The 138,224-nt window shown below is 43.7% G+C and overlaps 1 protein-coding gene across 1 annotated transcript; it reads left to right on the forward strand.

Moving 5' to 3' along the window:
* The first annotated feature begins 23,938 nt into the window (after nt 1-23,938).
* PLEK (pleckstrin) lies at nt 23,939-85,294 on the forward strand. The gene is made up of 9 exons (XM_073628225.1): nt 23,939-24,142; nt 46,094-46,246; nt 47,798-47,979; nt 50,517-50,608; nt 54,186-54,370; nt 61,970-62,074; nt 70,107-70,190; nt 73,583-73,655; nt 82,008-85,294. The coding sequence occupies exons 1-9, from the start codon at nt 23,954-23,956 to the stop codon at nt 82,145-82,147; spliced, it is 1,203 nt and encodes a 400-aa protein (XP_073484326.1). The 5' UTR covers nt 23,939-23,953; the 3' UTR covers nt 82,148-85,294.
* Nucleotides 85,295-138,224: the final 52,930 nt, after the last annotated feature.

Raw genomic sequence — 138,224 nt, forward strand, 5'->3', positions numbered from 1 at the left:
TTTTCTGTAAAGGTGAACTTACCCTTTAATTTGGCTGTTCAGACTGAGGTTAATTTGCTGCTGTGGGTAGGTGTTACGTGCGTTATAATTATACAGATATAATATTGTGATCAGTATTTGAAGGCAACTTAATATAAAACTGTTAGTCATTGGTTTCCTTTAAAGTGTAAGTAAACCCCCCTATCGTTTTCAGCCAAGGAAGCTGCCATCTTTGCCTCTGTTTATTCTACAAATGCCATTAGGCTGCACATGTGATCAGTTATGACACCAGCCATTGGATGGGTTGACAGTTTGGTTGAGAGCACAACCAATGGGAGTGTTACATTTCCGGCATGTGCCGTAAATGAAACAGTTTTATGGATGGGTTTACTTTCACTTTAAATATGTAAATTTATGTTTTGTTACTGTAACAATGACATGTTTTTCAAAATGTGTGGGTGTTGTTCTTGTTCTAAAAAGGAAATGAAAAAAAGAAAAAAATACGAGGAAAGTGGAACTTAGGATAATGGTTAAACATATTTAACTGTCCATCTCAACATGTTCAGTTGCTGTTAAAACAAATATTTAGGAAAATTTATTGCATATTTTCAGTGAAATAAACATTTTAAGTTATTACTTCAACAATAACCTGCAAGTTACTTTTATGTGACAGAGGTATCTGTCTGTCTGCACGTATATCTGCAGACAGATATCTGTTTTCTTTCTTGTTCTGTGCAGACCTTTTAAGTCTAATCCACGTTTTGCAACGGCCTCTCTGTTCAGGGTCCATAATTCAGCATATAACAGTGTGGTGGGAACACACAGAAGTAAATTTACTAAGGCTGGGTTCACACTTTTGCAAATTGGATGTGGGTTTGCCTGCATCCAATTTGCATGTCAGGAGATTGTGACCTGATCTCATTGGAGACAGTTCACACATCTCTGGAGCGGCTGTGGTGCGAATTGCACAGGAGTCCTATGCTGTGCGTCTTCTGGTCCGTTTCAGGTCCGAATTCAGCCAACAATTCGGACTGAAATCGGACCTGAAACGGTGAACGGGGACACAGCAGACTCCTGCTGTGAGCCGCTCCGTGCTGCAGTGTGAACCCATCCTAAAGGAAAATAGACTCTTCACTTTGCAAGAGAAGCTTAGTTTCCCGAAGCTTAGTAAATGAGGTGAAGCTCTGCCAACTTCCCTCATCCAATCATGTGCAAAACATTTTTTTTTTAATTTTCTTTCACAGGGTTTGGTATTCCTGGCAAAATAAAAATTTTACCTCATTCAGTAAAACTTTCCTTGAAAGGTGAACAGCCTTTTTGGCTCAGGGTTCGTTATGTTCAGCGTCCATTATCAAGCATATAATGCCCTGTACACACGATCGGACATTGATCGGACATTCCGACAACAAAATCCATGCATATTTTCCGATGGATGTTGGCTCGAACTTGTTTTGCATACACACGGTCACACAAAGTTGTCGGAAAATCCGATCGTTCTGAACGTGGTGATGTAAAACACGTACATCGGGACTATAAACGGGGCAGTAGCCAATAGCTTTAGTTTCTTAATTTATTCTGAGCATGCGTGGCACTTTGTGCGTCGGATTTGTGTACACACGATCGGAATTTCCGACAACGGATTTTGTTGTTGGAAAATTTTATAGCAAGCTCTCAAACTTTGTGTGTCGGAAATTCCTATGGAAAATGTGTGATGAAGCCTACACACGGTCAGAATTTCCGACAACAAGGTCCTATCACACATTTTCCATCAGAAAATCCTATCATGTGTACAGGACATGAGAGTGTGGTGCAAGCACAAGTTTTCCATGAAAGCCATTGAACCTAAACAAGTAGTGACCCTTTTAACTTTATGTAAAATGTGCTCTTGTTCTGTATACCAAGGTTGCACCTAATAATAGACCTTTTTTATGCACATAATTCCTCTTAAATTTACTGATGCGTGGATCATGGACAGGGTCGCATTTGCCCTGCACTGGCCAGAGGATGCATCAATAAATTAAAAATTCGATTGCGCTTTCTTTTGTTGGCTGTCAATAGAAAAATGTGACTATTTGAAACTGTAACCATTCAGTGCATATCTAATGACTTTCCATAACTGCCTAAAATAATTCTTCACAGGTCCAGATTTTTTGCCGTTTTTATCACCTGTTTATATGGCAATAAGGCAGATGTTGGTGTACAGAATGACCCCAGAGATCTCATTTGGTCCCTTTTGCTGTTACCATTAAAGCCTAATCTCCAGGTGCAGATTGTGATATCATCCACCCACCTCTCCAACTCAGCCAAGCAGAGGAAGCCTTGTATTTATTCATAAAAATAAAAGGCTTCCTGAGAGTGGCTGTTCTGCCTTCAGCACAACTCAAGTTTGTTCCAGAAATGGGATGAGAAGTCCCTGTACCACTGTCAAGACACAGCGCTGTATAGTGTTTGTAGCTGATGCTATATACAGTTTATACAGCTCTGAAAGTTGCTGCACAGTCATAGTATTCCTGGAATTAGGCTTTAAGAAAGTTACATTTTGATTCTTCACCCCCTTCCCCCTGTAAACTCTGTCTCTTGGAGCTAGACTGGATTCTGACCAGCTGCAGCCTCACTGCCATTTCTGCTGAAGACAGAATATACCGGTATCTATGGCACGGGCACTAACTGGCTTTCCAATTTTTGACTTTAGGTTCACTCTAAAGCAGAATTTTTCAACCTGTTTTCAGTCAAGGCACCCTTTAGAATCTCACACAATCACAACACCAGTCTGAGGGCTCGTTCTCACCAGGAGGTGCAGTCGAGGCGAGCGCGCATGTTTTTTTTTTGCGTGTTCCGACACACTGCATTTTTTTAAACGAGCTGCTCTGTGTGTGAAACACGCAAAAGGGTGCCAACATAATTTTTTAAAATTGTGCAGCACCAAAACACATGGTACTATGATGCCATGTGTTTTAGCAGCTGCAAACATACATGCATTTGCTAGATGCGTGGAGATGTCATTAAAAATGAATGACACCCACGCGCATCTGCAAAAAGCAGTGATTTCACACCCCTTACCATACTGCTCCTGGTGTAAACAAGCCCTAAAATGTACCCTGTGAGGCAGAGTTCAGTGGTCTGTAGGTTGTGAACCTACCCCCCCAATTCCCTCCTCCTAGCACAAACAATTCCAAATCCTCCATCCTAGGAAAACACCCCCAAATACCCCTTCCTGGCACAACCCCCTCCCCAATCCCTACTTCTAGCACAACGCCCCAACAACATCACTCTCCCAACACAACCACCCCAGAATCCTCCCTAGCACACCCTGATCCCAAATCCCCCACCTAGCACACAACCCCCCTTGCTAGCAGTAATTCTGTCTTTACTCTCAGCACTCCAGGGTGCTGCAGAACCCCGGTTGATAAACACTGCTCTAAAGGATTGCTGTGGTCATTCACCTGTCTAGCTTTTTTTTTTTTTTTTTTTTTTTTAAATCCTCTCTTATCTCTGTAGCAGCAGGAACTGTGGAGCAATTCATCTATAAAGAAGCACCAAAATGTTTGCCTAAGCCTGCTCTGCTCCCCTTCTCACCAGTGACTCAACAGCTGTCTAGTCTCTAATCCTAAATATAAAGCATGTGCTCTGGGATTAAAGAATTAGAGAATGGCTTAAAGTTTTTAAGTACTTCTCCTGTAAAATTGGAGGACTAATTGCTCCAGAGTGTCTGCAGTTACAGGCAGGGGCGGACTGACCATTTGGGCACTGCCCGAGGGCCCCATGCCACTAAGGGGCCCCGTCAGGGTTGCCAGCCTCAATAAAACCAGGAACAGTATGTAAAAATCTGTGTTTTTTTTTTTTTTAAAAATCCCAAGATTATAGCTGCCCCGCCTCTCCAGTACCTTTTCAGTATGTGTATGTGTATTCTGTGCGTGTATACTGTGTGTGTATATTGTGTGTCTGTGTGTGTATACTGTATGTGTGTCTGTGTATACTGTGTGGCCCCATAATCTATTGCCTGGGGGCCCCATAATCTTCTCCTATTGCCCGGGGGCCCCATAATCTCCTATTGCCCGGGGGCTCCATGAGTTGTCAGTCCGCCCCTGGACACAGGGATAATGAGCTATTGTTTTAGAGCTTTTTTACTATTTGTGAGGAATATGTTAATGTTCATAGTTTGGCTACAGATGTTCAGTTTTTATACACAAACTGCACTAGATCCCCTTTGCCAGTAGAAAGTCATATTCATGACTATGACTATGGCTCTGTAAATGAGCTTCCTGCTTTGTGATATCATCACTTCCTGATGATTGATGAACTGCTTAGTGGTAAAGCCTAAAGTTTGCACCTTACATTGTTTCATGTGATAAAGTGAATCAGTTGAAATTTCTTGTTGCCGGAAATTATTTACCAGTCCCTCTGCAGCTATATTGGGAAACTTAATGTCTGTGGACAACTCTTGTCATCTCCTCTGTGGTCTTTTTTTCCATGAGTCATTTGCAGTGTAGATAATACAATGTAAATGTGTATTTTGCAATGCTTGGCCAGTTCTGTAGATCACACTATGTCCCTTCCTGGGTCTAAAAATAGGCTTGTTTTAGTTATTTTTATCATTACAGATTGTATATGATACTGTTACAAGAGCCAAAACTTTAATAAAGAAAATATAAAGAGATATTTTTTTGTATTCAAGCATGCCGCTAACATTAATGCAGAATTATATAGGCTTACCTATAACAAATGCAACCAGATTCCAGGTGACTTATTTTAGAACACTAATATCGCTCAATATCGCTGTATTTAATTTTCAAAGGTCCAGCAAATGTGAGGTAACAGATTGTGGGAATGCTGTTATGAATGAATGATTCTGCCCACAAACAGCAGATCTAACACTAACCCCTCAAACCCGTTTCCTATCCAATAAAGTGATCATTGTTCCACAACTAGCTGGAGTTTCCAAGCTTTCTCTTCAAGCGTGGCCCTCCTCACCCACCTCCACAATATCCTGGCCAGAAGTTAAGGAGAAATGTCACCAACAAGGACACATCACCATTATGGTTGCCCTCAAAGGGTCGGTTGTATCTGTAAGACTATCATACTACACATCTCCCTCCACAGCCCTCATCTTCCCCCCCAGTCCCACCAAAATCTTTCTCCCATCTCACCTACCCAGCCTGGCTCTAGTACCTCCTGCCTCTCTCTCTCTCTCACTTGCAGATATATTATTGGTCGGCATCTGTGCTCACGGGCACAGATGGGATCACAATGCAGCTTGTCGTATGATGCCCCATCCCATACTGCACCTGCATTTCCTTTGTTCCCGTCTTAAGTGCAGGGAAGGCAGTGATCTTTGAGAGCCTGGCAGGCCTTGTGTTTGCCACGTGAACTACATTACTATGCTCCTATTCACCATGATGCCTGCCTGTTATTTAAAAATGGGAGAACACTGTCTTCTAAAATCACATTACTTGTAGTATAATCACATTATTGGAGAAAGATGAGCGATCGACTCAACGTGTTTTGTTGAGTTGACCTTGAAAGTCTTGCAATATTTCTCTCTTATATATTGCATATACTTGGGATGTACCATTAAATGATCCTGGATCTATATGCACTCTTTATGGCCCAATAATTATATAATATTTATTTAGAAAAAGGGGAACTATGTAAAAAAATGAAGCCACATTCCAACAGTGCTAAAGGCAGCCAAACATCAGTCTTGTTCTCTATTGCAATCTTTACATGTCTCTGCTGGAAAATCTCGTTACATAATGGATAGCATGAGATGAGATGCTAACAACGTAAACCACACGAACAGGAGAAGTGATACTGAATAGGTGGTAAGTATAACCATAACAGGCAAAAAACATTTCCATAAAGGACATACAACACTTTCATATAAGATTTTAAAAGGGATGGCAATAAAGTGAACTTTGGGCACATTATGATTTAGCAAAGCCTCCAGCTTCCTGATATTATTAAAACGCACATTTCTTGGAAGAGTCATCTCTTTCCTCTTCTATGCATGGAGGCCTATATAATCCTAAAGCTTCTTTTACACAGGCGGCCAGGGGATGGTGAACACAAGCAGTTGATCTGTGTTTTTACCTTCCTTTAGCCACCCACCTACAAGCAGACATCGCTTGGGTGAGTAAACATTGCTGAGGTAATATGGCAATTTGATTCAAGGCAGCAATTTTAACTCGACAGGACAAATTTAACAGGTGATAGGAAAACTCTCCAATGAAAGTGAATGGGATGGTGTTGCAGCCACTAACCAAACACCTCACTCCTGGCTGCGTCATGGTCCCACAGTGCAAAGTCTCACTTCGGCAGTTAAAAAAAAGTGACAATTTCACTTCCTAAAGGCCTGCAAACCTCCTCTCCAACTCTGGATCGCTTTTCAGGAAGGTGGCGCTTTTGAGTGTGAATGGAGCCTAAATCTACTAAGAACACAGCACTTTCTGAATCGTACCATCTCATATACTTACTTGAAGTCTGACATTACAATTCTGGCCAAGATGCTAGCCAGGTCAATAAAAAATGTTATACTCAGACATCCTCATTTGTTTGCATGAAAGTCATCCTTTAAATCTCTTGACAGTACATGAACCCGTGCATGACTACATACAGTACCGGTGGTGGGTTAGACATGAACTCCACCCTTCCCTTTAGTCTTGCACAATTGTACAGGCTCCCTCCCAGTAATGAAAAAATGCTTAGTCTGAATTCACGACACACTGTGCACTTTTCATACGGTACATTAGAATCTGCTGCATTTCAGAAAAAAGTACACTTCTTTTCCTAGTTCAAGGATGTCCAGCATCATCTAGTCATTTCCTCCCAGGCTGACTGTCTCTATCCCGAAACCAAGTGTGCACTGTTTAACCTCTCATTAAATCCCACTAATGGAGCAGCAGTGTTCTGTAGAAATCCCTCTTCCTAGGAACAGATCATTGAGAAACAAACGCCAAACACAGCTTGTCTTCTGATACTTTTGTAGAAACAAATCCTGCACACAAGATGCAATTACTGACACATTTCTGCCTATAAGGCCTTAGTCATAGCTAGCTGTGGGACCCCGAAGCATAACCCCCACATGGCGTGGGAAAACAGAACATACATGACACAAAAAAACAAAACTAAAGTGCAACAGCAAAATAAAGAAATCTACTGGGGAAGTGGGTGGGGGGTGGGTGACAGTGGACTGTGTCAGCAGTTTCTTTACTTTTAATAATTAATTTTTTTACATTTTAATTTGTTTTTAATTTTTTCACAATGCTTTTTTTAATTTTTTTTTTTTACACTTTTTCATTTTTTAGAATTTTTTTTACAATATTTTATTTTTTATTTTTGGGGGGGCTATGGTGAGATGTCAGGGGTCTAAACAGACCCCTGACATCTCCCCTTTGAGACAGACAAAGTCACTGAGGACACATTCCCCAGTCCCTTTCTCAACACTAAAGATGAATGAACAGGAGACAGAGGCTCCTGTCCATTCATAAACTGAGCAGAGTAAACACAGTTTTCTCTGCTCAGTAATCACAGGACACAGGAGTGATCTCGCTCACTGTGTCCAATTACTAGACCCCCCCGCAGCCGTCGGGAGAGGAGAGGAAGGGAGCCAGTTGTGGGGGACGAAGGGGGGCGGAGAAGTACACGGAGGGGGGCGGGGGAGGATTACACAGCCGCCGCACCGATCATTCCCGGGAGATGGGGAGGCACTTGCGGGTGTGCGGGAGCCAGACTTAAGATGTTTGGATGTAGCAACTTTTATTTGAAAAATAGAGTAATATTGCACCCGTAATTGAGACCCCCGTGGAAACCTAGTTTGTAAGTTGTAAAAATCTGCACATTCTTCACTCCAACAGTCTCCTGTGAACATCTCCAGCCCCAGAGTATGACAAAATCCTTCCCACCCCATGGAATGAAAAAGATGACTTGTCACTGTTATGCATGTTCTGGAAATGGCAGGACGCATTGGACGAATGAGAAGCCTTGGGGTTCTGACCCCTGCAATAGTGCTCCCCAATTCTTGTGCGGAGGTGCCTGGTGGTACAACCCACATATTGTACATTACATGTAGAGCATGATATAATGCACACAATGTTTATAGTACCACAATTTATGAAATGATTCATTGGGAAAGTCTAAACCAGGGGCCTCCAAACTTTGTTAACCACCTCAGCCCTGGAAGATTTGGCTGCTGAATGACCAGGCCATTTTTTGCGATTCGGCACTGGGTCGCTTTAACTGACAATTACGCGGTCGTGCGGTGCTGCACCCAAACAAAATTGATGTCCCTTTTTCCCCACAATTAGAGCTTTCTTTTAGTGGTATTTGATCATCTCTGCGGTTTTTATTTTTTGCGCTATAAACCAAAAAAGAGCGTCAATTTTGAAAAGAACACAATATTTTGTACTTTTTGCTATAATAAATATCCCCATTTTTTTTTTTTTTAAAAAAGCTATTTTTTCTCAGTTTAGGCCTATATGTATTCTACATATTCTACATATTTTTGGTAATAAAAATCACAATAAGTGTATATTGATTGGTTTTCACAAAAGTTATAGCGTCTACAAAATAGGGGATAGATTTATAGCATTTTTATTATTATTATTTTTTTTTTTTTTACTAGTAATGGCGGTGATCTGTGATTTTTATCGGGACTTCGACATTAAGGCGGACACTTCGGACACTTTTGACACATTTTCGGGGAATTAGGAACTCACGATCTGTCTCTCCTCACAGAACAGAACAGGGATGTGTGGGTTTACATCCCTGTTCTGCCTCTCGTGCCCTCGATTGCTCGTGGTCGGCGGTTATCGCGACCGTCGGCCACGAGCATCGGCACCCCCGCAGTGCAGAGGGCGCACCCGCTATCCCGCTTAAAAGAGCCGACGTATAGCTACAACGGCTCACGGGATTGTGCCGACCTGCCACAGTATAATGACGGCGGCTGGTCGGCAAGCGGTTAAGAAAGGGCCAGTTTACTGTCCTTCAGATGTTAGGGGGGCCGGATGGTGCCCAGTGGGAGTAAGCAATGCCTGATCTTTTATATTAGGGGGAGAAATAGTTAGTATCAGTGGGAGGAATATTGCCCTATTTTTGTTGCCAGTGGAAGAAATTATGCCCCATAGTTGGTGTCAGTGGAAGGAATAGTGCCCCATTGTTGGTGTCAGTGGCAGGAATTATACCCCATTGTTGGTGTCAGGGGCAAGAATAATTGCCTCAAGGGCCGCATCTGGCCCCAGGGCCACAGTTTGGAGTGGCTCTATAGTGTGTACTTGAATTAAGAGCACTAATGCCACGTACACGCGGTCGGACTTTTTGGCTACAAAAGTCTGACAGCCCGTCCGACAGACTTTTGACGGACTTTTGGCGGACTTTTGGCGGACTTGCGGCAGACTTTCTAACGAACGGACTTGCCTACATACGATCACATAAAAGTCTGACGGATTCGTACGTGATAAAACACACAAGACTAAAATAAGGAAGTTGATAGCCAGTAGCCAATAGCTGCCCTAGCGTGGGTTTTTGTCCGTCAGACTACCATACAGAGGAGCGGATTTCTGGGTCCGGTGTAGTTACGATGTAAAGATTTGAAGCATGTTCCAAATCTAAAGTCCGTCAGATTTGCGGCTGAAAAAGTCCGCTGAAAGTCCGGGGAAGCCCACACACGATCGGATTGTCAGCCAGGTTTGGTCCGTCTGCGTCCGTCGGACTTTTGTAGACGAAAAGTCCGACCGTGTGTACGCGGCATAAGTGTCACTTTTGTTTGCTGCTTCATTCCTCTGCTATCAGCATGAGTCCCTTCTGACAAGTTTTCCTGACACCTTCAAGTAATCTGTTTATTATTATTCATAATTATGAAGTCTCCCATTAATAAATCATCATCATGTGAAATGAGGATAGTGCATATTAATGTATGAATCAGTCGACTCATGCTGAGGAAGACAGCGCAAGACTTCATGGGCTGGTAAGAACGTTTTTTATAGTCAGCAGCTACAGTACTTCCTCTTTTATACTGACTCACATGAGGTGTTTGAGTTTCTAACTGTGATTAATTCAAATAACTTTTGATTTTGACATGGAAAAGTATATTTCTGTCTATTGGTGAAAAACCCCCCAAAAAAGCAAAATGAAATATAGAAGTCTAGAGGGATGTAAGGTCCTATTATTTAAAGGTCCTACCTCAAGATTTCTTGGTGTTCTAAGGCTAAAACAAACCTATTATGATAAAGGCAATAAAGCCCATTCCCTTCTAGCGCGTAAACTGTCTGAGCGCTCCCATATGTCCACTCCCCACCAAATTAAAGATAAGAAGGGGGCTCTTTTAACACACCCTCAAGACATAACTCGGGTCTTTGGGGAATTTTACACAACCCTATACAACAACCCTGAGATCCCTCAAGATCCACTTTCTCCCGACTTACATGACCGAATGTGACATTATCTGGAGGAAAGTGGACTTCCCAAACTCCAGGATGCGGATCTTGTGTCACTTAATGCTCCAATCACAGAGGAAGAATTAACGGCCACTATAAAAACTTTGCCTACACACAAATCTCCCGGACCAGATGGTCTCCCCTACGAGTACTACAAGGCATTCCTCCCGATTCTCCTACCCTACATGTGTAAGATGTTTAACGCCTTTTTTCAGAAAACTACTATTCCCGCGGACATGCAGAGGTCATTCCTCACGTTGGTCCCCAAGCCTGACAAGGACCTCTCAGTATGTGCCAGTTACAGGCCAATCGCACTTCTAAACTCTGATTTAAAAATTTTCACTAAACTTCTCTCAATGCGATTGAATCTGATACTTCCTTCCTTAATACACAAGGATCAGGTGGGCTTTGTCCCCCTGCGTCAGGCGGGGGATAACACGAGACGAATTATTGACCTGATAGATGTGGCGAACAGGGAAGGACTAGAGGCGCTGGTTCTTGGTTTGGACGCAGAAAAGGCTTTTGATCGCCTTGGCTGGCCTTTCCTGTTCGCCACGTTGCGCTGCATGGGATTCCGGGGCCCCTTTCTGCAGGCTATTAGACATTTGTACACTAATCCCTCATCCCAGGTTAAGACTCCCTTTGCCTTATCGTCGGCTTTTCCGATTGCGAATGGAACTCGCCAGGGGTGCCCGCTATCACCGCTATTATTTGCGCTGTGTGTTGAGCCTCTGGCGGCGACCATTCGGAAAAACACGAACATACATGGGATTCCGGTGAGAGGTAGGGAATTTAAGTTGGCATTGTTTGCAGACGATGTTATACTTACCCTGACTCAGCCTAGGATCTCACTTCCCAACCTACATGCTGAGCTTGACCTGTACAGATCTCTGCCGGGCTACAAAATAAATGCAGCTAAATCTGAAGCTTTACCTATTAACATCCCGAGACAGAAGATCCAACATTTACAACAATGCTTCCCTTATCACTGGAAGACGTCATCCCTAAAATACTTGGGAGTCCAGATTACTCCCTCTTACCCCACCCTATATAGAGCCAACTACCCCCCCCTCTTTAAAACTATAAGAGACCTCCTACGAAAGTGGAAGGCTCATCATGTCTCCCTTTTGGGGAGGGTAGCTTCGGTTAAAATGGTTATTCTGCCAAAGCTGCTCTACCTATTCCAAACACTCCCCATTCCAGTTCCAATGGTGGAGCTGCGGAAACTACAGGCAGATATGATACGCTATGTCTGGAATTATAGGAGGCATAGAATATCACAATCGGTCCTGATGGCGTCACGAATGGACGGCGGGTTGTCCTTCCCTGACATATCTAAATATTATCAAGCTGCCCAACTGCGAGCCCTGGCTTCCTGGTTCACCCAGCGTTCTTATAATAAGTGGACAGAAATTGAAAAACTATGGATGGCACCAGTCCACACGAATAGTATGCTATGGAATGCGATAGTGAATGTAGACCCCGCTCAGCTCCTGGGCCCCATGCTCCATCTTAGCTCGCTCTGGCGTAGACTATCACGAGTTCATAAATTATGCTCAGAGAGATCACCCCTTACGTCTTTCCTTTACAACCCCAGATTGCCTGCAGGTCTTATACATCAGATGTCCTCCCCGTGGGCGACGAGAGATCTGTTCCATTTTGGTCATTTAGTTCACCCATGCACACGTAGGCTACTTTCCTTTGCAGAACTTCAAAAAAAAATTGACCTCCCACGGCAGGTATTCTATGGATATTTGCAGATTAGACACTATGCTCAATCCATTGCCCCGGATCTACAATTCTCAACTCCAACTACATTTGAGGGCTTGATATTGGAAGGCTCAGTTAGACGTGGGCTAATTTCGGATATATACCGAATACTAAACTCCTACAGCTTCACGGACCAGGGCAAGCACACATACATGCTCCGCTGGGAGAGGTTTTTAGGCGAAGAGATACCAGAAAACACATGGCAGGTGATCTGGTCCCAGGCAGCCAAGAGTTCACTTTGTACACTGTATAAGGAGAACGCTTATAAAATTCTCTTTTTCTGGTACATGATGCCTGATGTTCTCCGAGCCATCTACCCTTCCAGTTCGGACAGATGTTGGCGGTGCCACAAAGACAGAGGGACCCTATATCATATCTACTGGTCATGCCCTAAAATAGTTCCGTTCTGGACGGAGACTCAATTACTACTGAACCGCTTACTGGGGGTGCAGGTACCTAGGGCTCCGAAACTATTTCTTCTTGGGGTGTCTGGATTGCGTATACCCCGACACTCCAGGAAACTGCTAGGCCATGTACTTACGGCGGCGAGGTGCCTGGTCGCCCTGCACTGGAAAAAACAGGCCCCACCCACTCAAACGGATCTCTACACCAGAATAAAAGATATAGAGCTAATGGAAAAAATGGCAGCCCAACTGCAGGATAGATTGGAGACGCATAACAAGGTCTGGGAGGACTGGCACAGGCGAGAAGACCCACCCTAGGCTGGCGGCTGAGCCTCCCCTCCCCCTCCCCCTCTCTCCCATCTTACTCCTTCTTTTTTCTTTCTCTTTCTATTTACTATCCTTCTTATTATTATTAGATAATGTCCAGATTAAAATAAATATACGTTGGTTGACAAATTTAGATGATATGGAATTTGCTACATTACTATTGTACTTGGATGAATATATCCTGCTGTCTACTGATTACCAACTTTATTGTCCGCCAGATGTACTTTGTTTCTTGCGATTTAAAAAACTTTTGTATCTATATATATTTGTAACTAATAAAAACTGTTATTTGAAAAAAAAAAAAAAAAGATTTCTTGGTGACCTTTTCCTGCCACTCAATCAGGATATTTGAAGATATTTATAAGAAATGGTTGCCGGACATTTAAAGAGGAACTGCAGTCTGCTCACATAATTTGTAATACAAACATCTTTGCCATTCTGAAGCTTCCCTCCAACCACTTTGCATATTATTTCATATATACTGTGATTCTGTACTTGCCAAATATGCTGCAGAAATCTCCCTCCACTAAGTCTGGCTGCATCCATTTTAACCGTGGGCAGCTGAAGCTGCTGCCTGTTCACTTCCTGGATTTACAGACACACAGAGGCACACCTCCAGCTCTGCAGCTCTGATTGGCCCTCTTATGACTCATTCCCCCTCCCTTCCTGGCAAACTCATGAGAGTAATGCCCTGTACACATGACTGGACTTTCTGGCAGACTAGGTCCGACGGTCTTCCCGGCGGACTTCCGACGGACTTTCTGAATGGACAGACTTTCCTACACACGACCGGACTTTCCGGCAGACTAGGTCCGCCGGTCTTCCCGACGGACTTTCAACGGAGTTACAGCGGACTTCCAAATGAACGGACTTGCCCACACATGGACAAGTCCCATCATGCCCTGGGACTGTGACGTCATAAGGGGCGGGGTCACCGGATGACATCAACGGTGACCACGCCCCATGCCTATATAAGTCATTGCGCACCGCGCACACAGCATTACAGCAGGAGAGAGCGTTGTGTCAACATCGGAAGAAGAGAAGAGGGAACAAGAAGACGGAGAAGACCGGGCCAACACTAGCAAGAGAGCAGCAAAAGAGCAGAATATAGCGGAGGAGCCCGGCAGAAGAACTGGAGAGCGGGAGAAGAACCGGACACCGGGAGAAGAGGCCGGAGAGAGCGGAGAAGAACCGGACACCGGGAGAAGAGGCCAGAGAGACCCCCGAAGTCAGAAGAAGACCCCCGAAGTCGGAAGAAGACCCCCGGAGCTGCCTAATAAATTACCTTTAAAACCTGTCTAGTGTGTTTTTTTATTGACACTTTTTTCCCCAGGTGAATGGGTAGGGGTACGATGTACCAAATACTCATTCACATAGGGCGGGGGGCCAGGATCTGGGGGCCCACTTATTGAAGGGGGCTCCTGGATTCCGATAACCCCCCGCCAACCAATGGCCAGGGTTGTCGGGAAGAGGCCCTTGTCCTCATCAACATGGGGACAAGGTGCTTTGGGGTGGGGGGGCCGCAGGGCGCCCCCCTTCCCCAAAGCACCCCCCCATGTTGAGGGCATACGGCCTGGTATGGTTCAGGAGAGGGGGGCGCTCGCTCGTCCCCACCTCCTTTCCTGACCGGCCGGGCTGCGTGCTCGGATAAGGGCCTGGTATGGATTTTGGTGGGGACCTCCATGCGTTTTTTTCGGCGTAGGGGTTCCCCTTAAAATCCATACCAGACCTAAGGGAGTGTGCTCTCTCCGGCTCTCTCCGGCTGGACTGCTCTCTGAGTGCTCCGTTGTGACTTATATAGGCGGAGACCCCGCCCCCTTATGATGCCACAGTCCCTGGGCATGCTGGGACTGCGACGTTTTAGGGGGCATGGTCAACATCACCTGATGACCACGCCCCCTAAAATGTCACAGTCCAGGCATGCTCAGAGAGCAGTCCAGCCGGAGAGAGCATTGTATCAACATCTGGAGAAGAGAAGAGGGAAGAAGCCCTGAAGTCCAGAAGTCCGGACCCCCGCTGGCAAAAGAGCGGCCTGAAGACAGCGGAGGAGCCGGCCGAAGGACTGGAACACCGGGAGAAGAGGCCGGAGAGAGCGGAGAAGAACCAAGGAACTGGAGGGACCCCCGAAGCCGGAAGAAGACCCCCGAAGCCGGAAGAAGACCCCCGAAGCCGGAAGAAGACCCCCGAGCTGTTTAATAAATTATTTTAAAAACCTGTGTAGTGTGTTTTATTATTGACGCTTTTTCCCTAGGTGAATGGGTAGGGGTACCATGTACCCCATACATATTCACATAGGGTGGGGGGCCGGGATCTGGGGGCCCTCTTATTATAGGGGGCTCCCGGATTCCGATAAGCCCCCCGCCCGCAGACCCCGACAACCAACGGCCAGGGTTGTCGGGAAGAGGCCCTTGTCCTCATCAACATGGGGACAAGGTGCTTTGGGGTGGGGGGGCCCGGCAGGGTGCCCCCTCCCCCAAAGCACCCACCCCCCATGTTGAGGGCATGCGGCCTGGTACGGTTCAGGAGGGAGGGTGACCGGCCGGGCTGCGTGCTCGGATTGGGGGTCTGGTATGGATTTTAGGAGGGACCCCACGCCGTTTTTTCGGCGTAGGGGTTTCCCTTTATAATCCATACCAGACCTAAGGGCCTGGTATGCCCCGCGCTCGCCGCAATAGGAAAATTTGTTTTTCATATTGCAGCCAGCGCGAAATGCAATACCCTGCCCTTGCGTCGTATCTGGTCCGTTGGACCAGCATACAGACGAGCGGGCTTTCCGTCGGACCAGCACACAGACGAGCGGACTTTCCGCCAGGAACTGAGTCCGACGGAAAGATTTAAAACATGTTTCAAATCTAGGTCCGGCGGGCTTTTGGGAAAAAGTCAGCCGGAAAAGTCCGCCAGAGCCTACACACGGTCGGATTGTCCAGTGGACTCTGGTCCGCCGGACCAAGTATGCCGGAAAGTCGGCTCGTGTGTACGTGGCATAAGGGGCACCATGCAGAAGATTACAGGGACACCACAGCAGGGCTGTCACATGATAGTATTCATTTGAAAGGGTTAATTGCTCCTAGAGGTGCCCCTGTTTGCTTTCCATTACACAATACTATAATTAAAGCAGATCTTCACTGCATCTGAGCACCACAAACCAAAACTACTCTTAAATTAATTTTTCATATCTAAAGCAAACTCCCCCAATCTATCCATGTCTCCATGTTTTATTTGGTTGAGAATTCACTTTGAAAAACACCTCCCTAGAATTTAAGGGCAAATGCTTCATGTAGCATTCACTTCCTGGAATTCATCTCCCCTTAGTTCAGGCATGCATGCAGGAGAGTGTGCTTAGCTGAGAAAACCCTTCCTCCTCTCCTGAAGACTCCTGGGACGTAAGACATTATTTGCCTAGACAAGGAACCAGGAAGTAAGTGAAGAAATGTAAAAGAAAAGTTTAAAACAATTATGATATAATGATATACTTTCTTATCTACTTACCAATGCTAGCAGCCGGAGGATTACAAATAATCAATGTTGATTAGGAGGGTGAAGTTCCACTTTAAATGGACTTACAATGGACTGAATAATTTTTATGGAAACAGTAGTTTGTCCCAACCCCATCATAGTGACTTTGCCTTACAGCTGGTCTTTTTATACAGTATAATGAATACTATCATTACATGCATTAACCACATATGGTTATCACAATGTAATTTTTTTACCCATATTGGTTCTTTAAATATCAAACCTGAGTCAAGAAAAATAAATTTGCTCCTCCAGCGGTGGATAAAAATAAAATGGCAGCTCCCCCAGCAGTGATGGCTGGTTGGTTTTTCTTTTGGTAAACAAGCACAAACCCTCTGCGCCCCGAGCCCACCCTTTGAGAGCCTCTGGCTCTAATCAGATGCTTCAAAACACTCCCCCTCATTGGAATCCATAGTCCGGCGCCCTGATATGTAGATCGGGGACCTGATGCACAGATGGGCGGGGCGGCGCCTGTGCCGCCACTATCCCCCAGTGTCATTCAACTCAACAAGAGCAAGAATTCCGATATGCTTTTTATCTTCGTATTTATAATGGATACATGTAGAAATTCTGTTGATTCTATACAAGAAACACCCACGCCCACGTGTTTGACGCCAGAGGAGGATGCTACCATAGGGGTATACTGTATAAGGATGGGAGGTGATGGCAGGCAAATGCATTGCCATCCAGCCACTGATAGGATGCTGTGCCATATTTAAAGTATTACTAAACCCACAACAGTAAAATCAGTCCGTATAAGTAGTAAAGCATGCTTGTTATACTCACCGTGGAACCTAAGGTGTTAATCCTGCACATTGTTTAAAAAGGCTGTTTGATCCTGTCTTCTCTGATCCCCCCCCTTCTTCCACTGTCCCCAAACCATCTCCTGATAGAACAGAGCCTTGGGGGCAAGCTTCACATACTCAGTTTAGTGTATATTGCTGGAGATTTTTTCTCTTGGGAGAGTGCATGTGATCAGCAAAGGGCCAATCAGCACTGCCCAGACAGAGGGCCAGCGGTCCTGCAGCCTCAAAACACAGTCACAGTAGAAAAAAAACTGGTGGATGTTAGAGACTTTACACTCCTCCACCTTTCTTTTGAGGATGCCCCACAGATGCTGGCAGCACTCATACATCTATTTCCCAAAGACAACCTCTGGATATAACGATGAGCACGTGCACTCGACTTCTTTGGTCAACCATGGCGAGGCCTGTTCTGAGTGGAACCTGTCCTGTTAAACTGCTGTATGGTCTTGGCCACCGTGCTGCAGCTCAGTTTCAGGGTCTTGGCAATCTTCTTATAGCCTAGGCCATCTTTATGTAGAGCAACAATTATTTTTTTCAGATCTTCAGAGAGTTCTTTGCCATGAGGTGCCATGTTGAACTTCCAATGACCAATATGAGAGAGTGAGAGCGATAACACCAAATTAAACACACCTGCTCCCCATTCACACCTGAGACCTTGTAACACTAATGAGGCACATGACACCGGGAAGGGGAAAATGGCTAATTGGGCCCAATTTGGACATTTTCAATTAGTTGCCAGTGGTTTAGACATCGATGGCCGTGTGTTGAGTTAGTTTGAGGGGACAGCAAATTTACACTGTTATACAAGCTGTACACTCACTACTTTACATTGTAGCAAAGTGTAATTTCTTCAGTGTTGTCACATGGAAAGATATAATAAAATATTTACAAAAATGTGAGGGTGTACTCAGTTTTGTGAGATATATAGTTTGTGTCCCTTACTGGATTGCACTATGAAGGGATGAATATTTTTTGATTGTTAAATACACCCCCCCCCATTTGGGTACATGCTACATGTATTAGTACATGGGGTGCCCTCAGTACCCCTTCTACCATTAACTTAGTTGCCCTTTTGTATGTTTGTATTACCGCCATTTGGCACTTTTTTTGTATTTTGCATAGAACTTTTCTTTATGGTATTGTAGCATGGTCCCCTTGAAGATTGCTTGGATTTACTTGCTCATCTGCATCACCATGACCCTGTGAACCTTCCAACCCACCTGACACTCTGAGTTCAGACATCTTTCCAAAAACACCTTTAAATGACACGTCACGAGTCAATATGTTTATATAATTTCAGCTTTTACTGGAGTAAGCAAGGTAGTGCAGAAGGTGTACGAACGTGATGTCGAGCTGCTGAGTTGGTGCTGTGTGGATGTCTGACGAACAGCAAGCAGGTTTTAGGCCCTCCGAGGCCAGGCTGGAATCTCTTGAACACCGTGGGGTAGGCCGCAACCTCTCTCTCCCTGTCACAGAGAGTATGGATTACATAAGGCCCAGGAAGAAGAGAGTGTGAGGCGGATCTCCTGGCTCCTTTATAGTCTCTCCCAGAAGTTTCCTCGAATGGTAGCAAGGACCCCTGGGATGTATATGCAATGGAATCGCTGTTCAGAAAGACTACTAGTCCCACGATCCATTGGGTTGGGCTCACGGATATGATGACAGTCACTGGCACCCAGCATTAAAAGGATACAACTATAGATCAGGAAAGAGCACACAATATTACACTTACAGTCCACCATCGCTACAGTATTAATGTCTTATGTTCTCCCTTCTTTTCCTTTCTCTCCCGTTTTTGGGGATATTCAGCACAAACCTTTCATCAGGCACATTCCACATTTGGTTGGCACATTCTTTTGACCCCAGTGTATCTCCAGGTGGTCCAGGTTCTGTAGGACAGTGGTGATCCTACCTTAGACAAGGGTTTTAGCAACAACATGCTTTTATCATATTAAGGACTGTACAATTGGTGCTTCTACTCTTGTCTATGTGAGTGCTCACTTTGACAAAAAAGGTATATTGTATCTTGCTGTTCATATAATATACAGGTATTGATGTAATGTTTTTGTTGTAGACAGATGTACTGACATACCCCTAATTTCTTTTTACACCTGAAGAAGGAAATCAGATTTTCTGAAACGTGTTGGGTTTCTCTCCCACACCAACAAATCATCATCATGTATCTGTTGTTTGTGGGGTATTGTGCATTGTGGCAGGTCGGGCCCCTGCCAATGGTAAAAATTGCAGTCTGGGCCAGATTTTCTAGAAAACAGGCAGACTAGTGGCTTCAGGTGTGTGCTGGGTTTATGTTGGGGAATTAGAGGTGAGTGGCCCCACCACCCTGAGGGGGTCAGTCTGTGAAGGGAGCTGTGAGGAGCACCATACTGTCCAGGTTGGGACAGGCAAAGGCCAAGCCTGTGAGGATGTAGCAGCTGGGAGCTGCAGGAGAAACAGTCAGAGCTGACAAAGGTACAGAGTTTTGTGCACAAGCACTGGGACTGTGTGTTTGATGGTCTGGTGGACCAAGGCAGAAGGCCTGAGCAGTGAGTCCTGGTTCACACCAGTGCACTATGCAATATTGCATGTGATTTGCACTGCACATGCGATGTTTGTGCGATGCAATTTCAGCCATACAGATAGTATGGCTGAATTTGCATCGCATTCAGACCAAACTCGCACAGGACCCTTTTTTGGTCCACACCAGAATCGGATTGAATGGGTGTTCACACCTGTGCGATACGATTCATGTCCGAACTGACAGTTTGCACTGTGATATGCAAACTGATTTGGGGGTGTCATTAACTTTCTATTGACACTCCCAGCAGTTCGCATAGTGCAGTGTGAACTGCCTTGCAAATCAGGTGCGATGTGGGAACCTGCAGTGGATTCACAGGGTTCTCGCATCGCACTAGTGTGAACCGAGCCTCAAGCTGCAAAGAAAGTGCCACGTGGCTGAATATTATTTGTTTATCACATTGATGGTGAAAACCCCCTGTGTGGGAAAATATTCATGTGAACTTTTGTGTTTCTTTTCACTTTGTTTTAAATAAAAGTGGTCAGAAAAGCCCCAAACTTATTTCTGCTGTGAAGTAAACTCACTCTGTGGTGCTTCCAATGAGCTACAGATTCCCCAACTTGTCACAGCATGTATAATATTAACCATTTGCCACCAAATCATGTACCTGGTTGTACCGGGGCATCACCCCAGTACCATTTTTCCAAAGTCGACGGTCGGCTCTCTTGTGATAGCAACTGGAGCTGCATAACTAGTCACTTATTTGCTATTACAAGCAGCGGGAGGGGACGCCCCCCCTCCGACCACGGCTCTCTCGGGCTCTCCTGTCCCACTGGGAGACCTGAGCTTCTAGCCGGCTTATCCACTGGCTAGTTGGAGATCCATCCAAAGCTGGAATCGATTTTGATCGGGTCTTCCCTATGTTAAACCGGAAGCGATGATATGACATCTCTTCCAGTTTACTGAGATGTCAACGGCGACATTTTAAAAAAAAATGTAAGTATTAAAAAATGCTGATCTTCGCGTTTTTAATGCTTTCAAATGCAAAGGAGGTTTTTGGGGTCTTATTGACCCCAGCTTCCTCCAAAAAGGGTGCCTGTGACACGCCTATTGCTGTCACAGGGATGTTTACATTTCTTGTGACACCAATAAAAGCACTGAAAAAAAATTAAAGCAACAGTGTAAAAATAAGCGAAATTAATAATAATAAAGAAAAAATTCAAGTGCCCCCCCCCCCCCAACACGTGCGATGGTCGCAAACAGCGATCGTCTCGCACATGTGAGGTATTGCCGCAAACGTCTGATCATGGGCAGTAATTCTAGCACTGTAATGGGAAGGACACATATATGAGAGGTATGGGGCTGCACACCCTGACTATAATTTAAATGGGAAAGTTCCCCCAGGGTTTTTTTTTAGCAGCAGATTGTCATAGTCAATCGATGTATAAACAAGTTTTAAGAAAAACAATATTAGATCACATATCACACATTAAGAAAATTAGCTTTGGTCCTGAGGCAAAATACATATACCAGAATACAGTCATTCAAACATGTGGATACATAGCATTACATTACAATGATTGCCATGTCAAAAAAAAGGTGCGTTTCGACCTATTCAGTCACGGTCTTCTTCTGGGGGATAATTTGCTCTAAAAGACATACATTTATTATTTATTGACAAAACTCATCTTTTATCTTACATTGAATTACAGAGCTATATTTACCACTGAATACTGGAATCGATAGCCTCATGATCAATTTTCTAAAATCTGTGGGATGATCCGGCGGACCCCGTGGCCACCCCACCTCCCCTAGAAGAGGGAAATCAGCCCAAAGGGGCTTGAAAGAAGCTACGTGTCTACACAACTCCGAGGAGAAAGGAAAAGGACGGCACCAGCAAAAAGGATCTTCCAACTCTTAATAATGTATCAAGGGGGAATTCAATTAGTATGATTAACAAAAAAGATAAGACATAAAAAAACATATTAGACATGTATTATCTGTCCACAGAAGTGAACTGGTTTACTGTCGTACACCATAGAACTTGAAGTGATGCTCTATAATTCCGAACTATTAATAATATACCAGAATAAAAATATAAAGAAATAATAATATGGAAGAAAAATAAAGTGCATATATATTAAGGAATGTGAAGTTAATCTGTGTGAGTGAATATTCAGTGAGTAGATGAGAAGCTATAGATTACATCTACTGCCAATATTGCAAGGAAAACACAGGCTCAAAAAAGAAAAAACCCCCCAGAGCCAAAAAATCAAGTTAATTTTAAATTAGTATTTGATAAACTACTAACAGATATATCCTACACTCATTTTGTGGCTGATCGAACACATCAATTAAGAAATAAATATGGTGTACTACTTATATTGGACCATGTGTTTATCGTATCATTCTCCAGGTCTGTGCATGGGATCATGTATTTAACCCCTATGCAGTCTAGTGTGAATATATGGTGCCTCCTACTACTGCAGGAAGCCCAATTGGTTGATGCTGGCGCTGCCTCCCTCCCCCCCAGATGATGGCAATGTGGCTGATGATTAGCAGCCACCGCGTGGCTCCCTCAGTGTCCCAGAAGGCCAAAGCCCCGACCACCATCGTCACTTCCGCTGCATGACGTTGCGTCGTGCCGCGCGCAGGGTCGCCCGCACATGCGCGGCACTCGGTGGACATCCGAAAGTGATCACGGGATGCCACTGCCAAGGAAGTGCTCACTCTAGTGGCCAAAATGAAGTATAGCCACTATATGGAGGGTGTATGGGAAGCACAGGCAACCAACACTTCCCCTTTCTTGTCGGGAAGCCAAAATGGATAAGATATAATCCAAGGGAGGCCAAAGGTCACGCTGCAGGTCCGCCGGTATCTATAACAGATCAGAAAACACAATTAGTTACATTTGACATATATTTTTGATAAACATTCTGTTTGTTCAATTTCATTGTTAACGTCTTCATTTAACACTATGACTGTGCGTTTGTTCAAAAAATCCCCTTCTTTGGGATGGTGTTTTCGCAATTACATTTTGTAAATTGTGAAAAAGGAAGAAATTATATATACTATGCAATAAGGAATCTTATTGGGTCTTGCCAGATGCAAAACCCTGCAGAAAGGGTGCATAAGAGATGGATTTGTTTAGGCCAGGATAGACAGTAGCCTGTAACCTAAAAATTCATCTCTGCTCTGCAGAAGGATCTTGTTCCAATCACCTCCCCGATCGTGAATTTGGACTCGATCGAGGATGCTGAAAGAAACCTTGGGCATGTTATAATCATGTTTGATTACTGTATGTCCGCCGAGTGGTAGGTATCTATTTCCAATCTGCATACTGTATACATGTTTTGTGATGCAGCGCCAAAACTCTTGTTTTGTTTTTCCTATGTAGAATGAGCCGTATTCGCATGTCATTAGATAAACTATGCTGCGAGTTTGGCAACTGGCGAAATGGATGGGCCGAAAGGTTTCCCCGTTAGGAAGAGAAAAAGTTTTCTCTTTCTTTATATTTTTGAAGGAGGGAGGAGATTTGTGCTTCAATCCGGTCCCCCTGTTCAAAATCGGTCTCATATCCAGACATAAGATTAGCCCAATCTTCACCTCGAAAAATTCTCATTGTAAAAACAGTTATTTCCTAACACACAGATAAGATACTAAAAGAAATTATTTTTGAACAGAACTTTCTTGACTGTATTCTGGTATATGTATTTTGCCTCAGGACCAAAGCTAATTTTTTTAATGTGTGATATGTGATCTGTTTGGGGGTTCTAAGTAATTTTCTGGCAAAAAAAAAAGATTTTCACACGTAAACAAAAAGTTTCATAAAATGCTTGGTCTTCAAGTGGTTACGAATGCTGAGGTATCAAGCACTGTCAAACGTTTGCTCACAAAATACAGCCATACATTGTTTTATGGAATCAGGTTTTAGATTTTGTTTCAATAAAGATTTTCTATGATGACATTTTAACTCAGTTCCCCATTTTTATTAAAGTGTTTATAATTTGCTTGAAATTGGGTTGTACTGTGTATTTTAGTTGGTGCTCCTGACCCAGGGTGGGGATTTTGGGCACTAGTAATCCTCGGTACTATTCTATTAACATCAAATTCTGGTTTTTCTTCCACATTCTTTGTAATATTCTGACAAAGATCTTTTCTGAAAAAGTAAGCCAAGCAAAAAAAATTTGTTACATCGCTTCCTCTATGCAACCTCTAAATGAGGAAACTCCCGGCAAAGCCTCTGATTGGCTGCTTAACCTTTCTTGTGAAAGCTGCACAGAAAATAAACCATCGCTTTATCTGTCACAACCAAAAAACTGTCTTGAGAGAAGGAGGAAAATGGAAATGGAGAGGGAGCCACAGAAAATAAGAGAGGGCTATCTGGTGAAAAAGGTAAGACACGTCTGATTTCTGCTAACACAGAGTGTCGTGGAATTGTGAGCTATATGGGTTTGTTGAGTTTTTAATGGATGGAAAAAAAAAATGATCGAATGCGATCATATCACCCAATCAGCCCTTATCATTCATTGTTCTGACTGCATGCATAGATAAAGTTGAGTCTTTCATTTGATTCATTGTGATCTTTTCTTTGCTGACACATAAAGGTAGAATAGGGAAGGCAGGGGAGTATGGGGTTGTAGATCATTTAATTATTTCTCTTCTACCTGGTAAATTCATTCTTCCATTGATATTATTGTTATGCTGCGTACACACGAGTGGACTTTTCGACCGGACTGGTCCGACGGACCGAGTCCGGCGGACAATCCGGTCGTGTGTGGGCTTCATCGGACCTTCAGCTGACTTTTCCAGTTGAAAATCTGACAGACTTTAGATTTGAAACATGCTTCAAATCTTTCCGACGGATTTGAGTCCGGTCGAAAAATCTGCTCGTCTGTATGCTAGTCCGACGGACGAAAACCCACGCTAGGGCAGCTATTGGCTACTGGCTATCAACTTCCTTATTTTAGTCCGGTCGTACGTCATCACGTACGAATCCATCGGACTTTGGTGTGATTGTGTGTAGGCAAGTCCGTTAGTTCAAAAGTCAGTCGAAAGTCCGTCAAAAGTCCAACGAAATTCCGCCGGACTTTTGTTGCCGGAAAGTCCGCTCGTGTGTACGCGGCCTTAGTGTCTTTTATTTAAAGCCCAAATCTGCGGAGCTTTAAAACTATCCGTTGCATGGGACTGCACCTGCACTGTAAGGGGTAATTGCTCGTTTAGGTCTAGGGGACACCAAACAGAAGGTTTACTTACCTGATCCTCCATTCCTCTGCTCTGCTAGACTGGTTCCCAAAGCGCCCCCCCATGCTCCAGCGGTCTAAGGTCCTGACATCATCAATCAGCATAGGCTGATTTTGTTATGTTGTTTATTGGGATGCTCATTTTTATCTTGTTGTTTCTGAGTGGAGTTTTGCTTTAATTCTTCAATGTTTTTGGAGAAATCCGCGTAGATGTTGATGCTCTCTAGGTTCATGTCTGAACACTACAAGTAATCTTTCAGAGACAAGTAACTGTTTAGTTATAATAATCCTTCAAAATATCTGCACCGAGTGCATCTTAATTATACTTTTTCATTCAATACTTTTTTTTTGTTTTGTTAAATTTCCTGTATTTTGACATACTTTTCCTTGACATACAAAGCTTGTAACAAGAACCAATATGCATGTTTTCAAAATGCGAACAGAAAACGTTATCAATGTTTATACAAAACATTTGCTCCCTTGTGTAACGGGTCAGTTTTCCGGAGCGCCTGATAAGTCTTTTCCAGGAGGTGTACACTTCTGGCCTGATTTATGATTAAAAATGTTTTTGTTATGCTTTTCAATGAACCCCAACGTATAATCTCCTTAAACATGCTACTTCCTTATTAGTAAATATCATCACATCCAGGATTCTTTTCTTTGTAACAGTTTCTTTAAAATAAGATGCCAGACCTTTTTTCCCCATTTTGGATAGAATAGAGAAGGGGTCTCCAAACTACGGCCCGCGTGGCATTATGTGGCCCTTTGCTTGCCCTTATCCGGCCCTTGGGGCATTATTCCTTCCACTGATACCAGCAATGGGGCACAATTCCTCCTACTGACACCAATTATATCATTTTTTTGCTCCTACTGGCCACCAAGACTATGGCATTATTTACTCCCATATATACTGGGGTATTTTTTACCCCCACTGGCCACACTCCAGCCCCCCTAAATTTTGAAGGACAGTAAACTGGCCCTTTGTTTTGAAAGTTTGGAGACCCCTGGGATACAGGATGGGTATATATCCTCTACTGTGTAGCCATTAGAGAGATTTTTTTCATTTCCATTCGCCTCACTAGGACAGGAAGTGAGAGCAACCTCTCCAGTTAGGACATAGACAAGGACACACTTTTATGAGTAAGGTGGGAAGAATTCACAGTTCTGTAAGCCTTAAGAAAATTTGCATATTCCCAGTTTTATTTTCAGGACAGAAAGTGGTTTGCACTCCCCTCAATGGGGACACAGACAGCAATGTCCACCTAACAAAGGCTCTAAACCAGGGGTCTGCCACCTCCCCAGTACCAGGGACCAGCCCCAGTGACCAAAACACCTCCATGGGGGGGGGGGGGGTATTGACGGGAGATTGGGTTGGGTCAGGAGCTGGGGTGATGTTTGTGCTGCCTGTCACCTCCGGGAGGGGGAGGGGTTAGGGGGCTGCGGTGTTGTGTGTGTGCTGCCTACCACATCCAGGGTGGGGTGGCTAGGGTTGTGTGTGTGCAGCCTGTCACCTCGGGTGTGGGGGGTGCTTGTTGCAGCCTGTCACCTCCTGGTAGTGTGCAACTTGTCACCTTCGGGAAAGCATGGCTTCTTCAGTTGTAATAAAGAACTGAAGTGGCGTGGATGGGCTACAACCAGAGTCGGATTTTTAAGGGGGTAAAAGGGGCAACTGCCCTGGGCCCTCTCTCTATACACAAATAATATAATACAGACATTCACTAGGAAAATCAGTGTACTGCTGTTTCTCCACCCTGGCTCTCTATGTCCCTTATGCAGCTAAGAGCAGAGATTATGTGATCACTTATAAAAAAACGGGGGAAAAAAGCATATACTGTATATATATATGGTAAAGGTATTCCTCTGTGAACATGGGGCCATATTACACCACCCCAAGCAGATGAGAGCATGTGGAAGTGTTTGATTCTCAGCAATGTCATTGGCCATTATTAACCTTCATGCACACTCCTTTAAAGAAAACACATTAAAATACTTCATACAACTCTAATGCTTATAATGTGCATTGTACTTCTACGAGATAAGCAAAGGTCCTTCCCAATCACATGCAAGGAAAATAAAAAAAACAGCATTTTTGCTTGCACATGATTGGTTGATGAAAGTCAGCTGAGCCTCTGCTAATTTACTAAACTCTGGAGCAACTGCTCCTGCTGTGTGCAACTGCACTTTCCAAAGTGCACAGTCTTTTTGCCTTTAGTAAATCAACCCCTATGTGTCCATGCATGCTACTTTAGGCTATTAGCATTTTTTGAGCTTCAGCGTCTAGGAGCAGAAAAAGTTTCTTGAAGCGTTTTTTCCAGCAGAAAAAAATGCGGATTGCTCTAAATGCTCCTAGCTGCTTCTAAATGCTACTAAAATGCTCCTTTTTTTTTTTTTCATGTACTGCAAAAACGCTAATGCCCCTAAAAGTTTCTAAATCCTTCTGAAAGCTACTAAAATACTACTAGGAGCTGGCACAAAAATGCTATTATCAACATTTTTCATCCAGCATTTTTTTCCTAGCTTTTTTTGAGCTTATGAAAAACGATATGGAGCATTAAAGGTCAGTGTGTGCAGCAATGGAAATTTATGTAAGCTAAGTGGAATGTTGTTTACCTATTTCTTATCTATGACACAATCTGAATATAGCCACAAACAGACAGGCAGTCAATAGGGCTGATTTACTAAGGGACTAATCTCTCTATGAGGGGCTGATTGCTGCTGAGGCTGGATTGGGCTGAACAGTGCACCTAGTGCTATGAACGCTTAGGACAGAATGCACCTGGGCCAATGCCCGGAATGCAGGATGTCTGCATTCTGGGCCTTTGTACCTGGGCACATACTGGCCTAGAAGTTCATACTGGTAGGTGCCACAGCACCTATCAGCTTCTCATAAAGTTGACAGGCGTTGACAGCAGGGCTGGACAGTGCAACTGTGACCTTCCGTCTGCAACTAAATGCCAGAGCCCCATGCACCAGGGCTAAAGGTCTGGTGTGCATGGGGTTTTAAGTATGCAGGGTTTTTAACCCTTTGTCTTATAAAAAGAAGATCAGTCTCAGTCAAAATTGATTTCTAGTCTGTATGGTAATTTATTGAAGGGAAAACCCTCTACACTTTTCTAGGTCTAGGCACAATTCTGGATATGGGTAAGCAGGATTGGGATGAGGTCTATTCTTCCTATTTAAACAGTCATCTCTGCTAGAGACAAACTCACCCAAATACGTTTTTTTCACAGGGTCTACTTTACACTGGCCCAAACGTTCAAATAGGGAAAAGGGACAGTGTAAGTGTAAGGGAGCTGATAAGAATCTTATACATATGATCTAGATCTGTCTTAAGGTTAGACCAATTTGGTCTCTGATTACTTTAGAATTTATTTAACCGACCTTTGAAATCCTCAATATTTGTAACCCATAGTTGTGTCTATTAGGAGTAAAAATGGATCTTGGAAGTGCTTAAAAGACCTTTCTGACTTTTTATGCTAGGAAGACTGTAGTATTACACTGCATTTCCACCGCAGCCTTAGATATAAATGCATTGGAAAGACTGGTTAATACTGTCCTCCCTCTATATAGAAAAACACACGAGGCCAGAGGTTGTGTTGCTAAATTTAACAGGATTTTGAGGAACTGGATATCGTGTTTTTTATTCTTGTGAGCAACTTTCCACATCCTCTACAACTTAATTGTATTGACAACACTATTTCAACCATTGATTTCTCTTTTATATGGGTTCTGTTAGAACATTAAGGCATTCATTTACAAGGGAGAAAGCTGTTTCTCCCTTTACTGTATACTAAGAACACCTCCACAACCAAACGCTGTTTTTAAGGTTTTTTTTTTATTGTTTTGTTTAATGTTTACAGTTCTTAAAGTGGAAGAAAAGCTTAAGTCTAACTATTCCTAAAAATGTCCACCCCCCCCCCCCCCATCCTAACTATCCTGCCTAAAACTGTATAAAAAGATGTGTCTACCTATTTTTAATCCACTTTGGTCCCGTGATCCTGCAGCTTCAGCCCAGGGAGCGCTGGACAACAGTCAGGAATTCGGGAGCCATAATGTCACTCGTAGCCTCCCATGGCCCATTTGTTGTTGGTGCTCCTTCCTCTCTCCTGCAGCACCCGCTCACCGACACAGGGGAGCCAGAGCTTCAGGATCAAGTGGAAGAGAAAGAAGAACAGCTACCCATCCAAAGGTTCCAAAAGCCTTTATTGAAATCACCATGATGACACCAGGGACACCAGAAAACAGTCACGTAGATACACTTCACAAATACATCTTGTGCTTAATCATGTAATGATTAAGCACAAGATGTATGTGTGAGACCCGTCTACGTGACTGTTTTCTGGTGTCCCTGGTGTCATCACAGTGATTTCAATAAAGGCATTTGGAACCTTTGGATGTGTAGCCGTTCTTCTTTTTCTTCTAGTATCCCACAAAGGTGGGCCGGGGCTGGGACTCCTTATTTGGTTCCAACTGGGTTATCCTATACACCTGGAGCAGTGGGTCCTTCTTCCTTTGATCAAGATCAAGTGACTGGACCAGAGCAGGTTAAAAATAGGTAAGTCTACACATCTTTTTTTATACAGGTTAGGAAGGATAGGCAGGTGAAGGGTAGGGGGCAGATTTTTAAGAATAGATAGTATTAGGCTTATATTCAACTTTAATTTACCTAAACTTGTGAATCCTGCTCTCATGTGTCCCTTGCTACATACATATTTCTTTGATACTACTGTTCGGAATGAGGTGGATATTCCACCTCATGTGGAATGGTGTAATGGTGAACTTTGATTTATTAAGAAAGATTTACTATAACATATATGCAGGAATTGAGAAATGTGAAATCAGAGCCCAGGATTTATTCTACTGTCAATAATAGAAACTCAAATTGAGGAAATGGTGCACAGAATTCCTCTTTGCATGCAGCATTACACACTGATCCCACATGCATTCAAAAGTTGCATCAGATCTTTTTTGGTTTAGAAAGTGCAAGGTATTTATTGGCTGTGGGCAATTACAGCAGAATTTTTAAATAGAACATTTAAAGATGCTTTGACGTGTACTATTATCGAGTTAATGAAAGCAATGTGTTTTAGATACAGAATTCAAAATACGGTTGCATCAGACAATGACCCTCAGTTTGCTTCAATTAAATCTGAAAGGCTTACTAAAGCCTATGATTTTCACCATACAGTTTGCAGTCCTAACACAGTCACATGGACAGAGATAACTGTTCAAATTGTTCAGTATTTTCTCTCAAAGGAAAAGCAAATTGCCATGCTGAAATACAGGAATACACCTATTAATAATGTAGGGGCACCAGCTCAGCTATTTATTAGCTATTAAATGTGCTCCACTCTGCGGTATGGCATGCATTCAGTTGAAACCAAAGGCATTCTATCTGCCATGGCCATAGAAATACAGAAACAAAATCAACCAATGGGCGCTAAACACTAAAAAAGGACTGCAAAGCCATCAACTAATTAACAAGAGGGAGCTCAAGTTATGACACAAAGAAGAGGATGAAAATGGCTGCCAAGTTTTGTCATTTACAACTTGTATAAAATTACAACAAGGCACATCTTATCTGTTGCAAATAGAGAATGTTGCTGTATATGGAAGGACTAGCGAACCATAGCTTCCAGATGTTGGATTGACTGTCTCTCTTTTGAAAATGAATGCTTCTGTCCCATGTTTCTACCACTGTTGTCCTTTATCACGTACCTGGTGAAGACTGGAATATTGTGGAGGCCTCTCTTGCACCTCCCCGCCCAACACTCCTGAAGGTGGAGACAGAGAGTGTAGGGGAAAGGAGTAGCATGAGTGTAGTATCAGCTAGCTGGTGATGACCACTCTGTAGGTGGGTAGAGCTGGTAGTCTCAGTCCATGGAACAGAATGCAGGAGCAGCTTGGCACCAGAGCGAGGGTCAGAAGCAGAACCAGGAGATGAACAGAAGTCAGCGGCAACCAGGCAGTGAGGCACCGAATCAGCAGGCAAAGCAAGTCCAGGAGGCAGGCCAAGGTCATTAACAGCCAGGCAACGCGGTACAGATTCAGCAGACAAATCAGGTCCAGTAAACAAGCCAAGGTCAGAGTAGTTAGGTAACAGAGCTAGAGCAAGAGCAGAAGCAAAGTCCAAAGGCAAGCTGGGTCATACACCAGTAAGAAGGTACAGCAGATCAGATTGGGAACACAGGAACAAGCTGAAGACATTCAACAACTAGGTGCCAAGTGCTAATTGGTATGTGCACATGCTCACGCATGAATGCATGCTCATGTATGAATATGTGCGCGATGAGCTGGCACTGCATAAGTAACATTGGTCCTTCGCATTAAAATGAGCACGTGTGCAATATGCATGAGCATGAATCCGCGATGGCCTTTTGATGCTAGAAATACGGTTTACCTTACATCCTGTTTGTTGGTCTGATGTATAGAACTCTATAAATAAGGTACTATTTCATTACCAAAAGTATTGTACTGCAACTAAGCCTTTTACCCAACCTCTGTATAATTCACATTGTTCTGTATTTTCAAAGAAGGGAGATATAACATAATAGGGTGAGCACTAGGTGGTATCAGAATTCTTTATTGTGCATAAACTTATGTTTGGAGTAGTTAATAATATTTAATTAGACTTGTTTTGTAATGTTCAAGATTTTTCACAACTCGATCAAGTATAGAGTTGAGGAATTTGCTTTGATGAGTTGCAAAACATCTTCAACATTGGATAATAAGTTCAACTAATACTAGCTATACTATGACCAAGACAAATGAGAACCATTACAGAGATTATGTTGGGACTCTTTGTTATAGATTATACAGCCAGCCCGGTGGCTGGCTGCAGGTGTCAAGACTGTGATCTGAGTCGGGCAGACAGCGCAGCCCCCCTCTCACTTTCCAAACAAATGAAAGAGGAGGGAGGATGAATCTGCTCCAACCCACGCCCATATCCCTCTGTGTCCACCCACACTACAACCCACCGAGTGCAGCCAGTGCTTGTAAAGAGAACTGTGTGGGCGGGCTATTTGAAACCAATAACAGAAATTACATTGAGAATCTAGTGAGCAGCCTTGTGAATGAGAACTGTGGCTGGGTGTGGACTGTGGATGCCGCCGAGTTTGGGACCGCCTTCTGTCTAAATGCCTTGGTACAAAGGTGAGTCATTATCACAGTGCTGGAGGGGAGCCCATAAACAAAACTTTACACATCTGTATTTGCATTAGAAAAGGGGGTATTGTGTTGATAGGATAACAGTGCTGGGGGATATCTAGGGTGTATAGAGGGAAACAGTGGTGAGAGGGGATCTTGCATAGTCATATTGCTAAAGGTATCAGGGGCATAGAGGGGTCATAGTGAGGGGGGTATGGGTAGGGGGGAATATTGGGTCAATGGGTCACATTGTGGGAGGTATGAGTGGGGGGGGGGGGATATTGGGTCCAGGGGTCACATTGTGGGGGCATGGGTGGGGGGCAATATTGGGTGGAGGGGTCACATTGTGGGGGGTATGGGTGGGGGGAATATTGGGTGGAGGGGTCACATTGCTGGGGATATTTGTGAGGTAGAGAGGTGATAGCACAGGGGGTTATGAGGGGAGAATGGGATGAGGCATCACATTGCGTAGGATCTTTGGGGGTCGGGGATAATGGGTAGAAGGGGTCACAGTGCTAGGGATGTCTGAGGTAGAGCGGTGACAGTGCAGAGGGTATCTGGGGTGTAAGAATGTCACAATGCATGTGTATCTGGGGGGGGTGGGTAGACGGGTCACAGTGAGTTGGGATGGATAGAGGGGTCACAGTGTGGGGGGTGTCGGGGAGAGAATGGGTAGAGGGGTCATAGTGCAAGGGTATGGAGGGAGAGAATGCGTAGAGGGGTCACATTACAAGAGGGGGTGTCATTGGGGGAGATAATGGGTAGAGGGGTCAGTCCTTGCTACCTCTCGGTAAAGCAATCTGTGGTGGATCGCTTGTCAGAGATACTTCATGGGAGGTGATACATTGCCTCTTTGCAGCCTGTTTTAACTCTATAAATACCACACCACCATGCTGTAACCACGTGAATTTTGTGGAACAGTTTCGGTGTGGCTTTGAAGAGAGAGTGAGAGTTCAATAACAACAGCAGCCTCATACACTTAAATGGATCGCATTAAGAGGCGGTACTATGCTGTTTAATATGTGCTGTGCCATGTGTACAGCCATGAGCAGCTGCGTACCTTTCTTCAGGTGGGTGGTTGGGGGCCTAAACCATGGCTCATCTGATTTTACCACCCCCTGACGGCCTATGTGAATGAGTCTTAAAGCAAAGGGGAAGAGTAGAGACATTGTATAAATGTGATCCATGCATTGATGTAACCTTAGTTGTGTAGAATGTAATTTTTTGTTATGTTTGCGTGTGGGCAAGGAAATAGGGGGCCCCTCGATCTTCTGTTGCCCGAGGACCCCATGAGTTATCAGTCCACCCCTGCTCCTGTGTCTTGTCTCCAAATAAAAATATACCCCGTCTTTTCTAATTCGCTGACATCATCTAATTCTCCCTGTCAGATTCAAGATAATAATAGTGCCGACGCGGTACGGCCTAAACCAGTAAAACAAAATCAATCTTAGTGGAAGCCCATAATGCTCTGTTGTATTGTCACCGCAACCTATATAGATCTAGCAAAAGATTTATTTTTTACATTTATTGTCATTCATCTTCTAATGCCTTTTTATCCAGTTTATAATACTGGCGATGCTGTGGTGCTGCTGCCACCCTGAAACACATGATAAAATAATGAATAATGTTTGTGTAATTTCTAATTGTTGGTATCAGTAGCCTCAGGGCCTAGTCCAAGATCCTCATGTTTATGGTGCTGCTGTACTGTGGTGCTCTAGCACGACACAACAAAAAAATAAGGTAATGCCTTCTTATTGTCAAATCCTTTATGGTCACAAGCCATTTTATCTGTTTCAAAATGTGATGTGATGATTGCGGTGGCCACAAAAATAGTAATTTACCCAATATTCTTAGCAAAAGCACTTTTTCCATTTAACCTTTTTATCTTGAAAATTAAGGGTGTCTGTTCCAGTCAAATAGCGTAAAAGGTCTCTACTGGGATCCTTTTATTTTTTACACAAAAAAGAGAATTGTTTTAACCCTCTAAAAGCATGGATATTTACAGCACAGATGGGATTTGAGGGGGCAAATTGTGCAAATAACAGCAAATTTTAGGAAGTTTGCTCACCTCTACTTACTATCTTATGCCCCGTAAACACGAGCGGAATTTCCGTCGGAAAAATCTTCGATGATTTTTTTAGACAGAATTCCGCTCAAGCTAGGCTTGCATACACACGTTCACACAAAAGTTCTCCGAACTTTCGACCGTCAAGAACGTGGTGACGTACAACACTACGACGAGCCGAGAAAATTAAGTTCAATGCTTCCGAGCATGCGTCGAATTGTTTCCGAGCGTGCCTGATTTTTTGCGCGCCTGAATTGCATACAGCCGAACGCATTTTCGGATAGGAACTTTTTCCGACCGAAAAATAGAGAACCTGCTCTCAGTCTTTTACTGGCTGGAATTCTGCCAGCAAAAGTCCGATGGAGCGGGGCATAAGAGAATATGAGAGTAGCCTTATTTATATACCCACTGAACAGGAAGGAAATGAAGAGTAAAAAAAAACCCATGCAACGTGGCATATTCCTTATATTAAACTGATCATAGTTACGAGCACAGGCTGGAGTATGGGGCAATTTCCTAGTTGTGCACTAGATGTCTGAAAGTCTGAGTCCACTTTCAGCATAACTATGATTACGTGTTCTAATCCTAAAGCCTGTGCTACGCAAAGTCTAAAATCAGGAACTGAAGGCAATAGCTGTTAGCACATTGCTATATAGCAGACACTCCCTGTGACTGCCAGATGAAGCTGAAGTTTGTAGTAAGTGTGACAATATTACAAGGAATGATTAACATGAAAAGTTAAAAATAACGTTTAAATGAATCACCCGCCGTCATAAGAACAGGATAGATAGGGGAGCGCTTGTCTTCATCTGAACTACAACATGGACAGCAAACGAATCCTGCGTCCGGCTGATTACAAGCAGTGGTTTACTTTATACTGTCGACTCACAATGGGCTGTACTTACAAAGGGCCAATGTTATATATGACAAAAACTTTGCAGCCGTCATATTGTTATATGGCGGGCAGGAAGTGGTTAAGAGGGACACCTCAAAGGGCTTGTACAGCTGTATCAAATATTAGCTTCTTGTTGCAAGTTCACCGTTTCAGCATTCTGGTGCAGAGGAGGTACTCTCCCCCTTGCTTGATGTCCATATATAATAATTTTCTATGTAAGAAAACTGGAAAACCCAATGGGAAGTTGCTGCAGTAGGTGGATGGCACTGGGAAAAAAAAACATATCTAGCCAATGGACAGACAATAAATCAGTGGGTGATTGTGGTCACTTTACTATAATTTTTAAAAAATTCTTTATTTAGTAAAGAAGCATCCAACAAACTACATCCGAATCTAAACCACAAACAAAGTTTGCAAAATACAGAGAACCCCACAGGCATTATGTGGAATTTTCTAACATCAGGATACATGAAGGATACATGAAAAGACTACAAAAAAAAAAACATAGCCTGTGGACTAGCAGGGAAGTCGATGCCAAGAAAACTGGACCACATCAGGTCCAGAATTTAGCAGTGTAGAGAGCACCCCACCATTCAGAAGGTGACAACATAAACCTCGTAATCATAACACCATATAAGCCAGGAGCTTCTCCTCATTCCTACACAGCTCTCCTGAGTGCTTTAGTCCAGATCTAGATATATTTTGAGTGAGGTGAGGTCTTTGTGATCAACAGTCTCAGGAATTCCCCAGATCCTAATATTATTACGACGATTTCTGTTCTCAATGTCGTCTTGCTGGTATATGAGCTATTGAATCTGGATAGTTTGGGAGATGGATATGGGAGTTTAGGATCTCTTCATGTGATTGCAATGCAGTGCAAAGGTCAACTGTAGTGTTCTCAATATCCTCCATGTACACACCCAGATCTTTCTTGAGCTCACTAATCTCCTGCTTGTAAGTGTGTTCTATGCGTTTCACATAGCATTCAAAGTCAGATTTGGTAGGCAGGGATTTGATGCAGGAGGGGAGGGAGCGCATTTGAGTTTCCATGTCCCAGCTTTCAAAGGGAGGACTGGGAGAGGCTGTAGGACCATCTGGTAAGACGATCTGAGCCCCCAGGGGACAGGGAATGCCCATGGGAGCTCACCTGGATAGCCGCTGCTCTGTCAGACTGTGCTGGAGAAGGAGGTGCCCATGCCATTTTAGAAGCCTGGCTGCTCTGAGACGTGGCTGAAGAGCGGGTGAAGAACTGTCCTAGGTTGCCGCTGGAGGGTTCCCCTCCAGTCTTTTTATAGTCTTTGGGCTTTTGATTACCCATCAAAGCGGTTTTATGGAGGTGTGAGCCGTAAATATGTTCCACAGGAGTCACTGGGACCAGGAGCTTTGCCGAGGTATGTCTCACAGCTCCATGCGCCAAGCCACTAAGTCACAAGTTTTTAGGTGTTTCTATTGAAGTCTATGTAATCTGCCAAAAAAAGAAGCTCATGTACTTTTTTGAGGCATTCTGCTTCAGGCGAAAGAACGCTCATATGTGAACAGGGACCATTAAAATGAAATGGATTTGGATTGTTGAGTGTTTTAGAGCTACAAACTTCACACAGAAAATCACTCAGGTGTGAACAGGGCCTAAATCAAATCAATATTTGGTCAGTCTACCCTTTGGCTTCAAACCAGCATCAGTTACATAGTTATATAGTTACATAGTAGGTGTAATATGTATACCTACATATATCAATATGGTACCTATGTGTGTGATTATATGTCAGTATTACCTTGTATATCCCTGTATGTTGCAGTCGTTCGGGTGCTTATCTAATAGTTTTTTAAACTATAGATGCCCCCTGCTGAAACCACCCGTGGAAAAAAAAATCAAAGCTGGGGTTTCAAGATGTACTTGTCAAGCTCTTTTGAAGAAGCACAAAGAGAACAGACATTTTTGAGGACCGTAGACCCAGGGAATGGCTTTGGAAACTTAAAGCGGGGGTCCACCTATCTATCGTTTTTTTTTTTTTTTAGTTCATTCACAAACTTTTCTTCTCAGCATTACATATTCACATATTGTGTGTAATATGTCCGCCTGTGTTAGATTTCGTCGGAAAGAATAACTTATATTATTCACTGCAGGCGGTTTCCATCTTCATTGTGGGCATTTGAAGCCCACAAGCATTTATTTCCTGGATGTGGTGAATGCTGTCCTCCCAGCATTCACCGCTCGTTCCCGCACATGCTCAGTGGCATCCTGGGAAGCCTGAGACTAGCTCCCAGGAGTCTGGGAGAGGCTAGAAACACGCCTACTCCCACAGGAGGAGAACCAGGAAGTGCAAAGAAGAATAGAAAAATAAAAGGTAATTACGGCGATTTAAATTTTTTTAAACAGCATGTCAGCATCTAGGCAAGGAAGAGAATACATACAGATATTGTTCAAAATTTGGGTGGAACCCCGCTTTAATGCGGCAGATGAAATCTGTTTACTTCCCTTCAACATTGGAAGATGTCCAGCACTGCTATCAGCACAGAACAGGTGGAAAACAGTGGAACCCAGGCAGAATCGCATGCTTCTGCCCGCGATTCCAGTATACTCAAGTGCAAATGGAGCCTTATGCCCTGTACACACGATGTCAGACTTACCCGTATCAGACTGACGACCCCGATATAGCAGAGGATGGCCTCCCGTACGTATCTGGTTCCCGGCCCCTGATAGAGCACACAGAAGGCACGGGAGCACAGAATGGTATGAGAGCCTGGCGGGTGGTTAGCAGGGATGAGGCCCAAAGTCCTGATGCAAGCTGGCAGGAGATGATAGGTAGGCTGTAGGTCAGCTACAGGTGCAGAGCAGGAGCAGGCAGATCCGAACACAAGCAAGGTTGGCAACAGGCAGTCAGCACGGTACAAAAGGAGCAGGCAGATACAAAGTCCAGGTCACAAGCAGGTTTGGCAGCAGGCGGTTGGCACGGTACAGAGGGGTCAGGCAGGTTCAAAGTCGGAGGCAGGCCAGGGGTCAGATGCAGGTGGATAGCAGAGCAGAGTCCAGTAAACAAGCCGGTCACAGAGAGATCAAACAGTACACAGGAAACAGGAAGCACAGGAACAGGAAGCTGATGATCGGACAGCACCGAGCACAGCATCCCAGCAACCTAAATAGGGCAACCGGCGCCAAACAACGCGACCGTGTCGGCACGCCCAGGCGCGCGCCCACGCGCACCCGCACACGCCCGCACGGGAGCCAGCACGACGCGGCGCACTCCAGAGTGCCCAGCAAGTGTCCTGAACCGAGAACCTCTCTGACACACGATCGGACATTGATCGGACATTCCGACAACAAAATCCATGGATTTTTTCCGACGGACGTTGGTTCAAACTTGTCTTGCATACACACGGTCACACAAAGTTGTCAGAAAATCCGATCTTTCTGAACGTGGTGACGTAAAACACATACGTCGGGACTATAAACGGGGCAGTAGGCAATAACTTTCATCTCTTAATTTATTCTGAGCATGCGTGGCACTTTGTGCGTTGGATTTGTGTACACACGATTGGAATTTAACTGATCGGATTTTGTTGTCGGAAAATTTTATAGCCTGCTCTTAAACTTTGTGAAAAAGTCCGATGGAGCCCACACACGATCGGAATTTCCGACAACACAATCCGATCGCACTTTTTCCGTCGGAAAATCCGACCGTGTGTACAGGGCATTAGTGTCACTGGTGATGTCAGTGCCACTTAGTTCCCACTCAGTGTCAGTTAGTGTCCAATTGGCCTCCGCACTATAGCAGCCCTATTATAATCACCACCATTAATAGTATAAAAAAAAAAGAAAATAAAAATGACAGTATATATACTATAGTTTGTAGATGCTATAAGTTTCATGCAAACCAACCAATATACACTTATTGGGATTTTTTTTACCCAACAAAAAGTAGCAAAATATATTTTGCCCAAAATTTATGAAGAAATTAAATTTTTTTCATCTTTTTATTGCATATGTTTTATAGCAGAAAGTTAAATTATTGGGTTTTTTTCCGTCTTTTTTTCGTTTATATAATAAAAAATAAAAAACCCAGTGGTGATCAAATATCACCAAAAAAAAAGGAAATATTTGTGTGAAAAAAATTATATAAATTTTGTTTGGGTACAATGATGCATGACTGCGCAGTTACCAGTTAAAGTAGCACAGTGCAAAATAACAAAAAAGCATGGACATGAAAGGGTGACCCCGTGATTTGCACTCTCTGTACAATGCAGGATATTGCTGAAAATACTTCAATAAATTAATTTTTACTTTTAAAGTGCAGAACTGTGTGGAGCCTTTGATGTCCTGCAGTGTGTTCTCTAAATAGCAGTGGATAAAAGTTGTCACATGATCTGTTTTAAGCCACATGGCAGGTTTCCTCCTCCTGCCACACGTTTATTAGAATTAATAATGCTTTGCTGGCTTCTGAGTCCCCAGGCAAGTGTATTACAAAGCTCATTTATAATGCACACAGCAGTCCTTTTTAAATGTCATAGTATCTTCTAATAGAAGAGATGTTGTGTGGCAGCTGTTAACCATACCCAGAACCGGCTGGTCCATAAGTGGCGCAGGGGTGCCCCCCTCCTAGTTTGCATGCGGGGATGCATGCGGGGCACCAGACTCATACATTTGTTTGATTTTTATTTTTTTCAAGCCACATGATTAGAGCCGGAGTCTATAATTGGCTTGAAAAAGGTTGGACACAAACCCACCCACTTGTGACACTAGCGAATCAATATTCACTATTGTCTTCTGGCTTCTCCTCCCTGCCAATCAGGTAGTGTTTCCCCAACTTCCTGGACTCCCTGTATGTTTTTCAGCTCCTCCTCTGCTTTTCACTTTTAAATTTTTAAGAATTACACATCCCATGGTACTTTGCAGCCTGCATGCAGTGATTACTGTACTGACTCCGCCTCCTGAAACTCCTCCTCTCAGCACCTCTGTAGTTCAGAAGGCAGGCTCTGTGAACTGTGTGACACAGCAGTGCCTACTCACAGGGCAGAGTGATTACGTGTCACAAAATTCAAGTAAATGTGTGGGGATCTACACAAAGTATGTTTACAGACTTCAATATCATTCAGTTTCATAGGAGTAGGCTAGAAATAATTGAAATACAATGTGGAAATTAGTACAGTAAGTCCCCTACATACGAACCTTCAAGTTGCAAACCTTTAACCACTTCAGTACTGGGCATTTTCAACCCCTTCCTGCCCAGGCTAATTTTCAGTTTTCACCACTGTCGTATTTTGAATGACAATTGCGTGGTCATGCAGCACTGTACGCAAATGAAATTTTTATCATTTTTTCCCCACAAATAGAGCTTTCTTTTTGGTGGTATTTGATCACCTCTGCGGTCTTTTATTTTTTGCGCTATAAACAACAGAAGAGCGACAAGCGACAAAAAAAAAAAAAACACAATATTTTTTACTGCAGCATAGGGAAGATACATTTACAGAGAGATAAGGTTGCTGCACACCACAGGTAATATAATATGTGAAGGTTCCCCCAAAAGGGTTTTTTAGCAGCAAAGTGAGTGTGTATCAAAAGATTCAAAAAAGATATTGGATTTAATAAAAGTTTTTTATTAATTATTAGCATCGAGTAGAGCACAAAAGTTAAGATATGAGCTCGACACGGGGGTATACCCATGAGGTGCAAATATTAAAACATGAAAAATACATTTACATTACATAGCAAACATGTCAATTAAGACAAAAACTGACACGTTTCGACCCGATTTATTAGGGTCTTCTTCAGAGGATACATTTGCTGTAAAAGAGACCACATTTAGTATGACAAGTGTAAAAAACGCAAATAGCTGTTACATATATTTTTAACTATATACATACGGAGGGGACCTCCCAACCGAAATTCCCAAAAAGGACTAACAGACAGTTCTGCACGCTGGCAGATCAGGGGGCACCCAAAGGTAGGAATGAACCCCACTCCATGCGACTTACAAGGAGGTCACAGGCTTCTATTTCTTTCCCCCTATTTCCCTCCCCCTCCCCTTTCTGTTTTTCACTCACCCTTTTCTCCTCCCTTCTTTTCTTCTTTTTCATACATTTTTTCATGCTCCCTCTCTCGTTTACACTTTTGGTAACTCGTGTCATATGCACTTTTGCACTGATTCTTTCATTAAGTTCATATGTTCATAAATGTGTCTTATATGCTCACATTTCTTCATATATCTTTATTTTTATTAAAAGCTTCTACTACCTAATCTAATTAATTCATTAATTCTTCTTTGGCACTTCTGTCTGACTAAGCCATAAAAATTAGTATATATGTACAAATTAATTATATATTCAATTACTTAATCAATAATGCCACATAATATATTTTGTATACACACTACTTGTATTGACGCTCTGGAATTCTGCTGCAGGTGCCAGCCCCCTCCGCATGGTAATATGGGAACCTTCCCATATTACAATATTTTTTACTTTTTGCTATAATAAATATCCCAATTTAAAAAAAAAAACACACATTTTTTTCTCAGTTTAGGCCGATATGTATTCTTCTACATATTTTTGGTAAAAAAAATTGCAATAAGCATATATTGATTGGTTTGCTCAAAAGTTATAGTGTCTACAAAATAGGGATAGTTTTATGGCATTTTTATTATTTATTTATTTTTTTAACTAGTAATGGTGGCGATCTGCAATTTTTATCGTGACTGTGACATTGCGGCGGACATATCGGACACTTTTGACAACATTTTGGGACCATTCACATCTATACAGTGATCAGTGCTATAAAAATGCACTGATTACTGTATAAAGGTCACTGGCAGGGAAGAGGTTAACACTAGGGGGCGATCAGGGGGTTAAATGTGTTACCTAGGGAGTGATTCTAACTATAGGGGGAGGGGACTCACAAGGGGAGGAGACTGATCAGTGTTCCTCTATACTAGGAACACATGATCGGTCTCCTCTCACCTGACAGGATGTGGATCTGTGTGTTTACACACACAGATCCACGGTCCTGCTCTGTTATCGGGCAATCACGGGTGCCCGTTGGACATCGCGGCTGCCGGGCACGTGCATTGGCTCCAGAGTGATGCAGCGGGGGCGCGCGTGCGCCCCCCAGATAGCCGGGAAGCCCAGGACGTCATATGACGCTCACCTAGGATGGGAGATCCCTCCTGCAGACGTCATAGGATAATGGGCGGGATGTGAAGTGGTTAAAGATGCGAACATGTGTTTGCACAGCTTTTTTTTCGTTCAAGCCAGCTGGCTAAATAAAAAAAAAACTGACAGATTGCCATACCAACAGAAGCAATGATGGTGCAGAAATCTTCCCAGCCATAGGCATGTGCATAGGGTGTGCTGGATGTGCACACACTAATCACTCCATTAGCATTAGCATTATCGCTCTGTGTGCTGGCAAAAAGATGGGAAAGACCTCCCTCTTACCGGCTCTGCCATAAGAGAAGTGTTTACAAACTTCATAATCAAATGTAAGAAGAAGAATTAATAGTGGTGCGCTTATTAAGTAACGTGACATGAATTAATGAATGAACATGATAAGTATCCAAAACATACAAATAAGTAAATCTAACTAAAAGTCCAACTAAAGCCCAATGGTAGGAGTCAGTTTATATAAAGATAAAAATCTCACATGGGTAACTTGATAGAAGAAAAAACAGACAACACATCAATCCAAACATCGACTGTTATATTTATGAATTGGCCGTTCACCTCCAAAAATGACCCAAAGGTCAAACAAGGCTCATCAGATAGATAAGAAATCCTACTGATGGATCTGTAAGGACATCTAGGTCCCAAGCGAAGATGAAGAACTACGTCCAGATCTTAGTATCAAAACTTCTTGGGAAACTCCATATGTAGAGGAAACAGCTTGCTCAAAGCAATGGCACTTCTTGTATAAATGGCGCTCAAAGGAAACAATGAACAGCCATAGTGTAATATTGCCAAATAAAAAGAAGCTGCTCACATCAAGTAAGAATAAACATCGCAGTAAGAAACAATGGAAGTAGTGACACACTCGATTCCTCACCGCACTTCCATAAAACGCCACCGGAAATGACGTCACAAGACTCCACCCGACGCGTTGCATCACGTGACTTTCTCAGCACTCACTTTGCACTCAGCACTCTCACTTTGCCAGCAGGGAGATCAATGTGCCAGGGTCATTCACATATGTAGACACGCACACACACGTGTGTTTGAGCTTTAGGGTGCACACCCCAATGCAATAGGATGAGCACACCTATGTCCCCAGCTGTGCTATTGTGTTCTAAATAATAAAGGAGGGCACCCGATCAGTATATGTCAAACATAAACCACAATTTATTCTGAAAACACTTACATCTAAAAACGCTGTATGATGCACACATGGCTGGTAGAATGGAGCACCGGTCTTGATGGACTGGAGAATAGCCGCAATAGTACACGCCAGGACTTGCCACGGAAATGGCTGGTGGCGTCCTGGACCTCCGGAGCCTCTGGAGCTCTAACACATGCCACTGTCAGTGTGTCCACAGGCTGGTAGAACAGGTGGGGGGGGCGCAACATGTTTCTGAGGCCCCGCCTCCTTCATCAGGCCTCTTCTGTGGTAACAGGGTCTAAAGAGGAAAGTATTGAATGTTGTGGTAGACAAGACAAGGCATGTTAGGTGGCGGCGATATCTGGGCAGTGGAGATTTCATCACAAATTGCTTCAATTTTGTTTTTGAAACGATTGCCAATCTCCTGTGCAGTTAATCAGTTAGTGGGGGCAGTGGAGGATAAATTAGAGAGTGTAAGGGCTCATTTACACTTGCTTCGGCTTCAACAAACATTAAAGCGCCTACCGCATGCTTCTATGATGTATTTTTGATGCTTCGGTGGTGCTTCAGTGAAGCATCAGTGATGCCTCCATGCTGCTCTTTTGAAGCTTTGTTGAAGCTTGACAGATGCCGTGTGTGTGTGTGTGTATATATATATATATATATATATCTCATACCTGCAATTTCTCCAAAACAAAGTGAAGCTAAAGCTTATTAATTAACCACTTAAGGACCGGAAAATTTGCCCCTTTAATGACAGGCCATTTTTTGCAATACGGCACTGCAACGCTTTAACTGACAATTGCGTAGTCATGCAATGCTGTACCCAAACAAAATTGAGGTCTTTTTTTTCCCACATATAGAGCTTTCTTTTGGTGGTATTTGATCACCTCTGCAGTTTTTATTTTTTGCGCTTTAAACAAAAAAAGAGCGACAATTTTGAAAAAAAAAATATTTTTTACTTTTTGATATAATAAATATCAAAAAAAATGTTCTTCCTCAGTTTAGGCCAATATGTATTCTATCTATTCTGGATTGCGGGTGGCCAGTGGACATCGCGGCCACCGGCCACGTGCATCGGCTCCTACATCGTGCCGTAGGCATGCACCCACTATACCCCTTAAAGCGGCCGCCGTACAGCTATGGCGATTCGCGCAGGGGAGTCAATCTGCCGCCATATAATGACGGCGGCTGGTCGGCAAGTAGTTAAAGCCTCTCAAAAGCTGCAGGTGCTTCAAGCAAGCTTTGTCATAGAGTTCTGTGGAGCTTTGAAGACGCTTTGAAGCACGACTAAAGTGACATGGGGTACTAATATTTGAAGCAAAGCCAAAGCAAACGCAAGGTGTAAACAGGACTGTAAGCTAACCATTTTATTTAGTGAAAGGGGCTTTGACTGGCTTTCATAGAGCTTTAACAAAGCGTGATCGAAGCCATGTTTTGAAGCAAGTGTAAACTAGCCCTAAATGTCATTATTTTGGAACCAGTAACCAAAAACAGCCATATAAACATTTACAAGATTTTACCCATAAGAGCATATCAGGACTGTGTTGCAAAGCATGGGACACTTGGCAACTGTGGAGCCATGAGGGCTCATATAGGATCCTGGTGAATGTGAGCGATCAAAGGAGATTTGTATATCATGCAGGGTGACAGGACAAGAGGCATAACAATACAGGGGCACTCTTTGGATTTTAGAGTTTACATGGCTTTATGGTGATCATTATTGCCAGGACTGAAGTGAAAACCTTCTAATGGGGACATGCGTTCCTATGACAGCTGTCTAAGAGGGGAATTCTAAAAGAGTTCGTATCACCAAAAAAGTGACACTGTGGATACGATGTATAGATAATAAATGCCACGTCCCAATATATTTGGAGATTATTAGAGGGTGGTTTAGATTGATGGACTTTATAGGCATAACGCAGAAGATTAAAAAAGAATAAAAATATTTATTACAAAAGTTGTTCAAAAATGTACATTGACTTACATAGATTCACAAAGTTTTTATACCTAAGAGCAATTTACATACACTATCTACATAGTAAATATATCTTTAAACACAGTATTCAGTCATTTTACTTGTTTCAGTCATAACGGGTTTCAAAGGAGATGGTGTAAAAAATCGCTCAAGTTGCTCTACATGTTACGCGTTCAGTAACGCTTCCTCAGGAGCTTTGGCATATTATTTTCAATCAGGAAAAGACGAAAGAAAAATTGATAAAATAAATAGATTGGGTTGTGCTGTCCTCAACCTCAATAGACGTCCAAAAGGAGGGTCCCCAGATTTGGATGGTACGATCCAGCAAGTTCAAAAACAGCCAATTAAGGCAGAGAGTTGGCAATAAATTGGTGCCAGGGATAAAGGTATCATCAGATATATCCAGGTGAAAGCTGGATCAGTTTGGGGCATCCCAATTGCAGTGAAGTTACTGCTGGTGTATTCCCTGACAATTGCCTTGCATATATAAAGCTGAGGCACCTCCACCTCGTGTCAGCACAGACGCCGAATGACTACATCACTGGATTTCCAACACCCCATCCCAAAAAGTCTTATACAGCTAGTCTCAAATTTAGTGTTCTGAATATACAGTATATTGTATTCTTTTTTTAAGTTATGTGAGCTATAATGAGACCTGGGAAAACATAACTTGAACTGTGTTATTAATTCCACCATCATTAATTCCCCAAACCACAGGTAATGTTTAACAAATGGAAGCCCTTCTGGGTGATACTATTGGAAGATGGGATTGAATACTACAAGAAAAAAACTGATACCAGTCCCAAGGGAATGATTCCACTGAAAGGATCCGTCATTGTTAATCACTGCCAGGATTTCAACAAAAGACTGGTAACCTGTCTATTTATATAACGTTTTTAATATGAAAACTATATTTGCATAAAACTTACAAACACTGTTAATTTGTGTTAATTAGTTTTAGCACTGAAAGCTCGGCTCTTCTGCCAGAATGTTGGGAAATTCTTTCCTGTCTTACATTGTTGATGTCTCTTTTGGGGATATATCCCTTCACTGTGTCCAGCAACACCTTCAGGACAAGAAATTAGGGAAATGGGTGGGAGGGGGGGTCACAGGGACAGGTGGGCATAGACAGCAATAAAAACAGCCTGATCTTCTAACCTAATGGGTTTACACATGCAAAAACATGTGGTTGAACCACATTGGTTGAACCACATTGCCAGTGGCTGAGGCTCCTCCTGAGCAGTCAGTTTTTTTTCGTTCAGCCCGCTGGGTGGAACAAAAAAAATTTGTAGGATGTACCATGCTTTAGTGTTTCTGTCTGCATGGGAGAGATTTGACATCCCTTCTGAGCAGATTTTCCTTCACTTTATCTCTCAATGACAAGAATTGAGGGATTATCCTCCTGGCTCCTCCAGGAAGTAAGGAAAAACCTCATTATTGACAGGAAGATAGAAAATCTCTCCAGTAATGGGAGGGTGGAATCTCCACAGTAATAGAAATTGAGATGGAATCTCTCCAGCAATAGGGAGGGGAGAGATCCTCACAATAATAGGAAGTGAGGTGGAATTGAGGGAAAATCTCACTGGTGACAGGAAATGAGGAAGTCTCTCCAGTAATAGGTAGGGAGTCATGGGGTAGATCTTAAAGTAATAGGAAGTGAGAGGGAATCTCTCCAGTGTTACAAAGGGAGGGAGGGGAGATCCCTACAGTCATAGGAAGTGAGGGGGTGTCTCACTAATGACAGGAATTGAGGAAAAATCTCACTAGCGACAGGAAGTGAGAGAATCTCTCCAGTAATAGGAAGGGAGGGGGACAATCACATTGGTGAAAAGATGTGAGTGGAGATTTTCTTAGGAAAAGGAAAGGGGGTGGCAGATCCTCCAGGTAATAGGAAGTAAGGGAGGCGATCTACCTGGTGACAGGAAATGAGAAGAAATCTCCAAAACTTACACAGTAATAAAAAAAAACCTTACAGACAGGCTAATCTTTTTTTCTGCTGTTCTAGAAAGTTTTTTTTTTTCTTGTTTGTATCTTTGTTGTAGAGATGTCCTTCACTTAGGGAAGATTGTCCCACCTTGTTTATTATACCATGTGTCATAAGGATTGGATAAGGATTCAGTGGAGATTTGTATATATTAGTTGGTCAGATAAATCCCATTATGCATCAGGTTTCAAATCCAAAGGAGGCCTTTACAAGTTTTCTTTATGAGGAAATGAAGTGAATTAGTTCAAACGGCAGTTTGGGCAAGATTTGTGAATATCGGGGTAACTGTCAATCTGCCCAATGCAGGCAAAACTCTTCTCTAATGCTAGTGTTAACTTCACATTGTACGCTATTGATATTAAATGTTAAAACATGAAATAATAATGTACTGCTGTGAAAAGGTTTTATATTTAGCAATTTGCATTTTTTTTCATTAGCTTGTCTTCAAGCTGACCACTTCTAAACAGCAGGATCACTTTTTCCAAGCCTCCCACTCTGAAGAACGTGATGCTTGGGTGAAAGATCTGAAAAAGGCATCAAAATGTATTCAAGACGGGCAGAGGTTTGCTAGAAAATCCACAAGGCGTTCCATCAGATTACCAAGCACAATCAATTTAAGGTTAGTCAACAGTCTAAGATTCTAAAGCTCAACTCTAGATAGATATAAAAAAAACACACACAATGTAAGGTATATATAAAACCAATATCTATTTTTCATTATGTTTGGTATCATGTTTCATTGTATCCATCTTTATTAAGCAAATGGTCTTTTGTGAATCTATTACAATTTTTTTTTACATATATTAACACTAAAGCCCTGTACACATGAGCAGAATGTTGGGAAACATTTGACGGTTAAAAAAAAAAAAAAGAAAAGGCTGACATTCCGCCTGTGTGTTTGTCGGTCTGTCTGACAGCCTGCTTCTGTCGGACATGCATGCTGGAAAACTAGCAGCCGACCGACTCCCGATCAGCGCTCTCAGCCAATGGCAGAGAGTGCTGGTTGGAGTATTCTCGCGGGGGGAGGGGCCGCTCCCTGTCAAAACACAACAGCTTAGCAGGGGAGATCGCTGGACTAACCTTGCATTATTAGTACAGTGGCTTCGACCAGAGCTGTCAGTTTTTTTGTGTTGCACGAAACAGAAACTGTAGTGTGTACCCAGCTTAAGCCACGGCCTCACCACTGACAGCAGCGTTGTTGGTCTGTTGCATGCCTGTTGGGCTGTCCATCTTGTAGGCATTATAGGCAGCCTAATGGGCAACCGAAGGCGGGCTCACACCAGGCTGAAACTACTGCTACTAACTGTAAAGTAGTGGCTTAGCCCTGATGGGCTGCCCATTAGGTATATCAGATAGGCAGCCCAACAGGAGGGAACTGTGCCAGGGTTTTGTTATTGCTGTCTCTATAAACCTGTAGGAAATGTTCCCTTCACTTCCTGTCCTAGTGATCTCCTTTCATTGTTAAAGCCACCACATAATATGTGAAGCTGCTTTTTCAAGTCTTTCACACTTCCTTATAGGGCCCATTCACGTTTGTGCAGCAGTTTGTCAGTCTGTTGTGTGCCTACACAAAATGTGTGAAGTTGATTTTTTAAATTCTTTCACACTTCCTTCTAGGGCGCATTCACATGTGTGCACACCTGGGTGTGTTCACCTGTAGTGCAACACATTGCGTTGGATTTATGAAAAAACTGGAGAATGCAAAATCTGATGCAGCTCTCCACAGAAACCAATCAGCTTTCATTTTTTTGTCAAAACTTAAAGGAGTTGTAAAGGTGTGTGTAGTAGCCTCCCCAGCACCCCCCAATTACCTACCTGAGCTCCTTCTCTCTCCAGCAATGTCCACAATCCCCTCAGCCATCCAGTACACTCCTCCTGATTGGCTGACAGAGCACCCGGTGCCATTGGCTCCAAAGGCTGTCAATCAAAATTAGTCAGCCAATCAAAGGAGAGAGGGGGCGGGGTCAGGTCGGAGCTCCGTGTCTGAATGGATACACTCTAACTCGGCTTGGGTGCCTCCTGTAGCAAGCCGCTGGCTGAGGGGCACTCAAAGGAGGGAGGGGCAGTAAAGAAGGACCCGAGAAGAGGAGGATCTGGGCTGCTCTGTGCAAAACCAGCTGCACAGAGGAGGTAAGTATAACATGTTTGTTATTTAAAAAAAGAAATTAAGAAAGAGCCTTTACAATCACTTTAATTGAACAAGCTGACGTCAAAAGCTGATTGGCTACCATGCTCAGCTGCACCAGATTTTGCAGTCTCCAGTTCTAGTAAATCAACCCCACTGTGTTTTGCTTGTGATGTGCTGTCATTCATTTTCAATGGCCCCCTGCTATATGTGAAAACACCCCAGTGGCACTGGTAAATTTTAAGAAAGTTGTGCATTTTGGTCCATGCACATGCATTAAGGCCCCACTACAAATGAATAGGTAGTACAATTGGATGCTCACCAACACATGAAAATGTGTTTATACTTGTTAATGGGCCTTAATGTTGGGTCTCAAAATAAGAATCAGCTGCTGGTAAGGGGATCTATGTTTTCACCCCAACTATTTTTTTTCTATACAATCTGAAGAGTTAAAGCGTTTGTAAAGGTGTTTTTTTTTTTTTTTAAAAATAACAAACATGTTATACTTACCTTCACTGTGCAGCTCGTTCTGCACAGAGTGGCCCCGAACCTCGTCTTCTGGGGTCCCTCGGCGGCTGTTTCAGCTCCTCCCCGCAAGCATTCACCACCTTAATGCGAGCTCCCTCGCACGGTGGTGAGTGCTTGCGGGCGCGCTCCCGTGATACAGCCGGCGGCTATAGCCGCTCGCTGTATCACTCGGCCCCGCCCCCCGGCGCGCCGCGTCATCGGATGTGATTGACAGCAGCGCGAGCCAATGGCTGCGCTGCTTTCAATCCATCCACTGCAGCCAATCAGCGGCCAGGGTGAGCGGAGGAACAGATGTCGGGAACGCGAAGCTGACTTTCGAGGCGTCAGGTAAGTAAAACGGGGGGCCTGGGGGCGGCGGTTCTGTCAGAAGTTTTTTCACCTTAATGCATAGAATGCATTAAGGTGAAAAAATTTTTACCTTTACAACCCCTTTAAATAACTTTAGTAATTGTTTCATGTATGTTCTGGTAAACAAACTAATACTCTCAATAATTTATTTGAAGTGAATTATATGTGTCTATGAAAGATCCAGATCGAGGAATTAGAGAGATAAAGCTGGAGAAAGACAAGAAAGTCTTCAACCATTGCTTTACAGGTAAAATATGAAAAACACATGATCTGCCATTTACATTGCCTAGAAAAAAACAGTCCACAGCTGTTTGTCTCCCAGGTTCCAAGGATGCTATTAATTCTATCAAAGTTTTTCATTCTATTCTATTTCAGTTTTTCATGGTATCACTCACCTCAGATACTTTTCTTTGTTTTTTTATGTTTTTAGCCAATACTGTTGGATGTGTGGGGTGTTTGAGTCAGAAGAAATTCATACATCATGGCTGCTCTTAAATTTGGCTTCACCTGCTTGCTGGGATCCTGGGACACATCTACCAAAGATGTATAATTTTTATTGCAAGCATCTGATGAAATTGTTCCAGGGCTGTTATAAAAATGGTTGATTCTCTGGTGTGTAATCCCTCATTATGTTTTAAGAGAAATTAATGAGGTTTATACTGTATGTAATATTAAGTTTACATGGTTTGGGTGTGCATATTAGCCTTTTTTTACACTTTTGCATATAGCATTTATTGCTTTGCTTTTACTCCTACAGTGACTAATAGATAGTTTTACTTATTTTCTGTTGTGTGTTAAAGTGGTTGTAAACCCTTTTGTCTTACTTTTATCTATAGGTAAGGCTAGAATAAGGCTTACCTATAGATAGTGGAAATATCTCCTAAACGTGCTCTGTTTAGGAGATATTTTACTTGTAGTGCGCTGATGTCGTCATCGTCGCATGTGCTGTGAAGAAACGGACCACCTTGCAGTTCCTTCTCCCAGTGTGTGCCGTGACTGATGGCTCCCGCGCGCATGCACAGAGCCAGAGTCCGCGGCCCCGGAAGGGAAAGGGGTGAAGATGGACGCGGCCTGCACAGGGGACAGCGCAGGCTTCGTTTGCAGATAAGTGTCATATAATGGGCTAGTATGCGATGCATACTAGCCCATTATGCTTTTAATTCGCAAGCCTTGCGGGGAGCAAAAGAGGAAGTAAAACCCATCAGGGTTTACTTCCTTTTTAAAGCAAAACTTATATGTAGCACTAACCCTCAGAGGGGCTGCTGAGAATGTACCCAGGTCTTCCACAATAGTATAGAGGTTGCCAGTCACCTGTACAGTTCCATGCACACCGACAATACAGGCTCATTCTAGGGGATGTCTTTTTAGAATTTATTGCTGAATAACTTGAACAGGAAAGGCGTTTATGGTCATAGGATACTCCAAAACAATAATAGCAATCATTGTGAGGACAAACTTCTCACTAATCTCTACAGCAACCCGTTACAGAAGGTAACAGGGGATGGCCAGTATATCTAGGATTCTATAGGAGAAGTCCCCATCCACATAGCATCCTCTGGCACTTGGTTCCCCTTTAGCACTCGCACACCCAAAAAGTTCACATTAAGGTCTTTACTCACAGTGTCCCAGGAGCTGTCTGCCACCCAGCATCCACAGGTAGGTCCTCAATGAGAGAGATCCTTTCTCCAGACCAAGACTTCAGGATAGTGCTCTCCAACAAAAGTCGATTAGCAATCTTCTCCAGGTCCTCAGCCAAGCTGCTGCTGAGACCCAGACTGGAATTCCTTATCTCAGTAGCTTTCTTCCAGGGGCAGTAGCCCCAGGAGGACTGGAACCCTCTCTAGGGAAGAACACACACTCTACTCAGGTCATCCAAACATTTATCATCTCCCCAGCCACCTTCTGGATGCTTCCTTCCAGGGATTGGCTGGAGCTGGATAAATATTCATGATGGCTATTTGAATCTCCCTGACCTATATTCTGAAAGCTTCTACCTGAAGCAGATGAGAGTAATCAAACAGCCAGCTCAGGAAACCCTAAACCGACAAAACCAATAGATCACTGCAATAGATCTCTTCTCCACTCACTACAGTAAAGCCAAAAACTAGATTTAGCCTAGCAGCCTAACTAGTGGAGGACGCAACATATACAATACACAAAAGATGAAAACAACGCTTAAAGTGTAAATTCACCTTTACAGAAAATCTGCAAGGTGAACTTACACTGGACCCGCCCCCCCCCCCCCCCGGTTCCGCTAACCCAGAGTCCGGCGATCCCCTGCACTGACAGCTCATATAGCTGTACCGGTCTGGAAATTTGAAATCCCGCGACTTTCTCCCCTCTTCGCCTGCAGTGACAGGGCGAGGTATGTGGGTTCTGATTGGTCGGCACCGCCCATGTGACGGCGCCAACCAATTAGAATTCTCCTAAATGTACCTCCTGATGAGGTACGTTTTGGAGATTAAGCTGCAGGGGATTTCTAAACCCCGGACCGGTGAGGCGGCGAACCAATGTCTCTTATCGGATGATCGCCACGATCCAGCTCAGCGGGACTGGGTTGGGGGTGTGAAAAGGGCGTCCTGTGTAAGTTCACCTTACAGATTTTTCTGTAAAGGTGAACTTACCCTTTAAAACTAAAATACAAGCACAACATTTTCATTGAAATATATTCTTTAATAGACACAAAAGATATAAATTAATTTTGTGTGCACCAACTGCCTTTGCAAAGTGAGATATTACCTTGAAAGAATAGCACTGCCATCATCACTGTGCTGTACATAGCCTGTTCAGAAGGCAGAGCTATAAGAAGGACCTAGCAGGTTCCACTTGCTACAATCTGCCTGCAGAGAACTACAGGAGAGGGCAGAGACAAGACCAGTCAACCTTGCACAAGGAGAAAGAGCTGCAGTCACCGGTCATTCTTACAGGAAGCTCTGACACAGAGGCAGATCTGAAAGAAATATTCAAAGTACACTGACATTCATGGAAGAATACACATGCTTCTTGTATTTAGACAATATTTGCTTATCCCAGAGTCCAGCCTTAACCTGTGTTGCCCATAGGCTCAGGCCTGTGTCTAATGGTGAATCTTGCTCATAGGCATAACATTACTTTAAAAACATAGGTTGTCAGCCCAATATTAGTAAGAAGACAGTTTTAGACTGGGCTATGGACAGCCCACCAAACACCCAAGTAACTAATTAAGGATTACCATAGGGTTAAAAATATCAAAAAATGTCCATGTAGTATACTCTATGGTAATCAAACATCTCAAATATGTGGGGGCTAAATTAAAGATTGAACTTTTAGCCCCCTTTCACAGGAGGCGGACTCTGTTTCTACGGAGCCCGCCTCGGTCCGCCGGCTCAGCGGGAGATCAGTCCGTTGATCTCCGCTGAGCCGGCGGATGACAGGTCCCTCTCTGCTCACTGAGCGGGGAGGGGCTTGTCAGGCGCCGCTGCCGCCTATGGAGGGATCGGACGAAAACGGACAGCATGCCCGTTTTCATCAGATCTCACCCGATCCGATCCGCCAGAGACGGACCTGGACATAGGGCCATCCGTCTGCTTTTAGCGGATCGGACGGGGTCGGATGTCAGCGGACATGTCTCCGCTGACATCCAACGCTCCATAGGCTAACATGGAGCGCCTGTTCAGGTCCGCCATCAAAACTGACAGGTGGACCTGAACGGTCCGATCGTGTGAAAGGGGCCTAAATATTATAAACATACAGTATATAGTATTACAAAGTCACCAGCATACAGTAATGTTATAAATTCACATCCTGTGTTCATAGTCACATATCAATTTTCCTTATTAAACTAGGTACTTGCGTAATTGACTGGTTAGAATCAAGCAACTCGGTGAGAAACCGCCAAGAAGGTCTCCTCTTGGCTTCTTCCTTACTTAATGAAGGTCATCTTCAGCCGGCAGGAGATGTGTCCAAAAACGCTGCTGAAGGCTTGGCAGAAACAACTTTTCTGGATACTACAGAAGCATTATATTACTTTGTGAGTATATAACAATACAATTATTATAATCACAAAGGGTGTTGTTTAAGGAGGTACTCTTAAAACAAGCAGACATATACACTAACTGAATGAAATTTAGTAAGGCATTTTATTGTATTGTATTTGCATTGTAAACACCTGCTATATATATATATATATATATATATAATATATATATAATATATATATATATATATATATATATATATATATATATATATACACTTGTTTCCCATTTTCTCATCCTATGCTGCTCGTTCAGTTTGTATCCATCAGACACAGGCGGATCCGTGACAGCTCTATGAGTGACCGGATGTAAATGGACTCCGTTGTCCAATTACATCAGGCTATCACCGATCCATCATATTTGGGTCTGCAACAATGGAAAATGACGCAGTCCTTTTCAATTTTATCTTCAGACCTGGACAGACTCCAAGGTAGGTGGGTGTAAATAGACAACAGAGTCCGTTTATATCCGGCCACTCATAGATCTGTCACGGGTCCGTTTAAAGTCTGTTACATCCACCTGTCCATAGGACTGCATGGAGCTTCTGATCAGATCTGCTTGAAAACCTAACAAGCGGACCTGATTGGAATGCCTGTGAAAAGGTCCTACCTGAGAAAAATTTTCATTATAGTTATATGTCCCTAGATATGGTTCTTGGATGCATCATAAATTAAACAATCTTTTTTGGCCAGACTCTCACATTCTGACACTTAGTAAAATCAAAAATACAAGAGCATAAAAATGTTAAAGGCAAAAGAAAAGGCCATATTACTGAGAACTTTAGTGGAAGCTATCTTTAGGACTTCTACTGAAAAAACATTAGCACAGATAAAGTGCGAGATATTGTTATAAAGACAACTGAGACAGACTCTTCTGAGGCGTAGAGTCTAAATGACAGCTAGTCTTCAGCAGAGCTCCTGTTTGTGGAGATGAGCTAGAACCCTAGCTGTCCCAGTTTACTTTGCTGGACGCTGCCACTAGGTCACGGCCCTCTGGGGTGCCCCAGCAAAGGGGTAGTTTGAATAGAACAGCTACAGTGTGGAGACTGTGCACAAAATATTAGGCAAAAGAGTAGTCAGATCCAGGTAGAGGTCATGTGCAGGCAGCAGGAAAAAGAGAGGCCAGGTTTGAGGAGAGGTCTTGGGCAAGTGACAGACAAGAGAGTGGTCAGGTTAATCCAGGTCGGCAACGAAACAGGCAATCAGTGGTTTAGCTCTTTTGCACAAAGCAGGATATCTGACAAGAGGACACAGCACCTGTCCGTTCCAAGGCTGGAGCATAAATACACTTTTGATCAGAGGTCATGCCCAGGGTTGTTTCATGGAAGTCTGGAAGTTGTGGCAATTACTTTGTAAGAGCATTTAGAAGTCCTGGCAGGAATTCTACAAGAAACTTTGAAAGGCCTGGCAGAGATTCTGGAGGTCCTGGCAGGGATTCTGCGAGTACTGTACCAGATCTACAATCAGGACAATTTGAGGCTAGAGTTATTGTGTTCATCTGATGCAGCAAAAGTATAACACATTATAGTAAACAGATACCAGAAAGCTTTCTTCACAGGAATTTCAATTCGTATTCCTCTTTAAAGACCACCTCCCTGCCCTTGGAGGTTATTATTTGAGAAGCTGTTGGCAGAGCGAACTACAGATTTCCTTCCTTTTTTTATTGGCACTTGCATTGGTGAGAAGACCCTGGCAGAATTCCTACTTTCACTCTGACAACTAGTTTCACTCATGTACAACTATCAAAAAGTAAGATGAAGGTATCACATTTCCTGTCAGGTCTCAATGATGTAAAATAAATACAACATTTGGGAATGCTATAGTAAGAAATTAGAAGCTGTCATGAAAGACACACAAGAAAAGATGCAGAAAATGCCATATTGTCTCAGGCTACAAGCCATGTGAAGATTCAATCCACTAGTCATATATTCAAAGTTTTAAATATAATTTTCAGTCCACATTTGCTTTATACACTGCTCAAAAAAATTAAAGGAACACTTTGAAAACACATCAGATCTCAATGAGGAAAAATATCATGCTGGATATCTATACTGATATGGACTGGTTAATGTGTTAGGAATGAAAGGATGCCACATCGTTTGATGGATATGAAAATGATCAACCTACAGAGGGCTGAATTCAATGACACCCCGAAAATCAAAGTGAAAAAATGATGCAGCAGGCTAGTCCATTTTACTGAAATTTCATTGCAGCAACTCAAAATGGTACTTAGTAGTTTGTATGGCCCCATGTGATTGTATGCATGCCTGACAATGTCGGGGCATGCTCCTAATGAGACGACGGATAGTGTCCTGGGGTACTTCCTCCCAGATCTGTACCAGGGCATCACTGAGCTCCTGAACAGACTGAGGTGCAACCTGGAGACGTCGGATGGACCGAAACATAGTGTTCCAGAGGTGTTCTATCGGATTTAGGTCAGGCGAGCATGAGGGCCATTCAATGGTATCAATTGTTTCATCCTCCATTAACTGGCTGCATACTCTCGCCACATGAGGTCGGACATTGTCGTGCACCAGGAGGAACCCAGGACCCACTGCACCAGCGTAGGGTCTGACAATTGGTCAAAGGATTTCATCCCGATACCTATTGACAGTCAGGATGCCATCATCTAGCCTGTAGAGGTCTGTGCGTCTCCACCAAACCGGTCATGCTGAGTGATGTTACAGGCTGCATAACGTTCTGCACGGCTTTTCCAGATCCTTTCATGTCTGTCACATGTGCTCAGGGTGAACCTTCTCTCATCTGTGAAAAGTACAGGGCGCCAGTGGTGAACCTGCCAATTCTGGTGTTCAATGGCAGATGCAAATCGAGCTCCCAGGTGCCGGGCAGTGATCACAGGGCCCACTAGAGGACGTCGAGCCCTCAGGTCACCCTCATGAAGTCTGTTTCTGATTAGTCAGAGACATTCACACCAGTGGCCTGCTGGAGGTCATTTTTTAGGGCTCTTACAGTGCTCATCCTGATCCTCCTTGAACAAAGGAGCAGATATTGGTCCTGCTGATGTGTTAAGGACCTTCTATGGCCCTGTCCAGCTTTCCCAGAGTAACTGCCTGTCTCTTGGAATCTCCTCCATTTGGGAGACACAACAAACCTTCTGCCAATGGCACGTATTGTTGTGCCATACTGGAGGAGTTGGACTGCCTGTGCAACCTCTATAGGGTGCAGGTATCGCCTCATGCTACCAGTAGTGACACTGACCCTAGCCAAATGCAACACTAGTGAAAAACAGTCAGAAAAGATGAGTAGGTACAAAAAATGTCAGTGGCCTCCACCTGTAAAACCATTCCTGTTTGGAGGTCGTCTCATTGTTGCCCATCTAGTGCACCTGTTGGTAATTTCACTAAAACAAAAACAGCTGAAACTGATTAACAACCCCCTCTGCTACTTAACTGACCAGATCAATATCCCAGGATTTTAATTGACTTGATGCTATACTCTGATAAAAAGTGTTCCTTTAATTTTTTTGAGCAGTGATCTCTCTACCCTAATTAAAGAGAAGGATATTAAGTGTAAGTGTAAAAAAACAGAGTAGGACTAAGCGCTAAAGAGCGAAGCTGAACTCCAGCCCTACCTTCAGTCTTTAACAGTTGCACAGCTCCCTCCCCTGCACTAAAATAGCTTACTTTGATTTCATTGCACCCTGAGAGCTTCTCACAGTGTGCGTTAGGAGTTGCAGCAACCTAGTCAAATCCAAGCCTCATTTTCTGGTCAAAGGATGTCCTACGTCATCTAGCTTTCTCCTCCCCAGTCTGATTATCCTGGGCCTACTGCTTTCATTCATTGGATTTCAGTTCTTTCAACCATAGAGGCTCAGTATCACCTGTGGATGTTACCTAGGAACACTCAGTCCTCCAGACTGACATCCACTCATAAAGGCTTTTTGATATTTGCATAACTCCTCCCAAGAGCCAGCCAACTGCTTGCATTAGGGTTGTAGGCTCTTGAGCTGAGTACAGAAGCAGGAGTATGTGATGCTTTCAGGAAGCTATGTACAGCACCCTGCTGGCCCCTCCCAACATACCACCATGATCTGCCTGCATTGCATATAGAAGCACAGATAGCTAGTGTTAACATTACTGGGTCTATAGTTAGGCATGTAGTGAAAATGGAAAGATTTTATCCAGAATTTTAGTTAACAAGTTGATCAAGGGGGGGGGGGGGGGGGGAGTAGGAACCAGGCAAAAAATAAACAGAACAAATTTCAGCTTAAAAGTGTATATAAACTCTAGAAATTAACTTCTCTTATTTGCTTCACTTACCTGTTGATCTTGCCAGAAATCCATTGAGCTTATAACTTCCTGTGCTCCCTGTCTGCGCTACACTGTTATCATCTAACATCATTGTCAGTTGTCTCTGTAGTATACAGAACACCTCCTCACTGTTGTTATAAAGATGAGGAGTTGGAGGTGTTCTGAAGTTCGAATGAGGAACAAGCAGTGACAATGCTGCTTCTTCATAGATACTCACTCTGGTGAGTGTGTGTTTAGTTATACTGGGAAAGAAAGTGTGAAAATAAATGGGAAAAATAAAAAAATAAAGCCAATTCAGCCACCACTAAGTTATAATATCAAAAAGTTGTTCTTGAGTTCAGATACACTTTAACACCTCATTTTGTGCAGCTGTAATTGGCTGGGTAGGGGCTGAAGAGAAAAAATAACATCTGCAGCTGTACAGTTTTAACCATACGGAGAATATAAATAGTAATTTCCTTTCTCAGAAAAGGCTGCACATTGCACATGTAAAATCATTACAAATAGCTGTTGTTGACTATATTAATTTCAGTTCAGTGTCCCACACTGATGAGAAATTCCATATCTGTACATTATATAAAATAATAAAATTAGCATATAAAAAATCAATTTGATCATTGCATTATCCATTCTTCCCTTCCTGGGACAAAGAAAGTATAGGAAAATCTATGTAACATGGACACAAACAACAATCAATAAAAAAACTTTTAGCTTGGGAAAGGTTTAGAACATCGGTCATGTTTTTATTATCAAGACATAGAAATACAGAAAGGAGCACCAGACCAAAAGCAGATGAAAGGTCTGAGATCATTTCAATCGTTGGTAAAATAGTCATATAAACAGCCAATGTGTTTCAGGGGCAACACCAATTGCTCTTCATCAAGGCTCAATACGGGTTAAAACTTGGATGGACTCAAAGAGAGAAAAGTGTGACTTTACAGATCTACAGTATATTAGATCCAGTATTGATCTCTGCACATGGAGTAACAAGTTACCAGCAACTGTTTTTTTTATTACTGTCTTTGTTCCTACTGGAAAGATTACTCTCCACTTCCTATTCAATGTGTCATGGTGTGACAAAATGTCATTAGGAAATTGAGAGAGGGGATATCTCCCTAAATAGGGTCAACCAATAATAACCTGTAAGAGGTGTGATGTTTTATTGAGAATTTGGATAGGGATGCGAATGTGGAGGGATACTCCAGATTCAGCTAATTACAGGAAGGACAACTTCTTCAACTTGACTGTGAAATTCCTATTTGAAGCAACATGCACTCTTGAGCAAGCCCTCTATAAGAAAGAAGGACAGACTATTGCTCTTCAGGACACTAGCCAGTATCCCCTTTTTGCTGTACCCAGTAGCTGGCTTTCCTAGCACAGAGGGGTAGCCTAATGCCGCGTACACACGACGGAGTTCCGATGGAGTTCTGCTGAAACTGTCTTGCGTACACATGATCACACCAAAGTCCGACCGTCTAGAACGCGGTGACGTACAACACGTACGACGGGACCAGAAAAAGGAAGTTCAATAGCGAGTAGCCAATAGCTGCTGTCTCGTACTTGCTTCAGAGCATGCATCGTTTTTGGTGCATCGGAACAGCATACAGACGAGCGGTTTTCCCAACAGGAACTGATTCCGTCAGAAAGATTTGAAACATGTTCTATTTCTAGGTCCGTCAGAATTTTCGAAAAAAAAAGTCAGCTGAGGCCTACACACGATCGGAATGTCCGCTGAAAAGATTCCGTCACACTTTTCCTGCCGGAAAGTCCGACCGTGTGTACGCGGCATAAAAAGAACAAGAGACTAGACCTTTGGTCTGAACTCACATGGGTCGCATCCTAATTCTCTCAGGCAGGGACCCCTCAGTCAGCTCTTCAGAACACATGGGTCAGCTCTCCAGCTTCCAGGCCTCCAGCCTGAGGCCACATGGCAGCAGGTGCTGAGGAAAGCAATGCGCCCCCTCCTCAACTGGACTCTCCTCTCCAGGCAAAGACCACTTCCTGTGTCTCTTCACTGAATATAAATACCCCTTCCTAGCATGCATAGGGGCCCATATGCTTGTAATTGGCTGAGATGGTATCCATATTCATGCTACTGATCTGCATGGGTCACGTCTGTCCACCCAGCAATTTCCAAAACTGCCTGGATACAGATGAGTCAATGCAAATACAGAAACACTTGTTAAAGCGGAGTTAAAAAAAAAATGAAAGTCAGCAGCTACAAATACTGCAGCTGCTGACTTTTAATAAACGGACACTTACCTGTCCCAGGGTCCAGCAATGCGGGCGTACGAATCCCCGCTCGTCTCCCCCTCCTCTCTGCAGTGCCGGCATTTTAACTGTTGGCGCCCGGCTGTGGCTTCAGCCGGGCACCGACTGCGCATGCGCGAGCCACGCGCCATGACTGGCCGGGCAATCATCTGGGACACGTCACAGGTCAGAGGGAGGGGGGAGAGGTGGACTGACTTCTGGCTCCGCTGAGCCCAGGGAGGAAGTGGGAGCTGGAACCCTCATTTTTGAGGGTTTTTGCTACCCCCCCCAAAGAAATTACATGCCAAATGTGGTATGTCAGGGGTCACCTTCCTTAAAGCGGAAGTTCCATTTTTGGGTGGAACTCCGCTTTAAACACACAGGACTCCCTGGCTGCGCCAATTCAGTCTCCCTGTTAGGCAGGAAAACTACTATATTTTATCTTAGTTTCCTGTTAAGCAGGAGACCACTCTATTCTTACTATATACAACCTAGCAACCTACCTAGGAGGGTGTTACAGGTGTTACCCTTCCCTACACTATCCAAAATGGAAAAAAAAATAGCTGACTTTAAAGAATATTTCCGTGATAAATATAGATCCCCTATCTCACCAAATAGTGTCCCTACCAATCACTCTCCCCAAGACTACTGTCCCACTCTTGCCTACAAAACTCTCCAGAGTAATGGAGAATAACAATGTCTTCTGCACAGATACATATGTTTTGTTGTATTGCAATACCAGATTCAACTTCATCTGAAGTACCTGTATGTCATATCAGCTCTAATGCAGAAGATCTGCATTTTGGACCTTCGTCCCTGAACACACAGAGCCCTAAATGCCAGTACCACACAGTATAGCATTCAGCCCTGTCCAGCCACAGTCTGTCATAATATTTGATAAGCTTCCTGCTAAGGGCTGGATGTTAGATCTGTCCGTCTTGGGAGCACTAAAACGCCAGGAGGGACGCACTGCAGCTGGATGGCCCTGTGTGCAAGGGGCCTTATGTGTAAATTCCCTTTACCTAAAGAAAATGTTATGCCTAAATATCTACTGTATGATCTTACCCTGCAGCCAGACAGTGGATTTTTCTGTGAAGAAAATTCTAGTGATGACGATGCAATTCTCAAAGAAGAATTTCGAGGTCTAGTTGTCAAGCAAGGATGTTTACTGAAACAGGTCAGTATATTTTATAGAACACAGTATGAAATAGAACCATTACAACCAAATATTTTGTTATTGCAGCAAATATATGAAAAGGTAACAACTGGTATGTAAGGGCATACCTCAACCATGGCTTTTGGTAGATATGGCCAAATTGTGGCCAATTGCGCTGCAATAAATTATTTGCATAGCCAAATTACGCAAATAGTGGAAGGATCTTAAGCCCCATACACACAGGCTGAATATCAGGCGGTATCGGCCGGTTCACTAGAAACTAGCTAACATTCAGCCCCTGTGTACAGCAGCCGGTCCAAAAGAAGTTGACCGAACATCCGGCTTCTGACGAAAGGGCATGACTGAAAAAGGTCTGCTGATCGGCAGCGATCAGCACTCTCAGCCAATCCACTGGCTGGGTTTTTTATTTTTTACTAAAAAAGAAAAAAGACTGAAAATTTTGAAAAAAAAAATGTTTTTCTTAGTTTCTGTCAGTAAATTTTGTAAATAGGTAATTTTTCTCCTTCACTGTTGGGCACTGATGAGGCTGCACTGATGGGCACTGATAGGCGGCACTGATGGGCACTGATGAGGTGGCACTTATGGGCACTGATTAGGTGGCACTGATGAGGGGGGGCACTAATATGCCGCACTGATAGGTGGCACTGATAGGCGGCACTGATGATCACTGATAGGCGGCACTGATGGGCAGCACTGGTGGGCACTGATAGGTGGCACTTATGGGCACTGATGAGTCGGCACTTATGGGCACTGATGAGGGAGCACTAATATGCAGCACTGATGGGCACTGATAGGCGGCACTGATGATCACTGATAGGTGGCACTGGTGGGCACTGCTAGGCAGCACTGGTGGGCACTGATGGACGGCACTGATGGGCATGGATGGTCAGCACTGATAAGCAGGTACTGATGGGCACTAAAAGGCAGTGACTGGCATCACTAATGGTCACTGATTGGTGGCACTGATGGGAACTGATTGGTGTCACTGATGGGCACTGATTGGTGGCACTTGGAGGCTTTACTGTAATTAGGGCACTGATGATCAGTGCCCTGATTACATGTCTGGGTGTTCGCTGCAAGGAGATGCCGCTGATCGGCTCTCCTCGCCACACACACTGTCAGTGTAAGGCGAGGAGAGGCGATTTACGGCACTTCCACATTTACATGTGACCGGCTGTGACTGAACACAGCCAATCATATTGTTAAAGAGCCGTGTGATCGGCTCTTTACGGAGATGGGGGTGCACCGTGTCCTAGCAACATAGCGTGGTAGTGATCGCGACACTGCGTGCCCCCCCGCAGGGGTGGCCGTCCTGGGCGCCATCATATGACGTCAACCCAGAATGAGAGCAGCACTGTCCCTCCGTCATTTGACGGTGGGCTGGCCGCAAGCAGTTAAAATGGAACTTAGTGAGTTGTAAAGGCAGAAGGTTTTTTTATCTTAATGCATTCTATGCATTAAGATTAAAAAAAAAACCTGTGTGTAGCAGCCTCCCCAGCACCCCCAAATTACTTACCACTCTGCAGTGATATCTGTGAGTGTCTTAGCCGTCTGGGATTTTCCTCCTGATTGGCTGAGACACAGCAGCGGCGCCATTGGCTCCATTGATTGGCTGTCAATCAAAGCCAGTCAGAGTACACAGGAAACTGTGACTTGGCTCGGATGCCACCATAGCAAGCTGCTGGCTGTGGGGGCACTCGATAGGAGGGAGGGGCCAGGAGCAGCGAAGAGGGACCCGAGAAGAGGAGGATCCAGGCTGCTCTGTGCAAATCCACTGCTCAGAGGCGGTAAGTATAACATGTTTATCATTAAAAAAAAAAAAAAAAAGACTTTACAATCACTTTAAATGTATCTAAACACCACAAACAGAAAATGCTATCAAATTCATTTTTAATATTCAAAGCCAACTCCCCCATCTATATGTGTCTTTATGTTTTATTTTGTTGAGAGATCACTTTGAAAAACACCCCCTAGTATTTCTAGCTGCAGCCATCTTGAGTAAGGGAAGATGATTAATGTAACATTTACTTCCTGAAATCCATCTGCCCTTAGTTCAGGAATGTAGGCAGGAGGGTGCGCTTAGCAGAGAATGCCCCTCTTCCCCTAAAAAAAAAGTGAGTAAAGTGAGTACACCCCTCACATTTTTGTAAATATTTTATTCTATCTTTTTATGAGACAACACTGAAGAAATGACACTTTGCTACAATGTAAAGTGAGTGTACAGCTTGTGTAACAGTGTAAAATAACTCAACACACAGCCATTAAAGCGGGGGTCCACCCACACAAAAAAAAAAAAACTGCAGCTACTGACTTTTAATACATGGCCACTTACCTGTCCCAGGGTCCAGCGATGTCGGCAGGGGACGCCGAGAACCCATCCTGGGTGAGGGAATCAGGAAGTGAACCGTTGCGGCTTCACTTCCCAGTTCCCTACTGCGCATGCGCGAGTCGCGCTGCGCGTCCCAAGTGGTCCCCGCTCTCTCCTGGGAGCTGTGTGATTCCCAGGAGACAGTGCGGAGGGACGGGAAGAGTCTAGTCATGGGAGAGTCATGGGAGTCTACGCCGGAAGTGGGTGCAAATACCTGTCTTAGACAGGTATCTGCACCCCCCTCCCCCCTGAGAGGTGCCAAATGTGACACCGGAGGGGGGGAGGGTTCCGAAAAGCGGAAGTTCCATTTTTGTGTGGAACTCTGCTTTAATGTCTAAACCGCTGGCAACAAAAGTGAATACACCCCAAGTGAAAATGTCCAAATTGCGCCCAATTAGCCATTTTCCCTCCCTGGTGTCATGTGACTTGTTAGTGTTACAAGGTCTCAGGTGTGAATGGGGAGCAGGTATGTTAAATTTGGTGTTATCGCTCTCACTCTCTCACACTGGTCACTGGAAGTTCAACGTGGCACCTCATGGCAAAGAACTCTCTGAGAATCTGAAAAAAAGAATTGTTGCTCTACATAAAGATGGTCTAGGCTATAAGAAGATTGCAAAGAGCCTGAAACTGAGCTGCAGCACAGTGGCCAAGACCATACAGTGGTTTAACAGGACAGGTTCCACTCAGAACAGACCTCGCCATGGTTGACCAAAGAAGTTGAGTGCACATGCTCAGCGTCATATCCAGAGGCTGTCTTTGGGAAATAGACGTATGAGTGCTGCCAGCATTGCTGCAGAGGTTGAAGGGGTGGGGGTGTCAGCCTGTCAGTGCTCAGACCATACGCTGCACACTGCATCAAATTGGTCTGCATGAAGGAAGCCTCTTCTAAAGATGATGCACAAGAAAGCCTGCAAACAGTTTTCTGAAGACAAGCAGACTAAGGAGATGGATTACTGCAACCATGTCCTGTGGTCTGATGAGACCAAGATAAACTTACTTGGTTCAGATGGTCTCAAGCGTGTGTGGCGGCAACCAGGTGAGGAGTACAAAGACAAGTGTGTCTTGCCTACAGTCAAGCATGGTGACGGGAGTGCCATGGTCTGGGGGTGCATGAGTGCTGCCAGCACTGGGGAGCTACAGTTCATTGAGGGAACCATGAATGCCAACATGTACTGTGACATACTGAAGCAGAGCATGATCCCCTCCCTTCGGAGACTGAGCCGCAGGGCAGTATTCCAACATTATAACGACTCCGAACACACCTTCAAGATGACCACTGCCTTGCTAAAGAAGCTGAGGGTAAAAGTGATGTACTGGCAAAGCATGTCTCCAGACCTAAACCCTATTGAGCTTCTGTGGAGTATCCTCAAACATAAAGGTGGAGGAGAGCAAGGTCTCTAACATCCACCAGCTCTGTGATGTCGTCATGGAGGTGTGGAAGAGGACTCCAGTGGCAACCTGTGAAGCTCTGGTGAATTCCATGCCCAAGAGGGTCAAGGCAGTGCTGGAAAATAATGGTGGCCACACAAAATATTGACACTTTGGGCCCAATTTGGACATTTTCACTTAGGGGTGTACTCACTTTTGTTGCCAGCGGTTTAGACATTAATGGCTGTGTGTTGAGTTATTTTGAGGGGACAGCAAATTTACACTGTTATACAAGCTGTACACGCACTACTTTACATTGTAGCAAAGTGTCATTTCTTCAGTGTTGTCACATGAAAAGATAGAATAAAATATTTACAAAAATGTGAGGGGTGTACTCACTTTTGTGAGATACTGTATACATACAGTGCCTTGAAAAAGTATTCATACCCCTTGAGATTTTCCACATTTTGTCATGTTACAACCAAAAAATGTAAATGTATTTTATGGGATTTTTTGTGATAGACCAACACAAAGTGACACACAATTGTGAAGTGGAAGGAAAATGATAAATGGTTTTCAATTTTTTTTTACAAATAAATATCTGAAAAGTGTGGCGTGAATTTGTATTCAGCCCCCCTGAGTCAATCCTTTGTAGAACCAACTTTCGCTGCAATTACAGCTGCAAGTCTTTTTGGGTATGTCTCTACCAGCTTTGCACATCTAGAAAGTGAAATTTTCACCCATTCTTCTTTGCAAAATAGCTCAAGCTCTGTCAGACTGGAAGGAGAGTGTCTGTGAAAAGCAATTTTCAAGTCTTGCCGCAGATTCACAATTGGATTTAGGTCTGGACTTTGACTGGGCCATTCTAACACATGAATATGCTTTGATCTAAACCATTCCATTGTAGCTGTATGTTTAGGTTGTTGTCCTGCTGGAAGGTGAACCTCTACCCCAGTCTCAAGTCTTTTGCTGACTCTAACAGGTTTTCTACTAAGATTGCCCTGTATTTGGCTCCATCCATCTTCCCATCAACTCTGACCAGTTTCCCTGTCTCTGCTGAAGAATAGCATTCCCACAACATGATGCCGCCATCACCATGGTGATGGTGTTTTCAGGGTGATGTGCATTGTTTGTTTTCTGCCACACATAGTGTTTTGCTTTTAGGCCAAAAAGTTCAATTTTGGTCTCATCTGACTAGAGCACCTTCTTCCACATGTTAGCTGTGTCCCTCACATGGCTTCTCGCAAACTGCAAACAGGACTTTTTATGGCTTTCTTTCAACAATGGCTTTCTTCTTTCCACTCTTCCATAAAGGCCAGATTTGTGGAGTGCACGACTAATAGTTGTCCTGTGGACAGATTCTCCCACCTGAGCTGTGGATCTCTGCAGCTCCTCCAGAGTTGCCATGGGCCTCTTGGCTGCTTCTCTGATTAATGCTTTCCTTGCCCAGCCTGTCAGTTTAGGTGGACAGCCATGTCTTGGTAGGTTTGCAATTGTGCCATACTATTTCCTTTGTCAGATGATGGATTGAACAGTGCTCTATGAGATGTTCAAAGCTTGAGATATTTTTTTTATAACCTAACCCTGCTTTAAACTTCTCCACAACTTTATCCCTGACCTGTCTGGTGTGTTCCTTGGCCTTCATGATGATCTTTGTTCACTAAGGTTCTCTAACAATCCTCTGAGGGGTTCTCAGAACAGTTGTATTTATACTGAGATTAAATTACACATAGTGGGACTCTATTTACTAATTAGGTGACTTCTGAAGGCAATTAGTTACACTAGATTTTAGTTAGGGGTATCAGAGTAAAGGGGGCTTGTAAAAAAAATTAAAAACCATTTATCATTTTCCTTCCACTTCACAATTATGTGCCACTTTGTGTTGGTCTATTAAATAAAATCCCAATAAAATACATTTACGTTTTTGGTTATAACATGACAAAATTTGGAAAATGTCAAGGGGTATGAATACTTTTTTCAAGGCACTGTATGTATATATGTATATATTTACATTATATATTATATATACTGTATATATACAGTACCTAGAATAACTACCTAGATTTGCTAAAAAAAACAAACTCGATGTGCTAAAGGGAGTTACAGCGTTACACAAATTTCACAAAGCGTGGTGAACACGTAGGAGTTTACAGGGTAGAGCTGGGACCTCCCTATTGTGGTCGGCACATACCACTTCCTCTTTCACTAACATTTTATGAAGATATTTATATTGTGTACTGATCACACTCCTACGAAAGGTGGTTCACCTAGTACACACATAACCACAAACAAAGCAAGGGTTTCTGTGTGCTCGCTGTCAGAAGTACGAAACAGAAGACTTGTTTCAGCCAAAATGTAAAACTTGTTTTTCCTTTACTAACAACTTCCTTTGTTATATTCATTACTAAAGCTGGTTTCACACCTAAAGTTTTATTTTCATTCAAACAAAGGGTTGAACAAAAAAAAAAAAACTTGACAGATCGCTGCTGACTTGTACTTCTATGGAACCTGCCTTGGTCTTGTTAACGTCAGGACCCTAGACAGCTGGATCCCAAAGGGAGAAGAACCTGTGGGAACCGGTCTAGCTACGGGGAGGAGTAAATCTTTTTTTGTTTCCTAGACCAGGGGTGGGCGACTGCGGCCCTCCAGCTGTTGTGGAAATACCATCATGACTCTGCCTTTGTAAGTAATGCCGCATACACACGAGCAGACTTTTCGACCGGAGTCCGGCGGACAATTCGACCGTGTGTGGGCTTCATCGGACCTGCAGCGGACTTTTTTGGTCGAAAATCTGACAGACTTTAGATTTGGAATATGTTTCAAATCTTTCTGACGGACTCGAATCCGGTCGAAAAGTCCGCTCGTCTGTATGCTAGTCCGACGGACGAAAACCGACGCTAGGGCAACTATTGGCTACTGGCTATCAACTTCCTTATTTTAGTCCGGTCATACGTCATCACGTACGAATCCGTCGGACTTTGGTGTGATTGTGTGTAGGCAAGTCCGTTTGTTCGGAAAGTCTGCCGGAAGTCCACCGAAAGTCTGTCGGACCAGTCCGGTCAAAAAGTCCACTCGTGTGTAAGCGGCATAACTGTCAATATTCCCATCATGCCTCTGCCTCTGGGAGTCATGCTTGTAACTGTCATGCTTGCAATGCCTAATGGGACATGTAGTTCCATAACAGCTGGAGGACCACAGTTGCCCATCTCTGCCCTAGGTGTAAACAAGCAAATAACCCTTGCAGTGAAGGCACAGTTCCTCTTCAAGAGATCATTTTTTAGTTTGTGATAGTTGGGCTTTAAAGCCAAACTCGGGGATAAATAGTTTTTAATTTTAAATGTCACGTAGGTGTTTAAAAAGAAACAGCTCATCCTGCAGTGTTTGCCTTCATTTTAGAGCTATCCCCTGCGGTACCTCTTTTTGGCCACAAGTTGTCCTCAGTTTTCAAAGGGTGAACGGTGCCCAGCATCATTCAACCTAGAAGATAAAGGGAATACTGTGAGTACAGGGAATTATAATCCTGCTGTTTGAGTGCAGTACCTTGAACTCATAGTATATTGATGCAGAGAGCAGGGCTGATGTCATCACTTCAGCCCTGCTTTCTGCATCTTCTAGGACCACCCACCACTATAAGAAAACTAAGGAGGAAGAGGACTGCCTACATCATGTGACTATCCAGAAAACATCCAAAGAAGAGGAATAAAAAATAAATACGTAAATAAATAAAAAAAACACTGCTAGTAGGGACATAAATGGGGAAAGGTGGAAACTGTGGAAGCTGGAAATCACTGTAGCAGGCACTGCTACTACAATGATCTTCGTTAAGTGTTAGGCCCTGTGCTCAGTGTCTTCCCTGCTGCCTACTGAACTCAGGAGGTTGTCGATTCCAGATGTTCTCTATTCAGAGAAAACCTTGCATTTTCTCAATGATTGCAATGCGTTCTCTGTATGGATGAGTTGGAGATCATAACATTTCCGCCTGCCTCTCCACCTCATCCAATCAGAGAACACGTATTCCTCCTGTGTTCTCAATGCAGCGGAGCATCCAATTGGCACGGAGCTCAGAAGCTAGTAGCGCTGCTTGGACCAATGTAACTATATAAAATCTGCCCTACCTAAACTGTATGATGGGCAGCAATCTGCACAGGAAGTTAGAGAAAATCTCCTTAACATAGAAACAGACAGCAATTAAAAAAAAATAACTGGATGGATTTTCTTTGCAAGTGCACTGTCCTAACTTTGGAGTGTGTTTGTTTATAATTTACAATATTTCCTAATTCACACCCATATTTATAGGGACACCGGAGGAAAAATTGGAAAGTGAGGAAGTTTATACTCAGAGAAGATCCCGCATACCTGCACTACTATGATCCAGCTTCGGTAAGAGAAAGCTTTACACACTGGTTTATATTAGCTAATCAAGTGCTTAATATTAGTCTACAAATGCAATAGGTACAGTCATTTCATATTATGAAACAAGATATATTTGCCACAGGGTCTATGGTTCACAGTGTGGGTCACATCACCACCCAAATGAGCCAAATATACCCATATGAGTTGCATTAAAAATTCACCAATTTGTCTCTCATCTCATTTTTTATATATATTAAAGCTAATAAATGTTCATTGAGCCTAAACCTTTAGCACAATTCCCCTAAATGTGCTGAACTTGGCTCAATAGACATATACTATTTTAAATATTCAAAAAATGCTTAGGTTGAGTTTTATATTATATCTTTTTATTTATTTATTTTTTAATTCTTTTTTTTATTTTAATTTATTTATTTTTTTAATTAATTTATTTATAGTTGTAATCGTTTAAATTATTGTAAAGATAACCATGTAATACTGAATGCACGACCCTGTTTCCTTTTACCCTGTGTGTCTCTGAATAAAAGTCTATACTGAGCTATACAGGGCAGAAATGGGTAACTCCTCTGAATCATTCTGCTGTTTTAGTTCCTGTACTCTGTAAAATACAGGATTTTTCAGCAAATCAGGTAAAGTGACACTAAACAATATCCTTTTTTTCCAAAAATAATCCATACACATCCACTACTTAATGGCCCGGTAATCTATTTTATTTGAAATTGTTTCTTATTGTGTTTTTCTGCCTCCTTGTAATGTCCTTCAGGAGCTCCTGAAGCCCTTACTTTTTCTGTTTGTTTGGGATGAGAAGTGCACATTAGTTGCAGTCATGTGCACTGCTCTCTACACCCTGCAAATCCCATAGTCCATAGTCTATTGTCCATCACAGGAGCAAGCAAGAAAGGGTGGCTACATTCCTACTTACAGTGGGACCATGGAGAACGAATGTAGCCACCATCTAACAGAAAGTCAGAACACAACAGGCAAGATTTGGAGATGGCTGGGAAAGTACTTTTAAAGTTAAAGTGGTTGTAAAGTCACTAATCACAAATCATGGAATCCTCTCTGTTACAGAAAGATATACTGTGCAGTATCTGTGTTTTTTTTTTTAAATTATGCAGTAAAATACCTTATTTCAGAGCGCCGCTGTGCACTCACATGACCTCCCGGCGCTCTCCTTCCCCGATCTAAGGACTACAGCGGGAGGGGCTGAGACTCCCTGCAGACATTAGCCGGGAGGCGAGGAGGAGAACAGCAGGAGGTCACGTGAGCGCACAGCGGCATTCTGAAATAATATATTTTGCTGCATAGTTTTTAAAACACAGATGCTGCACAGTATATATTTTTGTAACAGAGGGGCTTCCAGGATTTGGGATTAGTGATTTCACAGCCAAAGCGGTGGGAAGGGAGGGGCGGGGAGGAGATGGCACACACAAAGAATCTAGAGCTGACAGGCTGGGAGGGAGGGAGAGGGAGAGACTGACGGAGGCACATAAACTGACCACGGTATCATGGATCAGCAGCCATGATTACCGTGGTTAGCACACTAAGGGGAACACATGAACAGGATCAACCAGGTATTTTACAGAACTGAGTGGGACAAATGACGTTGCACAAGCACTATGATGTATATCCTGCTTTAAAGGAACAGGCACATTTTTTTTTTAGGGTTACAACTACTTTAAGAATACCTGCTTGAATTTTTTAACCACTTCCCGCCTGCTGGCTGTCATATGACGTCCTGGACTTTGAGTGGAGATATTAGGATGATGGATGCAGCTGCAGGCATCATTCAGATATCTTTTTTTCTGCCGGCGATTCCCTGCACTGTAAAAACAATCATAGAGACTGTTCAGCCACTTAATTGTTTTTAGAGGCGGTGGGAGGGGACATCCCACCTCCGCTGCTTCTACCGGCTTGCCCATGTGATCAGTAAGCCAGGAAGCGAATCGGCTGGCGGCGACCATAGAGAATACCATGGACCAGATGGTCCCCGGCAAAAATCTATGACCTTCAGAGACCGTTATGACGTAATTTCCGGTCTCAACAGATGTAAACACTGTGGTGTTTCTACCTGGAAAGGTTCAGATCTTTTTTTTTTTTTTTAATCTCAGGATTTCTAGGCTAGAGGAGAGATGTGGGGTCTTATAGACCCCACATCTCTCTGTAAAGAGGACCTGTCATGCCCTATTCCTATTGCAAGGGATGTTTACATTGCGAGAGCAATAATTCTAACGCTACACCTCCTTTGTATCTCTAAACTGGTAACCTGTAAAAAAATTTAACGCGTCGCCTATGGAGATTTTTAAGTACTGAAGCCATACCACGAGCATGCGCAATTTTAAGGCCTAATGTACATGGGACATTTTACAACCTCTCCTGAACGATTTAACTTGACAGATAGTAACCCACATTTAAAAATGTCCGTTTTGCCGCATTTAGCTGCATTTGTGTTTAGAATCGTTTTTTAAATAGTCAAAAACCGCCTGTAGCAAAACACGGCTAAACGCGAGTTACCGCGTTTACACATGTTTACAATCTGTTACAGGCATTTGGTGTTTCAAATGCCTCTGAACATCCATCTTGAACTTAACTGCCTATAAACGACTATAAACTACCCTGTGTACATGTACTGATACGATAACATAGGGGAGATTTCAGGGGCCGCTGAAAAAAAAAAAACACCCAACTGCTCCTAAACATCTGTTTACCAGCAGCATAAAGCATGACATGTAAGGTATCAATTTTTTCGGCGTAGCATCATCTTTAACATTATACAAAAAAATCAGGCTAACTTTAGTGTTTTGTTTTTCTTAATTCATGAAATATTCCCCCCCCCCCCCCCAAAAAAAAGTGTTTGAAAAATTGCAGCACAAATACCATGTGACATAAAAAGTTGCAACAACCGACATTTTATTCCCTAGGGTCTCTGCAAAAAAAACATATATAATGTTTGGAGGTTCTGAATAATTTTCTAGCAAAAAAATGATGGTTTTTACATGTAGGAGAGGAGTGCCAGAATTGGCCTGGTCTGGAAGTGGTTAAACCAATGTTTAGCTTTAAGTTTAACCTTGTAATCACATGAAAAATTAGCCACGGTCTGCAACCACTGATTGTAAATCATAACCATGAAATATTCCTGTGCTATTTCATATTTACCCAAGAAAAAAATTGTGCAATTTGTTTTACTTAAAAATATGATTTTTTTAAAAAATATCACAGGATGTTGCCTCCATGATCAAGAGGTACCACCAGGAGCCAGTAACCCGTACAGAGTAAATTTTGATGCTGTACAATTTGCAGGCATGCCTGAGTTGCCCAATGTAAACATAATCAAATTTACTATATAGGAGAAGCTCCCATTACTCAGTTTATTGATTATATTGTCTTCTTTGTATTAACAGGGGGATAATGAAGCTTTAGGATCTATTCACTTGAGGGGCTGTGTAGTGACCGCAGTAGAGGGTTTGACTGATGGTAAGTCGCTCACTAAATTTGATATGGCAGATTTAATTCTTTTTAATGAATGAATGTACAGATGTTTCTAACACATAGGAGCTGAAAGGGTTATCACAGGTTTCTATGACTCTCTATGTTATTTGTCCTGGAGACCACTATCACCAGCACAGGCCTTGGAGAATCCAAAAATTTGACAGTTGCTACTGGAATAGAAAATGGAGGGAAATCTCCCAATCCGGACAACTACAGTATTCTGGGGACAACTGTCTATCCTTACTTCCTGTTCCATCTCTGGGACAGGAAGTGAAAGGTTTATATTTAAAGTGGAATTCCAGTCAGAAGCTAACTCTAAATCTACTCTTTGCCACATTCTAAGCCTAATCTATCTAGCCCTGTAAAGCAAAAATTGCTGTACTTACCTGTTCTGAAGCCGTTCCAGTCTGGTCTCCAGTGGCAGATGCTTCGTGCAGGAGAGGACCGATAATGGCTGGGAAATGCCTGAGAAGTGACATCACCCACAGAGTTACTTTGGGGTCTCCATTGTCGGCTGCCTCTTCTGCACCCTCACACACTGAAGCCCCCGCTGACAACTCAGCGGGGGACCAGAGCGGCTGCAGAACAGGTAAGTACAGGGATTTTTGGTTTGCAGGGCTAGATAGATTAGGGTTAGACTGTGGCAGAGAGTAAGGTTAGCGTTAGTTAGTAGACTTGTGCACGGTGGAAAATTTAATTTAGTTTTCATTCGTAAAATACATAATTTTGTTCTGTTACATTCGTTACGTTACGTTAATTCGCTTTCAGATAATTCCTTATTTCTGTAGAGTCTAGATATATTTGTTATAATGAATCAATGCGTTTTAATGTTTAATTGTTTTGTTTTCGGATAATTTGTTATTTATGTAGATATATTTGTGGTAACGAATTGTAATTATAAAAGTCGTTTGTTTATTAAATCCATTAACACACACACACAATGACAATGTCTCTTCTGCTGCTTCTCAAAACTTGTCTCCTCTGCTCAAATGCAATACAACAGAATACTTCTCAGGAATACATTTTTCCAGTGTTGTGTCACTGCTGCTGGTACCAGGAGGAACCTGATGTTTCGTTAGACCTTTAACTAATTAACAAATCATGCTGAATTAATTCATTATTTTTGTTATAATTTCTTTCGTATTAGTTGAAATTCTTTATTTTTTTCTTTCATTTGAGTGTCCGAAAGAAGCAAAATACAGCCAAATTTCGATTCGTTACGAAACTAATTGCACATATGTATTAGTTAGGTTCTGACTGGAATTTCACTTTAACTGCTTGTCGACCATATACTGTATATACAGTTGTGCTCATAAGTTTACATACCCTGGCAGAATTTATGATTTCTTGGCCACTTTTCAGAGAATATAAATGATAACACAAAAACATTTCTTTCACTCATGGTTAGTGTTTGGCGGAAGCCATTTATTATCAATCAGCTGTGTTTACTCTTTTTAAATCATAATGGCAACAGAAACTACCCAAATGACCCTGATCAAAAGTTTACATACCCCAGTTCTTAATACTGTGTATTGCCCCCTTTAACATCAATGACAGCTTGAAGTCTTTTGTGGTATTTGTGGATGAGGCTCTTTATCTTCTCAGATGGTAAAGCTGCCCATTCCTCTTGGCAAAAAGCCTCCAGTTGCTGTAAATTCTTGGGCTGTTTTGCATGAACTGCACATTTGAGATCTCCTCAGAGTGGCTCAATGATGTTGAGATCAGAAGACTGAGGTGGCCACTCCAGAACCTTCACTTTATTCTGCTGTAGCCAATGACAGGTCGACTTGGCCTTGTGTTTTGGATCATTGTCATGTTGGAATGTCCAAGTATGTCCCATGCGCAGCATCCTGGCTGATGAACGCAATTGTTCCTCCAGTATTTTTTGATAACATACTGCATTCATCTGCCATTAATTTTGACCAAATTTCCTGTGCCTTTGTAGCTCACACATCCTCCAAAACATCAGCGATCCCTCTCCATGTTTCACAGTAGGAATGGTGTACCTTTCAATATAGGCCTTGTTGACTCCTCCCCAAATGTAGCATTTCTGATTGTGGTCAAAAACAATGGCGTCGTTAAGGGGTGGCTATTGAGACTGGAGCCCCGAATCTGGGGCCCATAGCCCCGTGCCAAGGGCTGGCCCTATCATGAGAGTGTCCTGGGCTGCCTGACACATTGCTGTCTGTACTCCGTGCTTCACTGACATCCAGAGAAGGGAGATGTGTGTGAGAGCGAGTCTCCCCCTTGCTACGCTCATGTCATAGAGTTGGGAGGAAGTTTCTCAGACTGAGCTCCTGAGCAGGTGAGTGCAGACCATGGGGGAGGGGGAAAACTCTGTTTACCCAGCCTCTCTGTATACACCCAGCCTCTCTGTATATACACTAGCCTCTCTGTATATACCCAGCCTTTCTGTATACCCAGCCTCTCTGTATATACCCAGCCTCTTTGTGTACCTAGCCTCTCCATGTATACCCAGCCTCTCTGTATACCTAGCCTCTCTGTATATACACCAGCCTTTCTGTATATACCCAGTCTCTCTGTATATACACCAGCCTATCTGTATATACATTAGCATCTTTGTATACCCAGCCTCTCTGTATACACTAGCCTCTCTGTATACCAAGCCTCTCTGTATACACTAGCCTCTCTTCTATATACCCTAACCTCTCTGTATGTAACAATCCACATCTGGTGGCAGGTGACGTGACAAGCTCTCTGGGGTCCCCGATGTAAGGGGGAGGCTCTCTGGGAACCCTGATGTAATGAGGGGGGCCTTGGTGACCCTTATGTAATAATATATAGTGTTTTATATATATATATATATATATATATATATATATATATATATATATATACACACGTATATTATATACATGTGTATGCCCGCCCAAGTGTATGACTTTCTTTATTTCGCTGCTATGGGGTCTAGCCCCAGGTCTTTTGTAGACCTAGCAACGCCCCTGGCCAAAAAGCTAAATTTTGGTCTCATCACTCCAAATTACTTTGTGCCTGAAGGTTTGAGGCTTGTCTCTGTGCTGTTTGGCATATTGTAAGCGGCATACGTTGTGGCATTTGCGTAGTAATGGCTTTCTTCTGGCGACTCGACCATGCAGCCCATCTTTCTTCAGATGCCTCCTTATTGTGTATCTTGAAACAGCCACACCACATGTTTTTAGAGAGTTCTGTATTTCACCTGAAGTTATTTGTGGGTTTTTCTTTGCATATCAAACAATTTTCCTGGCAGTTGTGGCTGAAATTTTAGTTGGTCTACCTGACCGTGGTTTGTTTCAACAGAACCCCTCATTTTCCACTTCTTGATTAGAGTTTGAACACTGCTGATTGGCATTTAATTCCTTGGATATCTTTTTATATCCCTTTCCTGTTTTTTACAGTTCAACTACCTTTTCCCGCAGATCCTTTGACAATTCTTTTGCTTTCCCCATGACTCAGAATCCAGAAACGTTAGTGCAGCACTGGATGAAAGATGCAAGGGACTGTCAGGAGTCCAGAAACTCATTGACCTTTTATACACACACACTAATTACAAGCAAACAGATCACAGGTGAGGATAGTTACAGCCATTCAAACCCCTTTGTGTCAACTTGTGTGCATGTTATCAGGCCAAAATCAACAGGGTATGTAAACTTTTGATCAGGGTCATTTGGGTAGTTTCTGTTGCCATTATGATTTAAAAAGAGTAAACACAGTTGATTGATAATAAATGGCTTATAATAACACAAAGAAAAGTTTTTGTGTTATCATTCATATTCTCTGAAAAATGGCCAAGAAACCATAAATTCTGCAGGGTTTGTAAACTTATGAGCACAACTGTGTGTATATATATATATATATATATATATATATATATATATGTGTGTATATAACGGCAAAGCGGTCTTCTGTGCAGAATCATGTACCTGTACGTGATCATGCACCTTCGGGTCTGCAGCGTGGGCAACCTGCTCCCGCTGTCATTGGACATAGCGGGAGCCATTCAGCAGGTCCAACGGACGCGATGTCTGCCGGAACCCGCCGATCATTCCCAAGAGAGACAGAACAGCAGTCTGCCTATGTAAACAAGGAAGATCGCTATTCTGTTAGAAGGGAAGGTAGTGATCCTGTGTTTCTGCTAAGCAGGAACACAGATCTCTGCCTTCCCACAGTACAAGCACTCCCCACACAGTTAGAAAACACGCCCTAGGAATACATTTAACCCTTTGATCGCCCCCTGGTGTTAACCCCTTCTCTGCCAGTGTCATTAGTACAGTGACAGTGCATATTTTTAGCACTGATCACTGTATTAGTATCGTTGGTCCCCAAAAAGTGTCACTTAGTGTCCGAATTGTCATGCCGCAATGTCAGGGTGCTGCTATAAGTCGCTGTTCGCCACAATTACTAGTAAAAAAAATGTAAAAATATTCCATAAATCAATCCCATAGTTTGTAGACGCTATAACTTTTGTGCAAATCAATCAATATACACTTATTGGGAGTTTTTTAACCAAAAACATGTAGCGGAATACCTATTGGCCTCAATTTATGAAGAAATTTGATTTTTTACATTTTTTTATTGGATATGTTTTATATTAGAAAAAATGGCACCAAAAGAAAGCTCTATTTGTTGGAAAAAAGGGTACAGCGTCGCACAACCGCTCAATTGTCAGTTAAAGTAATGCAGTGCCATATTGCAAAAAATGGCTTGATCATGAAGGGGAGTAAACCTTCCGAAGGGCAAGTGGTTAAAGCTGAACTTCAGGCAAAAAAAGTTCTCCCATGCAGTGGGGCTGTGCCTGCACTGCACGGGTCAACTGCTGGTTTTTGTCTAGGGATTGGAGACGGAAGTATAATTACCTGATCCTCCGATTCTCCCTGCACAAGATCGGTCCCGATGGCTCCTGCCCCTCCCGTGGTCTAGAGGTCTTGTGCAATGGATTGTTCCTGATGTCATCACACCTATAGTCCTGCTCTGGATGTGATGACTTCAGGAACAGTCCACCGCTGGATCGTGGGGGAGCGCCGTTTGCAGACATGTCACTTCAAAAGAACCTCTGTAGTATTTTACCACATGCTACTTGCTCCTGTTAACAATATTTTTACCTTGATGAAGCAGAACTATACTACAATGAGAGCAGCGTCAATATTATGGTGAATTGTGTTGGTGCCATTCTTAGCCTTTAGGCTTCACTTACACCTGTGGTTTAGGCACGGTAAAAACATGCAGTTGAGCCACATTTTTACTGCATCCCAAACACTCCTCCTTAAGCTGTGCATAGCAATGTACACAATGCAGAAATTATACCACCCCCTCTCCTCCCGTCACGTTCACCTGTCAGTACCTCCCACTAAACACGACTCATTCAACTGAATGGAGCCATGCCACAACTGCATCCTTACCACCTGTCAAACTGCCCCAAAACCGCATTTGTAAAGTGGTACAGATTTTTAGGGTTTGAAAGAAGAAGTGAGTAGGTGGCATAATGCCTCCTCACTGCCTGTCAAATGCCCTGTGAAAAGAGATCCTCTGTTGATCACTCTTCCAAGGGCACCACAAGTGAAAATGAGCCCTTAAACAAATTAACTTGATATGAATTCTGTCTTATACTGCATTATTAAAGTGCCATCCACCATCTTGTTTAGTCTTTCAAAGCACTTTCGCCTTCTGCTATTGGGAGAAATTGGAAGCAGAGGAAGTGACATCACAAAAATGTATTCACACACACAGACCTACACCCACACAGGTTGAACTGGATGGACTAGACAAATAGGGACGGTATTTGGTGCACTGAGAGAGGCAGGTTCGGGTGTGTGACATAATGACAAATTTATAAAAACACATAAAACACATGAAAAAATTCTTAACCACTTCAGCCCCAGAAGAATTTACCCCCCTTCCTGACTGGGCCATTTTTTACGATGTGGCGCTGTGTCGCTTTAACTGACAATTGTGTGGTCGTGCGACACTGTACCTAAACAAAATTGATGTCCTTTTTTTCCCACAAATACAGCTTTCTTTTGGTGGTATTTGATCACCTCTGCGGTTTTTATTTTTTGCGCTATAAACAAAAAAAGACAGACTATTTTGAAAAAAAAAAAAAGCAATATTTTTTACTTTTTGCTATAATAAATATCCCCAAAAAATATATATATAAAAAAAAAACAAATTTCTTCCTCAGTTTAGGCCTATATGTATTCTTCTACATATTTTTGGTAAAAAAAAACGCAATAAGCGTATATTGATTGGTTTGCGCAAAAGTTATAGCATCTACAAAATAGGGGATAGATTTATGGCATTTTTATTATTATTATTTTTTCTACTAGTAATGGCAGCGATCTGCGATTTTTATTGGGACTGTGACATTACAGCGGACAGATCAGACACTTTTCACACTATTTTGGGACCATTGACATTTATACAGCGATAAGTGCTATAAATAGCCAATTATGACTGTACAAATGTCACTTGTAGGGAAGGGGGTTAACACTAGGGGGCGATCAAGGAGTTAAATGTGTGTCCTAGGGAGTGATTCTAACTGTGGGGGGATGGGACTGCCTGGGGGAGGAGACCGATTGTTGTTCCTAGGCAGTAGGAACAACAGATTGCTCTCCTCACCCCTGACAAAATGGAGATCTGTCTGTTTACATTGACAGATCTCCATTCTCTTCTTCTCAGGAGCAATTGCGGGTAGCCGACGGCTATCGCGCGCCCTATACTCCTTAAAGCGCACACCGTACAGCTGCGGTGATTCACGCAGGAGTGCCATCCTGCCGCCGCCAATCAAGGGCAGACAGTCGGCAAACGATTAAATTCCAAAAATGATCCCAAAATAGTTCAAGGATGCTTAGGTCGATGGCATCCGATTCAAAAAGAGCTGGAAGGGACTCTGTATGAAATACAAGGAAAAGAGAAGCAGCGCCATCTAAGTGTAGCAATAAGACCACATTATTTATTTTCACAAAATTGGCAACTCACAAAAAGCAGTAGAATATGCGCTTGTCAAACAGGTAACACCACTAGGTAGCTCCGGTGCTGCTGGGTGCACATCCCCAAGACGCTTATCCTTTGCTGTGCTGGTGGTTCCCAGCACTTCCTTGTCGGAGTTGGCAATTTTGTAAAAATAAATTATGAGATCTTATTGCTACACTTAGATGGCGCTGCTTCTCTTTTCTTTGTGAAACTGGATGGACTGGTGTTAAAGTGGAGTTCCACCCAAAAGGTATTACTGTGCATGAAATAATATAAAAAAAACATTTGGACATTTTTTTTTTTTTTTTTTACTCACCTCTTAATGCCTGTTGCTATGTGGTCCCTTGAAATCTTCCTCCTACCTCACCGCCGCTCCTTACGTCACTTCCCTGGGCGCCTCCGCTCGCTACTGCTCCTGGGAGATGTGTGTCATCTATTCCCAGGAGTCAGTGGGAAACGCCGAGGGCTTCGTTGCCAACACAACGGGGTGGGCACTTCCGACGACGCCACCCGTTGTGATGGCAACCTGATTAGTTGACGGTGTCCTGTCGAGAAATGCCCCCTGTCGAATAATGCCCGCCCGGTACTACGCACGCGCATCGCTTTCGCAGTACAAAGCCGCCGAACATTGAATTCCACTGTTCGCCAGCTTTCGGCGGCTCTATACTACGCAAGCGCTGTGCATGCGCAGTACAGGGCGGGCATTGTTCGACAGGGGGCATTTCTCGTCAGAGCAACAGCACTCCGAAAATGACACAATGCACATGCGCGACATCGGGGAGAGAACAAGCACCGTAACCTGGAACAGGATGCTTGTGGGCTTCACATGCCCACAAGCAAAATGAAAACGGCCAGAACACCATGATCAAAGTTCTTTAAACAGATGAAACCAGACATTGTGGGAGAAATTTAACAGAAGACGGGAGTTTTACAATGCATTTTTAAATGCTTGTGAAAGGTTTATAAAAAAAAAATATATAGATTGCAGTTGGAACTCAGCTTTAAGTATTCAACCTTACCAACTATGTAACTATGAAAGACGCAAGGTATGACGAGGAGAAGCTACATTGATCAGCATCTCAATGATCTCCATTCCATGCATTGTCCTATGTCCAGAGAGAAAAGTTTCCATTGCAGGAAGCATCTAATATCCATAGCTTCTGATCTATGGAGTTAGAACAGAGCAGTCATAAAGCTTCCTCAGTCCTGCTGATGATCCGCACATCACCTGGGACACATATACATGAAATCACCAGGAAGATACTTTGTATGCATCGTTTTTGTTTTTTTTTTACTCAATCTATTTTCTTCTTTCTTACCTGTAAGAAGCACTTTACTCTTTATAAAATAATATTTCATTTTCTTCCCTAGCAAAAAAACAAGAAGCCGATGGAAACCTTTTTGAAATCATCACAGCCTCTGAGATACATTACTACCTGCAGGCCGCATCAGCAGAAGAGCGCAAAGAGTGGATTAAAGCTATTCAAGCCGTCTCCAAAATTGGAAAATAGATTTAGACATCAATGCAGAGTCACACGTTTGCTGTATACAATCTATCCAGGTTATAAAGCAGTGATGTATTTTATCATTATCATTGCTACTGAGCTTTAAGCTGGGGGTAGAATACTCAACTAGAAAATCTGTAGCTATTTCTGTTGAGGAGATTTTGATGTCACATAACTTATTAAAGCGGATCTTCACTCTGTCAATCAACATTGGCTATTTTGAATCCCTATCCTGCTAGCATTAGTAAATAGATAGGATAGGTATATTATATTTCCTTGTTTTAAACTTTTTTTCAAAATGTCTTCAGTTACTTCCTGGTTTCCTGCCTAGGCAAATAATGTCATACATCCCAGAAGTCTTCCGAAGGTGAAGGAGGGCTTTTCTCAGCGTAGCACAGGCATGCAGGTAGGAGGGTATGCCTAACCACTTGCTTACTGGGCACTTAAACCCCCCTCCTGCCCAGACCAAATTTTAGCTTTCAGCGCTGTCACACTTTGAATGACAATTGCGTGGTCATGCAACACTGTACTCAAATTAAATTTTTATAATTTTTTTCACACAAATGGAGCTTTCTTTTGGTGGTATTTAATCACACCTTGGGTTTTTATTTTTTGCTAAACAAACAAAAAAAGACAGAAATTTAATTTAATTTAATTAAAAAAAAAAATTTTAAATTAAAAAAAAAAAAAAAAAAGCTTCATAGTTTGTTATAAAATTTTGCAAACAGGTAATTTTTCTCCTTAATTGATATGCGTTGATGAGGTGGCACTGGTGGGCACTGATAGGCTGCACTGATGGGCACTGATAGGCACAGATAAGGCGGCACTGATAGACAGAGATAAGGCGGTACTGATGGGCACAGATAAGGTGGTACTGATGGGCACAGATAAAGCGGCACTGATGGCCACTGATAAGATGGCACTGATGGTCACTGATAGGTGTTACTGATAAGCACCACTGATAGATGGCACTGATGGGCACTGGTAGGTGACACCGATGGGCATTGGTAGGTGACACTGATGGGCACTGGTAGGTGACACTAATGGGCAGCACTGTTGATGAGACACTGATTGGTGACACTGATAGGTGGCACTGTGGGCCTTGGTGGGTGGTGATGGTGGGCACTGGTAGGCGGCACTTTTGTGAACTGGTAGGTGGGCACAGATGAGCTGGTGGCAGCTCTCCTTGATCGGGACCGATGTCCCTCTGACAGCAGCTGGTGATTGGCTTTTTTTTTTTATCCTCAAGCTATCAGTGCGAGGAGAAAAATAGTCGATTACCGGCCCTGTTTACAACACATGATCAGCTGTCATTGGCTGACAGCTGATCATGTGGTAAGGGGTCGGCATCGACCCCTTACTCCGATCTGTGATCAGCCGAGTCTCATAGACTCGCTGATCACAGAGCATGCAAGCCACTCCTTCCCTCCTAAAGACTCCTGAGATGTAGAACATCATTTTCCTAGGCATGGAAACCAGGAAGTAACTAAAGAAATGTTAAAAAAAATAAGTTTAAAACAAGTAAATATGATATGCCCTCCCATCTATTTACTAATGCTAGCAGCATAAGGATTAAAAATAGCCACATTTGATTTAGACATTGAAGCTCTGCTTAAGCTCTGGGGGAAATTCTCTTGCAAAGTGCCACTTTGAACTTGTTATTTGACTTTAGTAAATCAACTCATATGCCTTGATCTTGATGATGTCTGTGTCCTCTATTCCTTGTACAGGCAACACAGAGACAGCAAATCAGGAAAAATCTCCCCAATGGGTTTACAGACAGAAAAAAAGTCTGAAAGAAATTCTGACTCTTAACCCTATGAAAAACAACAACAAAAAATAATTAACTGGAGTTGAACTTTTTTGTAGATTTCCAAAAAATGGGAACTTCAAAGATTGTTTAAGACCTACCATATAAGGGGTAAATTTCTTTCTTATAACTACAGACAGTGTTGAATCCCTCCCACTGAGCCATTGTGTTCTCCTGGTGGGGGCATGGGTGAGCCGTCCCTGCCGGCAGAACACAGTGATTATGAAAATAGTGACAGTGATAATCGCATGTAAAATCCGGCAGGCTGGTTGTACCCCAGGAATGTTTGAACCATCTATGGCCAGCCTAAGACTGCAAGAAGTGTGGGGTTATCTCCAGACAAAGGTCTGTAATTACAGGTCTAACCTGCAGTTCCAACTTTTGGTGAGTAGTGATGAGCTATGTCAAGCACAGTTAGCTTATCACTACTGGTGAATGCTTATATTGTAATGTGGCTAATGCCGCGTACACACAAACATGTTTCAAATCTTTACGTCGGAACTCCGCTGGACCCAGTTCCTATCGAAAAGTCCGCTCGTCTGTATGCTAGTCCGATGGACGAAAACCGACGCTAGGGCAGCTACTGGTTACTGGCCATCAACTTCCTTATTTTAGTCCAGTCGTACGTCATCACTTACGAATCTGTCTGACATTGGTGTGATCTTGTGTAGCCAAGTCTGTTCGTTGGGAAAGTCTGTTGGAAGTCCGCCAAAAGTCCGTCGGATAGTCCATCGGACTAGTCCGGTCGAAAAGTCCGCTCGTGTGTACGCGGCATAAGAAACACAATGAAATACAATCATTCTTTAGGCGAACAAATGTATTTCTTTGGTTGGACTCCAGTCCACCAGGCAGTGTAAGCTACAACCATTTTTTTACAAGGAAGCTATTGGAGGTAGGGATCTTTGAATGTAACTACATAGAGGGGCCACAATCAAATAGGTTATTTATGTCCTTCTAGAAATGAATATTATTTTTTATATACGTGAATAATTTTATGATGCTAGAGTGGCAACAAGTCTACAAAATACTGAGCAGAAACAAGTGGCCATTGGATTGCTCTCATTCAGCTCTAGAACAACTCATTGTTCAAGCACTAAATCCTTCTATCACAAATGGATAACAACAAAAAAAAATACTTCAATAACAAACTCCCTTGTCACAGTCCACATCACGACCTATTCATTTAACAAAGAATACTTTTATCTGTATGTAACAAATAGATACAGTAAATCAAATAGGAGATGGTCATACTGACGAATTGCATCCAAATTTGGTCTAACTATCTGTAATTACTATAACTTCTGAATATTGCACTAATAAATAATAAACAAATGTTTAAATTACTCATGTGTCTTTTGAAGTCTGTGACATCAAATGTCAATGTTTGCAACAGTACAGGTTTTCATAATTGTAATATAGATGATGTGCAGTTACTTGCAGAAGCTAATCATCAGTATAGGATGAGGTGCGTGATCTATACTGAAAGAAACACAAAGGAAGGGTCATAGGGGGAAGCGGGAAAAAAAACTGCACTGTGCATTCTAATGCCTCGTACACACGATCGGTCATTCCGACAACAAAATCCATGTTTTTTTTTCCAACGAATGTTGGCTCAAACTTGTCTTGCATACACACGGTCACACAAAGTTGGTCGGAAATTCCGAACATCAAGAACGCGGTGACGTACAACACGTACAACGAGCCGAGAAAAATGAAGTTCATTAGCCAGTGCTGCTCTTCTGCTTGATTCCGAGCATGCAGGGGCGTAACTACCACCATAGCGACCCATGCGGGCGCTATGGGGCCCCCAGCCGAGTGGGGCCCAGTGAGGATAAGAGCACCGCCGGCATAGTCTCCCAGCCAGGGGAAGAGAGAGGAAAGGAAGAGGCGAGCTGTCCGTATCAGCAGAGAGCTGAATTGCCCGATGTAAGAGCTTTCATTAGAACTTCCAGTGTTTCCGGGGCTCACGTCACATAGCTCCACCTTTTGGCCCGGTGCCTTTGATAGACAGAACGCGATCCATTGCGGGACATGTGCCGTCATCAAAGGCATCGGGCCAAGAGGTGGGGCTATGTGACGATGAGCCCCAGGAAGACAGGAAATTTAAATGAAAGCTATTACAGCGGGCAATCCCGCTCTCTGCTGATCCAGGTGGCTTGCCTCTTCCTCTGCATAGGTGGGGCTGTATGGGGCACAGGCAGACCAGGCTGTATTGGGCACAGGTTAACGCTGTATGGAGCACAGGTCATGCTGTATGGGGCACAGGTCACGCTGTATTGGGCACAGGTCACACTGTATTGGGCACAGGTCACGCTGCATTGGGCACAGGTCACGCTGTATGTGGCACAGGTCAGGCTGCATTGACACTAGGGCAGCTGTGGGGGGGGGAGCTGTTTGCAGGGGGGCCCAATAAAACATTTTGCTATGGGGCCCTGCTATTTCTAGTTACGTCCCTGTGAGCATGCATGGAACTTTGTGCGTCGGAATTGTGTACACACGATCGGAATTTCCGACAACGGATTTTGTTGTCCGAAAATTTGAGAACCAGATCTCAAATTTTGTGCGATGGAAATTCCGATGGAAAATGTCCGATGGAGCCTACACACGGTCGGAATTTCCGACAAAAGGCTCCCATCGAACATTTCCCGTCAAAAAATCCGACCATGTGTACGGGCATTATTATGTCTTGGCTGGCTGGTAACACTTAACGCTTACAGGGGTGCTTACAATGATAAGCCTGTATTAATTTATGTAAAGCCTTTTATCCCTAAAGGAAAAAAACTGTTTGTTGTAACTTCTTAAAAAAGTGTTATCAGGAGTTTGGCTTTAATTTGTTAGTCTAGTAGTCCAATCTGCTAGTCCACCTAACACTACCCTCTTCCCAGATTGACAGTGCTGCTGCCCAAAGGTGGTTCAGTTGCGTCTCCATCCAGAGTGGAGACACTCTAAAGCTGGGTACAGATACAGTTTTTTTTTTTTTCGTGCAACCCAACGGGTTGAGAGTGCTGATCAGGGGTCAGACTACTGCTGGTTTTCCAACATGCAGGTCCAACAGAAGCCGGCCGCCCTTCCTGACATGCACACAGGCTCGTGTGTACGGGGCTTAAAGCGGAGTTCCACACAAAAATGGAACTTCCGCTTTTCGGAAGCCTCCCCCTCTCCGGTGTCACATTTGGCACTTTTCGGGGGGGGCGCAGATACCTGTCTAATACAGGTATTTTGCTCCCACTTCCGGGCATAGATGCCTGCACCACCCATGGGTATCTACGCCACTTACCATCCCCCCCCCCCCCTGCTGTCTTCTGTGAGACACACAGGTCCCAGGAGATAGCAGGGACCAGTGGAAACTCGCAGCGCGAGTCGCGCATGCGCAGTATATATATATTTTGCACATTTTTTCAGCATTATTCTTATTATTTTTTTTTGCATATTTGGTGTCTTTTTTGTATATGTGGTACCATTATTTGCATAATTTCCATATGTGGTTTTAATTGATTCACTATTTGTAAGGATTAGCACACGAGTATTCTTTTTACATAATTACTTTTGGTGTCAGATCTCTATTGAATAGTTGCAGTTGCTCCACATTTATCACAATTAGCTTTTCTTACATAGCAGCTCTTGAGTATTTTACTATATTATTAATGTATAGTATTGATTTGGAGGGGATTCTTTAGAAAAAAGTGAACATTTTTGGGGGGCTATTGCTGTGGCTTTCTCACTTTCTAGTAATCAGGCATCTTAAAGTAGAACTTAAGTAATTTTTTTCATTTTGGATAAAGTAAAGAGTGTTTTTAGTATGTTTGCAAAGTTATGCTCTGTTACAGACTATAGCCACCTAGGTTATTGACATCTCTATGCTGGCCCCTGGACTCCTGGAATATCGTCCTCCCCAATCCGAGGAGTCTTTGGGATCCACAGCTTGTATAATCGTGTTATTTCGAGACTGTAAATTATGTGATTATAGGAGGAGTTAGGCACTATTTTCTGCTGCTTCCAGGCTCACTATTGTTGATATGTTGCCATAACAACGGGGCGGGAAATTTTGATGAAGCGGCCATTGCTACAGCAACTTATCAACAACAGTGTGCTTACTGCACAGGCGTGAGACCTGGAAATGCATGCTGGGTAATCAGCAGCACCAAATCCAGGAAGGAAACAGGTGACGGCTTCAGATTCCCATAGTTGAAAAGGCCACTGCCAGACTTTGATGATGACGAATTTTGCAGCATATTTTGCAAGTATAGAATCCACATAAATGTAAAATAATATCTGAAGTGGTTAGATTGATGCTTAAAATGTAACTAAACCCAGGAGTGTAAAAGGGGTCTTAAAGTGTTGCTAAACCCAGGACCCTGTATTCACTATATTGGGCCTTCCACAGTACACAGAACATGGAAATGCAATTATTTTAGTAAATATAAACTGCTAAATATCTTTTTTCATCAGCAGTATATAGCAGTCTTGTGACTTATGTCAGTGCCTGGTTAAAGATTTTAGGAGTTTTCACACTGCACTGGCTGTCCTATCAGGATACAAGACCTCTAACCCTCTGTCTGGACAGTGCTGATTGACCCTGTGCTGATCACATGCACTCTTCCAAGAAAAAAAAAAAAACTCTTTAGCAATACACACCACACTGAGCATGTGCAGCCTGACTCCAGTAACTCTGTCTTATCCAGACCTGTTTTGGAGTCAGTGAAAGAAGGGGAGGATCTGTGTATACAGGATCAAACAGCCTTCTTACACAATGTGGATGATTAACCCCTTCCACAGTGAGTATAACAAGCATGCTTTACTGCATATACAGACTGATTTTATTATTGTGGGTTTAGTAACACTTTAAGAATACCAATGATGTTTTTATTCAAAATTATGTGAACTGACTGTAGCTCCTCTTTAAGGAAAACTCCCCTTTCTTTCCCTTTTGGGAACTTTCGGACTGTACAGAGGTTTTTTTTGCCATTAGTGTCCCATTGAGGAGATTTCCCTTCACTTTCTGTCCCATAGCCAAAACAGGAAGTAAGAGGAAATCCCCCGGAAATGAGAAAATGAGTCACCGGAACTAGTGTCTCCATGGAACATTTCCCATCTTGTCCTGTTGTCATGGCAACCCAAAATTTTTGAGTTTCTTTCACTTCTGTTTTAAAGGGGTTGTAAACCTTCTGTAGTGCTGCAACCCCCCCCCCCGAGCCCCCGTTTTACTTACCTGACCCCGATCTTTCTCTGGCCGGTAACGAGCACACCAGCTCTATCTGGTGTCTCATGTCCTGATTGGATAGATTGATAGCAGCGCAGCCATTGGCTCCCACTGCTGTTAATCAAATCCAATGATGCGGCGCCGGGTCCAATGATGCGACGCTGGAGCACTTCTCCAACATGGACACTCGATGCGGGGAGGAGCCACTAGCGCAGCTGAGGGACCCCAGAAGAGGTAGATCGGGGCCACTCTGTGCAAAACGAATTGCACAGTGGAGGTAAGTATGACATGTTTGGTTTGTTTTTGTTTTTTTTAAACGAGGGTTTACAACCCCTATAAGTGATAACAGTAAACAGAACAAGTAGGATGAATAATAAAAGAAAAAATGTTGCCTTTAGTTATACTTTAAGTAGCCTTGTGTAAATACTAGTATACTAAAGCTGTATTATTACTGACTACTGCTGACAGAGGGTAGATAACACTGAACACTTCATTTTTGTCTTTAGTCCATGAGCATTATCAGCTAAGAACAAACATTTCCTGTTTTTTTTCACACTGCTTGCACCCACTGATAAACTGTTATATAGTTGCTTGGTATAATCCTAATAAAGAAAATTAAGTTAGATTTAATAAGCAGTGCAAATATAAATTTCTACTGTTTCCATGTGAATTTAATTATTTATCATACAGATTTAACCACAGTTCTTGCTTAGGATCTACCCTAGGTTTCATCACTGTATTCCCGAAATATAATATAATTTCAGGGCTGCTAAGATACAATAATAGCACTCTACTGTTCACCTAAACCACAACTGAACCATTTTTATTTATGCATTACTGTAATGCAGTCTGGCTGCATTAAGATATTTTTTTGAAAATATATCTTTATAGAATTTTAAGTTTTGAAGAAGAAAAGAAAAAAGAAAAAAAAAGGGGGGGTTTGAACAGACTCCGAGTGAGAGAACTCACGCAGGGAGGTCTCTTGTAAAAAGAATCCATATAGCCTTGCAACAACATAGTTGCTCATGTACCAGTCTACAGCACCTCTGGTCAAAGCAATTGAACTGGGGGAGTGCAGGTAGCCTCGTAAAAATCATAAACAATCATCAAGGGACCTAATCCACAGCAGAAGATGGATCGTCCATCCACATTGCCCATACCTTGTTGAATTTTTTCTTACTATCCCCATTTTCATAAGTACCACGGTATAGAGGAAGATTCCATTTAACCAAACGTTTCCAGAAGATAAGTGGAGGAGAAAAGGTCTTCTTCCAATGCGTGCTGATTGACTTTATAGCAAAAAAGAGTAACAGACCCAGGAGTATCTGTTTGGCCACAGTGGGGGCCAAACCTCCAACCAGAACTAAAAGATGAGTGGACATGTCCAAAAGATGTGGAAAGTCTCTGTCCCGATGACCACATCTCCAGCAGGCTGATGACAGGGTTGGCTGTAGCTTGTGGAGCCTGTAGAGGGTAAAGTATGTCCTGTGGAGAATTTTGAGTTGGATCAACTTGTCCTGGACAGAAACCAGTTGGCGGAAAGGTGCATTCCAAAATAATCGCAATGGCTCTCTATTACTTTTATTTATCAGCTTTTAGAAAATGTGAGCTGCCAGCATATAGGTATGTCAGACACACCAGACCAAAGATCTCACACACCCAGCTCTTCTGGAGTCTGACATGTCCCACTGAACACTATTTTAATCTGCACTGCTCTTACTCCCTGAAAATGTTGTTGATTAGGCAGCTTTGAGGGAGGCATGAGGGAGAGCTGGGCTGCTTCTTGGGTGTGAGGCTCAAATAAAACTGGCAATGTTACATTTTCAAATTAACACTTATGACGGGTCAACATTGGACAGTGGCTCATGCCAAACTGTCCTAGGTCCCACCTCATTTCTTCTTCAGATGGGATAGTCACTTACCTGCCTTTAGGGAGCGACTCTGTGATCTTGTGTCACCCAACTCACCTGTAGACAGGTAGAGTCTGTACTCCCCACGGAAGGTGGCCCTTGACTGAAGCGGCAATGCAGCAGGGGAAGTAAGTTGTGAGGAACTTGGCTATTCTACGATTTCCTGCAGTCACCAGGGGAACAACTGTCCAAGTGGATGCTGGTGCCCCTCGTGATCTCAGCAGACATCTTCATTCAGGGTAGTGTCTATTTAAGACACTGGCTCCCAGGTTTGGCGCACAGTTTGGGAGTGGTTAGTGTTGGGGACAGGTTCCCCATCTGGCAGGGAGAGTTTTCAGAGCTAGGGAAAGGTTCCAGAGGAGTAGGGGCAGTGCAAAGGCTACATATTTCCTTGGTTCAGGAAGCCTCCCATTTGGGTGTGGACTGGCCAGGGCACATTCCCGCTCCTTGTTGCAGAAGCTGTCAGCATTATTTCAAGCTACGCTCCACTACTCCAATTTTGTAAGTGGTTCAGGTCGACTGTGCCTACCTGGCCAAATTGTGCATTGTTGGACTTTTTAAATATACTATTCGCATTCACCTCAGCGTGTGTGTTCACTGTTTGCCGATGCACCACGCTGCACCCTGCTCACACACTCTCCTACCTAAGGCCCATCTCCGTACATATTCCCAGATTGAGGCATGTTACCAGGAATAAAGAATGTCCAGTTCAAAAGCATTTTTAAATTACTGAATCAACTCAAGTCCAAACAGCAATACATCTCCTTCATGATACAAAGTCACAATGAAGAACACATGGTAAAGTACACAGTACCATTGCAACCAGCCAAATGTTACCAGTGAATTCTTACAGGGGGTTCCACACATAGGGTGTTCTTTAAACTCAGACCTTGGGGCTATCCTGAACCGAGCCACAGGATCTGCTAAGTGAAGGTCAGGGGTGGCAAGATTTCTCCATCTTTCCCCATGTGCCCATTTTCTGGTCCTCCTGGCAGTTCAACCCTATGAAATGCACTCTCAGTACCTTCACATGATACAGACCACATATTGTTGGTCAGGGGTGTCCTGTTCACATAACCCAAACTGCCATGCCCCACCTACAGCTGATATTAAAAAGGGCATAGATTCCACCTACTACATCACCAAAGGAGGGACTGCAAATAAAGGGGCACTATGCTTGCCAACATGCTCATACAAAAAAAAGAGTTTAACAGGTTCTTTCCCAATGCAGTGAAGAGGCAGCCAGGCACACAGCACCAGTCCATTCACTCTGGCTCATTGATTAGTCTAGAGCAGTGGTCTCCAAACTGCAGCCCAGGGGCCAGATGTGGCCCTTTGTTTGCTTTTATCTGGCCCTTGGGGCACTATTCCATCCATTGACACCAACAGTTGGGCATGTGTCCTCCTATTGATACCAACAATTGGGCATATGTCCTTCCAATGACACCAATGAATAAGCACAATTTCTCCCAATAACACCAACAATAGGGCACAATTCTTACCACTAACACCAACGATGGGGCACTATTCCTTCCACTGACAACAACAATTGGGCATATGCCCTCCTACTGACATCAATTAAGGGGCACAATTCCTCCTAATGACACCAAAGATGGGGCACTATGCCTACCACTGACACCAATGATGAGGCATTGTTTACTTCCACTGACACCAGGACATTTTATTCTCCCACTGGCCTCAGTCCAGCTCCCACAAAGTCTGGAGGACAGTATACTGGCCCTTTGTTTAGAAAGTTTGAAGACCCCTGGTCTAGAGGATGTCTTTTTATAGTTTATTTGCTTGTAGAACTTGTAACAGGAGAGTATAGAAGGGTGTGGGATAATCCAAAACCTTAAGCACAGTCTGCAGAGGACACTTCTCACTCAGTAACAGTAGCACATGTAAAGGGAGACTGGAACGATCTATAGGTTCACGTCTGAGGACCATTAAGTAGGTTGCAATACAAGTAGTGATAGACTGGAGCAGTTTACAGATTCACTGCTGGGGACCATGAAATAGGTTTAGCACAGGTAGTGGAAGACTGGGACAGTCTATAGGTTCACGTCTGGGGACCATGAAGCAAGTTAGCAGCACAGATAGAAGCTCTACTCACTAAATCCTAAGGCAGGTTAAGTCTATAGGTTCAAGTAACCCCCCCGAAGCTCACAGGTCCATCCCTTTACAGAGGAAAGACAGTCTCTACAGGGCTCCAGCCTATTTAACAGGCTCCCAGCCACCATGTGGACACACCCCAGATGGCTAGGCCCTGATCAATATTCAGGCTGGTGATTTGAATTCTCCCTCCCTAAGCTCTAGAAACTTCTTCTAGAGGCAGGAGGAAGCAATCAAACTCCCAGCCTGTGAAGCCCTAAACAGACCAGACTAAACAATCACTGCTCTTCTGATTAAGAAAGAGACAAAAACTAAATTTAGCAGCCTAACTAGGAGGGTTAATTCACCTGCAGGAGCCGCTTAAAGTGGATGTAAACCCCAATTATTTTTTTTTATGTCATAAAGTAGAGTATAAGATTTCCTATCATTTGAGCCCAGTATTGCCACAAAGAGTTAATCTAGCTCTGAGCAATCCTCTTTTATTGTTCAGTGAGATAAAACTTGAAAAACAAAGAAAAACTTTGTCAAATCCTCCCCCTTGCTGTAAGTGACAAGTGATTTACATATCTCGTGCACTAGCCTAAGACATGCATTATTTTTTAATTCCCACTCCCACTCTTTTCTTCAGCAGCTCTGCAAGGATTGGCTGCTCCACACCTCAGCATGATGTGGCATGCTGAAGTCATGTGGTTACTTTCCTGTCTTTTCACTGGATGTTAGAGATCATAGCAGAAGTTTAGTGTAAGAAATACAAAGGAGAAAATGCATATTGACATGGGGAGTGTAGAGGTGGGCAGGGAGTCTACTGACATCACGACTCCACCCACCGAGCTCCAGACAACAGACCCACCCACAGAATCTGCAGTTTTTCGGATCTCATAACAGACAGAGGGGAGACATTTGACAGGTAAAGATACATGCAGGAGGCATGTATATCCTTATAGATAACCCCTATGGCAGTAGTTTAGAAAGGATGACATTGGGTTTACATCCACTTTAATTATGTTTGTTGCATACTCTGCCTTTCAACCCCAATAACAGACTCAGCCCCCTGTGGCACACTTGGCAATAGTGTAAGTGCAAGGACCAATGAGAAACACGTTATGATAAAACACAAAAATTGTCTTTACTGCAATATATCTGTGGAAAAAAAGAGTACCAAATGGTAACAATATATATTCAAGTAATAAAATTTGAGAGCAATAAGTGAGATTAAGAGCAAATAAAAAAGGGTTCGAAAAAAGGTAACCCAAGGTCGGACTTTGAAGGCACAGCAAACAAAAGGGATATGCAAAAATATATCAACATTTATTAAAGCACAAATATAAATATACATGTAGTACAAAAAGGGAATGTGAAAAAAACATAAAAAATCATATATACAGGATATACATGATGTGAGCCCTAATGCGTCTACGCGTTTCTTTGTCAAACTTCTTCAGGACACATTCGGGGTTCATTGATTGCAAGAAAGAAAAAAGTTCTCACTATCTATAAGTAAAAACACATGATTACAATAACATATAATGATAAAAAGAAAAGACACTATTTTAATCCAGATGAAAAGTAGCACATACGCCCATATCGAAACTAAGGCGACGATTGATAGATATTCATATTGTTACCTTGCAGAGGAGTCAACACCTATCGACAAGTAGTCACAAAATGGGAGTATCCAATATCGGAACGGGTGACTCATAATAAGAGCAAGTCAAAGCACGAGGACATATAGGAGCCAACTAGAAACCAATATAGAACCAAAAACTTACATTTATTATCTAGCCAATGCAGGTTAACAACAACAGATGAAAATATATACACAAAGCAGGTTCCTATGTATGTATGTACCTGTGGGCAAAACAGTCATAGGTGTCCTAATGTGGCAGTCTCGAACAGTGCATACCATATAGTATAAAACACTGTATATAGCCATATAGCGTTGATATAGACAAAAAGGTCCTTCCATCCAAAATAGCCAAAAACAAGGGCTTGGCTGTACCCCAAATATGGTTCACAAACAGCGGTCCAAATCAGACTTTTGTAATCCGAAACAACTCCTAAAACAGAAAAAATATAAATATAATAAATATTGGGGAACCCCTGTGTTCATTCAGAAAAAAATGAGAAGATGTCAATATATAACGGAAGGAAAAGGACTTACTGAAGGTATGGTAATATAGCGAAAGTCCCCTGGGAGAGAGCAAAAATGCTCTTCAGCTTATGGTGGACAGATGGAGCAATATATAGCTCCACTTGGCGCCAAAAAAATTCCCACCAGAGAATTTGTGCCAAAACAACTAAGCAAATGTAATGGTCCGCTGTGTGACACGTCATAAGGCGGCGTCAAAGGGGAGTATTTACCTCCTGCCGTCACCGGCATCTTGGGACGCATTGATGTCATGACAAAGACGTCAACACCGGTGGTACCAGTCGCAGTGCTCACGCGGCGCACAGTCCAACCCGGAAGTAAGAGCAAAGACACTAACGATCCTGCCCACCTCGGCAAAAGTATCCGAAGTCACACAAATAAAGACACCCACACTGGGCATCTCAAACACAGGATCCACAGGCACAGCGCGACCCAAGCCACATAACGAACGGAGCCCAGAAGGAGCATCCCCAGAGAAAGAAAGCAAATAAACACAATCAGAACAACATAACCATATTTCCATATTAGGCTAAGTTGTCACCCCTGCAAGGAAACCACCACAAATATATTATGTGCCAGAAAAAAAAAAATCTCATCATGGCATATAGTGCTTATCATACTAGCACGTTCCAATATCACAAAGCAAAAAAAAGGAAAAATATACATAGAATTTTATATATATGAAAACATAAGATTATTGTTTGCCAATGTGTATATGTGATATAGTAATATATTTATTCAGTAACACAGGTTGTATAGTTTTATTTCTACACGAGATATAGTTATCAAGGTATCATTGTATGTACGGTAGAAATTTTCTTCATTAGTGGAAAAAAAACAAACACATTTTATATGCAAATGGACCCTACCTCTGAAACTCTGTAAAAATGGTCTAAAACTCAACATATCGTTCAGGCCAGGATAAGATGTAGCCTGTAAGTTATACACCCATTGGGTTTCCCTTTGCAGCACTCTTTGGTCAAAATTTCCCCCTCTAGGGTCCTCATAAATACGATCCAGGATAGCAACTTTAAAGGTATATGGATCATATTTATGTTTGGATATCACATGATAGCCAATGGCCATATTCAGTATGCCATTGGTGGCATAATAGACATGATCCTTTACCCTTTTCCAAAGGGGTCTAATCGTTTTGCCAATGTAGAAAGCCCCACATCGGCAAAGAATGATATAGATGATCCCCTTGGTCAAACAGGTAACATGATGTCGCAAACAATGGGTCTGTCCTTTTGGGAGGACAAAGGAAGGTCCTTCCAAAAGTAGATGGCAGAAATCACAGTTACCACAGCAGAACAAACCAGGTTGATCACATTGTCTGTTTTGTGACTTCTGATATCGGCTTCGAACAAGGCCATCTCTAATAGATCTAGGGCGCCTTTATGTTATTTCCGGTCGTGGTCCTAGGTATTTGAAAAGTGTGGGATCAGCTAGCAAGATATGCCAGTGTTTCTCAAGAATGGACCGTATAGCATGATGTTGTTTAGAAAACGTTGTAATGAACCTCACCACACTGGACTCCTTGTTCTTGGAGTCTGAGAACAAAATTGCATGTCTTGATTGCCTCCAAGCTTTTTTATAAGCCTTCTTGAGGCCTGCTGTATCCCCTGGCCAGTAGACGTTCATATAGTAGATCAGCTTCATGGTTGAAGCTAGTATCATTAGAACAGTTTCTCCTGAGACGTAGATACTGGCCGAAGGGCATACTATGGATTAATGCATTGGGGTGTGCACTGGAGGCATGTAATATCGTATTCCCGGCAGTGGGTTTACGATATAACCAAGTATTAATAGTACCATCGCCCTCAATATTAATGGTAATATTTAAAAATGCGATTTTGTTCTCATTGAATTCCATTGTGAACTTGAGGTTATAGTTATTCCTACTCAACATTTGCATGAAAAGTTGTAACATTTCCTTAGATCCACCCCATAACATAAAAACATCATCTATATATCGATGCCATTGTATGATGTTAGAGAGAAGGTCTACATGGTCTTCGTTAGAAAAAAGATCTCGTTCCCACCCCCCCAGGTACAGGTTCGTGTAAGAGGGGGCACAGCATGTGCCCATGGCAACACCCTGTACCTGGAGGAAGTGGGATTCATCATAGGAAAACACATTCCTTGAGGCGCATGCGTGGAAGCCTAGGAGAGCGGTAAAGCCGTCTTAAAGATCCGCTCCTGGGACAAATACACCGGAGGACTACAGGTCCCAGAGGCACCGCAAACGGTACACAGCGATAGCTGGTACTCCCTAGAGCCCTCAGGTATTAGTATCATGGTCCTGCAGGGCCCAAAACTTAAGTATAAAGCAGGTATGGCTAAAGAAGTGCCGGCCAGGCAGTCTTCCAAGATGGCGGCGGCAGTTACCTCACAGCCCTGTACACCGCACACTAGAAAAGCACTGCAACACAGTTCAAAGATTCAGGATTTCACCGCTGAGTCTGACTCTGATACTGGTGGCTCACAGACTGTGATTTAATCTGACATGTTTAAAACGTTTGAACACATGCTACAGAAAGCCCTCAAACAAACTTCAGATCACATTACTGATAAATTGACAAAGGAAATAAGGGAACGGCTGAGTTGGAATTGTGGGTGGATGAAATAGATAGCCACACGCAGCACTATATCTCTGAATTTAAGAACCTTAAAGAGGAAAATCTTATACTACAGTCATGTTTGGAGGACCAGGAAAATAGAGACAGGCGATCGAATCTGCGAATTTGGGGAATCCCTGAGACTGTCATTGATTTTCAAGCCACTATGATAGCATTATTCCAGGAATTACAGCCTGGTATTCCTGTGGATAGACTGGAAATGGACAGAGTGCACAGGGCTTTAGCTCCTCGCAAAACTAATGGCCCCCCTAGAGACATAATTGCCAAATTTCATTATTATAGAACCAAAGAGCAATTACTTTCAGCTGCTAGAGGGAGAGATTCTCTGCAATTCCAGGGCCATGTGTATCAGCTTTTTGCAGATATTTCCCCACTCACAGTAGCAAAGAGGCGAGCACTCAAACCCCAATTACAGGTGCTACAACAAAACCAAAATACCTATCATTGGGGATTTCTTTTTTAACTTCGATTCACGCACCTTGAGACCTAGTATGTTTGTCGCTCTTCAGAGGACTTGCAGTCGGCCATGATTGAAATGGGTATTGCAGATAAAACATTACTTAGAGATCAACCTCGTAAATGATCGGCCTCCAGCTCCCCTCCACAAAATACAGCAGCAGGCTTCAATAATCCCTCTTCCTCTTCACGTCAGAATATCCATAAATGTGGACGATTTGAAAATTCAACGCCATCTAATGAAGATTCCATGGACTGACCTATACACTTTGTCCAGATCACAACTCACTATTAGATCCCAGTACTTGGTGCTGGTTAATACACTTTTCTGCTGACACCAACAAAGTCACAAATTCTTACTGGACTCTTACATTTTTTTTTACATTTTTTTTTCTGGAATCTTAAACATTTATTTATTAATTAATTAATTAATTAATTTATTTATTATTTATCTGCTATTATATCCTTCCCCAGGACTTCAGTCACTTTTGGTACCTGCTAAATGCCAATTATATATAATTTTTATGAGTTTTTTTTTTTTCTCATCTTAAGTTGATGAGACTCCTTAAGCCTTTCTGTTTTATTTTTACTCATAAAAATAGTGTTTTTTGAGAGTTTTGGGATCTACTAGCTCGCCTGACATATCTTATATATGGTTTTTCGTCGCTTTTGATGGTCCTTGTTTACCTTTTTATAACCAAGCTACCACTCTAATTTTTGATCTCATTAATTACCTATTTCCTTTTTTTTCAGGTTTTCATGGGGTTGTGTATGTGTGCATATATATGTGCATATACATATATACAGGTATATTTTTTCTCTTTTTTGTTGATTAGAGTGAGCTTGGTAGTTGGTAGTTATTGTTACACCTAGATTACAAATGCTATATTTTAAGGATAGCTATTTATATAACCCCTGTGGTTCTCCGGTGTTGCTCTTCCCTTAGGAATTTCTTGCTGCCCCCTTTACCACCCTCAGACCCCTGCTACTATTATGCGGGATTCTGTTGGTGGCCCTGGAACGTCTCGGAGATTTTTGATCACTCTCTCGAGAGGTTCCCACACCCTACTGTTCCGTCTCAATTTATTGATATTATGTCCTTATACTAGGGTAGTTCAATTTCATTATTTTACTTTTTTCTCTATAACTTTCTTCTCTCTTTTACCTCTCCAGGTGGTGGTCATAGTTCTCGGTATGTGTTATATTCCTCATGATATAATAATATCTCTGACACAATTATGGCCCCCATAAATATTTTATCTTTAAATGTACAAGGGTTTAATATTCCACATAAATGCACAAAGGCTATGCGCTCCTTTACAGCTAAGAAAGCTCATATTATTTGTTTGCAGGAAACCCATTTTTCAGACAAAGTTTACCCTAAGTTCCTTTCGACCTCATACCCACAATTTTACGCCGCCTCTGCCTCAGTTAAAAAGTGTGGAACTCTTATTGGCTACCATCGCAATACTCCCTTTACCCATTTGTCACAGTTAAATGACCCAGAAGGAAGATATATATTACTTACTGGCTATATTTCTGATACTCCCATTACGATAGTATCTTACTATGCCCCAAATAAACGCCCAGAAGCTTTTTTATCCCATCTTTTTCAATTTGTTGATACGCACAAATTTGGTACGGTTGTCCTGTGTGGAGACACCCACACTGGGCAACGGTTTTTCCTTTTTTAGATAAATCCCCTTCGGCCCCAACTACAAGCTCTGCTAAAGTAACTCTCCAATGTCTGCTTTCTACTCATAACTTAGTAGATACTTGGCGAGAACTTAATCCTACCAGTAAATGTTTCACACATTATTCATATCCACATAACTCTTTCTCACGTATTGATCATATCTTAGCCCCATCCAGCATGATACCAGAAATTATTTCCTCTAAAATAATCCCATTTCCATGGACTGACCACTGCGCTGTTTTCACAACTATAGCTTCCACTATTCCCAGGTCACACGACACCACTTGGTGTGTTAATGACTCCATACTAACCCATCCATCCCATAGAACTGAGATTGAAGGGGCAATCACTGATTACCTTTCATTCAATGACACGGATGATGTCTCCCCCCTCACACTGTGGGAGGCCCATAAAGCGGTCATTCGGGGCAGATTGATACAACAAGCAACAGCAATTAAAAAAGAACGCAAACTAATGTTCGCAAAGCTTGAGGCTGTTTCCAATAAATGCCATGTGGCCTTTCAATCTTCCCCGAATGCCACCAACAACTCAAAGCTGGAGAAAGCTCGTCTTGATCTAGACCTTTTTCTAACTGACTCTGCTGATAAATTATTACGTAAACGCCAACATATCCAATATCTTAAAGCTAATAAAGCAGACACCCCCATGGCGCGTAGTTTAAAGGCGATACAACATGCACAGACTTCTTTCAGACTGAAAATATCCTGTGATGATATACTAGTAACCCAGTTAAAATATTAGAGATATTTCACACTAATTTAGCTAAATTGTATTCCTCTGCTCAAGACTTTGATAAGACAAAAGCAGACACTCTGTTTTTAAATATTATGCTCCCTACTTTAGACTAGGAACAACGAGATACCCTTGAGTGCCCCATAACAACACCTGAAGTTCTGACTTCCATTAAAATATTAAAACCACATAAGAGACCGGGTCCCGATGGGTTCTCGGCATTATATTACAAACAGTATGCGCACATTTTAGCACCGATCATGACCAGAGCCTTTAATTCTATCCTGAAAGGTTACTCATTTGGATCGGATACACTGACCTCCATTATAGCAATGATTCCCAAACCCCGCTCAGACTCTACCTCTTGGACCAATTACCGCCCCATATCTCTCCTTAACCCAGATATTAAATTGCTAGCCAAGATCCTGGCGACTCGTTTGAATAACATTATAGGTCGACTTCTTCACCGGGACCAAACAGGATTTATGCCAACATGCCAGGCAGGTGATAATATCAGACGAGCTCTCTTACTTATTCACGCAGCTAAGGTCAGACACATCCCTACATGCCTATTATCCCTGGATATCCGAAAGGCTTTCGATTCTGTTACCTGGCCATATTTGCAGTACATGCTTCAAAAATGGGAATTTGGGAACCATTTTCTTACATGGATCTCCTCTTTGTATAACAACCCAAAGGCATACATTAAATATGCGGGATATAAATCTGCAATGTTAGACATAGAAGAGGGACAAGGCAAGGTTGCCCTCTATCCCCGTTGCTTTTTGCTCTCCTTATTGAACCACTAGCACAATTAATTAGGTCTCATCCTGATATTAAGGGAATCAAATTGGGCGGATATCAGCACAAGTTATGTCTTTATGCAGATGATGTTCTTATCTTTTTATCTCATCCCCATATATCAGCCCCAAACTTACTAAATGTCTTGGAAAAATTTGCCCAAGTCTCTGGACTTTTTGTTAACCCCACAAAATCAAATGTGTTAAATATATCTTTGCCACAAGCAGAACTTCGACACGTCCAAACCTCATTACCTTTCAACTGGGTTACCCATCAAGTCCCATATTTAGGAGTACAACTAACAACCTCGATTAAAGATCTATTTGCGGCTAATTATCTTCCTCTACTGAAACAAGTTATAGGCTATATGAAACAATGGACCTCTCTTCCATTATCATGGTTGGGACGGATCAATGCTATAAAAATGTCGATATTACCAAAATTTTTATACTTATATAGGGTATTACCTATCTCGTTACCTACATATTTTTTAAGACTCACACAACGTAGAGTCATGTCTTTTATCTGGGGAAACACTAAACCCAGAATTTCTAAAACTACACTGTATCTCGAAAAATTGAATGGCGGGTTAGGTTTGCCAAACTTCACTTCCTATTACTACGCTGCACAACTATCACCCCTTCCTAAATATCACTCAATGGTGGAAACACCCCTTTGGGTTCATATTGAATCAGTTGCCAGCGACCCTATCTCTGTGGCCAATATGCTATGGCTACAACCTAAAAATAGATTGCACCTTTCTAATCCCATAACGAAACATTCCTTGGCTATTTGGGATAAATTTAGCAGAGCTTGTAATCTCCAATCCCCACATAATCCTCTTCTTTCATTCCTCAGGAACCCGGCCTTTTATCCTGCTTGGAAATTCCCAAAGTCATTTTCTGCATGGTCTTCCACAAATTTAATTAGATTTTATCAATTAAGCAACAATACCACTATTCATGCATTCCCGGTGCTATGTTAAATCTATGGGCTTCCCAGATCTGAAATTTTTCGCTACTTGCAAATCAAAAATTTCAACGCTCCCCTCCTTATCACAGGCTCAACAATGAATCAAATGTCACAATTTGAGCGTATTTGTAAAAGCGACCCACATGTGAGGGGATTGATTTCATCTTTATACCAACAACTTACTGAGATTCATAATGGATCACTACCCTCTTATACAGATAAATGGGCACAGGACATGAACCGAGTGTTTGACACTAATGACTGGTCCGATATATGGTTAGCCACTAAGAATTCCTCCCCAAACTGCTATGCTTTGGAAACAAATTTTAAAGTCTTAGCACGATGGTACTTAGTACCAGCCAGAATTGCAAAATTTATCCCGACATACCCAATTAACTGTTTTAGAGGCTGTTCTACACCAGGTACCCACTTCTATATATGGTGGCAATGCCCCGTAGCCCAAGAATTTTAGAAGAATATTTTTGTGATAGCCTCTAAAGCTCTGGAAACCTCTATTCCCCCAGACCCAGCCTTGGCACTCCTAAATTTGAAACCCACTACGCTAACCCACACTCAATTTCAGTTATTTATCCAGCTTAGCACTGCAGCCAAGGAAACTATAGCAAAGGCTTGGAAGTCTCAAACCTTGATAGTTGCGGAAGCCAAACACAGAATGAATAGAGCCCTCATATATGCCAAAATGACAGCTATTGAGGACAATAACATTATTAAATTTTGCTAAATTTGGCAACCATGGGTTAAACATTACTTCTCCTATGATTTTGACCAGTCATTGTTGTTACCCTACTAGGATTCTTGATTGCTTACCAACTAAATACGTGTTGGTGCTGGGCCACCACCTGGAGAGATTACTCTTCTTCTTCTTCTTCTTTTTCTTACCCCTTTCCCTTACCTTCTCACTCTTTCTTTTCTCTATATGATAAATACATTTGGGATACTCTTTTACTATCATTACATTATTTACTATTCACAAATAGTATGACATATTGCATCTGTATATTTATTTTGAGCAATCAAATTCTGCAAATAAGAGGGTTATGACCCTGTCTTATAATATATTCCATTTAATTTACCTCTGGTTATCATTGTAGCAAACGTGTTTAAATGCCCCCACCTTTCCACAGATTGAACCCATTGGGGTGGAAGGGTGGTCTGGAGGCATGGTATATAGGGCCCACAAACTGATCAGAGGTTCTCAGGTCGATCTTATACTATCTATAGTACACAGATTGCTCATATACTTTACGCTCTCTTTTTTTAAATTTTTTTTTTATATATATTTTTCATTTATTCATCCTTTATTGTAAGTTACAATATATTCATATACTTATCAAAAATTGAATGATTTTGACAGTATCCCATGTACCACTGTTCATATTCTATTGTTCTTATTTATGTAAATCTCAATAAAAACATTGAACAAGGAAAACACATTCCTGGTAAGGATGTGAGATAAAAGTTGTAACACAAATTGATTCATACCGATGATGCATATGAAATGTGTTTTTTTTTCCACTAATGAAGAAAATTTCTATCATACATACAATGATACCTTGATAACTACATCTTGTGTAGAAATAAAAGTATACAACCTGTGTTACTGTATAAATATGTTACTATATAAATATGTTACTATATCATATATACCCATTGGCAAACAATAATCTTATGTTTTCATATATATCAAATTCTATGTATATTTTTCCTTTTTCTTTGCTTTGTGATATTGGAATGTGCTAGTATGATAAGCACTATATGCCATGATAATCTTTTTTTTTTTTTTCCGTTCATTATGTGGCTTGGGTCACGCTGTGCCTGTGCATTCTGTGTTTGAGATGCCCAATGTGGGTGTCTTTATTTGTGTGCCTTCGGATACTTTTGCAGAGGTGGGCAGGATCGTTAGTGTCTTTGCTCTTACTTCCGAGTTGGACTGTGCGCCGTGTGAGCACTGCGTCTGGTACCACCGGTGTTGACGTCTTTGTCATGACATCAATGCGTCCCAAGACGCCAGTGACGGCGGGAGGTAAATACTCCCCTTTGACGCCGCCTTATGACGTGTCACACAGCGGACCATTTCATTTGCTTAGTTATTTTGGTGCAAATTCTGCGGCGGGAATTTTTTTGGCGCCAAGTGGAGCTATATATTGCTCCATCTGTCCAACACAAGCTGAAGAGCGTTTTTGCCAGTGCTGTGTCTTGGCCTAGGCCAACAAGGCCCAGGCCTAGGGCGGCACTATGCGGGGGGGCGGCAGAAAGCCGCCCCCCCCCCCGAAAATGGCAGCGGCGCCCTCTTCCCGACTCCCGCACAGCAGGGGGTACAGCTTAGCAGCAGTGCTGTGTCTTGGCCTAGGCCAACAAGGCCCAGGCCTAGGGCGGCACTGTGCGGGGGGGCGGCTTTAAATGGCAGCGGCGCCCTCTTCCCGACTCCCGCACAGCAGGGGGTACAGCTTAGCAGTGCAGTACAGTGGCGTCCCGGGTGCCGTCAAGCCGCCCCTCCGTAAAGCTGTGATTCTGTCTGTCTGTCTGTTCTGAGGAAAACAGCGGGGAGGAAGGTGGGCAGCGGCACGGTAAAACCAATTAGAGCCGCTCTCTCTCTCTCTTCTCCCTTCGGCTGACAGAAAGGGGAGGGGGGGCGAGTGGGGGAGTTCTCTGGTAAATGGAGCAGCAGATCTGTGACAGGGAGAGGAGAGATGCGGGCTGTCTGTGTATCTCCCCGCTCGCCCCCCCTCCCCTGACAACCCGCATCTCTCCTCTCCCTGTCACAGATCTGCTGCTCCATTTACCAGAGAACTCCCCCGCTCGCCCCCCCTCCCCTTTCTGTCAGCCTAAGGGAGAAGAGAGAGCGGCTCTAATTGGTTTCCCTGCGCCGTCGCCCAGCTTCCTGACCGCTGTTTTCCTCCCCATGATTGGCCACAGCAGAGGGCCAATCAGAAGACTCTGGGGGGCATCATGGGAAAAGTAGCCCCCACAGACATGCTACAGCCCCCAGCATGCACTCTGCTGAGGGGGGGTGTTAGAGGAGAAAAAGAGAGTACTGTGCTGGGGGAAGCCAAAGAGGGAGCCACGCTGTACCCGCACCACCAAAGAGCCACGCTGTACTTGCACCACCATAGAGCCACGCTGTACCCGCACCACCAAAGAGCCACGCTGTACTTGCACCACCATAGAGCCATGCTGTACCCGCACCACCAGAGAGCCACGCTGTACCTGCACCACCAGAGAGCCACGCTGTACCCGCACCACCAGAGAGCCACGCTGTACCCGCACCACCAGAGAGCCACGCTGTACCCGCTCCACCAGAGAGCCACGCTGTACCCGCTCCACCAGAGAGCCACGCTGTACCCGCTCCACCAGAGAGCCACGCTGTACCCGCACCACCAGAGAGCCACGCTGTACCCACACCACCAAAGAGCCACGCTGTACCCGCACCATCAGAGAGCCACGCTGTACCCGCACCACCAAAGAGCCACGCTGTACCCGCACCACCAAAGAGCCACGCTGTACCCGCACCACCAAAGAGCCACGCTGTACCCGCTCCACCAGAGAGCCACGCTGTACCCGCACCACCAGAGAGCCACGCTGTACCCGCACCACCAGAGAGCCACGCTGTACCCGCACCACCAGAGAGCCACGCTGTACCCGCTCCACCAGAGAGCCACGCTGTACCCGCACCACCAGAGAGCCATACTGTACCCGCACCACCAAAGAGCCACGCTGTACCCGCACCACCAGAGAGCCACGCTGTACCCGCACCACCAGAGAGCCACGCTGTACCCGCACCACCAGAGAGCCACGCTGTACCCGCACCACCAGAGGGGGAGAAAGATGAAGCCACTGCCGGGGTACAGACATGCTACACTACTGACCAGAGTCAGCCTGGGCAACCCAGAGTGAGCGAACGTCCAGCCGGAGGGATCACTGTTGCGGTTTCACCGGGTCTGGTAAGAGAGCCTGTTGGCCATTATTCATTACTGTTCCCAGGAACTGAGCCATTAGGAAGTGCCTAACCTGATATCCTCTGGGCCTTGTTGACCGCCACAATGAGCTCCAACGCTGGGCCTCCAGTCAAAAAATTAAGGGGGGATGACACAATTTTTACAGCTCCAGGTGACACCAAACCTAGTGACGCCACTGTCCCAGAGCCCACAACAAGTTCCGGCACTGAGCTTCGGTAACTGGCAGCCAGAGTGCGCTAGCGTGGGCACCCAGGACATCTGCCACCCAGGGTCCCACAAGCGGCGATCGGCTTTCCGTAGCAGCCGCCACCTCTCTCCCCACTGTCAGCCACACACACTCCTCAGCTCCTCCTCCTTCTCAGCTCCAATGTTCTAGTGTACACAGCCAGGAGGAGAAGGAGCCACAGAGGAGGGACACGACTTCAGTGCAAGAGCCGTGCTTCTGCTCTGAGGTCTGTGTATAGTTTACAGTGGAGGGGGACACAGTAACCGGGAAGGGGGCAGATAACAAATGCACACATGGATGAGGGGAGGGGGGGTAAGGGGATATGTGCTGGGTGCTTTGGGAGGGGTCTGATCCTCCCCTCCCAAAGCAACCAGCACATATCCCCTTACCCACCAAATGAAAAGATGCTGCATGCCTCTCTGTCCTCCTCCAATTAAGATGACAGGGCGGATCTTTAAAAGAAAGGGGTGTGGCCTTGACAGGAAGGGGTGGGTCATATTTAAATTAGGGGGTGCGCAAGCTCAGTCAGGCCTAGGGCAGCACAAAACCTAAATACACCACTGGTTTTTGTTCTCTCCCAGGGGACTTTCGTTATATTACCATACCTACAGTAAGTCCTTTTCCTTCCATTATATATTGACATCTTATCACTTTTTTCTGAATGAACACAGGGGTTCCCCAATATTTATTATATTTATATTTTTTCTATTTTAGGAGTTGTTTTGGATTACAACAGTCTGATTTGGACTGCTGTTTGTGAACCATATTTGGGGTACAGCCAAGCCCTTGTTTTTGGCTATTTTGGATGGAAGAACCTTTTTGTCTATATCAACGTTATATGGCTATATACAGTTTTTTATTCTATATGGTATCCCCTGTTCGAGACTGCTACATTGGGACACCTATGACTGTTTTGCCCACAGGTTCATACATACATACATAGGAACCTGCTTTGTGTATAGATTCTCATCTGTTGTTATTAACCTGCGATGGCTACAAAATACATGTAAGTTTTTGGTTCCATATTAGTTTCTAGTTGGCTCCTATATGTCCTTGTGCTTTGACTTGCTCTTAATATGAGTCACCCATTCCGATATTGGATACTCCCACTTTGTGACTGCTTGTCGATTGGTGTTGACTCCTCTGCAAGGTAACAATATGTTGCCTTTACTTGCAATCAATGAACCCCAAATGTGTCCTGAAGAAGTTTGACAACGAAACACGTAGACGCATTAGGGCTCACATCATGCATATCCTGTATATATGATTTTTTATGTATTTATTATTTATTATATTTATATTTGTGCTTTAATAAATGTTAATATATTTTTGCATATTCTTTTGTTTGCTGTGCCTTCAAAGTCCGACCTTGGGTTACCTTTTTTTGGAACCCTTTTCTATTTGCACTTTTATAACTAATTACGGATGAGGCAATCGGAGTGCTCTTTTTCTCTTATTTTCATGAGATTAAGAGCAATATAGCTCAAGACTATATTTAGGCTCCTTTTAGGGGATTCAAAAGATGAGAATAACCCAAAAGCAGAGGCAAACACTTCAATAACAATAAATAACAATATGGCAATCTGTACCAGATTGGTTATCTTTACTCAGGTCGGCTCTATGAGTCCAGGCAGAAGGTGAGCAGAGGAATGACCCTCTTTATGTTAGGCCTCTCTCTCTTCTGTCCCCTGACACCATAGGCCAAACATCAAACACTGTACTCAAATCACTATTTAATGGCTTAACTTCCCAGATAAACTGTTCCGCACACCCACTACACATACAGAGCCCTGAGTATGCATGTGCGGGCCCATATGGCACTAGTAGCTTCAGTTCTTTTGAAGAAAGATGAAGCTTTGTATCGTCAGCTAGCCACTCTCGTTGGTGCACTTAAACTCCTGAAAAGCAGGGTCAAACAACACAACTGGCCCAGATTATCAAGTAAAGAATGCAGGATCTTCCTCAGCAAGGTGAAAGAATAATGGTGTCTGTATACAGTGTTTCAGTGAATGGATGGCCTTATTCTTTAGCCCTGTGGCAATACAGGTGTCAGCAAGATGACTAACAGCAATGATGTCTGTATACAGTGTCCATTTAACTCTGTCTGTGTGCAGTGTTCTTGTTTCCTGCAAATGGGCAAAAGCCCTCTCACCCAATTCTACGGCCAAGGCCCAAACAAATGTCCTGGAAATGGCAGGCTCTTCTAGGGACCCGACTGGTCACCTCACACTGGAAAGCTTCACATCGTTGATGCAGGTGTGTCTGGATATGCACCTGGGATCCCCATCTCTCAGGCTGGATGTCCCGGCTGGCTGTGGATGCCTGAATTCACAAGGTGGTCTAATCTCTTCCTTTGCCTCATGGAGTCTGAGCAATCCCCTCAGATCAGCAAGATGGAGTCTCTAGTTTCTTTTCCCTCAGAGCAGGCTGGCTATTGTAGTTCTGTCTCCATAAAAAGCTATGGGGCCATTGTAGATGGGGACTACATATCCCAGAATCCTTTGCAGCTGCTGCTTGTTAAAGTCCTTCTGATTTGCTCCTGTCATTGGCTCTCCTCCTCCTGCCAATATGGACACAGGCGAGGATGCAGAGTGAGCAGCCCTGTGTGTCTGTTAGCGATGGGAAGTCTGGATCTTTTAAGTGAATCGTTCATTTCAAACTACTCACTGAAATGAACCGATTCAATTAACCGATTCTTTGGTTCTTCGGTTCACTTGCTGAGTCTACTGACAAGCAAGTGAACCAAAGCTCTCACTCAACCTTCTTAAATGATTAGAATTATGCCCCGTACACACGGCCGGATTTTCCGATGGAAAATGTCTGATCGGAGCGTGTTGTCGGAAATTCCGACCGTGTGTGGGCTCCATCGGATATTTTCCATCGGATTTTCCGACACACAAAGTTTGAGAGCAGGATATAAAATTTTCCGACAACAAAATCCGTTGTCGGAAATTCCGATCGTGTGTACACAAATCCGACGGACAAAGTGCCACGCATGCTCAGAATAAATAAAGAGATTGGGCAGCACAGTGGTGTAGTGGGTAGCACTCTCGCCTAGCAGTAAGAAGGGTCACTGGTTCGAATCCCGACCACGACACTACCTGCCTGGAGTTTGCATGTTCTCCCTGTGTCTGCGTGGGTTTCCTCCGGGTACTCCGGTTTCCTCCCACACTCCAAAGACATGCTGGTAGGTTAATTGGATCCTGTCTAAATTGGACCTAGTATGTATGAATGTGAGTTAGGGACCTTAGATTGTAAGCTCCTTGAGGGTGTAGGGACTGATGTGAATGTATAATGTATATGTAAAGCGCTGCGTAAATTGACGGCGCTATATAAGTACCTGAAATAATAAAATAATAAATGAAAGCTATTGGCCACTGCCCCGTTTATTGTCCCGACGTACGTGTTTTACGTCACCGCGTTTAAAACGATGGGATTTTCCGACAACTTTGTGTGACCGTGTGTATGCAAGACAAGTTTGAGCCAACATCCGTCGGAAAAAATCCTAGGATTTTGTTGTCGGAATGTCCGAACAAAGTCCGACCGTGTGTACGGGGCATTAGAATGATTTTTCGCAGAAGGTTGGCAGGTCCTGGGGACGTTTACTTATATTTAGTTCCTTGCTCAGAGCACAAGCATAATCCTATTGTTGTGTCAGACTGTCAGACTACAATTTGTCAGATTAACCAGCGTCATCAATTTTGGTGACGCACAAAAAGCTGTGTAAATGAAAAGTGGGTTTTTGTGCATGTGAATCTCATTCTGATGGGCCAACTTCACAGTTAACATTGCTAGCCATCAGATTTTTCCGTAGTCTTTACAGCGCATGCACAGGAAAAATTATCGGATTTTACGACCGCGGGCAGGTCGGTAGTAAAATCCAATCGTTAGGCTTCTTTCACACTTGTGAGACTTGAAAGTCGTGCAATTTTTGCCACGATTTTTACTGTGACTTTGATGCGATTTTGATGCGACTTGAAGCAATACCTATGTAACCTTGAGGTCTCTGCCTCAAGTCACATCAAAATCGGACCAAAGTAGTGCAGTGACTACTTTGAAGTCACTTTGACTTGAAGACACACAGATATGAATGGTACTCATTGGAAATCATGGGGTACCACTTGTCATGCGACTTTGTAATCCCAAGTCGCAGGACAAGTCACACAAGTGTGAAAGGGGCCTCATTATGCACTGTAAAGACTACAGACAAATCTGATGGCTAGCAATCTTAACTGTGAAGTTGGTCCATCAGAATGCAGTTCTCATGCACAAAAACCTGCTTTTTGTTTATACAGCTGTTTGTGCGTCACCGTAAGTGGCAATATTGGCTGATCCTATAGATTGCTTGATCTGACAGAACACCTGTTACCCAGGTTACTGAGCACAATCCTATACTCATATGATCATATAACAGAACCCAGATGCAATAAAGAGAACCTGTCACTTCAACAAACTATCACATAGGGGCTTGTTAAGTAAAAAAATAAATAAAATAAAAACTAAAACCATCCCCACCAACCTCGATATATGCATGAGAATAAACGTGCGTAGGGCATGCACGTGTACATAAACGATGATTGCTTCACACGTTAGGTGTCACCACAAACGTCAGAGTGACTGCAATAATTCTAGAAATATAATTCATGGTTAATGAATGTCCTGTACAGGCTTTTAAATTGTCACCCATTGAGTATTTAACACTTTCCTTCCTTTTTGATCAGTATGATCAGAGTTATAATCAATAGGATCATAGGGTTCTGTGTTATAACTACCTGTATTACAAAATGCCCCAAAGGGGTTTCTTTATTGTTTAATAATAAAAAAAAACGCTTTTAAAACAGTTTATTGGAAAAAAATACAATATTTTAACTTTTTTAACACATTTACTTTTATTTTATTAATTTGGTTCATGTATATAAATTTTATCTTAAAGGAAAGCTTATATGTCCTCTTAAAACTATGAGTCCTGGTTCACACTTGTGCGATCCAATGCGATTCCAGTGCAGGTTACTGCATCACATCTGACTCGCAAGCAGTTCACACTGCTCTCTGCGAACCACTGCAGGTGTCAATGTAAAGCTAATGACACCCCCAAACCAGTTTGCAGATCGCAGTGCAAACTGTGAAATTGGACAGGAATCAGATCGCATGGGTGTGAACACCCATGCGATCCAATTCCAATTCCAGTGCGGACTGAAAAAGGGTATTGCACCATTTTGGTGCAAATGTGATGTGATTTAGTTTATATGGCTGAATTCACATCACACAGACATCACATGTGATGTGCACAGCAATGTGGTGCGAATCACATGCAGTGTCTGGCATCACACTCCCTCCCCCCCTCCAGTGTCACATTTGGCACCTTTCAGGGGGGAGGGGAGTGCAGATACCTGTCTAATACAGGTATCTGCACCCACTTCCGGGAATAGACTCCCGCGGGAGTCATGCCCCCTCCTGCATCCAACCCCCCCCACCCTCTCTCCTGGGAAACACACAGGTCCCAGGAGATAGCGGGGACCAGTTAAGACGCGCGCATGCGCAGTAGGGAACCGGGAAGTGAAGCCGCAACGCTTCACTTCCTGATTCCCTCACCGAGAATGGCGGCGGCAGCAGCCGAGAGCCGATCTTCGGCTGCCGACATCGTTGGACTACAGGACAGGTAAGTGTCCGTTTATTAAAAGTCAGCAGCTGCAGTTTTTGTAGCTGCTGACTGTTAATATTTTTTCTGTAGGTGGACTCCCTCTTTAAGGTGAAAATGGTAGATAATGGTTGAACAAACATACAGCTCAAGTTCTAGGGTTTTTCTTATCTTCAAAACTTGGGCAATTGACTGCAGTCTGAAGGAGTTGAACTTACCATTTATTTTCATAAACAACTACCCACCACAAAGGTAAAAATACAGTAGATAGCTGCAAGTGACCTTTACCAGTCAGGATGGCTTCAAGAAAGAGAAGCAATATATGGATTCATTTTGAGGAAGCTGGTCCACAGAAGGCAAAATTGCACGATTTGTAAGAAGATTTTCTCAGGGCAAGGAGGATTAACTTCAAATTTTAGACAACATCTTCAAAGCAAACATCCAACTGCATTGCTTACGCAAGTGAGACAAGAGGGTCCAGCAGAATCTGCATCAGCCTCAGGTAAATGCACATCATGGCCTTCAACCTCCGGTGATACCGTCATCACCCCTGCAAGTGAATCATCCAAAATATCTGGAATTGGTACCTTTGTACAACAGTCTAGGCAAAATCCGATTATGAGCAGGGCTTTTTTTCAGCTGGAACTCGGTGGAACTCGGTTCCACCACCTCTGGCTCAGGCCTTCTGCTCCCTGCTCACCACTATCACTTGTAAACACAGAAGTCCGGCTTCTGTGTTTACAAGTGACAGCTTGTCTCCCACAGATCTGATCTCCTGAGCGGCTCCCACTGAGTGCAGGATGGGGACAAGAGAGATGCAAGCACCCAGGGTGCAGTGCAGATCCCAATACCCCCACTGGATGATCTCCCTGCAAGTGAGGAGGCAGAGCCACCTACAGTGTGCGGAGAGGTACTAGAGCAGGCTGGGTGTTTCAGTGTAACAATGCAACACAAGTAAGACTTGTGGAAGATGTTGGAGCTTTTAGGGAGGGAGGGAGAAGATGAGGGCAGTGGAAGGGGAGTTGCATACAGAGGTCATAGCTGTAGAGGGGTGAAAGTGAGATGTGGATGGGGAATGCAGAGGTTAGGTAAGCAGCTGTGTAAGAAGGCTGAACTCTGCACTCTGTGTTTAGTGCACCCCTGAACCCAGCACTCTGTATGTAGCGCACCTCTGAATTTGGCATGTATATAGCACCCCCAAACTCTTCAAGTAGCGCATCTCTAAACTCTGCACTCTGTAACAAATTTGACCACACCCACTATTTGATAGGGTTCAGAGGTGGTGTGTTGTGTGTGTGTTGTGTGTGTGTGTGTGTGTGGGGGGGGGGGTCATCTCCTGTTGAGTTCCTGCACCTATTTTCTGAGATCTGATTACGAGGTATGTGAGAGCACCAATTGGCCCCATCAGACTGACAGAGCAAGCTGGATGAGCATTTGGTTAAAATGATTTCTCTGGATTTACAACCTTTAGGAGTTTTGTGAAAGCTCTTGATCCATCATATGTTTTGCCGAATAGAAAGACACTATCGGGAAGTTTGTTACCCCAGCTGTATGACAGCATTAAAGCAGAACTGATGGTTAAGGTGAGCAATGCTTCTGCTGTGTGTCTGACAACTGACTGCTGGACATCACGCACAACCACTAGTTTTATGGCAGTTACTTGTCATTATATTGATGATAATTTTAAACTTTCATCATCTTTGCTGGACTACTTCTCATTTACAGAAAGGCACACAGCTGACAATCTGTCAGTAGAACTTTCAAAAATCTGTGAAGAGTGGGGCATCACAAACAGAGTTGTTGCTTGTATCTCTGACAATGCCAGCAACATAAAAGCAGTGATCCGGAAAGTTGGATGAAAGCACTTGGCATGCTTTGTTTTGAAATTCCCTGGTACTGTTTCCAGTTATGGCCCTGTTATGCAAATGATGAATGCACTTGCAGAAGAGATGCAAAAACGATTCCACCAAATTGAACACTTTCGCCAGTTGGCAACCCTTCTGGACCCCTAGGTTTAAACAAAGGGCATTTCATGATGCAGCAGCAGCAGATGAAGCCTCCAAAAGTGTCACTGCAGCTGCTGCAAGCATTGGGTCCATTACCCATGGGGATCATCCTCAAGCTGGCCTTGGGGACTCCCCAACTCCTCCTCGGTCTGAACAGCAAACGTCTTTCTGGGCAGACTTTGATGAGCGAATGGCTGATGCAGTTACCATCTGCAACCCTACATCTACTGCAACTGCAGAAATGAGAGGATATCTTGCAGAATCCCTCATTCCAAGGACTGATGATCCATTGGCCTATTGGAAAGCAAGGCAGGCAATCTATGAAAACCTGACAACAGTTATGAAGTCAAGGCTGTGCATAGTAGCTACCTCTGTGCCTGCAGAAAGAATATTTTCAAAAGCTGGCCAGATAATTTCAGAAAGAAGGAGCAGGCTAAATCCAAATAAAGTTAGACAGCGCATTTTTGTTAATGCTAACATCACCTCTCCTGCAAACACAACTCCATAGAGAGGGATAAATTATCTTAACGTTTGCACTTTCTTTGAATTACTTGTGTTTTATTTATCTCCTTTGTTGCATATTTTGTATTGTTGTTTAAGGTTGGGACATAGACATTGCATGTTATTTGCACCACATTGCTGTGCAGATCACATGCGATGTCTGTGCAATGCAAATTCAACCATAGAGATGGTATAGCTGAATTTGCATCGCATTCAGACCAAAATGGTACAGGACCCTTTTTTTTGGTCTGCACTGGAATCAGATTGCATGGGTGTACCATTTCGCAGTTTACACTGTGATCTGCGAACCGACCTGAGAGTGTCATTAACTTTATATTGACACCCGCAGCAGTTCACAGATGTCAGTGTGAACCGTCTACGATTCAAGCGCAATGCGGAAACCTGCACAGGATTTGCAGGGTTTCCTTGCATCACACCAGTGTGAACCCAGCCCAAAGAAAGTATTATCGAAAGACAGTCAAATATAATTTTCTGTAACAATTTAATAAGTACAGTCTTTTTTATCGTAATTATTCCAGTACTTTAACTGCTTGCCGCACGCCCACCGTCAAATGACGGCGGGGTGGTGCAGCTCTTGTTCTGGGAAGTCGTCATACGACGGCGTCCCAGAAAGGCCGATCTCGCGCTGCCGCGCCGTGTTTCTAGGACACGGCGTGACCTCGATCTGTGTAAAGAGCCCTGTCCACGGCCCTTTAAGCAGATGATCGGCTGTGTCCAATCACAGCTGGTCACATGTAAAAACAGAGATGCCAGTAATCGGCTCTCCTCGCCTCACACTGGCAGAGTGTGAGGAGAGGAGAGCCGGTCAGCGGCATCTCCTCACAGGGGGACATGTAGGAATGTAATCAGGACACTGATCATCAGTGCCCTGATTACAATTAGGGATGAGCTGAACACCCCCCGGTTCGGTTCGCACCAGAACCTGCAAACGGACCGAAAATTTGCACGAACGTTAGAACCCCATTGACGTCTATAGGACTCGAACGTTCAAAATCAAAAGTGCTAATTTTAAAGGCTAATTTGCATTGTATTGTCCCAAAAAGGGTTTGGGGACCCGGGTCCTGCCCCAGGGGACATGTATCAATGCAAAAAAGTTTTAAAAACGGCTGTTTTTTCGGGAGCAGTGATTTTAATGATGCTTAAAGTAAAAAAAAAAAAAAAAAAAGTGAAATATTCCTTTAAATATCGTACCTGGGGGGTGTCTATAGTATGCCTGTAAAGTGGCACGTGTTTCCCGTGCTTAGAACAGTCCCTGCACAAAATGACATTTTTAAAGGAATAAAAGTCATTTAAAACTGCTTGCGGCTTTAATGTAATGTCGGGTCCCGGCAATATGGATGAAAATCAGTGAGACAAACGGCATGGGTACCCCCAGTCCATTACCAGGCCTTTTGGGTCTTGTATGGATATTAAGGGGAACCCCGCACCCAAATTATAAAAAGGAAAGGTGTGGGGCCACCAGGCCCTATATACTCTGAACAGCAGTATACATGTGATGCAAACAAGACAGGGACTGTAGGTTTGTTGTTAAAGGGGTTGTAAAGGTAAAAATTTTTTCACCTTAATGCATTCTATGCATTAAGGTGAAAAAACTTTTGACAATACCGCCGCCCCCAGCCCCCCCGTTTTACTTACCTGACGCCTCGAATCTTCGCTGCTCGTTCTCGTCATCTTCATTGCAGCTCAGCCTGGTCGCTGATTGGCTGCAGTGGATGGATTGAAAGCAGCGCAGCCATTGGCTCGCGCTGCTGTCAATCACATCCGATGACGCGGCGCGCCGGGGGGCGGGGCCGAGTGATACAGCGAGCGGCTATAGCCGCCGGCTGTATCACGGGAGCGCACCCGCAAGCACTCACCACCATGCGAGGGAGCTCGCATTAAGGTGGTTAATGCTTGCGGGGAGGAGCTGAAACAGCCGCCGAGGGACCCCAGAAGACCAGGATCGGGGCCACTCTGTGCAGAACGAGCTACACAGTGAAGGTAAGTATAACATGTTTGTTATTTAAAAAAAAAAAAAATCTTACCTTTACAACCCCTTTAAGTATAATCTCTTTGTAATTTTGAACTGGTACATTTTTAATGTGTTTAGCTCCAGCCAAAAAATCTATTTTAAGCTTTTTGGAAAACATAGGGAAGGGTTATCACCCCTGTGACATTTGTTTTGCTGTCTGTGCTTCTCTTCAGAAGATTTTACCTCACTTTCTGTCCCAATGAAATGTTTTTAGAAAATTTGGGGTTTTTAGTGAAACAAGGATTGGTGATAAAGCACCAGTGGAAAGGAGAAATGTTTTTCCCATATTAACTCTTAAAGGAGAGAATTTCCCTTCCTAGGGGTAGATTTCATCTCACTTCCTGTTGTCTCCTGTTTGCAAGTAGGAGTCATTTGTAAGTTGGATGTTTTAAATTAGGGGCCTGCCCTGTATACACTGCAGAAATTGTGGCCTTAGGTGTTGGTGTTGGCACAACACTGTAAGCCCTCACAGGGCCCTGCTGTGAAATATTAGATCAAGAATTGTAATTACATGCCCCTGTTGAACAGGGGCAGAAAAATTGAGCCTTTGGTGATGGTGGTGGTGCTGGTGCCACAACACAGTAAGTCCTCACAGTTACTCTTGGTGGGCGCTGGAACGGGCCCTGCTGTGAAATATTAGATCAAGAATTGTAATTACATGCACCTGTTCAACAGGGGCAAAAAAATTGGGCCTTTGGTGGTGGTGGTGCTGGTTCCACAACACTGTAAGTCCTCACAGTTGCTCTTGGTGGGCACAGAAACGGGCCCTGCTGTGATATATTAGATCAAGAATTGTAATTACATGTCCCTGTTGAACAGGGGCAGAAAAATTGGGCCTTAGGCACTGGTGCTGGTGCCACAACACTGCAACCCCTCACAGATACACTAGTTGGAGTGCAGGAATGAGCCCTGCTGCAAAGTATTGCATCAAAAATTGTAATTACACGCCCCTGTTAAACAGGGGGCTGAAAAATTGGGCCTTAGCCACTGGTGGCGGCGCCCAGAACCAAAAATGTTCTTACAAGCTATCATCATGATCATTGAGGAGGAAGATGATAATTACTCAGCATAACAGGATAGTCACTCAGCATCAGCATAGGCAGTCTTGAAGGGATCTGACATTTCAAAAAAAATTATTCGGTTACATCAGCATCAGGTGCTTGGTAGCTGGGGGTGATCCAAGACTGATTCATTTTTATGAAGGTCAGTCGATCGAATGAGTCGGTGGACAGACGCAACCTGTGATCGTTTACAAAGCCTCCAGCAGCACTGAATGTGCGTTCCGAAAGAACGCTGGATGCAGGACAGGCCAGTAGCTCAATTGCATACTGTGCAAGCTCTGGCCAGTGATCCATCCTCAAGACCCAGTAACCCAGAGGATTTTCGGTGGGAAAGGTGTCTAAGTCAGATCTTGCCCTTAGGTATTTCTGGACCATGTAAAACAGACACTGGCGATGGTTGCTGGAACTGATCATACCTCGGGGCTGCGGACAAAAAAATTGTCTGAACGCATCGGTCAGACGGCCACCTTCTCCACCACTCCTTCTTTGATTGACCGAAGCCTCAGCAACACTTTGTCCAGGAACAGGAGTTTGTAACCTCCCAGTCTCTGGGAACGCGTTGCACAGACCTTTCTGCAAGGCCTCCCGAAGATGTTTCATCCTCTGCTCCCTCTGCGACGGCAAGATAAGGTCTGCAACTTTACCCTTGTTACGTGGATCAAGGAGGGTTGCCAGCCAGTATTGATCCCTCTCCTTGATACCACGAATACGAGGATCCTTCCGCAGGCTTTGCACGATCAGGGAGGCCATGCAGCGTAGGTTTGCTGAGACATTCAGTCCGGAGTCCTCTGGGTCACTAAGGACGACATGATCCTCAGCCACCTCCTCCCAGCCACGTACAAGTCCATGGGTTTCTTGGGACTGTAAATGATCCCTTAAAGACTGCTGCTGATGCTGAGTGCCAGGCTCCACCTCCATGCTGACACAATCCTCCTCCTCCTCCTCTTCCTGTGTGATCAGTGGGCACGCAGGAACACTGTCTGGATAAAGGGGGCCTTGAGAGCTAAGGAAGTCCTCCTCTTCCTGCCTTTGTTCTGCCTCAAGTGCCCTATCCATTATTCCACGCAGCGTGTGCTCCAACAAGTGGACAAGGGGGACAGTGTCACTGATGCATGCACTGTCACTGCTCACTATCCTCGTGGCCTTCTCAAATGATGACAGGACAGTGCATGCATCCCTGATCATGGTCCACTGGCGTGGGGAAAAAAAACAAGCTTCCCTGACCCTGTCCTGGTGCCATAGTCGCACAGGTACTCATTGATGGCCCTCTGCTGCGTATGCAGCCGCTGCAGCATGGCCAACGTTGAGTTCCACCTGGTGGGCATGTCACAAAATTAAGTAACGTCCCTGTCCATGCCTGCTGGACCATGAGTCAGCGGTAATATGCACCTTACCGCTGACCGCCCTGTCCAACGAGGCCAAGACATTGCCTTCCACATGCCGGTAGAGAGCCGGAATCGTCTTCCATGAGAAAAAGTGGCGTTTGGGAACCTGCCACTGAGGAACCGCACATTCCACAAACTCACAGAAGGGGGCAGAGTCTACCAACTGAAAAGGTAGCAGTTGAAGTGCTAGCAATTTTGCCAAGCTAGCATTCAACCGCTGGGCATGTGGATGGCTGGGAGCGAACTTCTTTCTGCAGTGCAGCAGCTGGGGCAGGGAAATTTGCCTGGTACAATCTGACATCGGTGTACCGATAGCAGATTGCCCGCAAGTACTTGGCTGTGACACAGCTAATTCTACACCTTCATTCCTCTCAATGCAGGTCTCAGAGAGGACTGAAGGTATAGTGGGGTTGGAGATCCCAGCTGATGAGGAGCAAGGAGAGGTCCTCTTTGTTCTTTGGTGTGGGTCTTTTAGGTACGCCTGCCAACGAACTGCATGGCAGGTCAACATATGTCTGGTCAAGCATGTGGTACCCAAGCGGGAGATGTTTTGGCCACGCGAGATACGCTTGAGACATATGTTGCAAATAGCAGCAGTGCGATCTGATGCACTTGTCTCAAAAAAGGCCCACACCAAAGAACTTTTGGAATAACACGCAGAGACAGCAGCGCCCTGCACATGCGGAGCTCGGCAGTGTGATGCAGTCAGTGTGCTGCCCTTAGGCTGGTCCCTGGAGGGCATCCTGCCTCGTTGGTGACGTGCCTCCTCCTCCTCTCTCCTGTCAGGCACCCATGTGGAGTCAGTGACCTCATCATCCCCTCCCTCTTCATCACTGGAGCAAACCTGGCAGTATGCTGCAGCAGGGGGAACATGAGTACTAGATTGCTGTCCTTCTTGGGCACCCCCTCTGTCTAGGCTCACGTTACTGCCTTCCTCTAGCTGAGTACCATCATCGGAGCCTTCAAAACGCTGGGCATCCTCCTGGAGCATGTATCCAACACTGTGGTCAAACAGTTCGAGGGACTCCTCAGAAGGACATGGTGGGGCTAGGGAAGGAGTCACTGATGCCATTGAGCCAAGGGAAGAGGCCACGTTGGCAGCTGCTTTGCCAGACAAAGTACCCTGAGCCTGGGTGAGAGAGGATGAGGAGGATGAGGACAGCTTGGTCATCCATGTTGCGGCTTAACATGGCCAGCTGCCGAAAAAAAGGCCAAGGGTGTCCCACGGCCATGTGCCGATGAGGATGCACTGTGTCCACGACCAGCACTGTTGCCTCTAGACACAGAGCCTGCTTGCCCTCTTTTATTGGCTTGTGACTGTCTGTTTCTCCTTGTTGGCCTTCCAGACATACTATTGGCCTGCAGTGAGCTGCACAAAACTAGGATGTATATATATATATATATATATATATATCGATTATACTGCAGCTAGCAGAATCAACTGCCTGCCTGTAGTATTATTAGTATGATAACACCTGCACTTGTCTTCAGGTAGCTATACTGTAGGTGCAACTATGCAGGGTACACAGTACAGTAACTGGAATTACTTCAAAGAGCCTACACAAGCACCTGGCTGCAGGTAGCTATACTGTAGGTGAGACTGTGCAGGGTACACAGTACAGTAACTGGAATTACTTTAAAGAGCCTACACAAGCACCTGGCTGCAGGTAGCTATACTGTAGGTGAGACTGTGCAGGGTACACAGTACAGTAACTAGAAATACTTTAAAGAGCCTACACAAGCACCTGGCTGCAGGTACCTATACTGTAGGTGAGACTGTGCAGGGTACACAGTACAGTAACTGGAAATACTTCAATGAGCCTACACAAGCACCTGGCTGCAGATAGCTATACTGTAGGTGAGACTATGCAGGGTACACAGTACAGTAACTAGAAATACTTCAAAGAGCCTACACAAGCACCTGGCTGCAGGTAGCTATACTGTAGGTGAGACTGTGCAGGGTACACAGTACAGTAACTAGAAATACTTCAATGAGCCTACACAAGCACCTGACTGCAGGTAGCTATACTGTAGGTGAGACTGTGCAGGGTACACAGTACAGTAACTGGGAATACTTCAATGAGTCTACACAAGCACCTGGCTGCAGGTAGCTATACTGTAGGTGAGACTGCGCAGGGTACACAGTACAGTAACTGGAAATACTTCAATGAGCCTACACAAGCACCTGGCTGCAGGTAGCTATACTGTAGGTGAGACTGTGCAGGGTACACAGTACAATAGCTGGAAATACTTCAATGAGCCTACACAAGCACCTGGCTGCAGGTAGCTATACTGTAGGTGAGACTGTGCAGGGTACACAGTACAGTAACTGGAATTACTTTAAAGAGCCTACACAAGCACCTGGCTGCAGGTACCTATACTGTAGGTGAGACTGTGCAGGGTACACAGTACAGTAACTGGAAATACTTCAATGAGCCTACACAAGCAACTGGCTGCAAGTAGCTATACTCTAGGTGAGACTGTGCAGGGTACACAGTACAGTAACTAGAAATACTTCAAAGAACCTACACAAGCACCTGGCTGCAGGTAGCTATACTGTAGGTGAGACTGTGCAGGGTATACAGTACAGTAACTAGAAATACTTTAAAGAGCCTACACAAGCACCTGGCTGCAGGTACCTATACTGTAGGTGAGACTGTGCAGGGTACACAGTACAGTAACTGGAAATACTTCAATGAGCCTACACAAGCACCTGGCTGCAGATAGCTATACTGTAGGTGAGACTATGCAGGGTACACAGTACAGTAACTAGAAATACTTCAAAGAGCCTACACAAGCACCTGGCTGCAGGTAGCTATACTGTAGGTGAGACTGTGCAGGGTACACAGTACAGTAACTAGAAATACTTCAATGAGCCTACACAAGCACCTGACTGCAGGTAGCTATACTGTAGGTGAGACTGTGCAGGGTACACAGTACAGTAACTGGGAATACTTCAATGAGTCTACACAAGCACCTGGCTGCAGGTAGCTATACTGTAGGTGAGACTGCGCAGGGTACACAGTACAGTAACTGGAAATACTTCAATGAGCCTACACAAGCACCTGGCTGCAGGTAGCTATACTGTAGGTGAGACTGTGCAGGGTACACAGTACAATAGCTGGAAATACTTCAATGAGCCTACACAAGCACCTGGCTGCAGGTAGCTATACTGTAAGTGAGACTGTGCAGGGTACATAGTACAGTAACTTGAAATACTTTAATGAGCCTACACAAGCACCTGGCTGCAGGTAGCTATACTGTAGGTGAGACTGTGCAGGGTACACAGTACAATAGCTGGAAATACTTTAATGAGCCTACACAAGCACCTGGCTGCAGGTAGCTATACTGTAGGTGAGACTGTGCAGGGTACACAGTACAGTAGCTGGAAATACTTCAATGAGTCTACACAAGCACCTGGCTGCAGGTAGCTATACTGTAGGTGAGACTGTGCAGGGTATACAGTACAGTAACTAGAAATACTGTAAAAACACCTGCCTGCCTGTCAGTATATTAGGAAGAGAAAAACAGGATCTAGCTAAACTGAATACAGTATATATATATATATATATATATATATATATATATACACACACATACACACAACAGCTGGGGTTCATATATACACAATACACTGTAACTGCAGCTAACTGACTCAACCTGCCTACTCTATCTAACTTAAATCAAATGACACTGTCTGTCTCTCTCTGTCTCTCTCTCTCTCTCTCTCTATCTCTGTCTGAACGCCGGAACACACTACACAGGGCCGACGTGCAGGCAGCCTTATACACTGTGGAGCGTGTACTAAACCCCCTGAGCCATAATTGGCCAAAGCCTCCTTGGCTCTCTGTTCAGCCAGCAATGCACTGCGATGCTGCAGTGAATTATGGGCCGTGACGCGCCACTCGAATTTGGCGCGAACAGCCCATATCATTCGTAATTCGGTGAATGGGTTTGACTCAAACACGAAGCTCATCCCTAATTACAATAACGAAATATAGTGTCACAATACAGTGCCCACCATTGCCCACCAATGCCAGTATACAGTGCCCACCAGTGGCAGCAATCAGTGCCCACCACTGCCCACAAGTGCCACCAATCAATGCCCATTAGCCATGCTAGTCAGTGCTGGCAATTAGTGCCACCTATCAGTGCTGCCCAACAATGCCCATCACTGCTCTCCATCAATGCCCATCAGTGTCGCCCATGAGTGCCACCCATCAGTGTCTATCTGTACCGCCTATCCATGTTGCCTATCCGTACCCACCAGTGCCTCCTAACAGTGCCCATCACTGCTGCCTATCAGTGCCCACCAGTGCCACCTAACAGTGCCCATCAGTGCTGCCTATCAGTGCTCATCAGTGCCACATATCAGTGCCACCTATCAGTGCCCATAAGTGCGGCATATTAGTGCCTCCTCATCAGTGCCCATAAGTGCCGCCTCATCAGTGCCCATAAGTGCCACCTCATCAATGCCCCCCAGTTCAGCCTATCAGTGCCCATCGGTGCCGCCTCATTAGCACACATCAGTGAAGGCAAAAAATTACTTGGTTACAAAATTTACTGACAGAAAAAAAGTAAAAAACATTTTTTTTTCAAAATTTTTGGTCTTTTTTTAAAATTTTTATAAAAACAAAAAACCCAGCAGTGATTAAATACCACCAAAAGAAAGCTCTATTTGTGTGAAGAAAATGATAAAAATTTCATTTGGGTACAGTGTAGCACGACCACGCAATTGTCATTCAAAGTGCGACAGCACTGAAAGCTGAATAGCTCGGGCAGGAAGGGGTGTTAGGCCCTTTCACACGGACGGATAGAATTGTGCTTTTAGCTGCAGATTTTCTATTTTTCTACCGCAGCTAAAAGCACACAATGCTTTCCTATGGCCCCATTCATACACTGTGTTTAGCTGCGATTTAGTTACATGCGGTTTGATGCGGATAAAAAAATAGAATTGACTGCGCCCAGGAGCGATTTAGGGCAGCTATCTGCACATAACTGCAGGTAATCGCAGTGTACTATTTCTCCTGCGGATAGCAGCAGCAACAAGGAAAGAAAAGCAACAGGGAGCACATCAGAAATGGCAAGAATGTTCCAAACGCAGCTAAATGCAGCCGCATGTAAACGCACATAAATGCAGGTAATCTCACTGTACAAATGCAGCTGATCGCAGTGCCTGGAGTCTTGAATTTCACAGAACATATTATATCCTTTTAACTGCGGTAGAACAGCCGTCCGTGTGAAAGGCACCTCAGTGCCTAGTAGGCAAGTGGTTAAAATAGTTTGATATTGTTCTATTAAAAACTGTTGATTCTTTTCCTATTTTGTCTGTGTTATTTTCTACACCACTGTAGAGGTTATGGTTGTAGGAATTAAAAAAAAATCCAAGGATCCAGGGGGCTTAGAAATCTCAGGACCAGAACGCAGAAAAATATTACGCAGAATGTAGAAAAATATTACTATAAAGCAGGATAAAATGTATTTTTGTGTTATAAAAATGAGACAGCTCTCTCATTCAGTTATAAAGCTACAAAATTAGACACATGTCCCAGAAGGGATGTTTGTCCCTTTTAACATGCATATCTCCTTTAGGATAAGCCAACTAAATACTAAAGGGTTAAAGAATTAATCTGAATGAGGATATCTTCTTATCCTGACTCTTTGTCCTCTCTGTCTTTAAAGCAGTCTGTAGTGTACTGCTGCTACCTGATCATTGATTTAGTGTATTGTTCTACTGGTGGTGACCCATTGTTCTTTCAGTGTACTGTGTTCTAACAACTCATATGACTCTTTAACCTGTTGCCGCCTGCCCACCGCCATATGACGATGGAGCGTCATATGACGGCGGCCCATTCACACAGGGCATGCGCGCGATTGTGGGAGCGCAGCCCTGCACTGTCGGTGGCGGCGTGTCCCCTAAACACAGCGCGTCACCGACAGGGGTGAGCAGCCATTGGGCATGGTTGTTTACCACGTGATCGGCCACGATTACGTCACGGCCGATCACAAATAGGTATTCCCTGCTTTAGACCGCGCATGCGCGGTCATGACGGTGGTGGCTTGTTCCCAAGAACACTGCTCGTCACCGACAAGGGTAAACAGCTAATGGCTGGCGGCTGTTTACCACGTGATGGGCTGTGACAGCCGGTCACTAAATGTAAACATAGGCCAGTTACTAGCTGTTACTGGCTCTTCTCTCCTCACACACCGTTTTCAGTGTGAGGAGAGAAGAGCCAGGAGCAGTGAGTTACCGATCTATGTGTGTATTGTAGTGTACTGCACCAACACCACAAAAAAGAGAATCTGTCACATCCCCCCCCCATGACAGCTGTCAACCAACAGTCATTACATCAGTGATTATAAAAGTGCACCTGTCACCCATCAGTGCCCACAAAGTTCACCTGTCACCCATCAGTGCCCACAAAGTGCACCTGTCACCGTCGGAGACTGCCGTCAGCGGTGAACCTGTCACCCATCAGTGACCATCGCCAGTTACCGTCATCAGTGACCGCCATCTGTGACCGTCATCAGTGACCCATCCGTGACCATCATCTGTCACCTATCAGTCCCATAAAGTGCACCAGTCACCATCAGAGACTGCCATCAGTGACTGTCACCCTTCACCTGTCACCCACCAGTGACCATCACCTGTCACCCACCAGTGACCGTCATCCATCACCTGTCACCCACCAGTGACTTGTCACACGTCACCTGTCACCCACCAGTGACCGTCACCCGTCACCTGTCACCTGTCACCCATCAATAACCGTCACCTGTCACCCATCAGTGACCGTCATTTGTCACCCGTCGCACAGCCCACCAGAAAAAATGTCCAAAAGATTCTATACAAGTGAGGAGGCGTTCCAGATCCTCTCCATGACTGATGAGAGCGGGGAGTTCTCATCAGATTCAAATGCCAATTCCGATTGTGAATCGAATTCAGCATTTGAACCGATCGATAGTAGTGGATCGGCAAATGAATCAGAGGAAGAATGGATCCCTCCTAAAAGAGCACGGCACTCTGGAAACCAGGCAGCCACCAGCAATATACGCCAGAATCAAATTCCCAGGCCCAGTACCAGCGGTGCCACCAGCGATAGTTGCCAAAACCAAAGGCCCACTACCAGCACTGCCGCCAGCGAAAGGCCACAAGAAATGCCCAGGCCCAGTACCAGCACTGCCGCAGCATCAAGCCCAAATGCCAGCAGAGGAACCTCAAATCCTCCAACTACCAGCACTGGAGTGCCACGTCCCCCAAGAGCCAGGGCCACTACAAATCTTCCAGCTGGTCTTGCCAATCCAACATGGCTGCCTTCCGACTCAGGATCAGCAAGAATTCCCTCTTTCACCGCACAGCCAGGTGTGCAGGCCAATACCCCAAATTTTTCTGAAATTGATTACTTTTATTTATTTTTGCCCGCCACTTTGCTGCAACTCATCGTGGACCAGACCAATTTATATGCCCAGCAGCATATTGCCAACAACCCCCAATCATCATACGCCCGTCCATTTGAATGGAAGGATTTGACTCTGGAGGAGTTCAAAGTGTTTATGGGCCTCACCATAAACATGGGGTTTACAAAAAAAAATGAAGGACATGCTTATTGGTCCACCAACCCCATCCACCACATGCCCATTTATTCTTCCATAATGTCCAGGTCCCGATACGAGATGATAATGCGCTTTCTTCATTTCAGTGACAACACCCAGTGCCCTCCCCGCAATCATCCAAATTACGATAAATTATATAAAAGTCGCCCACTCATTAATTTCTTTTCCCAATGATTTGCAGAACTCTATGTCCCCGATAAGCATATATGTGTAGATGAGTCCCTGGTACCCTTTTCAGGCCGGCTAGGAATAAAACAATACATTCCTAGGGCCAAATATGGAGTGAAATTTTAAAAGCTTTGCAAGAGAGTCATGGGATATCTGTATGCGTTCCGCATATACGAAGGAAGAGCTTCCCAGCTCCAGCCCCCTGAGTGCCCGGCCTACAGGGGCACAACTGGTAAAATTGTATGGGACCTGGCATACCCACTGCTGAAGAAAGGTTACCACATATACCTGGTAGGGATGGGCCGAACACCCCCCTGTTCGGTTCCCAGCAGAACATGCGAACAGGCAAAAAATTTGTTTGAACACGCGAACACCGTTAAAGTCTATGGGACACAAACATGAATAATCAAAACTGCTAATTTTAAAGTTTTTTTTTTTTTTCACAAGAAAACTAATTTTAAAGGTTAATATGCAAGTTATTGTCATAAAAAGTGTTTGGGGACCTGGGTCCTGCCCCAGGGGACATGTATCAATGCAAAAAAAAAAAAAAAAGTTCTAAAAACGACCGCTTTTTCGGGAGCAGTGATTTTAATAATGCTTAAAGTGAAACAATAAAAGTGAAATATTCCTTTACTAAAATATTCCTGCCCACAGCCCCCCAGAACCACCAGGCAAGGGTTGTGGGGATGAGGCCCTTGTCCCCATCAACATGGGGCATCCTTCCCATGTTGAGGGCATGTGGCCTGGTACAGTTCCGGATGGGGCGGCGCTTTCTCGTCCCCCCCTCTTTTCCTGCGGCCTGCCAGGTTGCGTGTTTGGATAGGGGTCTGGTATGGATTTTTAGGGGGACCCCCACTCCATTTAAAAAAAAAATTTTGGCGCGGGGTTCCCCTTAAAATCCATACCAGATCTGAAGGGTCTGGTATGGATTTTGAGGGGGACCCCCACACCATTTTTTTTTAAATTTTGGCACCGGGTTCCCCTTAATATCCATACCAGACCTGAAGGGCCTGGTATGGAATTTGGGGGGACCTCCACGCTTTTTTTTTTTTTACATTTTGGTTCGGGGTTCCATTACCAGGCCCAAAAGGGCCTGGTAATGCACTGTGGGGGAATCCCAGGCCGTTTTTATCAATTAACTTTTATGGGTATAGTCGGGACCGAAAAATTCATTAATAGCCGGCACTAGCGCTAGTACTTTTAAATGACTTTTTTTTTCCTTTAGAAATGTCATTTTGCTCTCGGACTGTTGTAAACACGGGAAACATGCGCCACTTTACAGGCATACTATAGACACCCCCCAGGTACGAAATTTAAAGGACTATTTCACTTTTATTGTTTCACTTTAAGCATTATTAAAATCACTGCTCCCGAAAAAACGGCCATTTGTAATAACTTTTTTTTGCATTGATACATGTCCCCTGGGGCAGGACCCAAGTCCCCAAACACTTTTTATGACAATAACTTGCATATTAACCTTTAAAATTAGCACTTTTGATTTCTCCCATAGACTTTTAAAGGGTGTTCCACGGCTTTCGAATTTGCCGCGAACACCCCAAATTGTTCGCTATTCGGTGAATGGGCGAACAGCCAATGTTTGAGTCAAACTCATGTTCGACCCGAACAGACAGCCCATCCCTAATACCTGGATAACTTCTACACCAGCCTGCCCCTTTTCAAACACCTATACCTCGCAGAAACCCTGGCCTGCGGAACCCCCAGAATGAATAGCAAGGGCTTCCCACAAGCCATAGTGCATAAAAAAACTGCGAAGGGGAGAAAGAGCAACTTTGAGATGCAATGAAGTTCTGGCCTTGAGGTGGAAAGATACCAGGAATGTGTACATGATGTCCACCATCCATGATGACACTACAGTTGAAATTCAGAGAAGACGAGGTCCCATTGTATTGCTTAAGCCCTATTTATCAATAAGGAGGTCCTGTTTCTGGTACAAGGAAGTAGCACTCTATTTAATTAATTTGGCCATTTATAGTGCCTACATAATTCACACCAAATCCACAGAAAGCCCTGCCCACTTCCTAAAATTCATAGAAGAAGTTGTCATGTCCCTCATCTACCATCAAAGACCCCCCCCCAGAAAACCTTCACTCTGATGCTGTTAGCCGACTTCATGAACGCCACTTCCTGGACCACATTCCACCATCTGAAGCAGGCCGAAGACGCCAAAAAAGATGTTGAGTATGCAGCAACAAAGGATTTCGAAGAGACACCAGCTACCATTGTCCCCAGTGTCCCTCCGAACTCGGCCTTTTCATTGGTGAATGCTTTAGACTATATCACACATCCCTAAAATATTAGCCCATATTCCTAACCATTTCCCCATTTTCATCATCTGTGCTGACCATTTCCCATGCTTCCTCAAATAACCATGCCACTGCCTTCCACGTGAACTGACCCTGACCTGTTTTTTGACTATGCCTCTGCCAACCGTTTGGACTGCTTCCACGCCAACTGACCCTGGCCCGTTTTATCAACTACCAGTGGCGGCTGGTGCTCAAAATTTTTTTGGGGGCGCAAACAAACTAAAAAATTAAACTGTTAGTAATGCAACTGTACATATCCATTTATCAGGTGATTATGTATCATTGCTGCTAGATAAAATATAGAAAATGTTAATATTTAAGTCAACTGTTAAAGAATGTAATAAATGTACCACAAATCAGTATTTTTTTTTTAACCACTTCAGCCCCGGAAGGATTTACCCCCTTCCTGACCAGAGCACTTTTTACAATTTGGCACTGCGTCGCTTTAACTGCTAATTGCGCGGTCATGCAATGCTGTAACCAAACGAAATTTGCGTCCTTTTCTTCCCACAAATAGAGCTTTCTTTTGATGGTATTTGATCACCTCTGCCGTTTTTATTTTTTGCGCTATACACGGAAAAAGACCGAAAATTTTGAAAAAAAATGATATTTTCTACTTTTTGTTCTAAAAAAAATCCAATAAACTCAATTTTAGTCATACATTTAGGCCAAAATGTATTTGGCCACATGTCTTTGGTAAAAAAAATGTCAATAAGTGTATATTTATTGGTTTGCGCAAAAGTTATAGCGCCTACAAACTAGGGTACATTTTCTGGAATTTACACAGTCTTTAATTTATGACTGCCTATGTCATTTCTTGAGGTGCTAAAATGACAGGGCAGTACAAAACCCCCACAAATGACCCCATTTTGGAAAGTAGACACCCCAAGGAAATTGCTGAGAGGCATGTTGAGCCCATTGAATATTCATTTTTTTTGTCCCAAGTGATTGAATAATGAAAAAAAAAAAAAAAAAAAAACAAAATTACAAAAAGTTGTCACTAAATGATATATTGCTCACACAGGCCATGGGCCTATGTGGAATTGCACCCCAAAATACATTTAGCTGCTTCTCCTGAGTATGGGGATACCACATGTGTGGGACTTTTTGGGAGCCTAGCCGCATACGGGGCCCCGAAAACCAATCACTGCCTTCAGGATTTCTAAGGGCGTACATTTTTGATTTTACTCCTCACTACCTATCACAGTTTTGAAGGCCATAAAATGCCCAGATGGCACAAACCCCCCCCAAATGACCCCATTTTGGAAAGTAGACACCCCAAGCTATTTGCTGAGAGGCATGTTGAGTCCATGGAATATTTTATATTTTGACACAAGTTGCGGGAAAGTGACAATTTATTTATTTATTTTTTTTTTTTTTGCACAAAGTTGTCACTAAATGATATATTGCTCACACAGGTCATGGGCATATGTGGAATTGGACCCCAAAATACATTTAGCTGCTTCTCCTGAGTATGGGGATACCACATGTGTGGGACTTTTTGGGAGCCTAGCCGCGTACGGGACCCCGAAAACCAATCACCGCCTTCAGGATTTCTAAGGGTGTACATTTTTGATTTCACTCTTCACTGCCTATCACAGTTTCGGAGGCCATGGAATGCCCAGGTGGCACAAAACCCCCCCAAATGACCCCATTTTGGAAAGTAGACACCCCAAGCTATTTGCTGAGAGGCATGGTGAGTATTTTGCAGCTCTCATTTGTTTTTGAAAATGAAGAAAGACAAAAAAAAAAATTTTTTTTTTCTTTTTTTAATTTTCAAAACTTTGTGACAAAAAGTGAGGTCTGCAAAATACTCACTATACCTCTCAGCAAATAGCTTGGGGTGTCTACTTTCCAAAATGGGGTCATTTGGGGGGGGGTTTGTGCCACCTGGGCATTCCATGGCCTCCGAGACTGTGATAGGCAGTGAAGAGTGAAATCAAAAATTTACGCCCTTAGAAAGCCTGAAGGCGGTGCTTGGTTTTCGGGGTCCCATACGTGGCTAGGCTCCCAAAAAGTCTCACACATGTGGTATCCCCGTACTCAGGAGAAGCAACAGAATGTATTTTGGGGTGTAATTTCACATATTCCCATGGCATGTTTGAGCAATATATCATTTAGTGACAACTTTGTGCAAAAAAAAAAAAAAATAATAATAATTTGTCTCTTTCCCGCAACTTGTGTCACAATATAAAATATTCCATGGACTCGACATGCCTCTCAGCAAATAGCTTGGGGTGTCTACTTTCCAAAATGGGGTCATTTGGGGGGGTTTGAACTGTCCTGGCTTTTTATGCACAACATTTAGAAGCTTATGTCACACATCACCCACTCTTCTAACCACTTGAAGACAAAGCCCTTTCTGACACTTTTTGATTACATGAAAAAATTATTTTTTTTTGCAAGAAAATTACTTTGAACCCCCACACATTATATATTTTTTTAAAGCAAATGCCCTACAGATTAAAATGGTGGGTGTTTAATTTTTTTTTTTCACACAGTATTTGCGCAGCGATTTTTCAAACGCATTTTTTGGGGAAAAAACACACTTTTTTACATTTTAATGCACTAAAACACACTATATTGCCCAAATGTTTGATGAAATAAAAAAGATGATCTTAGGCCGAGTACATGGATACCAAACATGACATGCTTTACAACTGTGCACAAACGTGCAGTGACAACAAAATAAATACATTTTTAAAAGCCTTTAAAAGCCTTTACAGGTTACCACTTTAGATTTACAGAGGAGGTCTACTGCTAAAATTACTGCCCTCGATCTGACCGTCGCGGTGATACCTCACATGCATGGTGCAATTGCTGTTTACATTTGACGCCAGACCGACGCTTGCGTTCGCCTTAGCGCGAGAGCAGGGGGGACAGGGGTGCTTTTTTTTTTTTTTTTTTTTTTTCTTTATTATTTTTTTGCTTTTTTATCTTATTTTAAAACTGTTCCTTTCATTTTTTTTTTTTTTAATCATTTTTATTGTTATCTCAGGGAATGTAAATATCCCCTATGATAGCAATAGGTAGTGACAGGTACTCTTTTTTGAAAAAATTGGGGTCTATTAGACCCTAGATTTCTCCTCTGCCCTCAAAGCATCTGACCACACCAAGATCGGTGTGATAAAATGCTTCCCCAATTTCCCAATGGCGCTATTTACATCCAGCGAAATCTAAGTCATAAAATGCTCGTAGCTTCCGGTTTCTTAGGCCATAGAGATGTTTGGAGCCACTCTGGTCTCTGATCAGGTCTATGGTCAGCTGGCTGAATCACCGGCTGCATTCTCAGGTTCCCTGTTGAGACAGGAGAGCCAGAGAAAAACACGGAAGACGGTGGGGGGGGGGGGGCATTCTCTCCCACTGCTTGTAAAAGCAGTCTAGAGGCTAATTAGCCGCTAGGATTGCTTCTACATGAAAGCCGACCGCTGGCTGAAAAGAATGATACCAAGATGATACCTAAACCTGCAAGCATCATTCTGGTATAACCACTCAAAGTCGTGAATGCTGTACTCAGACAAAAATATGGTTAACAATAAAGCACAGTAAACGGTAAAGTATAAAAAATTGCAGACCTGAAAAGCAAACATGATAAAACATAATAACAATAAAACATTGCAGAATAGAATACAGTAAAAAAGAGCAGAACAATAGAGAGAATAGAGAGAGAGAGAATAGAGAGAGAACAATAAAACGACAACTATTATTTTTTATTTTATATTTTTGTTTGTGTTTTTTTTTTTTTTTTTTTCACTTTTTTTGTAACTGTAACTTTTATAACTGTAACCGGTTCCAGGTTCGGGTCTCTCAAAATGCGATGGCATCTTGGGAGACCCTGTGAAAGTGTGCCTAGTCTGTGCAATGCTGTACCCTACGCTAATACTCAGCTAGTGAATGGTAGCGTTCAAAACATTCACCAATGCAAAGACCAGGATTGTCAGGACAGGAGGGACAATAATAGCGGGTGTCACACCTATATCCACGCTTGCTGCAGACACAACATCTTTTTTGGGGGGGTTCGCTGGGTAGGGGTACTCGGGAGGACATAAAAATGCCTCTCATGCAGCCGACTGCATTTGGTTGGGGATGTGAATGGGGGAAGTACGGGCGCTGCAGAAGTGGTGGGTTCCCAATTAGGATTGGCGAATGCAGCAGGAAGGGCATTATGGGCACGACGGGCCTGTGTTTGTCTTTTTGGTGGCAGCGGGACACTACTTGTGCTTGCCACCTCACCAGCTTGAACTGCACTTATGGGACTCGCCACGTCACCAAGTGTTACTGCAGTGCTGGTTTGACTACGACCGGGGTGTACTAGGCCGCTGGCGCTTGCCAGTTCACCAAAACGCTACCAAAAAAACTGTTAACGATCGCAGGGATCAGGCCTGACTCTGCGAACGCTGCAGTTATGCATTTAGTGTTTTGTAAGTGACAGTGATCGATCGATACTGCACTTGGGTGGGCTGGGCTGGGCCGGGCGGAGGGGCAAAACACAGGTGCTAGCAGGTATCTGGGCTGATCCCGCTAACACTGCGTTTTTGGGAACCCTAAACTGCTGGGGACGCCAGTATAGATCTGATCGGATCAGATATTGATCAGTTCAGATACTATACCACTAAGGGAGGTGTACAGTGCGTGCGTGGGTGTTAGCGCTACTGGCACTAACCTGACGCTGCCTGGGGCTGGTGCTTGCCAGTTCACCAAAACGCTACAAAAAAAACTGTTAGCGATCGCAGGGATCAGGCCTGACTCTGCGAACGCTGCAGTTATGCGTTTAGTGTTTTGTAAGTGACAGTGATCGATCGATACTGCACTTGGGTGGGCTGGGCTGGGCCGGGCGGAGGGGTAAAACGCAGTTGCTAGCAGGTATCTGGGCTGATCCCGCTAACACTGCGTTTGTGGGAACCCTAAACTGCTGGGGACGCTAGTATAGATCTGATCGGATCAGATATTGATGCGTTCAGATACTATACCACTAAGGGAGGTGTACGGTGCGTGGGTGTTAGCGGTACTGGCACTAACCTGACGCTGCCTGGGGCTGGTGCTTGCCATTTCACCAAAATGCTACCAAAAAAACTGTTAGCGATCGCAGGGATCAGGCCTGACTCAGCGAACGCTGCAGTTATGCGTTTAGTGTTTTGTAAGTGACAGTGATCGATCGATACTGCACTTGGGTGGGCTGGGCCGAGCTGGGCGGAGGGGCAAAACGCAGGTGCTAGCAGGTATCTGGGCTGATCCCGCTAACACTGTGTTTTTGGGAACCCTAAACTGCTGGGGACGCCAGTATAGATCTGATCGGATCAGATATTGATGCGATCAGATACTATACCACTAAGGGAGGCGTATGCTGCGTGCGTGGGTGTTAGCGGTACTGGCGCTAATCTGACCCTGCCTGGGGCGACGCATATCACCGCCGGGCGATCAGGGGGCTAAATCTTTATTCGGTAATAAACGGCGGGTTCCCTGACACTATAAAAAATAAACAAACTAACCAGCGTCACCCGTAACGGTTATACAGTGATCAGTGGTGAAAGGGTTAACTAGGGGGCAATCAAGGGGTTAAAACATTTATTAGATAGTATATGGGGGTCCCTGTCGCTATAAAACTCTGACGGCGAACCTAAATATTTACGTCCCTAACTAGCATCACCAGCGACACTAATACAGCGATCAGAAAAATGATCGCTTAGCGACACTGGTGACAGGGGGTGATCAAGGGGTTAAAACTTTATTAGGGGGGGTTAGGGGGGTACCCTAGACCTACAGGGGGCCTAACACTCACTGCCCTGACACTGTAACTGTCACAAACTGACACCAATACAGTAATCAGAAAAAAAAAAAAAAAAAAAAAACCTGCTGGTGTCAGTTTGTGACAGGGGGGGGGGGGGTGATTGGGGGGGGATCGGGGGGCGATCGGGGGGGGGATCGGGGTGTTTTGTGTGCCTGGCATGTTCTACTGTGTGTGGTGTGTTGGTGCACTTACATTGCAGTCTTCTCTCCTCGGCCCGGAACGGAAAATACCGAGCCGAGGAGAGATGACATCATTTCCTCTGCCTCTGTGTACAATACAGAGGCAGGGAAATGATCCCATTGGCTGAGAGCGATCGCGAGGGGGGGGCCACGAATGGATGGCCTCCCCCTCACCTCCGATCGCCGGGGGAGATTTGCCGACCGCCGCAGGCACCGGGGGGGGGTCCGATCGGACCCCCCACCCGCGGGCAGGCAAGGACGTACATATACGTCCTTTTGCCTGCCCGTGCCGCTCTGTCGACGTATATAGTCGTGCGGCGGTCGGCAAGTGGTTAAACAGTAAATAAACTTTATTGTACAACAAACAACAACAAAAAAACTCTGAATTGGAGTAAAGGTAACTGAATACAAATGCACGCCACATTCCCATTCATGCCAGCAGTAGTACTATTTGAAAATAAATTTTGCTCTCCTTTCTTTCTGGCTTGCAAATTTTTCAATGACCTTCTGACTGAAGTCACCACTCTCTTTTCCATTGACAGCATGGGCAATGCATTCAGCCTCTCCTGCTATTTCTTAGAAAAGTCTTTATTCTCTTCAATGTTGAGAAGCACCTCTCAGCTTCTGCTGTGGTCATGGGTGTGGTGATGAGGATTTTTAGGAGTGTGAATGTCTCTCCAAAGATTTCTTCAAGATTGTTTTCCATAAATAACTGGAATAGGTCCACAGCACCAACACACTTCCTGAAATCTTCTTTGCTGTAGATGAGACTAAGCTCTGTCTTCAATTTACTCCCATTGAGCACTGGCTAAGCCTGCAAAGTCTTGCTCAGTGCATCCTCAGGAAACGCCACTGTGTAGTGTTGAAACCTGTCTGCTAGAAGCAAGGTGGCGCTAACAAGGTGGTTTGTGAAGGAGAAGCGTTCCTTGGTGTGTACCAATATGGTATCACAGACCTATAGAATGAAAAACAAAAATTTGGTAATGATGACAAAATGTCAATTTCATCTCTGTTGGCTCCCCGAGCATCAAAAATGCATGAAACTTGATATATTTATACTAAGAATGTCTTGTCCATGTGTATACAGTTCTGAGAAATTGTGGTTTCAAAAACACTGAAACTGATCTCCCTTCATAACTTAAAACTGGTAATTTTAAAGGTTGCGGACTGCAACTTTTAAAAAGTTCAGTTTTATGTTATAAAGGTAGATCTGTTTCAGTCGTTTTAAATGCATAATTCCTCAGAACTCCATACACATGGGCAAGACATTCTTAGTAAATATATCAAGTTTCATGCATTTTTGATGCTCAGGGAGCCAACAGAGATGAAGGCCGTAATACTAATGTTATCCACTAGAGGGAATAACAAATCATCATCATTTTTAGATTAATATTGCAAGAAAAATATTTTTCTTTCCAATATTCATATCTATAAGATGAAGCCATAAAAAAAAACAAATATTACAACAAAATAAATCTCACCTCGGCTGCAATGCGTTTATGGCCTTCTGGATCGAGTGAGCACAGCCTCTTCGGTTGAGAACCACCTTCACTGCTTTTGTCAACCAGGGATGTGAAAGAATCTCTGCAAAAAGTATGAGAAATAATAATAATTAAAAAAAATAATAAAAGCAACAACACATAGAAAAGGAGGAATACAGCTGCTACCTGATCTTCTGTACGTCCTGCTGGAACTGCTCGATGCCCTTAATTGGACTGAATCTATGTCCTTCTTCTGGAGTTTGGCATAGAGAAGGTCCACATGCGGCATGATGTTGTAAAAAAGCGTCAGAAAACATGTAAAATCCTGATCCTCCAACAGCATGGCAAAGGCTACTGCCTCTCTGACGGTAATAGGGTCAAAGTCACCTGAGTCTTGCATAGTTTCAAAACAGCGGATGAGGTCCTCTCTGTGCTCAAACACTATATTGACAGCACGGCTGTGAAAGTTCCATCTTACACTGCTTGATGTTGGTAGTCTATGGGCAACTACTTTATCAAGAACATCTGTGCGCTTGGGTGATCTTGCAAAAAAGCTGGCAAATCCTCCAAGGGTAGAAAAAAAAAAACTCTCACTTTGGGTATTTGAGAAGTGGCCTGTTGCATTATTAAGGGGGGGGGATGGGATCAGTGTCAGTGCTGGGGGGGGGGATCAGTGTCAGTGCTGGGGGGGATGGGATCAGTGTCAGTGCAGTGCTGGGAGGGTTTCTGACAGGGGGTACCACTGGGCCTCCTGTAGGGTCCCCCAGCACACAGGGGGACCCGGACAGCAGGGGGATCGGTGCGGCAGGGTAGCGGACAATTACAGAGGAGAAAAAGGGAGAGAGAGAGGTGCCAGGTAGCCCTTGGTGCACTAGGTTTTCTTATTTTAAATGTTGAAAACAATCTGTATTGCAATCACACATGTGACAGAGCAGTAGGAATAGATCACAGTCTCTGTGAAGTCCGCTGTCAGCATGCTCCTGTTCCACATTGCTCTGATCACTGAATCGCAGGAGGAAGCCGTTACAAGGATAGAGAGAGCTGTGGGGAACTCCTGGAGGCATGATTAAGCCTCCGAAATCCCATGATTGGTCACAGCATCACAGGCTGACAGCCCTTCTGACAGTTCACTGGAGTTTCCCACGGCTTCCTCCAGTGAATCAGTGATCACAGCAGCGTGGTTTGGAAGAATGCTGGCAGAGAAC

Source organism: Aquarana catesbeiana, linkage group LG04 (assembly GCF_042186555.1).
Source record: "Aquarana catesbeiana isolate 2022-GZ linkage group LG04, ASM4218655v1, whole genome shotgun sequence".
Taxonomy (NCBI): Eukaryota; Metazoa; Chordata; class Amphibia; order Anura; family Ranidae; genus Aquarana; species Aquarana catesbeiana.

Coding starts and splice junctions, on each gene's coding strand:
- PLEK (XM_073628225.1), top strand. CDS start 23,954: ATGCAACCTCTAAATGAGGAAACTCCCGGCAAAGCCTCTGATTGGCTG. Junction 47,980..50,516: donor CCAAGCACAATCAATTTAAG/GTTAGTCAACAG, acceptor ATTTATTTGAAG/TGAATTATATGTGTCTATGA. Junction 73,656..82,007: donor AGTAGAGGGTTTGACTGATG/GTAAGTCGCTCA, acceptor TTTCTTCCCTAG/CAAAAAAACAAGAAGCCGAT.